This window comes from Argiope bruennichi, chromosome 4 (genome assembly GCF_947563725.1).
Source record: "Argiope bruennichi chromosome 4, qqArgBrue1.1, whole genome shotgun sequence".
Lineage (NCBI taxonomy): Eukaryota > Metazoa > Arthropoda > Arachnida > Araneae > Araneidae > Argiope > Argiope bruennichi.
Window position 1 is genome coordinate 101093618 of NC_079154.1, and position 109908 is coordinate 101203525.

General features: G+C 26.3%; 3 protein-coding genes across 7 annotated transcripts; 2 read left to right on the forward strand and 1 right to left on the reverse strand.

Annotated features, from left to right (window-relative positions):
- Positions 1–544: 544 nt before the first annotated feature.
- On the reverse strand, positions 545–16726 carry LOC129965479 (arginine and glutamate-rich protein 1-like). 2 transcript variants are annotated; one of them, XM_056079385.1, is made up of 6 exons: positions 16402–16726; positions 14196–14255; positions 13688–13807; positions 8636–8861; positions 3571–3654; positions 545–1504 (listed from the first exon to the last, which is right to left on the reverse strand). In XM_056079385.1, exons 1-6 carry the CDS (start codon positions 16545–16547, stop codon positions 1340–1342), a joined length of 801 nt encoding a protein of 266 aa, XP_055935360.1. In that variant the 5' UTR covers positions 16548–16726; the 3' UTR covers positions 545–1339. The 2 variants fall into 2 exon arrangements, 1 of the variants encoding a protein (XP_055935360.1); XR_008784218.1 differs by having other exon boundaries at positions 1449–1504; positions 4806–8861.
- A 576-nt stretch (positions 16727–17302) lies between these two features.
- On the forward strand, positions 17303–71746 carry LOC129965603 (sodium leak channel NALCN-like). 2 transcript variants are annotated; one of them, XM_056079642.1, is made up of 41 exons: positions 17303–17551; positions 17652–17758; positions 19427–19612; positions 22784–22867; positions 23058–23197; positions 23436–23564; positions 27486–27631; positions 29032–29174; positions 29280–29384; positions 30984–31205; positions 32372–32539; positions 32645–32704; positions 33107–33238; positions 33954–34091; positions 35520–35594; positions 36186–36317; positions 37262–37455; positions 37777–37884; positions 38722–38883; positions 40740–40919; positions 41421–41541; positions 41749–41880; positions 45873–46040; positions 46807–46911; positions 48548–48651; positions 48752–48872; positions 48967–49065; positions 49410–49610; positions 49697–49771; positions 49973–50092; positions 50828–50896; positions 54235–54383; positions 54975–55068; positions 55737–55866; positions 56768–56883; positions 59918–59971; positions 60052–60161; positions 62063–62213; positions 67268–67459; positions 68854–68950; positions 71490–71746. In XM_056079642.1, exons 2-41 carry the CDS (start codon positions 17657–17659, stop codon positions 71663–71665), a joined length of 5190 nt encoding a protein of 1729 aa, XP_055935617.1. In that variant the 5' UTR covers positions 17303–17551; positions 17652–17656; the 3' UTR covers positions 71666–71746. The 2 variants fall into 2 exon arrangements, with proteins under 2 accessions (XP_055935617.1, XP_055935618.1); XM_056079643.1 differs by having other exon boundaries at positions 59918–59965.
- A 9584-nt stretch (positions 71747–81330) lies between these two features.
- Positions 81331–107429, forward strand: LOC129965814 (run domain Beclin-1-interacting and cysteine-rich domain-containing protein-like). Of its 3 annotated transcripts, none has more exons than XM_056080022.1 (18): positions 81331–81434; positions 84275–85137; positions 88976–89088; positions 89687–89848; positions 92776–92821; positions 92932–92988; positions 93454–93501; positions 94290–94361; positions 95939–95987; positions 96970–97105; positions 98838–98897; positions 99299–99372; positions 99464–99528; positions 101597–101897; positions 102031–102109; positions 102534–102702; positions 102793–102865; positions 104797–107429. In XM_056080022.1, the coding sequence occupies exons 2-18, from the start codon at positions 84333–84335 to the stop codon at positions 104822–104824; spliced, it is 2337 nt and encodes a 778-aa protein (XP_055935997.1). In that variant the 5' UTR covers positions 81331–81434; positions 84275–84332; the 3' UTR covers positions 104825–107429. The 3 variants fall into 3 exon arrangements, with proteins under 3 accessions (XP_055935997.1, XP_055935996.1, XP_055935995.1); XM_056080021.1 differs by lacking the exon at positions 81331–81434 and adding an exon at positions 81435–81559; XM_056080020.1 differs by lacking the exon at positions 81331–81434 and adding an exon at positions 81612–81714.
- The last annotated feature ends 2479 nt before the right edge of the window (positions 107430–109908 follow it).

The following is a 109908-nucleotide window of genomic DNA, read 5'->3' on the forward strand; positions in this document are numbered from 1 at the left end:
ATAATCTGTTTTAACACATGAAGTTATGTATGTGCTAAGTGTTTTAGCTCTAGGTCAATTAATTTGGCTTGTAGAATACTTGTACACATACATTCATTCACCTTTATAATAAATAGAGTTGAGACTTGCTAGTGGAAAATAACAGAACGAGTTAAATAAATAATTAGTATTCACCTATATCATGAATAATTAATCATATTTTAATTCATTATTAACGATACTAATAATTTACAATAAACATATATTGAAGTCATAATATTATGTAATTCATATTATTTAATTAGGTTATACTTTCCCCATATATATATCTTCACTGTGCTACTAATTCTTTTGGATGTAAATGGGATCCCCCCACCCCCTCCAAAAAAGATAAAAAATTAATAAGTTGTGATAATGGGCATGAAACTTCTTTTGCTTTCTCTATTCATGCAACACAAATAGCAACTGATTTTCATAACATGATCACATTCACAAGTGGTCATCATTTTGATACTTGAAGTTTATAAGTGACATTCTTTTCTTTGCTATAAAATGAAATATGAAATACAATGTACATTTTTTTTTATTTCATGTTCAAAAGAAATAAACAATATACATCTCTAATAGCTCATATTGTAATTTGAGCTATTCAATAATCATCCTGCATTTTATAATACTAGTCAAAGAATTCTGAAAGTATGAAATAAAACAATTTTTCTCTTTAAAGTTTTAAAAATTGAGGAAAATAAAGAATTATAATTATTAATATGTCTTAAAGAGTCTGGATCAATATTTTACTTTAGCTATGAAAAATAATTAAAAGAAAAAAAAAGGTAGGGGGGGACAAAAAAACATTACATTTTATATAATATTAATACACAAGTAATTCTTAGGAAAAATTTAATAGTTAAAAACAAATTTAACTCATTTTTAAAATTAAAATTATATAATCTATACATGAGAAATAAAGTCCTTTACAGTTTGAATGTAAAACAATAAAAAGAAAAAAAGAAAATTTTCCTACTTTTATGTTGTCTATTTAAAATTTTAGAATTGAATTACCAATACTGAATATTATATTTTCATTGAAATTCACAATTAAAAGCATCCAGGTCAATCTACCAACATTTCCAAATTTGTTATATTCCTTGTGGTAGTAAATGCTAAATAAGAAAATATCAAATTGTTCCTGCATAATTCAATGTTCTAGTCACAGAACAAGAGATATTTTCATATGACAGTACATCCGAGTTTAGAATGAAGCTTTTAAATAAATACACTTCATCAGATATAAACTTTATAAAGTTCCTTACTCTAAGGAGACTTGCATCAACTTCACCTTAAAAATTCAGCACTTCTACTATCCTACAGGTTTCAAGGAAAATGAAAGTTTGGGCCTAACTTTTCCTTTATTTAGAATAATTTGTTGTTCTTCTTTCATTTTTTTTTCTTTTTCCATCAACAATCGTCTCTTTTCTTCATCAATTTTACGTTGATCTTCAATAATTGCAAGACGCTCTTCAGCCTATGAAAAGTGAACAAAGCTTTAATTGACAGGTACGATTATTACTTCCTTAACTACAAACCTGCATTGAGCATAAATAATAATAATAATAATAAACATATGCACTAAAGACAGCATATTTTTTATTAGAGATTCATTCCTTTACATGCAAAACCATTTTTATAAATTAAGTTTAATCCTGAACTTAAGCCTTATTTTTTATAATACAGATAAATAAATAAATATTTAACAATAAATATTTTTTTACAAAATCATTTTTAAACCAAAATTAATCCATTTAGATTATAAAAATAAGCATGATGTAAGCAAATGGAAACAGAGCTAGGTAACAAAAAACATTTGAACTGATGTTAAAAAATTTTCTAAATCATGCATAACTATGTGTATCACTTAAATAAAAAATTGTATCAGTATAAAATAAATTTTTTTTTCTACTTTCTGTTTACTGCATATGATTAGATAATAAAAGCATAACTTTTCCTCCTTAGTGAAATGCATCAATACAGATAATAGTCCACTGTTATCTGTAACACTGGGCAGCATAAATAATATTCTAGCCCTTTTGATCAGCATCATTGTAGGGTGTGAAATTATAACTTTTGTTTTCTGGTTAGTAAATAAGATAGGTTTTCCTTCTTTTTTTAAATATTTAAATTAACTAATTTAATGTATTCAAATACTGTTAAGTATGAATAAAAATAAATTATGATATTGTAAATTCCATATTTTACTTAAATTCGTTTTTACACTGGATTGTATCACAAATAATGAACTGAAGTTTGTAATTTTTTATTGGAATCATGATATTCTCCTTTCAATCGGAGAATATTACTATTTTCTTTCAGCATCATTTTTACTTTGTATTTGACAATGCATTTTTTTTCTTGTCACTATTTGTTTTAAATCAAATATAGCGATAAATTTTTATTGGTGAATATTTAAGAGGTTTACAGTGAAGATCCCTTAAAAATGAAATAAAACTTTAATTTAGTGACATTTAAAGTATATATAAATAAATTTTTATTTTCAAAATGAATTTTTAAAAACTTTGTAGATATGCATGAAATTTTCTACTACAACTATCACTAGTTAATTTGTGATCACCACATGAGAGATATCTTCAATAGGATAACTGCCTATTAAGATGGAAACATCATGTAGTAGAAGAATTAGAGTGGCCTACAAACCACAACTGTTTGATTCTCTACTTCCAACTTCTATTGGTACAATTTTTGTATGCTGTAGAATACTAAAGATCCAAAAACTGAACAGGCTACTACATTGGTAGCAGACAATTAGTGCAATCAATATGTTCGTTAATATATAGACAACATAATAATGCTGGCCATTAAAAATGGAAATAAAAATATCTCGGTACACCCCAGTGAAACTGACACTGGCTGGGTTGCCCTTTGATAGCCACTGCTTAAATATTTGAGTAATGAAAACACTTTCAATTCAATGCATGATACTTAATTTAGTTTTAAAAGAATCACTTCAATGGGCAAGTTTAAAATTTTATTGTAAAAATTCATATAAAGTTTGTAAGTATATAACTATTTAAATAGTGCAGAAGTTTTATACACTTTAATATTAAATAAAATAAAAATGTATTTATTTGATAAAATTACTGAATATGCAACAAAAAATTATGCATTAGTTGTTAATGTTATATCGGAAAAAGTTTAATGGTAAAATTGATATCATTTTCTGGCATTTTTATCAATATATATATGAATGTATGGATAAAAATTGATATTCTATATCAGAGCTTCTTAAACTAGAGATCCCAACTCCAAATAGAACTACAAGGAAGCATTTTTAGGTCAGATTAAATCAAATGTTTCAATATTAGTTACCAAAAGTAATTTAATAGATAAAGATTTAAAACAATTTCATTAAAATTTATTATCTGAGATTAATTTTTTATCTGTTTTTCTCTGATTCTATAATATTTTACTTTAACTCCTGGATTGGGATTTTTTACATTAATCAAGCATAAAATAAGTTGTGAAAGGGAAAAGTTTAAGAAGCTCCATTCTCAAAAATTTCAAAATAAATCTTACTAGTTTCTTCTGAGCTTCTTCAATTTTTCGTTTATTTTCTTCTAAAATTTTTTCTAGCTGTTCATGTTTCTTTCTTTCTTCTTCCTAAGAGATGAGTAAATAAAATATTACAGAAAAATCTAGTGTTCTAATGAAAATACACAACCAAGAAAACTAAGTTGCTGACTGATAAAAGTGCATAATGTGTTCTATTCAGTAGAAAGAAAAGAATGAGGAAGGATTTTTCATAAATGTAAACATACCACCATCACCCCATTATACAGTTATAAGCTGGTTAGATTACCAGGAAAAAGATATTAAAATATGGAAATCTAAAAATCTTGAATATTATAATATTGTAAATATCTAATAAAAAATTAGACTAGAAAAGCAAATTAAATTAGTTCAGTTCTTTGACAAAAACATCAAATTTATCATTCAAATGAATTTTAAATGGTAAAAAAGTAAATTTCTATGATAATCACATAGAGATAGAAGAAATATGTCCTGTTTATAATACATGTAAGAGTAATTATAAAGTTTAAAAAATTAAATGCAAGTGAAAGCAACACATTCTAAAAGAGATAAAGTTAGAAATACATGATTTTTTTTTATCAGTCAGCATACTAAAAATATCTCATACATTGGAATTATTTAAAGCAATTTATAAAAAAAATATGTACCACCCTGTAAAAGAAGGATGATTTCAAAATATCAAAATTCAGATTTAATTTCTTATTACAGAAAAGAATTTTAAATTAATTTCACTGTACAAAAAAAAAAAAAATGTTAGTTTGTATGCAGTTTTACTATGTAGCTTGAGATGCAATGGCTCCATTTCAGTATCCAGAACCACCAACTGCTGTACCTAAAGGCTCGAAAGAGAATCAAAAGACACAAAAGTTGAAGTAGTCTCTAGAATCTTAAAATACAAATAATGCATAAGGAACAAGAGAAAGAGGGGAGCATGCATTTAGGGGACCCCCTATATATTCATTTTAAAAAAAAACAACTTATGTAAAAGAAGCAGAATTTTCAATATTTCTGCTATCTTCATATATTGTACCTAAATTATTTTTATCCCTGAAAACTTACTGATTTTTCCATGTTTAAGCCTGTAATCAGAATTTCTAATTAATTTTTTTTACCTTCCACACAATAAACATTACACTACGTGAAAAAAAAAAAAAAAATTACATTTTAACACCACAAAAGAATGAGATCAGAAAAGTGGGCTAAAAAATGCTGCAACTTACCCAATAATAGCACCAAGTTTCCATTTCTTTTAAAAATCCTGACACTTCCAAGTGAATAACGCAAAGTCTTGCTATCTTGGACCTTGCACTATTCATTAATTCTGTTTGTTTTTAGCTCAGTTTATTGAATAATGAGTAAAAGTTTTATAACAAGAAAACATTTTGAAGCAAGAGTCAAATATAAAAGGAGTAGCTTCAACACAGGAAATTTCATATCCTGACTTGCTATGTGATCAGTGCAGATGTATCAGCAGGTAAGGCACAAAATGTTCAAACACAGTTTGAAAATTCTTTGCAGTAATATTACAAATGTTCAGCTGGAACAAGATAGTTTATATAACGATTCCCAATCAGGATAATGAAATGAAGATTAATTACTGCACAAGAAGCAAGATAACTGGCAAACAGCTTTCTTTTCAAAATGAAGTAGGGAAAAAAAATTTTTTTTTTCTGTAATGTAATTAATTAGTCTACTGATATCAGATATACTACTCTATTATTTAAAGTATTTTCTTATTTTTATTTTATGTATTGTATTAGTATAAAAATAATCACGTTGAAATGAAATAAAAAGAATAATGGAAGAAGTTTAAAACTTTACTATTATTTCAAAGAAAATCTGTATTTTCTTTCAAACAGTTTCTACAATGGGTACTTTCAGTCTTCACATTGTTCATAGCTATTTAATTAAATAATTAATATGATAATGTTTAAATGTATTTAAATGTTAATAAACAAATGACAAAAGTAAATAATTTTGTTATGAAAGTTTTCAAAAATTTAGCAATTTAAACCACTTTTAGATTTGGTCATGTGTTGCATGTTGTTAAACTAAAAACTAAAGTCATTTTTAGATGTTGCATTTCAATAATAATAATAAAAAAAAAACATTAAATTGAATCCATAAATATCTCAAATACTCTATGGATTTTAAATTGAATCAATAAGTCAAGAAACAATCTAAAGGATTCATTAATCTATAGCTGCATTTTAAAAAAATCAAATAAAAGCTATTTGGTCTAGCTAAATAATAATTAATTTATAAGCCAAAGAAAAATTTGAATTATTTTACTTAAAATTTTTATTACATTCTGGCTTTCAATTTTCCCCTCTGTAATGTTGATTTCTTTTCTAGAAAGACTTACAAGAAAAAGGCACAATGGGAAGGTGAAAAGAGTAATAATATATAATGCTTAGTTTGGATTATTCTATATTTTTAAAATTTTGTAGTAAATAGAATAATTACAATTTTTTGAGTATTTTAAATTAAAAACCAACCATATCAAAGATTACAAATTTTAATTTAGTCCTCCTTTTTTTATGATAAGTATCAGAAATAAATAACCAATGTAGAATTATTAATGATTTGTAATTATAATATTAAAGACAGAAAATGAACCATTCTTTTAAAAATATATATTTAATATATATTAATCAATTTATTGTAAATCTTATAAAAAGAATATTTATTGATAGGTTTCCATAACAGCCTATTCCATAATAGTATAATTTAAATTTCAAATTGTATATTTTTTCCTTTTATTTTTTTAATTAAATTTCAAGATGATTCCCAACTAACTGAATAGAATTATCAACCCCACAAACAATCATGTCTTAAAAATACAACTGACCTTTGCACAGATTATTATGTAAAAAAAAAGAAAAGAAAAAAGAAAGAAAGAAAGGGGAAAAAATGATTTTAAAATTTTATAATATATCTAAAAACTGTAATTTCCTACCAGTAATTTGCAAGAATTTTGTTAAAAATATAATTTAGAATTTAATAACCCTCTCTTCTTACATGACATATATTTTCAACATTTAGCATGCATTTAGTAAATATATTCCATTTTTGTTAACTCATTTTCATTATTAGTTAAAGCTCAAAACAAGGTTGATAAAAATAGAATTCTTTTCTGTTAGAGAGAATATAAATGAACTAAAGTCATTGGAATTTAATTTTTTGACAGAATATATTGACATTTGTTGCAAATAAATTGGAAGTAGTTGGGCACAATATATTTGCATCAATATTAATGGGGGGAAAAAAAAAAGGTTTACAATAGCAAAATACATAATTAATGGTTTTTATGTATGGATACAACAGAATCCAACTAAAGGAAAAACTCAGAATTATTATTATTTTGTATCATCAAAGATTAGAACACCATTTATTAATCCTGGTCATTTGTTTCTTTCAAAAAAATTCCCTCAAAAGTAGGATTAGGTCATATAAAACCCATTTACATAAGATCTTTCATTAAAATAATATATATAATTATTTTAAATCTCAGATTGATATGTACTGTTGACTATATGGTAAGAGCAGAATGAATTTAATGCTTGCATTTCAATTAACTGCCAGGTTTCAGGATATTGCATTTAAAAAAATATTTTCAAGAATTCATATATTATAAAGCTAGTTTCTTTAAAATATTCTTAGTTTTGAATCAGTAGAGAACTTTAAACTTGAGAGAAAGAAGAAAAATAGACCATCAACTTCATTCAAAAGTCTACAAAAAAATAATAATGGAACATATCCACAAAAAGAAATGAACTATGTGTTAATGATTCAAATTGATAATTTTAAACTACACAGACTAATCAAGTGGACATAGAAATAGAAAACTGAATTTGTTATTCAAATGTGGAAATTGAGTATTTAATAATGTAATATCTGTAGTTAGGGATAGATCTAAAGTTGCAGAATATTAATATGGTCTGTATAGTATGATTTTTCAAGATATTATTGAGCAATAAAAAAATAATAATCTGAATCAAATAAATCTGTAAACAACTAAATTTTTCGAAGATATTTATTTTGAAGATTATAAACGCATTTCATGTAAACTTACTTCAAGACATAATTAATAAAGAAAATTTAAAAATTCAATTAAAAAATGGAAGAACTGATGCAATTTTATGAAGAGAGCAACTGCCTTTTCCCACTTGATAACTTTCAATAATTTTTAGAAAATACGTTGAAAAAATGGAATCAAATAAACAATTTAAAAAATAGACTTCCAATGGAAGATAACTTCATAAAAAATTATAAGTTCTCAATACTAGTCTACCAGATTTTTAAAAATTAATTTTTCCCAAAATTTTTTTAATGAGTGTGAACTTTGAGTCTTTGCAATCAATAAAGTTGAAACTATTTATGAAATAATAAACATCTTAGTTGCATAACAAATAATATGCAAGTGCAAACAATCATTTTTTAAATATTGGAGTGCTGATTCAATAAAAAAATGCTGAAAGAGATTCATTTCAAAATAAAATAAATAAAAAGAAACATAAATGATGAAATAAATCAACAGTGTTGAGAAAACACAAAGTTGGTATTAAAAAAAAAAAAAAAGTACAAGTTTCATAATAAAATAAATGGCACATAAATACTCACAAAGAGGTAAAAAGAATGCAAATAAAAAATTCCTGAAGTCTGGCAGAACAAAATAGAAATATGCATTGCATATACTTAAAACATTCTATGTACAAATGACAAATAATTTGAAAGTTCCGACTCCAATCCAAATCTCACGAAACATATAATGCTGTTCAACTATTTTGCAAATAAGCATCATAGTTTACAAATTAAAGGTATACAGCTTCTTTATATTTAATACTAATTTATAAGCATTTTTCATATATAGATTTTTTAATCTAATTTTTTGGTTTATGTTAAAATTTGTATTACATTTTAGAATGCCATAATTTCAAATTGGGCCATATAGTTTTATCTGCAAACTTAAATTATATTGAAGCCTTGCTGCCTGCAAAATAGAGAAAAAATACATTTCAGTACTTTGCAGAATAGTACTCGCTATTACCTCCTTAGCTCTTTGTGCTTCAAGTTCCAGCTTTTGCCTTCGCTCCATTTCTTCCAACAATTGCTTTTCCATGACCTTTTTAGCTTCTTCTACTCTCCGCAGAACTTCTTTCTCAATGTCATCCTTTCTTTTCTCCAATTCTTCTTCAACTCGCTTTGCCACAATTTCTTCTATACGTTTAGAAGTTTCTTCTTCCACTAATCTAGATTCCATTTCCTTTTGCCTCCTACACACAAAAAAATACATAAATAAATAATGAGATAATGATGAATAAATGCAGAATAATGACCAATTTACCAAAAAATAAAACATTATCTTTTCACAAAAAAAAAAAAAAGTTTTATAAAAATAAGCTGTCATAACAGTATCTTCACAAACAGAAGATTTTCAAATATATATCCTACTTACAATACAAATCTTTGTTTTTGCAAATCAGATCTTTTAACTTTAAAAGGCTGTGAATAAAGGTAAAATGGTAAACATTAAAAATCACCAAAACAGAAATCTGGAAAAAAGATAAGATAATCACAAAAACACAATTTATAAATACATATACATATTAAAATGCAATGTTACCATAAAAGGTACAATATTTTAATTTAAATATTTTAAAATATGATATAATACTAATAAAAGCATTAGATTTTATATTAGTATGAGAATAAATTATGAATTTCTACATTAACAGGAAAGTTACAAAATTTATCACAATGTCAATTTAAATAATTTTAATAGATTAAAAATCACATTAAATTAAAATATGATGTCTAAAAAAACTTGGTTTTAAAGATATAATTTTTTGATGTATTAAAAGAGAATAAAAAGAGCATCAAACCATAGTAAATTTCATTGTTTATTTCACTTCGGACGAATGACTAAAATAGAAAATTTCACATCAGGAACATTTATAAAATCTTTCCATTTTATTAAATGTGATATGAAGAAATTCAACTCAAATGAAAAAAATTGTAGCTAAAGTTTACTTGCCATTTTTCAGAATACTTCTAAATTCTAATTTTCTGGGAATAGTATAAAACGCGATAGAGGTTAGTAAATATGAACAATACATTCAGAGTTAGTTATCATTGAACAGTTTTGATAAAAATCATTCTGAATTATAGAAATCTTCTTTATTAATGAGTGGTAACTTTTTATCAACAACAAACCAGTCTCCCTAAAATTTTCTTCTATACTTCCTAATAAAGGTGTTATCCTAGAAAACATCTTGTATGGCATTGGTGTACAATAGTTATGAAAGATTACCCTGTGGCATAAAATTAGCATCTTTACTGAATCTATCGTGTGATCCTAGTTGAGTTTTTTGGTGTTTAATCCCTGTCATAATAGGATCTGCAAATTGAATTTGTGTTTTAAATGCATTTTCTTCAACTGAAACAAAAATTTGACACAAAACTACACTTGTAGTCAAGAAATCACATACAAAATTTGATATATTTAAATTGTTGCATTTTTTGAGCTCTTGCATTTCCATGTTTCTTAGAGTATAGATAGTCTTCCCCTAGTTGGATTTGGCTCAAAATTTAATAGATATTTATTTCTTAGATTTTAAATCTGTGTGCTAAATTTTATCGATCTAACTCTCTTTGTTTTGTAATTATCTTGTTGACTTATATTTTAACAGGCACGCAGACAAGACTCTCTGTATGGATTTTCCTCAAAATTTGATAGAAACCTACAAATTTGGAGTAAAGACTGCATGCCAAATTTCATCTATTTTTGAGTTAGCTTCAATATAGACAGGTAAATATTTTTTTTTAATGTTTTTTGAACCAAGGGAGGCCTAAAACAGGAAAATTCATCAAAATCTCAAGTTCGAATTTTTTGTTGACAACAATACTTTCTCTATACTTGGTATACAAGAAAGCGAAAATGAAAATTGATATATTGTTAAAAATTGTAATGTTCATATAATAAAGATAATTATTTAAAAAAAACACACACCACACTTTCAATACAACCATAATGGTCTTATTCATCACCTTCTTTTCCTATTAGAGGTTCTTTTTTTTTTTTACCTCAACAATTTACTTATAGGGCAAATAAAAAATTAATTATATCACATATAATTACTCATAAATTCATATTAAATATTTTTCATTAAAAAAAGATTATGATACATAATATTCTTGATTGCTTGTTGATAGTTTGAATATTAAGCCAATTCTTTGCATTTAATTTAATTAAATTCTGATGGCAGTTTTACAATTTATAAACAATCAGAGAGATAACATGAATAATAAATTTTTTGGAAAATGTATTATTTATGTAACATACTTAATTTCACACTTTAAAGTTTGCATATATGTTATTGCATTGATGCATAAAGTATTTTTTAAAGTGAATTTTTTCCTGAAAGGTATTTTATTTCAATTAAATCAATGAGAAAATAATACCAAAAATTACTTATTGCATTTTAACAACAATGATTTTAGATGACATTTAATGTTAATTTTAAAAATTTAAGTAAAGAAAAATAATTGTTTCTATTTATTCAAAAATTAAATGATATTTAATTATAATTATCTGACAAATATTTTATATAAGTTTTTCATTTATGTCACTTTATAAAATTTTAAAATCAACATGTCCTCATGAAAATTTGATTTTTAATGAGACTACAATTGACATGGATATTTATATGGTTATTTATTTTTGTTTTCAAATAAAATGTTAGAAAATTATGACATGAATCATTTAACACATTCTGCTTTTGAAAAAGACAATTCTATTTAAGATCAATCACCAACCAAAGGAAGTCTTTTTTAAAAATATATATAGTATTTTAAATTTGAATAAGTTAATTATTAATCTTTCAAATAATAACAAAAGAAAGGGCAATAAGAGAAATAACTCATTAATGGAAGAACACTAAAAAGGATAAAAATACACATCAAATTCTCCAGTACTGGCCAATATGTTGTTTTTTGGTAATAAGTGTTATGTATCTGGCAACAGCCAGATTAGAGAAAGGAACTGTTATGTATCTGGCAACGACCAGATTAGAGAACCTTCCAGGCTGTGTGACGTGCGCGTGCTTATTTACCTTTTTGGGTTCCGTAGTTCTTCGTATTGTACATGTTCGGTGTAGTTATTGTTATGCTCGTTCGTGCCTGTGTATCTTAATGCTAATAAATATTCTTTGCTTGTATGTAAAACGAATCGTATCGTCTCTCCGTCTACCTGGCATACATGGCAAAAGAGTTGGCGACGAGGATGGGATCTTCGAACATTAGTTTTGAATCTTATGCACTTTTCTCCAAGCATTCAGTTATACAATCAAGTATCGAAACACAAAGAATCATGGCAATGCCGATGCACTTTCACGGTTACCACTAGCAGTTGACAAGGACTGTGAGTACTTAACTGAGGCAGACATGACAAATATTTCGCAAGTTGAATTAATGCCTGTTACAGCAACTGACATAGCTAGAGCTACTAAAACTGATAGGAAATTGTTCGAACTGTATGAAAGTTTAAAATCTGCAACTGAATTATCTGTGCCTTGGAAAGGTAGAGAATCTGAATTTTCATTGCAAAATGGTTGCATAATGTATGGTCATAGAGTATGCATTCCTGAAAAGTACCAGAATCAAGTTTTGGAAGAACTTCATGTTGGACATCCTGGAATTGTTAAAATGAAGGCCATAGCTAGAAGCTACTGCTATTGGCAAGGTATTGATGCCAGTATAGCCAATTTTGTTCAGAACTGTTCAGCTTGTATCGCAACGAGGAACGAACTAGCAAGGATAAATTGACATCCGTGGGAATGGCCAAATGGACCTTGGCAAAGGATACACGTTGACTACGCTGGTCCTTTTATGGGGAAAATGTTTTTTGTAGTCTCTGATGCATTTACCTGTCTATATTGAAGCTAACTCAAAAATAGATGAAATTTGGCATGCAGTCTTTACTCCAAATTTGTAGGTTTCTATCAAATTTTGAGGAAAATCCATACAGAGAAAGTCTTGTCTGCGTGCCTGTTAAAATATAAGTTATCCCATCTTCGTCGCCAACTCTTTTGTCATGTATGCCAGGTAGACCGAGAGACGATACGATTCGTTTTACATACACGCAAAGAACATTTATTAGCATTAAGATATACAGGCACGAACGAACATAACAACAACTACACCGAACATGTACAATACGAAGAACTACGGAACCCAAAAAGGTAAATAAGCACGCGCACGTCACACAGCCTGGAAGGTTCTCTAATCTGGCTGTTGCCAGATACATAACAGTTCCTATCTCTAACTGGCCGTTGCCAGATACATAACAGTTCCTTTCTCTAATCTGGCTGTTGCCAGATACATGACACTTATTACCAAAAAACAACATATTGGCCAGTACTGGAGAATTTGATGTGTATTTTTATTCTTTTTAGAGTTCTTCCATTAATGAGTTATTTATCTTATTGCCCTTTCTCTAATATGGCTGTTGCCAGATACATAACAATAAGAATACTCTTGCATAAAAAAATGTTCCTCACACTTAACTGGGAAACAGGCTCTCACCTCAAGCCCTAACAAAATCGTAATATCTTCAAAATTTTTTAGCTAATTGTGCTTTTATAAAAAAAAATTTTTTGTGAGAAATTTCCAATTCTTTTAATTGATGACATTAACTCTCTTGCTGCATAATTCTTTTATCAAAATAAGTTCAAAAATTGTGAAATATTTCCTGCCAGACATCTTTGAGCTTTGAAAAGAGCCTGCAAAATATACTTGTATAGTTTGCAGAATCATGGGCATTAAGGCTCTCTGTTAACCCAGATCTGAATGAAATCAGAAAAGCCGAAATGAAACCATGAATAGGAAAAGAATGGGTTGCATAGTTAAATAGACAGAAAAATGCATCCCCACAGAAATCGTGGGTTGAGCAAATTTTGCTACTTTTACATTGCCTAAGGAAATCGTAGGATACACAGCAAGAGAATTAATATTTAAAAAAAATGGTTAGTTAAAAACTATTTAGGGGTGAAAAAAAATTTTTGAACTACAAAACACAATAGCTGATATGGTGTAACTTTACCTTAATCTTTCCATTTCAGCAAGCCTTTCAACTTCACTCATCTTTTTCAGTCTCCTCCGATGTGAGCTGTAGCCATCCAGATCATCACTGCTGCTACTTGATGATGAAGATGAACGTTTTCTGTTTTCGATATAATAATACAGTATTTTCCATTAGATAAAAATGTGAAGTTTCCAAAATATAAATAGACATTATAGAAATATTAATAACATTTTATCCACAAATATAATATCAAAAGTAGCTTTAATTTCAAATACCTAGCTCAGAATGGAGTCATAGAGAAACAGAAAATCTAAGTTAAAAAATAAACAACAAATATCTATAAAAGGGATGCAAACTTAAACCTTCTGGTCACTTTAAAATCTAAGTTAATAAAGCAATAAAAACCTTGGTCTTCTTAAAATCTAATTTTATAAAGCACAACTGTATTTTTTAAAAATAAGTAACACATATTTTAAAATTTAAGAATTGTTTTAAATATATTAATAGTTTTGAATGAGATTATTACCTTTTCTTACTGGAATCTTGTAAATGTCTGTCTAGTTTATTTAATTCCAACTTTGTTAATCTGCAAGAGAAAAATTTAACTGTTAAAATTACATGTTTAAGGGTTTTAACAAAGTAAATGAACAATAACAATAATTATAAAGATTCTCCAAAAATGCTCCATTTATTATTTAAATAGAAATATTGCATTCTTATATCAAATAGTACAAAATAAAGTATAATGATATGATAATTAAATGATTTTTCAAAAGGAAGTATTTATTTAGTTAAAAAATTAAACACAAATTTACAATTAATATCTCTTATTTATTCAATGAAAACATTTCTACGATTTTTCTTTGAGATTTTTACTTAATATATATTTCTAAAATGGTGTTACAGCAATTCATTCATGACACATAGACTAGAAAGCACATAAAGGTTTTATCCTAACAATATTAAGTCAGTCAGTAAAATTCAATTCTTCAGAAACATTTTAAATTTGTATGGTAAAAGAAATATGGTTAGAAAAACCATAACCTTATTTTCAATATTTGGGAAGAGTAAAATTAGCCTCTAAAATTAAAGAATGATATTATTTGACACAGCATCAAGTTTAATTAACAAAATAAGGCCATCAACTACAATTTTTATAAAATCCCATAAAATGGTCTCCCTTAGACTTTTTCATATGTTCCATAATAAAGGTATCATCACAATTAATTTTTTTTTAAAAATTCAGAACTGCCTTTTGCTTTTTTAGTTAATTAAATAAATAATAGTTAAGACCAAATGCTTTTTGATATTAGGACCTGGTCTTGTTTTTACAACTGACTACCAAAGACATCACAATAAAGAAATATTTGTCCATTAGTTAAAACATATAAAAAAATTGAAATTGATTAAAGTAATAATTAAGAAGAATGATGACTGATCTGGTAACAATATCATTTGATAGAGTAAATAATCTTGAATTTGCATAATTGCAAGAGCAAAGATAAAATGATAATAATTTATCCTAATAAATATTATAAGTATTTACCTTTAATTCTAAATTAAAACCAACTCTTAAAACACAAGTTAAAACATCATAATTTTTTTAAATATTAAGTTTGCGTACATTTGTAAACGTTATATTTAGCTATGCATGTGAATTTATATTAATAAAAGGCATATTAAATTTTTTATCCTTAGAGGTGCCCAGTATCCTTGCTCATGCCTTGATGATGTCAGAATTTTGAAAGGTTCAAAGACATATGAAGAGTTAAATGAAACAAACAATTCATTAAATGGAACAAACACAGTCACTAGAAACAGCCTTTATAATATTGAACTATGCACAAGTAATATCAGTATAACCTCTAATTCTATAATGGAGCGGTATCAGGTTCTTCATTTTTTTTTTTTTTTTTTTTTCCCAATAAGAGGGCATCCATTATAGAAGCAGCACAACCATCAACTATCTAACATACATATTAGAACAGATTTAAGTCTACAATCAACACTACTTCTGTCATCTTTTGAGCACGCATAAAAGAATAAGTTCAAATTAATAGACACCAGATATGAAGTTTCTACAAATTAATTTCTAGATAGATTTTAAAAGGTGATTGCTATTGAAGATTATATTTTAATTTATATGAAATGTAATTTTATAGTATCCACCATTTCTTTTATGTAACAACCTCATTAATTTCTCTACAATTTTAAATTTTCAAAGAAAGGATGTATATGCTTTTCTTCTCCTATATTATTCAAATCTAAGTACAATTTTTAATTGATAAAATTCTTAATCGATGCTCATGATTTGCTGAAATATTTACTGACATTTATTATACTTATGATACAAACTTTTCGCCACTCAAAAATTTGATATGGTGGCATATGCAAGAGAACAAAAAAGCTAATTTACACTAAGTATATAATGCTCTTATCATGATATGCAATTAAATAACAAAGCAGATTACCTTCGCTAAAATCAAATATTATAAATTTATAGTAGTTAAGGCAACCACCTTAAAATTCAGTAAGAAATAAAGCATTAAATAATAATAAGCATAAGTTTATAAGCATTCCGAAACTGCATTTTTAAACGATTTTTAAGTCAGATTCTTCCAAAAATATAGGCTGTTTACAGCTAACAATAAAAATTAAATACACATATTCACTAGAACAATAAGAAAAAAAAGTCATAGAACAATTTTCAGAAGCAGTAAAAGTTAAAATACCTAGATCTGGATCTTTCACGAGAACGTGACTTTTTCGATTTGTTACTTCTCTCTCTTTTATCTTTAGAATGTGATCGTTTATGAGAATGTTTACTTTTATGCTTATGACGAGATGGCGATCTACTACCACTTCTAGATCTTCCCATTTTTTTTTACAAAAGTTTATTAAATTTCAAAGCAAAATTGCAATGAAAGTGACGTCAAAGTGATTCGTAAAGAGTTTATCATTCAAATGGTTGTATAATGTTACAATATTCTAGAAAAAAAATGCCAGAAAAATGAACAAAATCTTGACTGCTTATATAAAAAAAGCAACTCGAGCTGAAAATTGGTCTATGAAAATTAAACGATATACGATGAAGAAATTTATCGAAATTTTTCTATCAGTTTTGCTTTTAATCGATTTATTTACAACAATATTGAAACAAAATTTCGATAAATTTCGAAATCCGATAGAAAAAATTTAAAAATCCATCCTTTTTTTTTTCCCCTGAAAATATATATACAAAAATTCAATGTTTTTAATTCAAAAGTGATGGAGTATTTCTTAATTTTTTACGTCATAGCATTTTTCGAAATTCATGAGGAAATAAGTCTTGTCTATTATTATACTTATAATCATTTTTAAGGAACTTATCAACAAAAGAAATTGTAGAATTTTCATTGTTTCTAAAAAATTGACTGAAGACAGTTATTTTTACATTCCCTTTGCATTGACGGAGATAAAAAGGAGAGACATTTCAGGCTCATTTAATAAAATAATCATTATTTCTTTGATGTATAAATATGTCGAAGAGTTATTGTTATCACAGTTTGATAAATAAAAATAATAAATAAAAAAATAAAAAAAAAGGCATTTAGTTTCTGCTTATAGTACAACCCAGGCTCAGGAGTACAACTTTTCAACACAGCTTTTATTTTTAGTTTTGCTTTCAGTTTTCTCTCTGCAAAATGTTTATATTTCAAGTACATTAAGATGTAACTGAATTTACTTTAACTGAATCTCAAAATAACTTTATGGGGTGATTTGCACGTTTAAAAACAAAACGTTTTATTCGTTTTTATATTTCTTTTCGTCCTTCTTTCTTTTGGTTTTTCCCCCCCCTATAATATTCATTTAAAGGATATATATTCTTATACTTAAAAAACGGTAATATTTTTTTTGTTATGACAATTACATAAAATTGATGATATTAATAGTTTGTGTACACTGTATAAAATTCGATATTTTCTATTTTTGCTGTTTGAAGGCACAATGCTTGGCCGTAAGCAAAGTATGAAAGGAGATGAAGTTCTTGCAGACTATGGAGCAGGCGAAACCTTAACTCAGCTTGGTATATCAGGAGATGTGGAATGGGTGAGAACATTTTTATTATTTATTTTCTGTTGATAATTAGCTTCTTTTAATACAATTTCTTTTATTTTTATTAATTACTTAATATTGCAAGTTTTCTTACTCATATTCTGTACTGATTTGTATTATTTAGTTTCATATTTTATCTAATGCTACTTAATCATGAATATATAAAATTGCATATGATCTTGCAAATCCAAATGGGTAAAATATGCCATTTTAAGGTTAAATCAACTGATTAGCCAGTCTGGAATTTTGTAATAAAGCAATTGGAGCATAATTCACAGTCCTGTTTTAAATTTTAATCATGCCATACTATAAAAAAAATCCTTACCAACCCTACTGTTAAAAAGCATTATTATATTGCTTTCATAAATGAGCTTTACAGATAGAACAAATTACAGACAGAATTTGTGGGCATATTTTTTTTTCTTTTTCTTTTTTCTTTTCATTTTCTTACACATTTGTTGTTTTCTTTCTGTCATTGAATCTGCAGCAAAAATAGCTATAGATAATAAACTATTCTAAATTTTTTTCTATTATTTATATTTAATGTTTTGTAAGTAAAGAGATTAATTTATTATTTAAAGAATACTTTAATTATTTAATGTTTAGAATAGATTTTTAGTTGATAAATAATTAAAATATTAATGCAATACATATCATATATTTATATTTAGTAAATAAATAAAAATATTTCTATAGCAGATAGAAAAATGACTATGAAGATTAACTTTTTGGTACATTTCTATTCATGGAGACTCAAAACTACCAAATTTTAGAAATAACTTGCCTACATGACTATTAGTGATAAAAGCAACCCTATCGACAGAAAAATGATAAATTTTTAGGAATGTGGTGACATTTTTTTCTACTGTGGGAGATTTTAAACATTTATTTCATCAATGCTTAGAATTAATGTAATTAAGCATAAATTAGCCATTGTTTGTCATTTAAAATTTGTTGTTAAAACATAGCTATAATACACATAGTTAACTAGCACTTTTATGTCAGTCATTGCAAATAAAGTTCATGTATTATAATATTATTTTCATATTATCATGTTACATTTTGGAACCACTTTTTAAAATTTACTTTTGTATATTATCTAAAAAATTTCAAATTTTTATGTCATTGTTAAAGTTTAATATATTTACATTCTAAAATAACACATAAAATAAATTTAATTGTAAAGAAACAAAATTTGGTTTCCTTCAATAAGAATTAGTTTGAAAAATATACTAAAATGCTATGTAAATAACATTTAAATTACTTTTTTTAATATCGACTATTTCATGTTAACATTATGAATTTTTCTTATTTTTGCCTAAAAGCATATGCTGTTGTTTTGTCAGGATTTTCCAGTGAAAAGGATTTTTATTTATATAATAAATGATATTCAGGCAATATACTGCTGTATTTATTTTTTGTTAATTATTATGGAATGTTAAATGAAATTAATTATTTTTGTATTAACTTTTATTTTAACACAATCACTGTTTTTGATTTTTTTTTATGACTAAGATTTTTCTTTTATGTAATATTTTGCTTTTTAAAAATTTATTTCATTTTATGATGAATTATGAGATTTAAGAATATTTTTCATCATGAAACCAGCATTTTATTATTGATATATGTATACATATATTTATTAATTTTTTTAAAAAATAGCTGTGGGTAAGGAGACTGTTACGTCTGTGTGCATTACTGAGTCTGGTGTCGGTGAGCTTGAATACTACTCGTACTTTTGAGCGTTATGAATACTTATTTTATGCTACTTTTGTATGTGATATCATTGTCACCATTCTGTTTACAATTGAGATGATTGTGAAGATGTATATTCGAGGTTTTCTTATGGTAAGTTTTATTTTATTAATCAATGTTTTATCTTTGAAATAATCCTATCAAATTTTCAACTTTGGAAAAATTGCACAAAATTTGTATTATAACCCTATATGCTATTATTAGCAGTTATACTGTAATTCATTTGATCTAATGAAATTGTTTATTTCAGAATATAATAATATCTAGTATTTTGATATTGAAGTAATATGAATTTCATACATTTATCATAGAATACATTTTTTTAAATGCTCATTATGAATAGAATTTTATAGCATGGGATGAAAAAATCTGTTTAAAAAATGAGAACTTTCAACTTTTCTCAATATTAATACAGATAAATGCCTGTTTGTTTATTGGTGGTCTATAGAAGATTCTACTAAAGCTACCTAATTTGTCGTAGATATATTTTGATGAAGGGAATGTGCTCCTTAGAGCTCTCTTTTTGAAATTTTGATAACATTGAAGTCTTATGTGCATTACAGAAAAATCATCATTTATAATATCTCAAAGAATCATTCAACAAGAATTTTACAGATTCAATAAAAAATTTAGTTTTTAGTTTTGTTTTTAAAAAGATATAAACAATATCAATAATATATACATTTTTTGGTTTATAAATATATTTCAAAAAATTATAAAGTTTAAATTTTAAATAATCTTTGGTCTTAAGGAATCATATTCTGCAAAATATTCTTGACTCTTCAACTTTTAAATAAATAAATAAATGTTTCTATTTTCTATGTTCAAATCTGACCGATTTATAAAGTTTTGAATATTATAATATTAGAACAATCAACATTTTCATAATCTAGGCTAATCACTCTTGAGAAACTGATGGGTGATGATTGTCTTCTTTGAGATGATTGATGAAGTGATCTGTAATCGCCCATTTCTATAAAATAGTGATGTTGAAATTTTCATAAGTCGATCAGCTTTAGTGATCGATTTAGTTGATTGGTGTGCAATTCTTTTTATTTAAAATATTAGTGTCTTAAGAATATTTTGTTAAATATAACTCACAAGGCACAGGATATATGTAAAAATTTAAAATTCAGAATTCATCAGCATTTATTGACTCAAATTTTATAAAATATAATTATTTATTTCATTTAAATCATTTATTAGCAAATGTATGTCAGTTACTAAAGGCTTGCAAATTAGCTGTTAGGTTCCAATTAGAGTAGATATCTTGTACATATTAAATCATATTTGCCTTTAAATCATTTAATTCAATAAAAAAAACTGTTGAATTGGTAATATTGGTATTGAAGATCATAGAAAACATTTACTTTAAAAAAATATTATTTTTCAAATTTATTTAATTTCATACAGACAAGTTCTGAAAATTACATTTTTATATATTTAATTTGGAATGACAGTTAACTTATTTTTTAATTTGAACTTTTGTCAATATGAGGGCAACGTGTTGATAAAAGTTAATTTTCCCCCATTAACCTGCAACATGCTCTAGCAGCTTAAATTTTCTTTTTATTTTATGTGAAATAAATTGTTGAAAAATAAAATAAAATTATTTTTTAAAAATTCATTAAAAATAGAAAATTAATTTGTTTGTTAAAACATTAGTATCATTGAAAAGATTATTTTTTAAACATCAATATGATGCCAAAATCAATTTTTGTGCTGTAATATTTTTGGAAATTATGGCTGAAAACCCCCAAAATTTCACTTACTTTTCAATTAATTAAAATTCTAATTAAAAATTTTTAAAAATAGCTTTGGTGTACATATTTTTGGCCCCCAAGGTATACATGTGCCAAATTTGATATCCATTGGTAGAACGGTCTGACCTGTAGATTGTCAACACACACGCACATTGAGATTTGTTATAAGTATAGATTATACTACTTTTTTTATTCCTTCTTTACTTGAAATCAAACAGCATTTGATTTTTTCTTCATTATATAACAAGAAATTAAATCAATATTTGAGAAAGGATAGTGGATAATTTCATTCATTTTGAATTCTGCCTTTAAAGGGTTTATTTCTCTCCAACACTAAAGTGTGAATTGATGTATTCTGTAAATGAATCGTTTTTAATTTTTAATGCTCAAAAATTATATTTGAATTTGGAATTATTTAATCTAAAAAATCATCTTAAAAGTTCATATTTTTAAAAATATATAGTACTTGATTCATTGTCGTTATTTATCTAAATTTTCAGTTTTATGCTTTGTCTGATTCAAAAAGTAACAGTTCATTATGATTAGAAATTTCATTTGAAAATAACTTTGTGAGATAATTTTAATTTGAAATTATTATTATAAATTGCAACACTAATGACTATTGTAAACAACTTAAAATTTTTTTTAATTAATTAGATAGATAAACTTGCTGTTCACCAAAAGTGGCTAGTAAAGAATAACATAATTGCTCCATTCTTTTGGAAACAGTATTTTATGAAAAAGTCTCTTTAAAGATCAAAGTTATTACTTGTAAAACATGTGATGGTGCATTCTTAATAAAAATAATTTATCGAATCGGCATGTTTTATTCATGATTATTAGCCAAAAATATGCATCACCCTTGTTCAAACTTGAATGAAAAATTAAAGAAAATAAAGCATTACAATAATAAAGGAGAACATGTGGTTATTTGTTGATGCTGTATTATGCAGAACATTTGACCTAAAGTTATCAAAACTGGTATATATATGCTTTGATGAGTAGGAATATACATCTCAGATTTTGTTTTGAAATTTTAATTAAATATTAAAGAAAATTTTGGCATTTCCTGTGATAATTTCTGAAAATATCATTACAAAAATGATTTTTGTCATTTTCAAGTTAAAAAAAGAATTGTCTTTTTAACAGTTTTAATTTAGTTATCATGCAGTTTTTTTCCTTAAATTTTAACATTTAGTAAAAAAAAAAAAAAAAAAAAATTATAATTTTAAGCAATCTTTTTCATTTTTGCAATAAAATTAAATCATTTTCAGTTTTTGTCAATACTTTATTCTGTCATTTTTCTTCCATTGTTGAATACTAAGGAAGAAAAATTCTGTTTATTAATAGTGTAGTGAGTTCATTTAATTTTATAAAGATGTATTAGTAGGCAATAAATAAACTTGTTTGCAATTTCAGTATTAGTCTTGAAATATTTTTATATCTGATTTTTTTTTCTGTAGTAAAATAGAGAATATTGCATTATTTGATTAAATTTCAGGGTGATTTTTCATATTTAAAAGATCGTTGGTGTCAGTTTGATGCTACCATGGTTTTTTTCCTTTGGATATCAGTTATTTTACAGGTACTTGATTTAAACTTTTATTAAATAATAAATGACTTTGTTTTGTTAATGTAAAATTATTTACATATTAAACATAGGAACTTAATCGCAAAATTTACAATTTTTAAAAAATATATTTGAAATTTTGAATATTTATAGCTAAATATTTATATGTAGTTATAATTGTTTTTTCCTTCTTTTTAACTAAAAGGTTTTTGAAATGGTTCAAGTTGTGCCAAAATTTTCATACCTTTCAATACTCAGAGCACCTCGCCCTCTGATCATGATTCGTTTCATTAGAGTATTTTTGAAATTCTCCATGCCAAAATCAAGAATAAATCAAATCTTCAAGTAAGTGCTTTTTAAAATAATGTAATTGCAATGTTGCCTGCATCCAAACATTTAATGCATTTAAATGAGTTGATTTTTAGTGTACATATTTTTTATGTACTGAAATGAACTCCTTAAAATATAACATATGAAATAAATTGAAAAAAAGTGACTTCGTTTTGATTACTAAGTAATACAATAAATTATTTAAGTTATTTTGAATCTCTCTTCATAATTCAATTTTCTCTTTATTGAATAGGCGTTCAAGCCAACAAATATACAATGTTACATTATTTTTCTTATTCTTCATGTCATTGTATGGCCTTTTGGGAGTCCAGTTTTTTGGTGAAATGTCAAATCATTGTGTTGTAAATGGTACTGATCCAAAGTAAGTTCTTCTCATTTGTATTATAAAGTTAGTGTAAAATAATTAGGGTTTCTAATTTCTGAATACAGAGTGCCAAGTTATTGCTAATTCTTAAAAATAGATATATTGATGAAAATAATAAAAAAAATTATGCTGTTAAATTGTTTGCTTGATATTTTTAAAGGTACATTCTTCTACATGCATAAAATGTTCACATATTTTTACTAGCAATATATATTTTTATTATATTATTACAAAATGTTGTAATAGCATGATAAGTTTGAGCAGATTAATGCCTCTCTAGCATAAAATATAACAATCAAATTGGGGGAAAAAAGAATTAATCTTATGAATTTTTTCCCCCTGGAAATGATATTGCTTGGACAAAACATTGCTAAAGGCAATAAACATCAAAATAAGTAACTGAAAATAAATACGCTTAAGAGAAAGAAAGAGGCATAGTGAGATTTGAAAGTTTCCTACAAATTCTCTTCCTCTTTGAATTTAAATTTTACAAAATCCTCATTAACGCAAAAAAATTATCATGGTTTATGATTTCGTAGTTTAAAAATCAACAAACAAGTGTCTTGAAAAATCAGCAAACAAGTAAAGCTTTGTAACTAATCTGTGCTTTGTACTATGGATTAACAAAATGTATAATCTCATCTAAAAACAATTAATTAAAGATCATTGTTTAAAGATATTTGGATGATTTTTTTCTTTTAAATAGAAATAATGACCTATAAAAATTAGAAGAAAAAAATGGTACTAGAATGTCAGATGCAGAAATTTTAATTTTAATTCAAAAATTTTTTTTACAAAAAAATGATTATTTTTTTAAAAACAGTTTTTTAAAATTTGATAAATTATATTAGAAATACAAAATATATTTCTTTAGTATGACTTATTATTATTATTATTTTGATATTATAATAATTATTATTATTATTATTTTGATAGTGCATTTTTTCTTTTCTGTTGACAATCGTTAGGAATTACTCAATTCAAGTAATGCAAAAAATAATTTAAAATCACATAAAACATTGAATCAAAAAATTTGAGCCTTAAATTTTAAAATTCAAGGTGCAGTGAGGCAACTTGTATGCCAAATTTTATGGCAGTAAGTGGAGAAAATTTTTCTGTACTTACATACATACATATATACACGCATACATACACATACACACTGAAACAGATAGGCACATTTTTGTATATATAGGTAAATGTTTTCAATCCTCAAGTTTTGAAAATTATATCTATAAAATGAAGTTATCACTTCTCTTGTAAATTTGATATTCTCTAAATATTGAACTTAATGGACAGTTTCATTTAATTTTGAATGTAATCAAAATTAATAATTTACTTAAACTAGTTTTGAATGCAATGAATTTAGTCAATATGGGCTGAAAAATGTTATGCTAATGTTATAATGATTTTCATGCACTATGCTTTAACTTGCATTATACTTTATTATTTCTAAAGTTTATTTATAATGGGTTTGGTCATTGTTTTATGGTGTACATCATTTTGTGTTTTCATACTTAAAATAAATTTGTCCAAGATATCGTGAAAAAGTATGTAGAAACCTCCCAATCTTCAGTAAGTTCCTCAATTTCCTCCTTTCTCTATCTTTGAGGAAAGATGAATGATCTGATTTAGTATATTTGAGTGGCCACAAATTAACTTCATTTATTTAAAATAATGTAGACTTGAAAGAAAAATAAAGTTTTATATAGTCATTCACATATTATATAGCTCAATATGGTTTCCTGTATATCATTTTAATTATGAAAGTTCTGGCATTGATGGTTTGCTATTTGTAAATACAAATAATTTTTATATGCTTATTGTCTAATTTTTCAATCTTAATTACTTTAATAAATTAGGGGATGAAGTTGGTTTGGTGTTCTTTGAATTTGTAAAACTATGTATTTGAGATTATGGTATAGGAAGATTTAATCCATAGTAGAGTTTGTTATACATGTGGAAATAAATTTCATCTGAAATTCAATATCATAATGTCAGATGTCCTTGCTTAAAAGTATGTTGCTTTTGCACCTTGTTGTAGAAGCTTTGAGAATAATGTGCTGACTGAAATGTTTCTTTAACTATCTGACCATGGTTCGAAATTTACGCTGTGATTTAATATGAAGAGAGTGTTTGCTTTTAATTAATTGTCTCTAGAATTATTAGTCATAATTTAATGAATTAAAAATATATATTGATTAATATTGTTTAAAGAAAAACAATGCCATATTTCTTGTGGACAAAAGTTATGGTACATAAATATGATTGCATATCAAACTAGCTGGCTGGAGTGATAATGAGACACATTAGCACAATAAAACACCCACAGAAGAGATGAGACTCATCAGCACATTAAAACAACAATGCAATATTGGACAAAAAATTTGTTAACATGGCTCCTCCTTAAAATTTTTCAATTCTTATAACTCATCAGCACATTAAAACAACAATACAATATTGGACAAAAAATTTGTTAACATGGCTCCTCCTTAAAATTTTTCAATTCTTGTAACTCATCAGCACATTAAAACAACAATGCAATATTGGACAAAAAATTTGTGAACATGGCTCCTCCTTAAAATTATTCAATTCTTATAACATAAATTTATACTAGAAATAAAGCAGTTTATAAACTTCTGCGCCATTTGGTTCCATTTGTCATGGTTTCAGCAATATTGTTTTAGATGATTCTGAAATAGAAGATGAGTCATAGTTTTTTTTTTCTCAAGAGTATTGCTGCATATTTTGTATAAATTTGGTCTGAAGATGTTTACTTATTCATCTGGCAATCATCTTCAATTTACAGTTTTTCATGAATTAAATTACATTTGTGTAATAAGTATTTACTCATGAAAGTGAAATTAAGCCTCCACAGTTTCATCTTTATATGCATCACAGCAGTCACATAGCCTCTGACAAAAAATGGATATTTGCACATTTATATAGCATGCATACCCATTCTGTTAATTCTCTACTGCTTTTCTTAGATGCTGGAAGATATGTAATCAATACCTGGTTGCCTACTTATGAACGTATACGATAAATCAGTTGTTTGCCTGGACCAGTATAAGGAATAGATTCTTTTCCTTATTTATCCATGGTCCAAAGTCTACATTCTTTGCACCATTTTAAAAAGTTATATATGGAAGTACTAATGAAAGACAATTCACCAGCTGCAACCACAAACACCATAACTTCTAAAGAGACCTCTTATGTTGCCTAAAAACCTTTAAACATCTTCTCATGGCCAAATAAAAGTTATGAAAGACTTGAATATTGAACTCCTTTTTTATTTCCAGTTATCAGTCTTCATTCATCTTCTGGCTGTTGGATAACTTTGTCCAGGCTATTTCTTATTAAATCCTTGCCTGTTTCTGTAATTTGATTACATTGCTGAGTATTTCATTCAACTCTTTAATTACCTACACTTAAGATTTTCCATTTTTTTTAGCTTTTAAATTTCGTTAAATGTTGCAAAAAGAAAAATTATCATGGAATTCATCCATATGTGTGAGTAATATAGTGAATTTATCTCTCGTATGGTTATAAAATTTGTTCTTTAAATGCATTGCCCATGTAGTGTATACACATTATTGGATACAGAAAATATGCATCATTTTTTGGCTGTGCTTTACCTGCTGCTCAGTTTTTTTTAACTCAACAAAATAATAAGAAGTTAAGTAATAATAATAAATCCTTTAATTTTGAGCAGCTTTATATAATGCCTATCCCCTATATTCTTCTAATAGTAAGTTTGGGTAATTCTTGTAATAGTAAATAAACCAGACTATCTTAATCATTTTAAGCGTGTTGTGGATTTATAATTTATTTATTGACTTGCAACACTTATTTAAAATTGTTATATTCAAAACAGATTTTTCAGTTTTCTTTTAATTGTTTGATCTTTTCTTTCAGTAATGTGACTCTAGATGATCTTGCAATTCCCGACACTTATTGCTCTAATATTCCCGATGCTGGTTATCATTGTCCTGAAGGAATGGTGTGCCTGGAACTTGAATTGCCAAAAAGTATATCTGGATTTAATGGTTTTGATGATTTTGGTGAGTGCAATTCTATTTCTAAATTTCTGATAAATTTTCTTAAATGTACTTTTTTAAAGCATGAAAATATTATAACATGATCTATTTTCTCTTTCCCGATTATTTAATTGTAGTTTGTAGTTCAGTTGCATTGTACTTAAAAGTTTCAAAATGTAAAAAAATGTTTTACACCATTTTTGTTGTTTTAAATTAATTATTTGATCATACAAAACAAGTAGACTATATAAGAGAATGAAACTGAAACATCAAATTTTCATGTGTAAATAAATCTGAGAAAAAAAGATGACATTAGAAAGTTATAGGTTTAAAAAAAACATATTAAATCAGCAATTAATTATTAAGATAACTTATGTAGATAGGTAATTTTTTTTTGAAAATGTAAATTTTGATGTATATTTAAAATTTTTAAAAATGTTGAGCTAATTTTTATTTTTAAAAAATGTTGAGCTAATTTTTTTGTGCAATTTTACTTAAGTTATAATTTTACAGAATAAAATATCTGGTGAATTTTTTTTTTAAATCATTGTCTCTCAGTTGTCTTGTGGAGAATTGGAAAAACACATAGAATTTAAAAATCATATATAAAACAGTTGAATTGCAGGGAATTTTGAAATATTCCTTAAAATCCAGGGAAGTACAAATAATTAAAAAAATTTTCCCCTCTTATCTAAAAAATCCCAATTTCTTTAAATATCTCAAGAATAAAATATATTTGGCAGAATTCTAATACTAGACAGCAGTATTTGTAACTGTTAAACCAATTCCCAAGATTGAAAAAAAAAATATTGATACTGGAATAGTGACAACTGTTACTTGATTACTAGTGTAGCTACTGAAACTGAAAAAAGATATTTTTAGCAAAATTTTTTATATTAGTGAAGAATCTACAAAAAATATTAAAATGTACAAAAATTAGAATGCATATCTAAAAATTTTGCTCTTTTAAAACTTGATCTTGTTTAAATCTATGTTTAAAAAAGGTATTATGTTACATTTCAATGGAATTTTAAATTGAGGGTTTGAATAAATCAGTTGTTCTAATTTGTATAATTCTTTTGTAACTTATCTCTAGTAATGCATTATATTTTTAAAACTATTGTATAGAATTTTTCAATGTGCTTTCCAGATTTTAATTCTCACTTTGCATTTCATATACTTGCATCTTTTTTAGTTTCATTTTTAGTTATATTTAGAAATAATTCATCCTCAATAGTTTTTAGATTAGTTGTATATTTTTTAATTATGACATTTTATATGCATGTTTTCATAAGATTTTTTGCACTCTCTTGCATTTTTTGCTCAAATTTTAATTATGTATCTATGCTGTTTTGGGCTTAATCTAACTATTATTTTGTTTGAAATAGCATTTCTCTACATATATTTAATATATATCTTTACAGCCCATAGTTTTTTTACTGTATATCAAGCTGCTTCACAAGAAGGATGGGCTCTTCTTATGTATAAAGCAATGGATAGCTTACCAGCATGGAGAGCTATATGTTATTTTACTACTATGATTTTTTTCTTGGCTTGGTTAGTAAAGGTAAGGGCATTTTAAAGTTATTTAATTAAATTATAAAATGTAATAATTAGTTTTAGCCACAACTATATGAATATAATTGGTTTTTATTTATTTTCATTCCATCAGAATGTTTTCATTGCTGTGATCACTGAAACATTTAATGAAATTCGAGTTCAGTTTCAACAGATGTGGGGAGAACGTGGTACCATACAGACTCAATCCACAGCACAGGTACAAAACAAACAATGAAGTTATTTTTATCATTGTGGAATTGTAATAAATATTTAAAAGTTGAAATCTGTTATCAAAAATTACATTTTTATCATGTTCAAATGCTGAATTCTTGATTATTAAAGCAGCTAAATGTATTGCAGTTTTGCTGACTTTATAGTGGTAATTTTATTAACTTATGTGGTAGATTATATATTAGATCAAGAATTCTCAAGATGTTAAAATTTTGTACTTCATAAATAAGTATAAAAAATAACATAAAAACATTTTCTTTGAGCACTTTTTGTTTCATAATACCATAAAAGCATTTTCTAATTAAACTTCTTAAATGGTGTGTTTATAGTCAAAGAATAAAAACATTTTACGATTATATTATCCATTTGTAACACAATGCCATAATAATCCATAATAAAATATCATATTTGGTATCATAATGATATCTATATATATAATTAGATATCATCATGATACCATATATGATTAGATATATATCATGAAGTCTAGAGTAAAGAATCTGGTTCCTCTAGGCAAAGAAAAATTTCTATTTCTTATATTCTTATCGTCTAGAAATCCCTCCAAAATTTTCATTAATTGAAAGGGTGTTTTTTTAAGGGGGTATTTATTTACACCATGCAATCAATATTGGAAGTATACTCTAAAATAATTAAAAAATATGTATATAATGATAAAAATAAGATATATATATTTGCTTTTTTCTTTTTTTAAAGATATAACACATATATCGCATCTTTTATTTTTTTCAGATTTTCATTTATAATTGAATTAAGTTTATCAAGAGCCCTATAAATTTTTGAAATTATAGGGCTTTAATTAATTTTGATTAATTAAATTTTGACAAATTAATAATTAATATTTAATTTATTACTGAAAAGATAAATTTTTTCCAGACTTTTAGACTAGAATAAGCAACACCAGTAATCAATAATATTTCTGGTAATCAAATGATACACATAAAAACAAAATGTAATCTGTGTATTTTTGCTTTATTAACCTTAAATTCTATACTTTCTCATGTCCAATATGCTTGGGTCAAGATTGACATTATCTTTTAAAAAATTGATATTATAATTTTTTTTAATACAAAAATGTTTGTTTAAAAGTATATATAAAATATTTTTGGACAAATTTTTTTGACAATGCCCAAACACTTTCGCTGTTGTATTTTAAATGAACTTTTTATGATATAATTAAGATTACAAAAAGTTAACGTAATCATAAGAACTGGTACAATTGAAATTTTTTCTTTCACTTAAGTAGTTTCACGCATAAAACATATTTTGTGAAATATTAAATTCTTTTAACAAAAAATAAATAAAGTAATCAACATTTATCCAAAATTTTGAAAAAAATTATTTTGGATATGTAGTGTAGGTCTTCATGTAAAATTTGGTATTTTAATGGGTATTTCTGTAATTCACCAAGAGATGAAAACTTATAGCTATCTTTTGTTTGAGGTATAATGTATGGGTCAAATACTGACTAAAACTGTTATGGTTTCATTTTTTACTGTTTGTGTGCATAAATATTGTATTTTTTAAATGTTTTTTTTAAATTTAAAACAAAAGTTTTTTTTTTTAGGTATTAAAAGGTGATGATTCTGGCTGGAAACTTATTACTGTGGATGAAAACAAAGGTAGAGGTAAAGCTCCTCACTGTCTACAAGTTTTTCTTCAATCTGCTGTCTTCCAAGTAATTGTTATGATGGTGAATGTGGCAAATGCCATTGTAGCAGCTAGTATAAAATTTGAGCATGATGGAAGACCTCGGGAAGAATTTTATAAACATTACTATTTAGCTGAAGTGAGTTTTGTATTTTTATAGATTATTCTAATCTTTCAAGCATCAATAGTTTTATTTCTAGAGACATACATTATGATAAAGAAATCATAATTACATATCTTGTCTTTAAAAAATTATTATTTAGACATCATAATGATTGCAGCAATTTTGTCCCCAAGGAAAGTGCATCTAATTGTAGATCGATGAGAGTTTGCAATAAAAGTTCCTGTGATGATAAGTGAATGAAAAATTTATCAGTTTCTGAAATAAGGAGAAATTATTTTGTAACTCCAATTCTGAATATTGGAAGAATTCATTTTTGATTAAATAGATTAAAAATAGTGATTTATAAATAGATCAATAATAAAAATTTTCTTTTGAAATAATTTATACTATAAAAGTCTATCCATTTTTATTATTAGTTACCCTTTTTATCTACCCTTCTCTTAGAAAAAGAAAAGAAACAGGAAATTTTTGGATATTTTAGAAATTTTTTCAGTGCTCTATGGTGAACCATATAACAATCAGTCATGACCAATTTGTAACATTGCAGTTTTAGTATAGTAATTTAAAAAATAAAATATTTATATAAATATGTCATACAATTTAACAAATAAAAATCTAATTTTCTTTAAAGTGCTAGATACTTAATGAACACCATGTTCTAATTATTACTGGCTTCAAGAAAAGTCAGTTAATCTGTGTTTCTTAAAACGTAATTATTTCTATGAAAGAATCTCCTTTTGAGCAAATTTGAAATTTATTAAATGTTTTTATGTCTCTAATAGTTTTATTTAGGAATGCAACATATAAATCAGTGAATTTTTTTTAAATTTTCAATATTTATTATAATTTGATAATCTTCGATCATTAATAAATATGTATGCAAGACCATATATATATATATATATATATGTCTTACATTTTTGTGTTTTTTCCCTTATTGGCTAAATCCAAAAGATAATTTAATTTTTGGCAAACTTGTTTTAATTCTTGTTCATCTTAAAATGTAAGCTTTGATAATACAATATTCATCATTATTTCTATAAAAAGGATCATTACTATAGTGATATCTTCATTGTTTGCTATTTATTTATTATGAAAATATCTTTTTTGTCATGAAAAATTTGTTCTGTTATTATAAATTTTTTTTATATATTTGTTTCATTAATGCTTTTTATATACAGGTTGGTTTTACCATATTTTTTGATCTTGAAGTATTGTTCAAGATATGGTGTCTTGGATTTCATGGTTATTATAGAAGATCGCTTCATAAGTTCGAATTACTGTTAGCTATAGGAACTACTTTACACATCATTCCTGATCTATATATGCGTGAATTGTCTTCCTTTCAAGTAAAACATATATTTAACATATTATTTAAATTTTACTGTATTTTAAACCTTGAAATTCATATAATTTTCATTTTGTTTCTTATTGATTCTCTTTTTTCATTCTAGGTTTTAAGAATAGTTAGGTTAATAAAAGCATCTCCTGTACTAGAAGATTTTGTTTATAAAGTAAGCAGCTCTTTTTAGAATTTTAATGTACAAGCCTGGTATTAGTTTTAAATTTAAATTACCTTCACATAAAATAGTTCACAATTATCTTTCATAAATATTAATTTATTTTTAATGTGTTTTAATTTATTGTAACTTATAGATAAATAATTTGTTTAAATTTGACGATTTTCTGAATTTTTATGACACTTATCTCAAATAATGAAGATATTTTATTAAATAATATTAAAGCAATGAATAAAAGCATTCAGAACGTAATTTACCAAAATTTTCCATTTCTTGATGTTACATGCAGAAAAGTTAAAATATCAATTTAAAATGCTTTTAAGTGATTATGATCTAATATATTTGATGTTAATTTTATTTATTAATATCTAATGCATATTTTCATTTAATTTGTAGATATTTGGCCCCGGAAAAAAATTGGGTAGTCTTATAATATTCACCATGTGTTTACTTGTAATTACTTCCAGTATCAGTATGCAGCTATTTTGCTCTCTTGGTGATTTTAATAAATTTGAAGCTTTTCCTGAAGTAAGCAAAGAATCTATGCCTAATAATTCTATTGGTATTTGTTTAAAAACATTATTTTGAAAATTTTTATTTTATTCTTTTATTTAATTTACTTGAATTCATTATTCAACTAATCTTGTTAAATTTAAATTCATGATTATGTCTGTGCATTTTATTGCATGCAGTTTTGTTAATACAGAACTATAAAGGATAGAAATAAAAGATTAGATTAAAAAAATAATAAGCTTTATAAATAATAAGACTTAAAAATTTCTGTATTGGAAATTTTTTAAATGGAATTTTGGCATATTAATATTAAATATTAGTATTAGTTGATTTTAGTATTTTGATAAATATATGTACATTTTCATTATTTTGATTTATTTAATCCATTAAATAGAAACTATAAATTTATAATTATTATTTAAAAATTAATTTTATGAATTTGAAATTTAAATAACTTTAGAGAAAAGGAGTGTTGATATTTTATAATTTCTACTAAAAGTTCCGAAATTTCAAATTCCTTATATGGGTATATATGAATTATTTATTATACCTGATTTTGCATTAAGCCCCTATTAACACTTAATGGTCGTAAGTCACCTCTCACATAATAATTTATGTTCTGTATAAAAAAAAATCTTTCATCTGATAAGGGTTAAAAAAACCTTTTGATTTATACTGTTATGTTAAGGAACTAAATGTTTTGATTTTAATATCAAGAAATGTTTTTTAGGCATTTATGTCAATGTTTCAAATTCTTACTCAAGAAGGTTGGGGAGAAGTAATGAATGAAACAATGCTGAGAACGAGTAGAACAATTGGACCTCTTGTTGCCATATATTTTATATTGTATCATTTGTTTGTGACTCTGGTATGTGTATTTATATCTTTACAGATAACTTACTTTATTGTTTCAATCAACTTCATTTGTCCAAGAATATATTTGTAATAATTATTTCCCTTCAAGAAAACTGCATTTAATTAAAATTTTATCTATCTTTTTTTACTATAAGATAATGGTTTTTAAATTATCTGTGTACTCTAGAAAGATTTGGCTTTCACAGAGGAACTATAAGATACTATATAAGAATTTAAAGTTTAGATGTTTATAATTTCATTTGCTACTTCTTATTTAATCAACACTTTTTAGGGGAGGCATTTGCTGTAAAAAAAATATTTCCTAATTATTAATGTAGGAAAAAAATGTTTTACTTATTTCTGTGATTTAAGAAAATATATAGAATTATTCATATCACTAATTATTATTTGTATTGGAATTTGTTCAATAAATTTTTATATCATTGAGATTTTTATTTACCTTTTACAAAAATTGACTACTTTGCACAATTTGCTTGCTGAGTTTTACATAGGTTTTTTTTAATAATCAAAAAATTTGAGAACCACTCCTGAAATGTAGCATATTCTATACATATTAATTTTTTGTACCTTATTCAGTCTTTTTAATTAATCTTTTATAAGGCCTTAATCTGTAAAAAATGTTTCACATTTTCCTGAGAAATTATCAATTTGTTTATTCAAAAATGCTTTTTGTGTCTCATATGTAAATCTCCATTTTAAAATAACATGTCAAAAAATTTATCAATTTCATATATAAAATTATTTAGAATAAGTGAATCCATAAATTTCATTTATTCTAATTAAAAATCAAACCTTTCCAAAACAATATTTTTCCCTCAATATTTATTTATACAATGAGATTTAAATATGAAGGAAATTTATGGCATTTTAATATTAAATTATGCAAAAGTTTAAATAGATTTTTTTAACTTGCCATTTTTGTAATTATATAATATACTGTTAAAATTTTTGGAACAGTATGAAGTTAGAAATCATTGATCATTTTTAAGAATACATCAGCATTTAAAAGAGCCTGAAATGTATTTAATTTTTTTGAAGAATTTAACTATATATCTATTTAGTAATTTTGTAATTGAGTTAGGTAATGTTAAAAATAACTCTGCAAAAAGGAAAAGAAAAAAAAAAACAATCTTAGATTGATATGAAGGTAAATATCATAAACAATGAATAGGGTTTCAGATTAATAAGTATTATTATTCATTACTGGGAATATATTTCTGATTTATTGATTCTTATTCTCCATTTTTCTTTTGGTGTGCTTATTTCTATTTATGTGTTGAACTGTTCAAAAAAAATATTTTTTTTTTCAAAAAATTACAGTTTGTTTTTTAAAGTTTCCTTAATTAATGAAATATTCAAATTCAAATTTCTTGTTTCATGTTATCATTTTTTGCATTGATATTCTTGTTTTTCAATATAGATTGTGCTGAGTTTGTTTGTAGCTGTAATCCTTGATAATTTAGAGTTGGATGAAGATATTAAAAAAGTGAAGCAGGTAAAGTTGTTACTTCATGTTATGTCAGTTATATAAATGTTTAAGTAGATTTATAATCTTATATTCTAATATTTATGTGAAACTTCTTTTAATGCATTAAAAAGAAAATTATTTTTGCTGATTCATTTAAATTTATTAACTTGTCTTATAAGCATTAGAATATATTTTTATATTTCTAAATCACATGTATGGATGGTTAGTAATTTCTTTTTTGTCTAAATTTTTTAAAAATTAATGCATCTTTGAAACATTTTTTTAAATAAAAGCAATTTTCCTTATTTTATTAGCAGTTATTGGTTTCATTTAAAATATTTACATATAAGGTTATTAAAATTACAAAATTTTTCTATTAAAATTCATGTTTCTATGCAAGATTAAATGCATTTAGAAATTAAATATAATAGATGTGTTATAAGGAGAGAAAAAGAAATTCAAAGATGTGTTGTAGATCTTTTTCTTATAAAATTCAAAATTAGACAGAAACTATAGAAAATACTCTGTCCAGTTTAAATTTTGTTTGGAATATTCTTTTCTAAATGAATTTTTCATTAAATAACTATTCAAAATCATGCAATTTTTTTTTCATTTTAGTTGAAAGCCAGAGAACAAAGTGCAGGAATCAAAGAAGGATTACCTCTTAGATTGTTATTATTTGAACGTTTTCCCGACAGTCCCCAAATGAGTCGATTGAATAAAGTTCCTTCAGAATTTATTGTGCCAAAAGTAAGTTTCATATGACTGTATAAATGATGTATATTGAAACTTATACTAAGACTATAAATAACTTAAATATTTTGTGCTGTTAAACAGAATTTAAAACTTGAAAAGGATGAAAAAGATTCTTTTTTTAAACCAGACTTTTTCAACTAATCTGGTTGGGAAATTGTTTTCACTTATTTGATTATTCTTTATTGCATAGACATAACTCATTATGCATTTATTTTTATTGCAAATTAAATGTTTAAATATGATGTTTTAATAAAAAAAATTGGAAATTTAATTTAATTTTTTTTAATACATTTTCCTGAAAATAAAGTAAGCAATAGTTGAATGTTGTCTAATTTCTTTTCAGCATCCTCAAAATTTTGAAAATTGATGCTATTTATTTCAATAGACTTACTTCTTCATTTAAACGTCATTTTTTAAGTTAGAAAAAAAAGTTTAATATATTTTTAATGATTTTTAACTTTTTATGTAAAATAGTATTCATTTATATTATATATTAGTATCAATATGATATCTTGTAATTTATTAATTCTAACAATATTTTGATTCCTCATTATGAAATTCTCTTTAATATTAAATAATAATCTATACTATTGCCATTTTTTATTTTAATTGATCATCAGAATAGGTATAATATTATTTAGTTTTTTTTAAAGCTAAAAGACTTATATGCTACATTTTATTTTTAAATTTATTTAATCTTAATGTCATGTTTTAGGTATATATTTAAGCTAAAAATTGTATATATATAAACATATATTTACAGTAAAATATATATTTAAACTAAATATATATTTAAATTAAAGATTTTTTTGAAGTCTGCTGACTTTGTCTCTACTTATCTTTTCTTTCAATCTGACTTTGTCTAGATTGTTTTTTTTTAAATAATTGCTTTTTATATTCAAACTCTTTTGGCATTGTCTTTCCTTAACTTATTATAGGTGAGGGAAAGTTTCATGCGTCAGTTTGTAGAAGATCAAGCTGAAGAATCGCCTACTATGAAGAAATTAAGTGAAAATGAAGATAACTTGGTAACTTTTCGAAAAACTAGACCATTGAAATTAATGGCATCTCCATGTAAAGTTAGGAACACTACTAACATATTAAGAAAAGCCAGTGTTACTAATATAGTCATGTAAGTTTATTACATTTATCAAATTACTTTCTATTGTGCTTATAAATATTTTATTATGTCTCAAAATCATTAAAAGTTGATAATCTTTTTATTATTTTTTTTTTTCTGTTTTATGAGCATGGAATTTTTATTTTAAAGAAAGGCATTTAAGCTTTCGATTTGCAGTCATAAATTAAATGTTTGAATAAATCAGCTTTACAATATTTTTAAATTTGACTCTGATTCTTTCATGGGAGGCTTTTCTGTTGTGTATCTATTTTCTGTTTTTTTTTTTTTTTTAAGTATTTTTATTTCTATATATTATAATTTTTTCCAATATAGTGACTCTAATAACCAACGATTGCTTGTTGGAGATTCTGGTCAAATTCCAGTTCTTGGCAAAGGCCCAAAACAAACACAAAGTCAGAAAACAATTCGCTTGGATCGAAGGTAAGACTATATCTGGAGAATATCGAGCTTTTTGAATTAATAATTCATTTATATATGCATAAAATTATCCCCTGACAAATTAATTACACATTAATTAGAAAGTAATTAATAAATATTTAGTTCAGAATTTCTTTGCCATGGTAGATGATTGAATTAATACCAATCTAAAAAGTCAAATAGTTTTAATTGCTTTGAATAAATACAGTTATGAAATTTTTCTGAATCTAAACATAACCTGATCTTAGAATAAAAATTTGATGGTTTAAAAATCTCCGATTTCTGGTATGAAGGAAGACAGTAATAAAATGCAATGAACAATACAGAATGAAACTATAGTTGGGTGAGAAGATAAAATGTACTGAATTTCATAGAATAATTAAGATGATGACTTCTATAAGACGAATTTAATTATTTTGTGAATTAATAGTAGTTAATTGTTCTTTCCATTCTCTATTTTTTTTGTACTCTTTTCTTGATCAAAATGCATTGGAGCAGTAAATGCATTTTTTTTTTCCATTATTATGCTTAAATTTTGAATTTCTTGATAATTCAAAACAAACAACTAACAGTTTTAACAAATTGAATAAATTTGTTAAAACTCAAAATATTTGAAAATATCTTTATTAAATTCTTTCTTAAATAAGACTATTCTAATAAGTCTAGCATTTCTTCATAAATGTCGTTAGTATTGGATTTTTTTATTATTATAAAGAATATTATATTTTATACATAATAATTGTATTTTATTCACTTGTATCACATGTATACATTTGTTATGTTGCTATGTCTGTATAAATTATTGCATACATGTTTAAACATATTTTATGAATGTTATAGGAGTATGAGACGATCTATGCGAGGCTCAATAAAAATCAAGCAAACATATGATCATTTGCGAGAAAATGGTGAGGGAACTCTGAATCCCACTGCTTCTCGAAGTCCGCATGATTTTGATATCAAGTTATTACAACAAAAGAGACAACAAGCAGAGATGAAGAGGTTATTTATTTTTCATTTGAATATTAATTTGTAGTAGCTTGTATATGTGATACTTTATTTAAAATTTATGCTCATTAATTTGCTTATTTGAATCTTTTTGAAAAATAATATACTTAATTAATTTTTTATAAATTTAAACATTTATTGAAGATGTTTAGTTGAAATAAAATAATTTCAAACATTCTTCCTTTTAGATTAAAATTTAAATGTATATTAATTTAAATTTGTAATAGTTAAGAAATGTTAGTCAGATACCTATGTATGAAAGAAAGGGATTTTTATTCATTCTGGGTTGGGTCAATTTTAGATGGAAGCTTTAATGATTTCAGCCATTCTATCACCTATAATGTTGAAGTTCTCAGACTTTTAAAATTTTGTATAGCTTAAACAAAAATCAGAAGTCCTAAAGGCATTTTTAAATAATATATGTATATATATATTACTCCTGAATGAAGAATTTATAATCTAAGAACAAAACATTTTAAATTTATTTAATTATGTTCAGAAATCAAATGTTACATTACAATAAGATTTAAATATGCTACTTATTGCTATAAATAATGGGCAATAAAACATCAGAGCAAATGTTGAGATTTATTATTGACAAGGATTGATATAACCAATAATTCTATTTCCTTATTATCAATTTTAATATGACAAGCTTTATCATCATTTGTTCCAAGCATAGACTAGATTCTAATTGCTGCAATATCCTACATTATTTTTAATTAGTATCCAAGGCTGAAAATTCAGTTCTGCGAAGATTTAACTTGTTGAGAGGTATTAAAAATGTAATAACTTTCTCCGAATTATGCTTGACTGCTTTTGTGCATTTTGTACATACAAATAAACTGGTCCTGATTCTATATATTTTTATTGAAAAGAAAAAATTGCCTGAAAGGAATTTGATTCTTCAGGCCTGAATAAAGCATCTCATTCTCTCCTTTTCCCCATAGCTTCAGAAGATGCTATCTTCAACTTAAATGCCTACAACTATGACATTTAAATATTTAGGACAATATTTATTAAGCAATATTAAAACACATTTTCACTGAAAAGTTTTATTGCTGTAATATATTTGCTGTATAAGATATTAAACTTTAACAGTGATTGATAAAAAAAAAACTCCATTTTAAAAGTTCAAGCATTTATGTGAAATTTTAAATCTACAATCATTTTCTTGTTCATTAGAAGTTTGATTTTGTATAGTAAAATTTGGAAAACTTTGAGGATATTTTGACAAAGTCATAACAAAGAACATTCTCCCTCAGTGAAGTCTCTTTGTTTGCATTCCTTAATGCAATAAATTCAAAGGAATGGATTCTAAGAAATGTTATTTCCTCCTTATAAGTTGCTGTAGGATCTCTTATCTATAACGGGGGGAATAAGGAAAGCTCACAAATGTAATAGAATTAAACAATATGAATAAAAAAAGACAACATGCCCATATAACCTACAGGCAAAAAGTTCAGTAGTTAATTTAATAATGTGTTAGTTTCTTATTGTATAAAAATATTAACTTTTGAAGTAATAACAAAGAGTTGGAATTTTAATATATATTTAAATGGGAAAATTGTTATATCTCAATTTCATTTCAAATTTTTCCAAATTTTTAAGTAAAATTATGAGATTTTTTTTGTGATGATTAAAACTGAAATAATTATGTAATACTTTACTGTGGTTGAAATTTCCCGTTGAACTTATATAATCTTATACAAAATGCATTATACGATCTTATAAGTTGTGTTCTAATGTTATTTAAAATAATTTAATGATTAATTTCATTAATACGAAAGTTTTTGTATGTATATCTTCTGAAATTATAGAAATGTTTATTTGCTTAATTATTTATGCAGAAACCAAAGAGAAGAAGATCTGAGAGAGAATCATCCATATTTTGATACTCCTCTGTTCATGGTGGCAAGAGAAAGTCGCTTTCGAAAATTTTGCCAAACTATTGTATGGGCTCGTTATGATCCTCATATTAGAGATCCAGTGACAGGGAAAGAACGAAAAATCAAATATAAAACATTTCAGTAAGTATTTATTTGTAGTTTTCACATTTTTGACTTCTATGTATTTTATGTTTGTAAAAGATGCCATTGGAATTAGTAAGTTTAAATAGAAATTTGTTTGAAAAGCTGTATTTCTTTAAAGTCATTATTGCGAATGTTTTTAATCTTATACCAAATATGTAGAAACTATATTTTAAATTATCTAAAGCTTCAAGAAATGATTATTTCAAAAAAAAAATCTAACTAAAATTTTCTGTTCAGTATATTTTATTCACCATTACTGTTTCAGTTTTATGCACTTAAAAATTCTCAATACATTCTATTAAACCTATTTGAATGAAATATAATTTCACAGTAAAAGTTCTTTAATTTTATATCAATTGTAGATTTTATATTTTTGAAATCTTTATAAATATTTTTCCTTTGCTGCTCATTGGTTTAGTGAAACTTCAAGTGATGCAGAAGTATTTATGTATTTTGCTGAAGTTGCTATTAATATTAAAATGTATTATTTTCTTTTAGTAATTTGCTAGGTCTTGTGACTTATTTGGACTGGTTTATGATTTGGATTACAACGCTGTGTTGCATTTCGATGATGTTCGAGACGCCTCAAAAAAGAGTTATGAATACGGCTTTGTTGCAGGTAAATTTACTATTTTCCACAAAATAATAATGCTATGTAATTATATTCTAAGTTCTTCTACATCAACCCTTTATTTACATGCTTTCTTATTCATGCATTAGCTTTTATTATTCTAAATTATTTACTCAATTTCTCTACTAAAGTGAATATTATGAATTTTGTAAATAGATCATGGATTTTGTCAACTTATTGTTTGTTTTATATTAGGTTGCTGAATATATATTTGTGACTGCTATGAGCCTTGAAATTATTCTCAAAACTCTAGCCGATGGTTTGTTTTTTACTCCAAAGGCATTAATCAAAGATGCTGCTGGTGTTATGGATTTTTTTATTTTTGCTGTAAGATAGTTTTATTGTATGTTTTCTTTATCATGTTCCATACTATTCTGTTGAAAGTATTTTAAAAAAAACGTTTCACCTACTATTATTAGAAATACCTCATTTTATATGTCTAGTATTAATGTTTTACTTATGCAGTATTATTTAAAGAAATTTAATACTTGAATCAAAGTATTTGCTTTAAAAAATTAAAATTTTATGAATTTAATGTTATGATAAACCATAAATTTTTAATCTTTTGTAATCAAAAATTATGGTTTTGAATTTTTAGTTATTTTTTATTTCTCATTCTTATTTGAAAACATTTCAAAATTGCATCAACACCATTTAATTTTTTTTGTTTTTGTTAAATTTGACATTTTATTCACAATAGTAAATCTTAATTTTTAAAAAGTTTGTTTGGGAAGGGGAAACTTAATTATTATCATCCTTTGTAGCGAAAAAAAAAAAAAATGTTAAATTGCATAATTTGTTATAAGTTTGTTCATGTTATGCTTTATCTTTTTAAATACTTTAGGCTTTTTTTCTCTGGGTCCTTTAATGAGAATTTGGTGTGTAAAGGTATAATGTAATTAAGATTAGCAGAAATATATTGTATACACTCAAGAAAATTTATGAAATTTTCAAAAGCTTTTAGAACAAGATTAGTTTTTGTTTATTAGAATTTTAACTATGATTTTGCAAAAAACAGTGGCTATGTGATTTCCCCCCTTAGAAATCTTAATTATTTTTTCATAATAGAGAACTAATAGTGTTTTAATTATCAGAATAACCTATTGAAATTAGGGTTTTAATCATTCAGGTTTTAACAGTTGCATACCTGTATGCTATAAATAATGTTGTGAGTAATACTATTAAATCTTTTTTTAATTGGTCATGGAATTTTTTTAGATAGTAGTATTTTACATTAATTATTTTTTAAAGATTAATACAAAAGTTATTTCAAACAGTATTATAAGTAATTATTTTAATTAAAAGCAGATAATAGAATACTGCATCATACATTTTGCCTTGTAATTCATTCATGAATACTTATATCTAGAAAAATTTGTCTTTTTACTGCTTTTTAATTTTATTGATGTTTTCATGGCAAAATTATTAATATTTATTTATTATTTCATATGTAATTTGTAGAGAAAGCTATCCTGCATGAGTATTGCCTTGAAGTGCTGCTTCTGAGAATGTTTGCTTTTTCATGGTAATGTGTGTACATTTTTTATTATTTGCTGCTGCTTTTTGTGTATTTATTTTGCTCATTTGCTATTTAGCATCGAAAATCAGTGATCCTTTTTCTCATGTGAGTATGACCTGTAATACAAAATTGGTGAATCTTTCTTTAATTTTTGAAGTTTAATTTCTTATATAATGTTAAAATTGCTTTTCTGTCAAGTTTGATATAATTTCTTAAAAGTTTTTATTCCCATTTTAGGAGTTTTATTTTGTTATATTTTGTTGCATTATTTTATTTTGTTGCATTCCCACTGATAGAAATTAGTTAGGCTATTTTATCATTGTGTCATTGTTTTGTTAATGGATAAATTTATGCTTAAGAAATTTCATGTTTTCATAAGGGTTTTTTTTTGAGGGATGTTTGTTTTGTGAATAAAATTCAAATAGATTTTTTTGAATGCTTTCAATAATAGCGTATATTGAAGAAAATTGAACGTATTTGAAAATATGTATACGACAGAATTTAAAAGTTTAAAGACTACATTTCCCTATGGCAGTAAAAGTATATAATTATTAATAAAAATAAAGCCTTTAATAATATTCTAGCAAGTAGAAAATACTTTTTTTAATCAAAATTGTATATCAGCCATCTATATTCATTCAACCATTGCTGAAATCTCCCTCTAGCATGTTGCCTCCCTGCTTTTCCAGAAAAACAATGAATGGTGGCTTTTATAAAGCAAATTAATTGGCAAAAGTTACAAAGATCCATTTTTTTAAAAATTGTTTTTATTATTTATTTTTAAGATCGTCTCCATTGAATTTTGGTATTTGCTTTTTAATATTTAGTCACAATATCCTTTTTTTTTTTTTTTTTTTTTTTTAATATGCTGTAAAATTTTGTGTCAGAGCAGGATCCGATTCCATCAAAATATAAGCAAAGTAAAATTAATGTAATTTTTAGTTTGCTCGGAATTAATATTTAAAAGCAAAATAATGAGAATTTTAAAGACATTTTTTAATAGAATATGTAGACATCATTTTTTAAAAGCTCCATTTGACATCAGCAATCTAAAATGTTTTGACGTGGTCAGCAGTAACTAAGTTGTGGCAGTTTATTCTCACATCAAACTTGTCCTACGTATCTATTTTTTTTTTTTTTTACTGTATGTATACTAAAGTGATAATGCTTTGAAATCCTGTTTGATTGTGTCTTATGATGTAAATGTGAATAAAACATAAATCTGCTAGGCGAGCAATTCTATGTGCATTTGTATTTTTGCAGTTATATTGTATGTGTTGTTATTAGATCAAGTTTTAAGAAATTGCATTTTCAAAATCAAATTAATTATATACTAGATAAAATTAATAAATTGATATTGCATCCACTCATTCAAGAGCATATTTACAGATGAGAGTAGAAGAATAATTGCTATTTTTAATTATTATTCATGACTGACTGACGGACTGGAAACAATCAGTATTGTATTCAGTTGCTTTGTGCTATTAATTTTTTTCTTTAAATTCTTTTCATCTAAAATGATTTGAAAAAAAACTTCCTGTTTTTCAGTATTAATTCTGCTCAGTGGCTGTTTTTATCTTCTCTGCTCTTTAATTCAACAGAACTGTTATTAACAATTATCTTATAAGAACTTATCATTTTTAAGACAGAAATTTAATTTAACTTCTTACTTCTTTTTGCTTCTTACTTCTATGTGATAAATATAGAATGGTTGAAACACTACAAGCTCCTGGAGTCCATAATTACATTATTTACCTTGGATCTGGATGACTGTTTTGTAGATATTCTTTAAATGTACTAATTATTTTTTTTTCTATTATTCAACAAATTTGCCTAGAAGTTTATCTTATGGTGGTAGCATATACCTCCTTGAACTATTTCTGATAAAGAGAAACTGTATAGAAATATCAACATATTGTTTTAGAAAAATTCATTTATCCATAAAAAAAATTACTAAAATAGCCTTATTCAATCTGATTTATGTCAAAGTCACCTGAAAGATTTTGGATTAATTAACTTAAGTTTCTTTGAGGAACATTTGTGAAAGATATCATTGGTATATTTGAAGACACTGTTTACCTTGTAATATAAATTGAATCATTAATATTTTTTAAGTTTCTGAATATGCTGCCTAAGTTTCAACTGCTTTTCAAAGACTCCATCTAGCCTGACTAAGTCTCAATGCATCTTTTTTAGTTCATTTGTTATGTTCTGTTTGTTTAAAGGTAGATATTACCAGGATGCTTATTTAAAATGCTGTTAATTCTGTGTAAATAAGAACATCAGAAGTCCCTAAATTTAAAAAATATTGTTTCTTTTATGTTGCAGTTTCTATCCTGTAATATATCAAGGAAAAAAAAAAAACTAAGAGAAACACTGAAAGGTTGTCCAGAAATTTACCTTTAAAGTTAACATTTAGAGTCTCAATTCTTAGTTTAAATTAATTTCTACTATATTTTGAAACAAGAATTTGACCATATCCATTTGTTTTCTTTAATTTTTATTTCGTAATTTGCTGATATATGTTTAAAGCTGGATTACTGATAGCACAAAACTTGATTTAGAACATAATTTTTTAAAGTTATTTTTTTAAAAGGATTTTTTTAGATTTAAAAATTTTTAGTTAGAAAAATTATTTTTTAAAGGATTTTTTTAGTTGAATGAAACTTTGAACTACTTTTATGAAACTTTGTATTTCAGGAATATGTATATGATTTGTAATTAAATTGCATATAATTGAAATTATTGACATTCATTTTACTTTTTCTATGCTTTCTTAATAACTGTTCCTTTTATTTAGGTAAGTTTAGTATTTTTATGTTGGATGCCACAGAAGGTTCCACCTCAGTCTGGAGCCCAAGTTCTAATGATTTTGAGATGTGTACGACCTCTACGTATCTTCAGTCTTGTACCTCATATGCGCAAAGTAGTTTATGAACTTTGTCGTGGATTTAAAGAAATTCTTTTGGTATACAAATTTGCTTTGCTTTTCCCATAATGTATAATAATTTCCATTGTTTTCTTTTTTTTGTTAATCTATTTTTTATTAATGCATTACTTATGTTTAATAAATTGTACTTACATAAATAATAAATTCTATGGTAATAATTCTGTAGAATTTTTCAGAAAATATAATAAAATTAATTTGATTGACATTAAGTTTTTGAATAAATTTTCTATAGATAATTTATTACTTTAGTAATGTTTTGGTTTTTTTCCCCCACTCAGAAAAATTCGACATTGCAAGGATTGTGATAGCTATTATGATAATGATCAGTATTTTCTAATGGAAATACTTGTGCAAGTGAATTAATATTCTACATTACACATTTTAAAATATCCTTACTAAATTACTCACTCTGCTAAACTACTATGATTCAATTTTCTTAAATCAGACAAATAAAAGTCAGAAAAATTATTTATACAATTATGTAATTAGTATCAATTGTATAAAAACAAATATATGTACTTGAAATTCTGTTTGTAATAAACCAATGTTGCATTACTTTTGAGATTCACATTTTGATCATTAAGTTTTCTGAAATCTTTTAGTTACTCTAATTTATTAGATTTTATTTTTAAAATTTTCTTTATGCATTTTTGCTCAATAGGGCTTTTTGTATTTCAGCAGAACCAAAATAAATTTCTTGTAACCTCCTTTTAATGCCTTGATTAAAAATATATTGTTAAGAAATGTAAAAATCATAATTTTAAAAGGCCTGTATTTATTTTAGGTCTCTGTGCTGCTTATTGTTCTAATGTTTGTATTTGCTTGCTATGGAGTTCATATGTTTGGAGGTCGGCTAGCTAGGTGTAATGATCCAGACATAAAATTGAGAGTAAGTATACTTGCTTAATTCTAAATTTAGACATTAGCCCTTGCCTTATTATAATGGTCTAACCTGCTATGATAGGGCATTTCAGTTGGACTGGATAGCACAATCACTTCCTGAACAAAGAGAAAAAAAATCTATGTTATGAGATGTAAAAAATAATAACTTCAGTTCATTCATAGATGTATCTGAAACAAACATTTAGGGTTTAAAATTGAAATGCATCGTTGAATCAACTAACAAATAATTATATCAGGTGAAAAAATTAATGATAATTATAATAAGGTTATCAGTTAATGAACCATAAAATAAAAGAATATTAGGAAGAAAGAAGGAATTTTTGTTCTAAAATACTCAAAATTGGGTAACATTCTACCTTTCATGCATAAGAAATGCAAATCTTTTTTATAATTTGAAAATTTTAATTTCTTACAGATAAGAGCTATTAGAATTATAGTTAAATACACTCATCTTCTGTTGCATAACATTCAAGTCACTAGGTTTTCTCTGGGCCTTATCTTTTATCTTATGTTACTTTTTAGTTTCTTGCTGTCTTTGATAACCTTCTCTTTCAATGCTTGCCTCAAATTTGCATTCTTTGATTTTTCTTCCCTTCTTTTTTGAATGTTTTAATTGTGATCTTTAGCAAGTGAAGATTTATCAGTGAAGAAGCATTTTCCCCTATTAGTGCAAGTTCATAATGAGATAGTAGATGATCAGTAACACAGTAGCAGAAGCTTGATTGGTCTAATTAAGAGAATTATCGTGAAATTTTTTAGCTTAGAAGTAATAAAGCCAAAAAGTATTTTAAATTAATTCAACAAATAATAAATGAGTACACAAATGTATGATAATCATTATAAAAATGAAATTTTGTCTCACTAAACATGAATAGTAATGGAGAATAAAATTACTCAAATGTTTGCAGAAGAAAATCGCTTTGTCAAACTTGCCATTAAAAAATTATAAAGGTTATATTGCATCTTCAAATTATACTTATTATTAGAAAGGGGATTTCCTGGACTTAAAGGATATAATAATTATAATTCTCGGATGAGAATGTAGGCGAAAAATTCTCTGGTAATATGCAAATATACTTGAATTAATCATTTGTTATTTAAAAAATAAACATATTTCAGTTTTAAAATACTTTTTATAGCGTTAACTCATAATTTAATATTAATTACTTAATATTAAAATTGAGCAATCTATTGAAAAAAAAATGCAACAAAAGATTAAGATATAGAAAATTTTGAATTAATAGTTTTAAATTAATTTTTTAATTATAATGTTATTGAAGGTTTTGAATGATTACTCTTATGTAATAAACTGCTGCATAGATATTTATTATGCAAATGTTAATTCATTATGTCTGTTAATAATTTACTTAATTTTAACAAGAATATATGCTATTTGAAATAAGCTTTTGTTGTTATAATTCAGAAATTTTATTTAATATTTCGATTATTGATATCTTTTGAATAAAATCGCATTCCATTCCATTAAATTAGTATAACTATAGAATAATCACTATTGTTAGTATTATATGCATTTTCTCTCCATTATAATATAATTGTTTTTGAATTTTTTTGAAATTGATGGGAAAATTAGCTGGTCAAATAATAAATAAGAATTTCTGTAGGAAGAATGTGTTGGAGTTTTTTGGAGAAAGATATTCATCACCAAAATGAAACTACAGCCTGGTGAAAATGAATCATACCCTGCTATGCTTGTGCCAAGAGTTTGGTAAGATTTCACTTTAATTTTTTTTTTATTCCTATAGTCAAAATTCTTTTCCTTATTATGAATTGAAGTTAATAATATAATTTTAATTTTTAAATATCAGGGCTAACCCTCGACGATTCAACTTTGATAACATAGGCAATGCTATGCTGGCATTGTTTGAGGTTCTTTCATTTAAAGGTTGGCTAGACATCCGTGATGTATTATTACAACGACTTGGAACAGTCAGTGAAGTTTTATTATCAAACATATTTTTCTAAACATAAATATACTTTTTGTATTTATTTATCCCACCCCTCGTTTTTACATTTCTTTTAGGCTCATGCTATATACATCCATATCTTTGTCTTTATGGGATGCATGATTGGCCTCACATTATTTGTTGGTGTAGTTATTGCAAACTATAGTGAAAACAAGGTGAGGCATTCATTGATTTTTCCACTTTCTAATTTTCAAATTTTGAATAATTTTATTTTTGTGTAATATTCTATAAGAAACTCTTTTAGAGAAAAATTATAACTATGTTTTTTATAGCATTATTTAGTAAAGTTCATTGTTTGCATTTATTTTCCTTAATGCTCTTTTTCTCAATTTATTTTAAATATTCTAATTTTCATGATTATAAGCTGTTTATTGTTGAAAAAAATTTTAATATGGCCTATGAAAAAGAAGCATTTTTCATAGTTCATATTAAAAGCTCTGTATGAAAAACACCTAATGCATTTTTTTCAGTGATGATAACATTTACTTTAATATTACAGGGCACAGCATTACTTACTGTTGACCAAAGAAGATGGTGCGATTTGAAGAAACGACTGAAAATCGCCCAACCATTACATTTGCCACCTCGTCCGGATAGCCACAAATTCAGAGCTTTTATATATGATATTACTCAAAATATTTATTTCAAGCGTTTTATTGCTGTTCTTGTTTTAGCAAATAGCAGCTTGCTGTGTGTTAGTGTAAGTATTTGGAGAAGTATTAATTTTTTTTAATGAAATTAATATTTTCCATTCCTTAATTATTACATTTCACTTTTTATTTTTAGTGGAAATCAGATGAACATCATACGATACCACTGGCTACATGTTCTGCAGCATTTACTCTACTTTTCACTATTGAGGTATAGTTACTATAGTTTGATTTCTTTTGTTTTATTTGTTTATAAATTTTGCAAATTAAATGTAAAATTGTAATCTTGATTTTTATGTTATAATGAAATGATATTTATATAATTTCCTCTAAATTGAAAACTTTTATTTCATTTCCTAACAGAGATTCTCAATGTATAATAATTAATTTTATGTGTCTATTTGACTTGTAGGTCATAATGAAAGCAATAGCATTTACGCCGAGGGGCTACTGGCAGAGCAGGAGAAATAGATATGACCTTCTTGTGACAGTAGTTGGCGTGATTTGGGTTGCCACTCATTTCATGCTAATGGTATGATTATTCTTATAAAATTCAATACATATCTTCTGATTGGTAAATTCAAAATTACAAAATCTGTTATTTTTTCCTTTTTTATTCCTTTGTTTATTATGTGTTACAATGGAATTGGATCCATTAATATATGCATGAATAGTTTTTCTTTTTTACTTAAAATTTCTTATTAGCATAACATTAAAATATTATCAATAATTTCAATTAATTTTAATGCACTAAAAGTCAAAGCTATTGCTTGAATTATAACTTCTAAAAGATTACAATGTAGTTAGAAATTAGACTGTTTACTCATTTTATTTCAAAACAATGGGAAAGGAAGTAAATTTAAAACAAAAATTAAATTTAATCTTGTTTAAAGAAGGAATTCATTATTTCAAATATCTATTGCTCTTATTGATAAGAACAAATTGTATTCATGTGTCTGAACATGTATTTAAAATAAATACCTGATTTTTTTATTTGCTTTTTTCTAGAAATTAAGCTGCTAAAAATTTATGAAAAGAATTAATTTTGGAACATTTTGCTTTTTTTAAAATTAAAATTTAATTATTTTGCAATAAAAAGCTGGATAGTTTTCAAATATTCTATTATTTATAAAATCAAAAAAAAAAAATGTTTTTACTTTTTGTTTTTAATGTGACAGATCAACTTTTAATATAAAGCTATATCATATTTGTTGTGTAGAAATGCAAAAGAAAATGAATGTGTAAAGTTTTATACATATTTTTTCAGAACAACACGAGTAATTCAATTGGTTATACAGTTGTTATCCTGCGTTTTTTTACAATTACTGGAAAGCATGTAAGTAAAATTAAAACACTATACAAAATTTCAGTGGTTTTTAAACTCTATTATATATTACATAAAACTATTTACATTAACTGTCTTATATATTAGATGTATATGATTTTAAATTTGTTCAAGTAAAGATTAATGCCATCAAAAACATAACTTGTAATAAAAACCAAGTCTCGCAACTCAGTTCTTCTATCGTAAAAAGTTGTGAGATCCATGTAATACCAAGTCGGTCCATTTATTCAATCCCTACTTAAGTGTCCTTCTGTCTTAAGTTATTACGTAATTAGCTAACCTAACAACATCTTATAGGGACCATATCAATATTAAAAATCTTTTATGGTTTCAATAAATAGATTAACTTGACCATCGCATGGAAACACAATGTATCTTTACATTAAATTAGATTACATTAACATATTAAATTAAATTAGATTGTTTATTTCGATTGCCAAATCAATCTATTTATTTAAACCATAAAAGATTTTTAATATTGATATGGTCCCTATAAGATGTTGTTAGGTTAGCTAATTACGTAATAACTTAAGACAGAAGGACCCTTAAGTAGGAACTGAATAAATGGACCGACTTGGTATTACATGGATCTCACAGCTTTTTACGATAGAAGAACTGAGTTGCGAGACTTGGTTTTTTTATAAGTTATGTTTTTGATGGCATCTCATTTCTTTTTGTAGATAGTCCTTTTCTTATTTTTGTATGTAGTCTTCCTCTTTTTCTTTTCTGGTACTACTTCTTGAGATTCAGCTACAGTTTTTTTCAAAGCCCAGTCCCTGTCTCTATGGGCTTTTCTCGTAAGCTTTGATGTTACAATTTTTGACAAGTCTGGATGGTAAATGCTTCTTAGTCTGTTGTATTCACAAATTGAGGATTCCTGCAATTTATTACTTCCAAAGTCGACATTTATTAGTAGATTAGATAGATTAAATTCCACGTAAGCTTGACCGGATGTGAATGCTGCAGAACTGATATCCATCAGTGTATTATTTAGACTTAGGCCCTGACTTTTGTGTATAGTTATAGCATAGGCTATACATATGGGAAACTGTTCGCGATGAACATAAGCTCTATTAATAATTTCAAATTTAGTTTTGACCTGACTAAGCTCGTAAATATGTTCTTTATTAAATGCAATGTATATTTTCTTAATTATTTTTTGTATTTTCCTGATCAACCTTTACTCTTTGCACTATACCGGTAGAACCATTAACTAAACCAAGACTCATGTCAATATTTCGCCTTAACATGACTTTTGCTCCTATTTTTATAATTATGTTCTCTTCCAGGCCTGCAGTCATTGAATCATCGTCTTCATATTTTTTATGCATTCATGAGCTCTTTTTGTTAGGTATCTGAGGAAATTTATGCTATCTACAGCTGTAAGTTTTATTTTGGGATGTGGAAGAGATTTAAGCATTGCAGTATTTAATTGTTGACTCATGTTATTGTAGATAATAAGCAAACGGTATCATCAGGAAGTTTCAAGAGGTGTTCAATTATTTCAATTAATCTGTTTTCATTTGAATTTGATTTGAGAGTTATTAATCTAGTCGAGAGTAGGTCACGGTCTTTTTGTGTATTCACACCTAATCTTATTCTATTTAGCATTTCAACAAAGTCAGAATCATTGAGCTGTCGCATGTTAATTGTAAGTTCATCGTATATGAACAGTTCAGTCGACAGATTCGGTACACTGAGGGAACCTAACAACTTGTTAGTTTCAGCAGTTGATAGTTTTTCAAAAGGTGACTTTTCTCTTACCGGCGGAAGCTGTAAGAGATCTCCGAAAACTACAAGATGTTTTTTTTCGAAACCACCCATTCTGATCGTCTCTTGTGTCGAATATTTCAGATAAGCGTAAATGAATGTATGATATATGTTAAAGTAACATTGGATATCATCGACACTTCGTCTATGATAAACAACACTACTACTTTCAAATCTGATCTCAGAACTTGGAGCACTTCATCAGAAAGTGGTTTGTACTTCGGTGTTGCTTGTGTTCTACAGGCAGCTGCAATAGTCTATGTATAGTCAATCTATTCTATGTATAGTCAGCTATTCCTGTTGGAGCACTAACTGCCACTTTTTTATTTGTTTAAATACGTCTTAACCCACATTTTCAGAGTTTTTATTAAAAAGCTCTTTTCAGTGCCACCAGTTCCACTCACAAAATAGTGTAAAACGTCAGTGTTATTATCAGTTGTGTCCATTTTATTTGTGATCATATCGAAGACTCTTTTTTGATCGACATTAATTTTTGCGATCATACTTTGAAAATCAGTTTGCTCTTCTTCTACCAGATTGATTCTCTGAAAGTCATCCATTGCGTTTGCAGCTTCCACAGCTTCAAATTGACTTATTTCAAATTAGATATTCTTACAAACCTGTAATTTTGAGATTTAATTAATTTTTCCCAGCGAGAATAGTGTCATCATACGAAAGACCGTTTTATAGTAATCTGTATTGGATGCTGCCGGATGCCGATCCAGTGATGCCAGAACTTGGCGACCATTTGGCGACTTGACGACGAATTTGCCGACAAAATGGATAATGCTCGAAACTTCGAGAAATTTATTGATCCGTCCATTATTACACGAATATTTTAGTTTTTCCTTGATTTATACACTAAACTCTAATTGTATTCTAAATTTGAAGCTTCTATGTATGCTAGAAGTGCCTTAGAGTTTTGATGATCGGTCAGTCAGTCAGTCAATCAATCAGTCAGTCAGTCAGTGACAAAATTCACAAACTTTCACTAGTTATAATTCTTAAACTACTGGTTCAAATTTAATGAAATTTGAAATATACCATATTTATATTATTATACTGAAAATTCAGGCTTCTAGTTTTATCCACAACGAAGTTATAGAGGTCAAAAATGGCCTGAACTGCTTCGAGAAAAGGATAGTACGGCCGTGCCGCTTGTTTTTGCTCGACTTGGGGGGGGGGGCACAATCGAGCAAAATATGCCCCCAGATATCTTTATACTGAATAACAGAAGGTACAACCTTCTCTTTACTTTTCAAAATTTCAACAATATTTTGTGGGTTTTTTATTGATTAATTTTTTTTTTTAAAGCTTTTAATTTTTAAGTTTCTTTTTGCTTAAAAATTTTTTGGATTTTTTTTTTATGTTTATGAATCTAATAATCTATGTCTAGTTTGAAATATTAGAATTTTTATTTCCTAACTATTTGTATTTTTATTTAAACATGAAAATTTCTTTTCCCTTTTGTCTCTAAATGTTCTTGCCATAATTTACATGAACATATTTTTGCTAATTTAAAACAAACTTTTAAAATTAATGTATTTAAAAAATTTTAGGCCACTCTGAAGATGCTAATGCTCACTGTTGTGGTATCTGTGTATAAAAGCTTTTTTATCATCATGGGAATGTTTTTACTGATTTTATTTTACGCACTTACTGGAGTTTTGCTGTTCGGAACTGTAAAGTTTGGAGAAAACATTGGAAGGTATGAAATGTATTTTTGTTTAATCAATACACAGTTTTTAACTCTACACATCATTTATTACTTTAATATTTATATAACAACTTTTTTAACTATACATTGCCACATTTCCAGCATCCCACTTTTTATATTTAAAGATTAAAAATTTTAATGGGTCCTTTTATTTAAAAAAAATATCTGAAATGTAAAATATATAAATAAAGACCTCAATTTTCAAAATAGGGATTTAATTTTTCATGTATCATTTTAAATCTGTTTCACTCATGGGATTTATTTTATACACCAAATCATTTCCTCATTGCTATTTTATTTAATATATTCTAAAATTTACATCAGATTTTTAATGAATGCCAGATCAATTACTCCAGATTTTAGTGACAGACTTGACTGAAATTTAAGCTTTGAATAAATTTGAGCATTGATAGATTAATACAGCTACTGCATAAATAATTATTTGTAGTATCTTTAATAAATTGTTCTTAATAGCTTTGAATACTTATCCTTTGGCTAGTTAATGAACTTCTTTAATGAATGAATAAATATGTCATGGATTAATTAATATATTAAAGCTGTTGTATGTTACTTTTATTCCAGGCAAGCTAATTTTCAAACAGCTCCTAGTGGAATAGCTATGTTGTTTCGTATTGTTACAGGAGAAGATTGGAATAAAATTATGCATGACTGCATGGTAAAAAAAGAATCTTCTGTTATTATTATTTCATAGAAATTTTGAAATTAATGCAATTTTTTTGAGATGCGAAGATGCTTATAATTATTGTGTCAGTAATATTTATTTTTTATTGAATAATCTTTATTGGCTTGAATTTTTTACATACTGTTTTAAAACAGAATTGCAAACATTGTTATATAATTGCTTAGTAAGATCATATATTTTAATCATAATGTGATTTTTCAATTGTGTATTTTTGTGAATTAATTTTTTACTTGATATAATTGATCTCATATCATTTTGATGAGAAACATGAGTCAGTTTGTAATTTTCTTTAATATCCTAAAGTATGATAATAGTATTTCCTGTTTTTCATACTATTTTTAAACTTTATCAATAAAAAATTGAGAAATATTTTTAGGACCTTCTTAGTTATTTTCTATATTTACATAGTTATTATTGAATTAATTGAAGGCTTGGTTTTTCTCAAAGCCTAGGCAAATAATTTGAATCATTAAAATATTTATTTATTTAATAAAATAAGTTTGTTATATTATACTGTGTTATACTTCAAGTATTAATTTAGACATTGATTGTTAATGTTCTTTTCTTCTCTTAAATTGGACAGTATTTTATGCCAATCAATTTTATATTATACTATACAAATTATAATTTTTTTGTTTTAGTTAAGTCCTCCATATTGTACTCCTGGTGAAAACTATTGGGAAACTGACTGTGGAAATTTTACGGGAAGTCTGATTTATTTTTGCTCATTCTATGTGATAATTACATACATTGTTCTAAATCTTTTGGTAGGTAAGTAATTTTTTGAAAATGGTAAAAAAATTAAATAATAAATTTGCAATTTCAATTATTGTTTGATCAGTGTTTTCCAGTTTTTGTTTTAAAATTAAAATTCATTAAAAATCAAAAATTCTTTTGATTGATGTGTTAATTTAATCTAATGCTTGTGGATCTGAAATATTACAGTTCCTTCTTTTACATTATAAGAAGGGTTTTTCCCCCCATTTATGAGAACAATGACAGTTATTTATTGAAACAACTAAGTAATGAATATAATATAAATTTTTAAAAACCAGAAATTTTATATTTTTTTTAATTTAAGAGTTTGGTTTATTTTTTATTAAATGCAACAAGACGTGTTTAATTTTTTTCCAAAAAATATTTTTTGAACCAATTATTGGGCCAGTCTGTATCAAGGTATTTGTCAATTTTCATAGTGAGGTATTATTAAATATCGTATATTTGTATATTTAGATTTTTAATTGATTTTTTTTATATTCTTTCATCATTTTTAGCTTTATATTATAAATGATATTCAGCAGTTTTAAATGAGACTTATTTCACAACTTGGAAACTATATTAAATTTGTCTTAATCTATCACATCTTTTATTGATTTTGTTAAGGTGGATTATTTATTGATTCTGTGGCTGAATATTTATGCAATTAATATACAAACTTACAAAACTGTTTAAATTTTACAGATATTGATTTGCATGGAATTTTTCATTTGCAGTAATTGTATTATTAATTAAAATCTTGGAATTTTTCTTTTGAAAGATTCTGATGTCAGAAATCATGGATATTGAAATAAAAATTAATATATAAATCAGATGAGTCAAACTAAATGAACTGTTATTCATATTTTTTAAAATATTATCCTTCACTAATCTGAGCTTTTTTTTTCTCTCGTAGCTATCATTATGGAGAATTTCTCCTTATTTTATTCAAATGAAGAGGATGCTCTTCTCAGCTATGCTGATATTCGAAACTTTCAAAATACTTGGAACATTGTGGATATTCAACAAAGGGTAAATGAAATTATTTCGTGCTTGATGTCTTAATTTATCTTTTCAGATATGATGAAAAATTCATCATAGCTAGAATTTTGAAGCAGAAAAAAAAATCACCATACTCAAGGGATACATCCTCAGAAAATTAAAATACATATATATATAAAATAGGATTCTATTAAAATTGGAGAGCAGTTTTCACCAATTTCAATAGAAAGTTAAATAAAGAATTTTCATTACAATTATTTAAGCTAGAACATTTAAAATACATTTATTGCAAATCAATTGTTAAAAAGTTTTACATTATTATTTTGGTAATTTTAATTGTTAATTTCTGATATATTATTTATAGTTGAAATGTTTCCTAATATTGCATTTTTCTATTCAAATTGCTAAATGTTTTCTTTAAACAATATTTTAACTTTATTATGATACTAAAAAATTAAAAATAATTACAATCATTTTGAGATGAAATAAGGCTGATAAATTTATTATTTTAATATTTTATTTTTTATAAGCATTCTGGAACATTTAGATTTAAAATTTTTGCATTGTTTATGATTAGTGCTATTTTGACTTTACCTCCTTTTTTTTTTTTTTTTAAAGATGAAATGTATATTAACAATTTTGTGCATCAACTGGTGATTTTGTTCAGGTGCATCTGATATTTCTTTTACATTACATATTGAAAATCAGATATTTCACTTTTAAATATATCTGTGCACATTTTATTATATTTGTTACTTAATGTTCGAGTTTTAATGTTCGAATAAGTTTAAGTTTCCCTTTTCACCTTGTAACTGTGCAACTGACATATAATTAAAACAAATGATAAAAGGCATGAATAGCAAATTCCGTTCAAGGCATAATGATTGAAAATTGTATACTGTTAAACAAATACTTGCATATTACAGTTTTTCTTCCTTGAATAGATTTGTTGATTCTGAATTAATTTTTCCATCGAAATTTGTGATAAGCCCCTCTAAATATAGACAAAAACATATATCTGCAAGTTTTGTAGATAGAAACAACTTAGTATGTGCATAAATGAATGTAGAATAAACATTTTACTGCTTGACACTTTTGCACTATTAGAGCCATGTAATTTTTAAGTTTTACTATACACTTCCACAGGAACTAAAATGTCCATATACAATTGTCCATTTTATTTATTGAGACTGAATTTGAATGAATTGCTATTTAATTAAAAATATATTGGTGCTCATTTGCACCACAGTTATTTATTCATTTGAAATTCTAAATAATTAAAAAAATAAACAAAATGTTGGCATTTTCCATTGATAATTTCCATAATTATTATAGCATAAAATTGATTCTTATACCATCTGAAAATTCTAAAAGTTATCATTGGTTTGCTATCGATTTAATTGTTATATAGTTTCTTATTTAATTTTAATGCATTTGTAAAAATATTTTTAGAATAAATAATAATAATACTTTTCATTGTTATAATGAAAGTCAAATCATTGTTTTCATTATAAAAAATATTTTATTCTTTTTTTTTTATTGATAGCCAAGGTATTAAGATTAAAACTTCCTGCTGAGTAAAATTTTTTATAGAGCATAGTTTCCGTTGATTTTATGGATAAAGTTTAAAAAGCAATGCTGAGAATTTTTCATAATTTGTATACTTCTGAATATTATTGCTCTTTTCCAAGATATAACTGAATGCATAAAAATATATTATCCCTCTTAGAGCCTGAAGGTGTTTTTTTTTCTGCAGTGCACTTAACAAGCACATAACAATAAATAGAACAGGTGTGAGGCATCTAAAATATTATATTTTAATATTATGTTAAGTATTAAAGTTTGAAATTTGAATATACTTTGTCCAAATTGTTCCTTATTAGTTATATCATTAAATCCAAATCATGTATAAAAGATTTCATTGAAATTTTTCACATGCAGTAATTTTAATAAATAAGCTAGACTCCAAAAGTAGATATATTCATGAAGGTAACCTCTTTGTAAAGCATTAAAAAGTATATTTTTACTTTTTAAAAATTTAAAATTAATATGCTATTTTTCAAAGCAAAGTTTTCTAGTATTATGGCAGTATATAAGTTTTCTTTTGATTTTTTTTTTTTTTTTTTTAAAAGCACGAGCTTTTTGGAATAATTTTGTACATGTTGTAACTTTAGATATTAGAAGGAATTCAATTTTTCTAAATTGCACTTCGTTTTATTTGAAAAAATAACACTACAAATGCTTTTTTTATATTTGTTTCTAAATCTTCTTGGTCATATTATGTTATTTGATTATTTAAATATGAAAGGCTCATAGGTATTTATAATAATTGTCAAAACCAAAGAATCAGTCCCCAAATCCAAGTTACTGTACCTATTTCACTACTTTTTATTTCATTTGAAAGTTCGTTGATTTTGATTAGAATTTTTTCATTCTATTGAAAGTTTTATCTATCTACCTCTTTTTCCAATTTTTGAGAGAAGTCACAAAATGAAAATCTGACACAGTTCCCATCCTCAACAACTTGACTAATTTCGCCAAATTTATTTTGTTATTTCGCGAGTGTAGCTAACCAATCAGAACCATGTTTATCACACAAATAAAGTTTAAAATTGTACTTTCATTTTATATGATGCATTTCAAAATTCGGGAGTCTGTCTAAATTTGTTATTAATACAACAATATAACAAATGTATAATTTGTTATTAATATATTTACAATTTGTTATAATGCATCATTATAACAACTGTATTAATTTGTTTATAAGAGGCTGAAGACATCCAGTCTCTTATTAAACTAAAAGCGAAACTTAGCCTATATTTAAATGTTTTGTTTCTCCAACTTGAAATAAGTGATTTCATTTGAAATCATTGTTTAAATTTCTTCTTATTTTCTAAAACAAACTTTCAATAATTTATTAGTCACTTCATTGTGAGATATTTATAGCAGATTCAGATATTTATAGCATTATTAATACCAAAATTTTAACTTAAGAAAAATAACTTTTTATCTTGTTTTTTTATTATTTATTTATTAACATTTTTTTTGTTTTTTGTTTGTTCAGGGTTTGATTCCCGTTGGAAGAGTGAAATTCTTACTTCGATTGCTCAAGGTAAAGGTAAATGATGGTACTGGGTATTTTAGATGTTTTAAAAATACTTCAAACCTTATCATATATGTTTTTTCTCTATTTTCCAGGGAAGACTCGAAGTTGATCCTGATAGAGATCGTCTGTTATTCAAACATATGTGTTATGAAATGGAAAGAATTCATAATGGAGATGATGTCACTTTTCATGATGTTTTGAAGTAATTACAAATAAATAATTAAGAATTTAGTTTTAGTGCTTTGAGCTAAGTTTGTTTGATAAAAACATGGATGCTTTTTTTATTACATATTTCAGTAGTCAAGAAATTTAATCGTACTACAGTTTATTTTTTCTTTACTGAATTTTTAACAGATGCTATATAATTCAGTAATAATATATTTAATAACAATATATTTAATCTTTTGTCTTCAAAAGTATACCTTTAAACTTCCTTTCAATTTAATTTTAAAAACATTGTATAAAAACAACTAATATTCATAAAATGTTTTTCTAGGTTTTAATTATGTTCTTAAAGTGAATAAAAGGTTTAGGCTATTCTTGTCTAAAGATGAAATTTTATGCTGTTGGAAGAATTCTAATTTTTAATCCAATATGAAGATATTAATTTAGCAATTATTTTCACGTTTTTTTAAATTTGCAATTTAAAATATTATTTTAGCAAAATAATAAAAGAAAATGAATAAAATTGATAGTATAGCTATTTTGAATGGAATTATTATGTCGTTTTATTGTAATGTGACCTCATATAATAATTATCATTACACTATGTGCAAAATATTAATTTGAAGATGTTGCACATTGCTTGGAAAATGGATAAAATCATATCTTATTATTGTCAAAATGCATTAGACATTATTTCCAAGTACAAGGAAGTTTTAAAACTGAATATGTTTTTAAAATTGAAATATTCAACATCAGTATATAACGCTTGTTGTTTTATTTATGATTATTCCTGAAAACCAAGGATTAACATTTTGTTATTTAGCAGTGTTAGGAGACTAATTTTTTATAGAATTTATATGCATTATTTCATCTTATATTTCTATTATATATATGTTATTAAAAGGCAGGAGAATCATTATTTAAAATACACTTAAAAAGTTTTTTTTTCATAATCATGAGAAGTTTTCGATTTATTAGATGATTTAAAAGTTCTTTATTTCTCATATCCAATACAGTGCATGTTCAATGTACTGTTATCAAATGCGGAAGAGAGGTTTGTGTGTAATTTTTTATGTGTTCAAAGCAGGAGTTTTCTGTAAAAACTTCACCTGGCATTTCTTTGAAATTTGTGATTTTCACATGATACAACATATTATTTTTAGACAATTAAAGTTGCATTAATTAGACCTTGACAGAAATAAGTAAATTCAAAATCCCACTCAACTCAGAAATACAACTTCTATTTTGTTTGAATTTAAATATTTAGAAAAAGATTGGATATTAAAAAAGTATATACACTTTTAAAATTTGTAACATTCGTTTGATTTCATTCCAATGGCATAATTTATGCAGATAAAAAGCTGTAAGAGATAGGTCAGTCTACATCTTGATACAAGAGCAGAAAATTTTTCCCTTCTTTGGTTTTACTATGAGATTTTAATAGGGATTTCTTTGACACATGTAGTCTTAGGAAAGGGAAATTTAGGTATCTAGAAGAATGTTACAAGCATTAGAGATTTTTATCCCTTTACTCGGAGCATGAGAAAATGCTGAAGTAAACAGTTTTATAGAGTGCATGTGTAATTAATGAAGAAAAAAAAAAGTGGGAATTGGATCAGGAAATAAGAGAATATTTTAGAATGATGTTATAGTCTGTGTATTTACTATAAGCGGTTCAAGGTCACATTTTCTTCCTCGTTATTGGTTGTCTGGTGCCAGTAACGCTGTAGAAAATGTGACCTTGAACCGCCTATAGAAAATACAGACTATAATATGGGTTAAATTAAGATAAAAATTAGGAAATTAATTAGAATTTAAATTAGATTTTAAAATATAATTATTTATATATTGCAGTTTCTAAAGATTTGTTTTTATTTATTTATTTTGGTAATATGAGAACGTTTTCTTTTCCATTTATAATATGTTGTTTATTTTTAGTATGCTGTCGTATCGATCCGTAGACATAAGAAAGGCTCTGCAGCTTGAAGAACTCTTAGCAAGGGAAGAACTTGAATACCTTATTGAGGAAGAAGTCGCTAAGCAAACAATACGCCAGTGGCTGGATAAATGTCTCCGACGAATCAAGGCAGTAATTAAATATTTTAAAACTGATAAATGATATATTTCTGAAATACCGTATATTTCCGAATAGAAACGAAAGTGCGATTTTTTTCTTCCAAAATTATTTTATAAAATAAATTAATTAAAAAAATCTATTGTTTTCAATGAGGGTGAAAATATTGCTATATAGGTAAAACTGGTGGAATATTTTGCAATCAAGTTGCTGTAAGTAAAACACCTGACGGCAACGAGGATAGTTTTTAATTCTGCGACTCTGTCTGAAGCGAGCACTTATTTTTCTCTTTCGTTTCCTGTCTTGTATACAGTCTATTATGTCTGTACTAATCTTATTTGCTTTTCTATTATATCTGAACTAATCTTATTATCGAATTAGCTGAAAGTTCTAAAACCTTGCTCGACATTTCTCCGTAAATCGTCAGCCCTATGCAGACAAACCAGTAATATTACACAATTTCGAAAGTAAAGCAACTCATTTTCATAAAAGGAATAACTTATTTCATTAATTTTTTTTAGACTGAAGAAATATAAACATTAAAAACAATAAATGTTATATTTAGCGATATTTTCCGGTTTATTGCTTGTCGCCGGCCAAAGAAAATGTACCTAGCTCTTTTTGCATGATTAGCAGATCCCTATATAAGCCGATAAAGTTTTTAAACTTGCACGGAAATATACTGTAATGGAATGTATCATTGATGAATATGTAGCTCTATTTCATTCCTATATATATATATATATATATTATCGAATCTCTATTCAATGAAGTTTCACCATTTCCGTATAAAAATTTCAGTATAAAGTGAAATAGAAAGTTGTAAATTCAGTTATAAAAGCGGGAAAAAAAATGAAATTTAACTGTCCTAAACTTAACTCTTTGAATTATGCCATATTATATGTTACAATCAGAATAGCTGTCAGCACAGAGAGCATTAGATAAACTTTTATCTTTTTCAACAGCTTATTTCACGTTTCCATTCTCATGACAGCCGATTTAGTTGATTTTGTTCAATTAATAAAGCGTCGCAAAACTTAAAAAAAAAGAAAAAAAATTAAGAAAATAAGAAGATTTAGTCAGTCAAATCTTGTTTTCGGTCAGAAAAAAAAAATATATTATATGATACTTGTCTTTCGTAATATACCGAATAATTGCGGTGGCTGTTCATCAGTTTAAAAATTAAGAATGTGCTACTCCTATGCCAGGACGCCTGCTATAACTTGCCTATATATAACCATATACTTACCTTCGCTTCACCGCTGTTGTTGCAGTAAGCAATATATACAGGATCGGTCATCTGGGGGTGCGACGGATGCTATGCACCGGGGGCCCCAGAATGATCAAGAAGTAAAATGATATTCAGAACAATGAACATTTCATCTGAAAAATTCGAAAAATAGAACTGTGCATCATTTAGCACATAAATCACAAGAACAAATTATCCTTGCTTTAGAAAATGATGTACTTAACAAAATTAAAGATGATATAAAAACCGCCACGTACGCGTAATATCAGGAGTACAATCCAAATGGATTGTACTCCTGATATTTCCCATAAGGAACAAACTTCAGCCCTTATTAGATATGTAAATTTTGAAGAGAAGAAATTAACTATAAATGACTTCTTTATAGGGTCTATTGAAGTAACTGATGTGACTGGAGAAAAACTAGCAAAAGCTCTATTGGAAATTTCAAATTAATTATTGATGTAAAAACTTAAAAAAAAAAAAAAAAAAAAAAACATGAATAAGAAAAATGCTGCAAAAATATTGTAAAATTTTATATAAAAAAAAGTAGAAGAAAACCCAATCCAGGAAATTGGTTTGCTACAGGATTTGATTTTGAATTAAAGAGATGGAAATAATGCACAAGATATATTGCAGTTCATTCTAAATTGTAATGCTTTATTTCTAAATGTGTTAGCTGAGTTAAAACTTTTATTTACATTGTCATTTACCACAGCTAATGCTGAGTGCTCTTTCAGCAAATTAAAATAAATAAAGGGTTCTCTTTGATCAAGCATGTGTGCAGAACGTTTAAATGCACTTGCTATAACTAAGCATCGAAAAAGAAGCTACAAAGAATTGCAATTTTTCTGAAGTAATTAATAGCAAAACAAAATTACGCATTAAATAAACATGCAATAATATTATATGTTCATGTTAATTTTCTTATTGTACAAAAAAAAAAAAAATGTTAGGGCCCCAAATGGTTTCTTGCACCCGGGGCCTTTTATAGAGAAGGCCGGCGGCTCTGAATATATAATATAAATGCCTTGTAGTTTTGCCAGTAGAAAATGTGAATGATATGGTGGTAATTCAATGGCTAAGAGTATTACAAACTTCCTCAACATGCACATCTTCTCCTTGTCAGTTTGATATTTTTCATCCAACAATGAATGTTTTTATGAATTTGTAATATTGCTTTCATGCGCAGTAAGTCTCCTGGCAAGGAAGATAGTTTTGCTGATATAGTAGTAATGTTGGGTCAATGATTCCTGACTGTGCGAACAAAGGCGTTATAGGTCTCTTCCATGTGCCGTCTAAGACTCTAATGTGGATCGGCCCGGGAAGTGTCAATACTTTATTTGTGGGAAAAAAGGATCAAGAATATTCCAGAAATTTGATGATAGTTATAGGGCTAGCCATTAGGACTTGATTTCCGGCATTTATTCTTGAAACCGAGAAGCCTTGGGATTCTTTGTCCTGTCATGGGAATTATAAAAGAACCGAATGATTGAGCTTTCTTGAATGCTTTGAGCTATTGCCATTGCTTATAATCAATTTGTTATTTGTGTGCTGCTCTTGTGTGTGTTTTGTTACTGTATATTCATGCAGAATAAGGCGTTTATATCATTTATTGATCCTATTGGACTTTTCTACTATCCAATTAATCTCGGCAGATTACTCAAAGGACTGTAACAACACCAAATAAGATGCACAACAGATGATCTGCAACGCATTTTTATATGTAATAATTAATGAGAATTCATCTTTAAAAAAAAATTACATCTGAATAAAATTTTAGAAAATTATGTATTTTATTTTTCAAAGAGTAATCTTTTGAATAAAATCATAAATATTCAGTAAAGTAAATGTATTTCAAGACAACAAAAATCGAAATTCTTGAATAGACAATGAGAGAAATGGGGAAAGAAAAAAATAATAATAAAGAGCAAACAAAGAAGGAATAGGATAAAAGAAGGGGGGGGGTGCAGTTCTCCAAACCAAGTCTGCTCTGATTACATCTCCAGGGCATATAAGTTCAAAGGAAGGAAAAGAATGGGCCTTTCTGCAAATCAATTATTCAATTACATACGCTGTGGGTTTTCAGGAGCTGTGTGATGAGTCATCCCGATTTCTAGTTTCTCTAGTTATTGCTTCATTTTCTGTCTTATTTTTATGTTTTATTGCTCCCCCCCCCCTTCATTTTGATTGATCATCGAATTCTCAGAGTGACAAAACAAGCAAAGAGCATTATAATTTCAAAATGGGAAAAGTACGGGAATTTGACAAAATAATAAGTAAGTTCAAAATGTGCTACAGCTTTAATGGACATGCCACTGCTGTGTAAATAACATATAAATGGTATTCAAACCCAAAATTATACAGATAATTTTGTTGAATGGAGATTCTACTGTATCTAGTTGACTTTTTTTTAAATGGTTTTGTTAGAAAAATTATTTAAAAATTGTTTTTTAAAATAATTTTTATTTTTAGAAATTTGATTTTTAAATCAAATATTGAAAAAAAGATTAAGGTAGATTGAATTAATAAATAATATTTTCTGATAAAAAGAACAGAATAACCTATGCAAAGATTTTGGAATACAAATTAATTTTTTTAAAAAATATTCAAATTAATTATAAGAAAATTATGCACTATTTTCAAATAAATTTTATTTTCGTTTAATAAAATTCTCTGCATATAAAAAAAAAGCTTTTAGCTGTTATCTTATAAAATGAAATGCTTTTATATTCGATTGTCTTTTGAAATTATGTAATTTATCAAAATGAGAATATTTAATATTAATATAATTTATATACAGTCCATCAAAAAAAATATTCGAATACTTCTTATTGCTCATTATCTGTAAAAGTTAAAATTTTTTAAAAAAATTGTCATTTGATTTAAAACTGTGGCTTTATTTAAAAAAAAAAAAAAAAAAAAAATGCTTTCAAATAAATAATTATTGATATCGGAAACGGAGTAGAATTTACTAAATGTCAACTCTTTTCTTTCATTTATTTAAAAATGAAATAAAATAACTTAATCTAAAGTAATTTTGAAAACCGTGTTTAGTTTTCCATTTTATTTTAAGAATGTTTTATTACTTATAGATTTTCTTTTGTAAAGTTGAGATGGAACGCATACTATTCTGAAATTTTTTTGTTATTGTTACATGTTTTTAAAACTATTTGACGACAGCTAATAAAATTTGAAACTGTAGTGTTTTTTTATTCTTCTTTTTTCTTTAATTTGTTTTAAAATTTTTATTTTCACTCCAAAAACTATTAACTTATAAATTTAAAAATTAGTAAAAAGTATAAAATGTATCTTCATATTTTTAATACTTAATTTTTGTCTTGTTTTTTAAACATTTTATTGTAAATTAAGAGTGTCAAAGCTTCATTATATCTAAAAATATATTGGGGAAAAAAAAACGTGAACATTATTTAACATTAGGATTTTAAAATTTGAATTAATTAGAATTCATCAATCGTTTTATCCAGTATTACAAAGTGTTATAAGTATTGAAGCTATTTTAATCTGGAGAAACTTTGTGTTGTAATTGAGTTTTTCAAATCTATTCATGTAGATCCCTTATTTGGAAAAAAAATAACAAAAAAAAAAAATCACATATTTATCGAGACCATATTTTTACTGCAACAAGGATTTACATTTTAGTTTTATTTTGCAATAATTAGTTTCGGAATAGTGAGAAATGTATGGATGCTTTTTTTGATGGACTGTACCGGAAAGAAGTGTTGGCTTTGCAAATCTAAAATGTCTTACTTTTCTTTCAACATTTGATTTCTTCAATCTGGTTTTGTTTTCTTCCTTTCAGAAGCAACAAAATAGTTTGATTAACAGTTTGCGAGCTACAACTGAAGCATTGCTTGCGGGCTCTGACATTCTTCCAAATAAGCCTGTTGCCTCTGAGACCAAAGAGGAAGGTAAAGAAGAGGCCGCTTCTGCCTCTGTCAGGCATCGTAAAAAGGGCCAGCTGCCCGGAAGGTCGGACAGCATTTCCTCCCAAGTGAGTAACCTCAGCATTGATGAATTATGTTTTATACAGATTGTATGTGTGAAATAGTCTGATTGTATTACAGTGTGTGTGTGTGTGTGTGTGTGTGTGTGTGTGTGTGTGTGTGTGTGTGTGTGTGTGTGTGTGTGTATGTGTGTGTGTGTGTGTGTGTGTGTGTGTGTGTGTGTGTGTGTGTGTGTGAGTAAAATAGTCTATATTTGCAAATCTTTTTATTTAGATTCTTAAATGCGATGATTTGATTACAAAAATTAGGTACTTTTCCATTATACCGGCTCAGGCGATAAAGTCGCCAATAATGATGCAACCAATGCCAAACGGAATATCGCCCCTAGTAACCGTAACAAGTAACTGCCACAACCCCCGATAGACATCGGGGTTGACATGTCTATCGGGGGTTGTGTAACTACTTGGTGTGATTTGTTCCTGCGACTGTGTGCTGTCGCCAAAATGATTCTGCTGTTGACCAACATAATTTAAAGCATAGAATCAAATAAAAATCTTTTAAATTATATTAAAAATCGCAAGTTGATAATAATTAAAAATTAAATTCCAATTAAAAATATTAATGGAAAAAATCATTAAAATATTTTTTAAACTTGTTTTCATATTATATTTGAATTCCTTCCAGTCCCTTGAAGGGCCGCGGTGGCCTAGTGATAAGGTCGCGGCTTCGGTGCAGGGGAGCTGCAGATTCGAGACCCGATTCCACCGAAGAACCTTCATGCAAGCGGGTCTGCTGCTCGTTAAATCCGTTGAGGCCAAACGTCCTCCCGCTAATGTGGTGTGGAATTTTGGAGAAATGGGTGCCAGCTCAGGTCTCTTCCTCGTTATCTGACCGTGGTTCAAAATTACAAGGTCCGTCCCAAAATAACCCTTGTGTTACGTTAAAATGGGACGCTAATATAACTAAACTCCATTCCCTTGAAAATAAAGTAAGGAAAAATGTCGAAATAACACTTTGATTTCAAACTTTTAGTGATGAGTAGATGGTCAGTTCAAAATGGATTAGGAATTCGAAAGTACGTATTAACTTCTTAAATAAAGGGCAAAAGAAACGATTGATTGTATTCAGCTGAGACACGGAAATAAAATGTTACTCTCCTATAAATTAAACATTGGGCATTAACGGATTTAAAAGTTTATATCAAGTATACACATTAAACAAAATAAAGAGTTAGAATAAGGAACTTAATTTTTTATTGAATTGAATTATTTATCTGATTTTATTTGAATTTAGTTTTATTTATCTGAAAGTTTTTCTGAATTATAAATATACACAATATTAATTTTTTTTATGAAAATGTTATTGAATTATAGCCAGACCAATTATAAATCCTCTCTTTGCTGATTTATATACTAAACATTTGCATGCTTTGATTTTACAGGCAGGGAGAAAATTTTTGGCCCCTTCCCTTTCTGATGGAGCTGCAAGAGCTGAAAAAGACCGATTTCCAACGAAAAAATGGAATGCTAGACAATCAGGTACTTTTTTGCTTTGTTAAGATATCCTTTAATTTAGAATAGGAGTTTTCCACAATTTTCTTTTTAATGCAGTATATTTAAATATTTAAAATTTATATTCGCCATTTATTTATTTGTGTATATTATATGTTTTCCTGTAAATCTGTTTATTAATAAAATTATGAAGGATTTCAAAAATAATAAAACTTTATAGATGTGTGATGGTTCCGTCATGAAGATTTTTAATCAATACTGTAAAATAGCTTCTTTAAGAAAGAGAGCCCTTCGTTAATATATATTGGGCTGGTGCAGGCGTTAATTACCAGGCGTTTCTTTAACGTGCTATATTTTAATAAAAATTTATAATATTTTATAAATCTACGAATAAAAATATTCTGCTACTTTTAGGTTATAAAAATACGTGTCGATAATTATATTCATATTCGTCATATTATGCTTCACCACTTTGAAAAAAGATGGAAAGCAGCCCAGTCATTTCGCGATCTCAGCGACCTTTTCAGTGAGGGCACAATTTGCGAAAGTCGATGCAGGGAATGATTTGCCCGTTTCAAATCCGCTACGCTAGCTTGGAAGATAAGCCAGGAAGAGGTCAATTATCGGCACTTTATGGCAACCAGAGAAGGGGACGAAAGCTTGCTAACTCGATTGTTGGGCTACAACTTCAATGTGAACCATTCAACCATCGTTCGTTGCCTCAAAAAGCTTGGAAAGGTATGGAAATTGTCTTGATGGGTCCTCCACGAATTCAGCGACAACAATAAAGTTGAATGTGTTCGAATTTTCACCGAATTGCTTCAACGAAACGAGAGAGGTCCGCTTCTGAAGGATCTCCAAGAACCATGAATTCTTTGCCCGTGGAATCGTCATCCAAACAAATGGGAAATAGTTATTGAAGTAGATGGTGACTACCTTCCGGATTAATCATTTAAAACTGTCAATGTTGTATTTTTATACTTCCTTTTTCCTAATAAATAGTGTTCAAGAACTCCTGGTAATATCTTTAAAGATGCCTCATAATTATGCACCAGCCCAATATACAGGATGGTTATAATTCAACTTCCGCTATAAACAGCACCATACAACGCAAATGGGTGAACGGATTGCAACGGAATTTGGTATATAGATTGTAAACGAGATGCGCTCACGGAATTTCGGGGGAAAAAAAATAGTTCCAAAATTTCTACCAGAGGGCGCCTTTTCCGGAAAAACACTAAATTTAACACAGTAAACGACAAAAACGGAATACAGAAACAATATTAACATTTATCTACTAATTTCTGATCACCTTGTTATCGAACTACAGTAAGTAAAGGCAAGGAAAAAATAACAGCAGGCTGTTTAATTTTTTTAAAAAAAGCAGTTCAGTTTGCAGAAACAAGAACAAATTGGAGCGAAATTGCACAAGCGGAGCAGTTAATCGTGCCCAGGACGATGAAGGGGAAGATGCTCTGTGTGACCACCCTCATTCACCTGAAAAATTTCAACTTCTGTGGACGATGTGTCCAACAGTAGATCGTAACATGACACCGACTGCATAATACATGACATCGACTGCAAACGTTTCTTACCCTAACCTGTTTTGCATAAAGCTTCCTCTTCTTCGTAAGCATACAAATCTCGAAATTTTTTTCTAGAACTGACAGCTTTTCCCGGTTTTACATTTTATTACTCACAATTCTTGTTCTGGATTCTTAATATTGTTTCTGTATTCCGTTTTGACCGTTTATTGTGTTAAAATTAATGTTTGTCTGAAAAAGCCGCCCTCTGGTGGACATTTTGGAACTAAAAATTTTGCTCATGCAAAATTTAAAAAATTTGCATTTGCAAATTTGCGTTGTATGATGGTGTTTATAGGGTAAGTTTAATTATAACCTCTCTGTATGTATGTATGTATATATAATATAATATGCAAAAATCGAAATGAAATAGGTAGGATCTCATTTATAAATTAATTATATCATGCTATTTGCTAAAATGCGAGGCATAAATTTTTGGCAGCCACGTCAAATTAATATTTTTAATCTTTGCTGAACAAGTCCCGTCTTAGAGACGAAGCTGCTATCATTCCATTCAATTATTTCATTTCCCCTTTTATAATATAGAGGTTCTCAAACATTTTAAATTTTGAGCCAAATAAATTGGAATCAAAAACATCATCAAAATCAAATCATTATATTTGTATTCTAAAAAGATTTTCTGATGAAAAAATTTTTACGAGCATGAAATATGTCAAAATTATTAAAATTGTGTTAAAATGAAGGAAGTTGTTTGTAATAAATTAAATTTTTCAAAAATAAAACAAAATTATACTCGAAGACCTGATTATGTAATAAATAAAAAAGCATTTTAAACTTTTATGTATCCTTTCTTTTTTTCTTTTCCTCTTAATTGAAATTTTTGTTGATTGGAAATTAAGTCTGTTTGATTTCATTTCCTTCAATTTTAGTTTTAAAAGTTTTAACACTGAAATAACTCAATTGCAAATAGGATTTTAACTCTCAAAATCTTATTATTCACATTTATTTTACAATATGTATAGGTTCCAAAGGCCTGCCTGACTTAAGTGAGAGCAGTGAACTATCATCTCCTACTCCTGAAGAAGAAGAAGGAGCTTTTCAACCACCTTCACAAAAAATGGGTACTGTTGTTGTGGAGGTTCAAAACTGGTGGAATACTGAACTTGGGTATAACAGTGGTTCAGACGCTGAAGACTGATGAAATGATAGATGTGTGTTTAGATAAATGTTACTCTTTATGAAAATTTTAGCTGTAATAAAAATGTCTATGTTGTGTGTATCTTTTGCAGCCTGTTATTCAAACCTTTTAACAATTCTTTATAGTAACAGAATATAAATTTCTGTTTATTACGAAATTCAATAGAAATGTACTGCAATATACAATATTTCTGGCTCGGATTACAAGGAAGGCAAAAAAAATAGATACTTACTTTACTTGATAATACAAATGACATCATGTTTTATCAAATACAGTGTGATGGCTAGGAACTCCTTTGTATAAATAATCGTTACTATTAATTAGAATATTGAAAATTTCATGCTTCGTGCTTGTAATTTTTAGCATAATTGGTAAGTTTACTGTCAAGAAGTATGTTTTTGGTGCAAACATATTAAAAAAGTCTCTAAATTATTTATTGGTTGATATTCATAATCTTTTCCTTCTGCAGTTTTGTTTCTTCCTCATCAAAGCTAGTTTTGCTGATTTTGGTGATGCTTGATTTTTTTCCCCTTAAAATTAAATTAGGGCAGGTGCATACTAAACTCCTATGTCTCACATTCCAGAACTTAAGGATTACGGCTATTACAAAACATTGTCTTGTTGTAGAAAGATGGTTATGCATTTTATGAGACAGTTTTATTGTTACCTAGTAGGATAATTCAAAATTCGCAATTTTATCTCGAAAATGATACTAAAACGGAGAGGAGGTTCGATTCAGAAGTGCAAAACATCTGTGTTAGTGTTAATATAGTTAGAAAGGGTGCACAAATAAGGGTGAAGAATAGAGCACTTAAACCACTCATTTTTATCACGATTTTCAAAACTGTGGCATCGTGAAAAGTGAAAGAAGGGAGGACTTACCTACCATTAGGCTTATTTATAGCTCTTGTCATATCATAGTCTTAGAAGGATTGCACTGTACTTTCCAGTACATAATATGCCAGGTATGTGGCGGGGCAAACTTTAGAAATATGTCTCCAAAGGCCGTGAGACATTGCAGAAAAGATTTTCCAACAGCTTGCAATGGATGTTTTACTTTTTTCATGTTATTTCGTGAAAAGCGTGCTTCTTATATCCTATCATATCTAAAGTGGAGCCACGCTTAATGGGCATAATTTGTTCTTGAATCTCACTCATTAAGCAAAAGAATTTTCCCTTAGGAACTTATGTAAAATAGAAAAATGCGTTCCATTTTGAAAAAGTATACGCAAATAAATTTATAAACAACATGTAATTTATGATTTACAATGCAGACTTCTCTTTTTTACAAAAAAGTTTTCTACAAACATTTGTTTTTTCTACAAAAATTTTTAAAAAAACTTTTATTTAGTGAAAATTTACAAGCCCAAGAAGTAACTGTTTGCCAAATTTCATAGTCCTGGCAACTACAATGGTTTGCCCTGCAGTGTGTTTTCAGCAATTTTAACATCGTCTAAGTCATACCATACATGCCACAATTTACAGAAAGAAGGAAAAAATATATATATATCATTTTAAAAATTTAGTGAAAGATGGAATAATAATAGATTACAGTTACCTATATTGAAAATAACTGCTACGTTAATAAGACAAACTAAGTTAACCGAATTAGAAAAATTTTGCAAACAATTCCGATCCCATTGTCATATAGCTTTTCGAAGTTTAAAATATTATTATTAATAATAAAATAAGTTCCTGACAACACGGAAGGATAAAGTAAATTCCGTTTTCCCAGGATAAAAGGAAAGAATCGCTTTCTCCGTCATTTCCTTCTCCAATTTTATGATAGTTGGAATGATGAAACAAGGTAGGAAAAAATACAACTAATTAAAGCTTTCCGATAATTTTGCACCTGCATAGATTTAAAAAATATAAAAGAGATTTGAACATCTAGTTTCATATATGACATGATAAGCTTTCATCTATCTTTATATCATTTTTTATAGAAACGATAGCATTTATAATAAACAATAAACTTTATATTGTTGCAATACACCGATGTATAAACGTAATAAATAAAACAGTAAAAACTATTATTGTAGAATACATATAAAATAGTTTTAATGTCTTAACATTTTTAAACCAGAGGAAATGTTCCCCCTAAAACTTTCTCGCATACTCTTTAATAAACTTGACATGCCAGAGAAAGCAATGCATGACATTGGCATACAATAATAACGAAATATTAGCATTTGGCGTGAATTTGATATTTTTACTGAATCTGTCGATCATCATTGGCGAGTTTCTTGACGATTAATCCTTGACATGCCGTAAATAGTATCCAAAAATCGAATTTGTGCTTTAGACACGTTTTTCTCAAATTGAAATTAGCAGGACCAAATCAACCGAAACGAGGTTAGATATATTTAAGTCTAATTTAAGTTAAGTTATCTTAATATTAGATATATTATTAAGTTATTTTATAAAATATATTTAGATACATTTTTGAATTACCGCGTTTACATGTTTCTGAAAGAATAGATCGACAGACAATCAACCCAATGTTGGATTTGGCTAAAATTTTGACGTCTACTCTATAGATGTTAAATCCATGTACCGAATCTCATTTATCTAGCTCTCTTCATTTTCTAGTTAACGCGTTCACTTCTATTCAAACGGACGAACTTCCTCAGAAAAGATTTTACTCAAAATTTGATAGAAATCTGTTAATTTGGTGTAAAGGCTGTGTACTAAATTTCATTTGTCTAGCTCAAAGCGTTTTTTAATTTTCTTTGCCAACAACAGACAGATGGAAATTTTGCAAAAATGTATTTTTCGAACTCAGGGACGTCTAAAAAGTAAAATTCGTTAAAATCTCGAATTCGATTTTTTTTAAAATTATTATTTTGTTCATTTATTTATTTACGATTACTATACTTTTTCTATATGTATACGAGGATATAAAAAATGAACGAAAATAAAATTAATATCACAGAAAAGCTAAACTTTTGGATTTTAAAGTGACATAAAAAGACCTTATAAGTAATAATATTACATTTAAAAGTAAAAAAACCTCGTCACTTATTTCCTTTCCGTGCTTTTGAAATTGAGAAATAAAATGTTCAGAGATTGAAGTTTCTTGCTCATTTATTTCATTAATTTTCTTTGAACTGTTAAAGACAATGCGATATTGAGTAAAATTATTCTTTTTAAAAAGTTCCAAATCTTCTGAGTGACATAAAAATTTCAACTCGTGCTTACGTACATTTGAATGCAGTTTATTATGATCTTTATTTTAGAAATTAGAATATGAGAATTTTTGTTTTATTTTTATATTTTGAGTTAAACCAAAATGGGTTTCGGTTGGTAGAGAAAGCTATGCAATATTCAAATCAATCCTGAAACTGGAATTATGAAGAAATAGTAGAATGCAAGGTTAGAAGCCAAATTTCTCAAGACGTTTATAATGATTGTAATGATGAAATAAGATCTGGGAATGACTCGCCATCGGTGTGTTATAACCTTCCCCCATTATCTACAACTAGATATTCTTCCAATTTTACGGGAGATACAAATCAAATGTCCAAAAAACTGGATAAAGGAATTGATGGAGTTGCAAAGTACAATCGCCGGAAGGAAATAAGTGTTTATAATACCTTATAAGTGTTTATATCTTCTTAATGGTCAAAGAAAGGCAATGGTATGAAAACATTGGAAGCGTGTTCATGACATACGGAGTTTTCAAAACTCAAAACATCTTTCTCCAATAGATATTAATAGCGTCTCAATCGCAGTATTTATAGGATGGGTGAATCCAAACCTTACTTTTCACAAGTAGGAGCGTTTGAGCGATACCAAAATGCAGCTTCATAAAAAGAAAGTTTTTCGTGGGAAAAAAGGATATTTCACTTCTTTCTCTTCGCTGGGGACTTCGAGTATCAGTAAAAATCCAAGATCTCATTGTGGCACAGAAAATATTGCGTTTCTAGTTATATTTTGGTAGAGGGAGCATAATATCATGTATGAGGGATCACACTTGATACCGGTCAATCTGGTGAGTCTGCGCAACAACTGCCATAATCCTTATTCCATTACATCTTTCTTATGTGCATAATAAACTGTGCCAAGCTCATTCTTAAAATTTGTTTTTTTTTATATCCATTCTGAATCTTTTCATTATATTTGAGTCAGTAGCACGGTCCAATCTCGTAACAACCTTGAATCGACCCTGAAAACGAGCAGAGCTCAGATACTATTTTGACAGACTCTACCAAGGTATTAATGCTTAACACAGTTTAGGACACAGTTGTTGGTGTGTTCACAGCCTCAGAAGCACCACTATATTGCACAATATTTGGGAAATACTGAATAGTATTCTGAATTCCAAAGAATAGCGAATACCTCATAAGCAATATTGTAAAGTATGTGATTGCATATTCAAAAGGCAATGAAATTTTTAAAATAATTGTTACACTAATATTGTGACATAAAAATATTAGTCCTAGTGTTATAATGCCTTTATTTGAAATTTTATTCCATGAATTTAACAGGAATAATTCTTCATTAAAAGATGAATATTGCACAATAGTGTTAAATTAATATTGAGCATTCAATGTTGAATTAGAATGTGAAACTCACATTTATCAATGTTGATCTACTTTCCGATAATAATACTATAATTTACGTATTTAAAATGTCAATACATAACATTGTTTGCTAAATACATAACATTGTTTATGATGAATTTAAGTGTTTTATTTAATCCGAAATGATAAAACAACCTAGATATATTTTTTGGTATCTTGATTTTGATTGTTTGTTCTGATTTTAAAAAATTGAAATAAAATCTCCTGATCATTTATTTATTCAAAATAAAATAAATGCCATCAAAAACATAACTTGTAAAAAAACCAAGTCTCGCAACTCAGCTCTTCTATCGTAAAAAGTTGTGAGATCCATGTAATACCAAGTCGGTCTATTTATTCAGTCCCTACTTAAGTGTCCTTCTGTCTTAAGTTATTACGTAATTAGCTAACCTAACAACATCTTATGGCGACCATATCAATATTAAAAATCTTTTATGGTTTAAATAAATAGATTGACTTGGCCATCGCATGAAAACACAATGTATCTTTACATTAAATTAGATTACATTAACATATTATATTAAATTAGATTGTTTAGTGCGATTGCCAAGTCAATCTATTTATTTAAGCCATAAAAGATTTTTAATATTGATATGGTCGCCATAAGATGTTGTTAGGTTAGCTAATTACGTAATAACTTAAGACAGAAGGACCCTTAAGTAGGGACTGAATAAATAGACCGACTTGGTATTACATGGATCTCACAACTTTTTACGATAGAAGAGCTGAGTTGCGAGACTTGGTTTTTTTACAAGTTATGTTTTTGATGGCATCTCATTTCTTTTTGCAGATAGTCCTTTTCTTATTTTTGTATGTAGTCTTCCCCTTTTTCTTTTCCGGTACTACTTCTTGAGATTCAGCCACAGTTTTTCTCAAAGCCCAGTCTCTGTCTCTATGGGTTTTTCTCGTAAGTTTTGATGTTACAATTTTTGACAAGTCTGGACGGTAAATGCTTCTTAGTCTGTTGTATTCACAAATTGAGGATTCTTGCGCTTTAATACTTGCAAAGTCGACATTTATTAGATGTAAGCCGTCCAGACTTGTAACTCTCGGAAGTGCCACGTAAGCTTGACCGGATGTGAACGCTGCAGAACCAATATCCATCAGTGCATTATTTAGACTCAGACCGTGACTTTTGTGTATAGTTATAGCATAGGCTATACATATGGGAAACGGTTCACGATGAACATAAGGTCTATTAATAATTTCAAATTTAGTTTTGACCGGACTAAGCTCGTAAACATGTTCTTTATTAAATGCAATGTATATTTTCTTAATTATTTTTTGTATTTTCCTGATCAACCTTTACTCTTTGCACTATACCGATAGAATCATTAACTAAACCAAGACTCACGTCAATATTTCGCCTTAACATGACTTTTGCTCCTATTTTTATAATTATTTTCTCTTCCAGGCCTGCAGTCATAGAAGCATTGTCTTCATATTTTTTTATGCATTCACGAGCTCTTTTTGTTAGGTATCTAGGGAAATTTATGCTATCTACAGCTGTAAGTTTTATTTTGGGATGTAGAAGAGATTTAAGCATTGCAGTATTTAATTGTTGACACATGTTTTTTGTAGATAATAAGCAAACGATATCATCAGGAAGTTTCGAGAGGGGTTCAATTATTTCAATTAATCTGTTTTCATTTGAATTGGATTTGAGAGTTATTAATCTAGTCGAGAGTAAGTCGCGGTCTTTTTGTGTAGTCACACCTAATCTTATTCTATTTAGCATTTCAACAAAGTCAAAATCATTGAGCTGTCGCATGTTAATTGTAAGTTCATCGTATATGAACAGTTCAGTCCGCAGATTCGGTACACTGAGGGAACCTAATAACTTGTTAGTTTCAGCAGTTGAGAGTTTTTCAAAATGTGACTTTTCTCTTACCGGCGGACGCTGTAAGAGATCTCCGAAAACTACAAGATGTTTTTTTCCAAACTACCCATTCTGATCGTCTCTTGTGTCGAATATTTCAGATAAGCGTAAGTAAATATATGTTAAACATTGGATATCATCGACACTTCGTCTATTATAAACAACACTACTTCTTTCAAATCTGATCTCAGAAGGAGCACTTCATCAGAAAGTTGTTTGTACTTCGGTATTTGCTTGTGTTTTACAGGCAGTTGCAATAGTCTATGTATAGTCAATCTATTCTATGTATAGTCAGCTATTCCTGTTGGAGTACTAACTGCCACTTTTTTTGTTTAAATAAGTCTTAACCCAAATTTTCAGAGTTTTTATTAAAAAGCTCTTTCCAGTGCCACCAGTTCCACTCACAAAACAGCGTAAAACGTCAGCGTTATTATCGGTTGTGCCCATTTTATTTGTGATCATATCGAAGACTCTTTTTTGATTTTCTGAAAGTCACCAATTGCGTTTGCAGCTTCCACAGCTTCAAATTGAATTATTTCAAATTAGATATTGTTAGAAACCTGTAATTCTGAGATTTAATTAATTTTTCCCAGCGAGAATAGTGTCATCATATGAAAGACCGTTTTATAGTAATCTGTATTGGATGCTGCCGGATGCCGAGCCAGTGATACGAGAGCTTGGTGACAAACTTGGCGACCATTTGGCGACTTGGCGACGAATTTGCCGACAAAATGGATAATGCTCGAAACTTCGAAAAATTTATCGATCCGTCCATTATTACATGGATATTTTAGTTTTTCCTTGATTTATACACTAAACACTAATTGTATTCTAAATTTGAAGCTTCTATGTCTGCTAGAAGTGCCTTAGAGTTTTGATGATCTGTCAGTCAGTCAGTCAGTGACAAAATTCACAAACTTTGACTAGTTATAATTCTTAAACTACTGGTTCAAATTTAATGAAATTTGAAATATACCGTGTTTATATAATGCCTGCTTGGTTACTGAAAATTCAGGCTTCTAGTTTTATCCACAACGAAGTTATAAGGGGTTGAAAATGGCCTGAACTTCTTCGAGAAAAGGATAGTACGGAAGTGCCGCTTGTTTTTGCCGTGCCCCCAGATTAATGTTATAAAATGAAAGAAAAAGGGAGTAAGGGGGAAAAATATAAATAATTATGTTATAGATATTAAAGAATTTGCTTTTGAAAAATTCTTCATTCAAATTTCACTACAAATAAAATGCGCCAAAATTACCATGTTTAAGCAAATTGTCATGTACTTTGATAAGCAACCTTTCTTTTACAGAACATCTTATTATATTTTTTCTTAATGTTATAATTTTAGTTTTCATAAACTAAAAAAACAAACCATAAATAATTTCGAAAAAAAAAAAAAAAGAAAAGAAAAAAAAAACGCTTTAATGTTCTATATTTTTAAAATTTTTTTACTTTTAAGCCTAACCTTCCATAATTTATTCTCATGGCAAATCTTAATTACGAGGAAAATGTTTTATCTTTGACCTCAAATTCCTTTACCATAATTGAAGGTGGTCTTTCAAGATTTCGCTGAATCACTAAGATCACACGTGTCGTCTATAAGATCACGGGTTCGAATTGTAAGGCAATGGAAAAACAGAAATGTGCATTTGTAAGATAATTAAATGAGGAGTTCTAGAGTTAAGTATCATTTCACATTCGAATAAGTAGTTAGAATGAATTTTAAGAACATTTTCAGCATTAGAAACTACTTTTGTTAATTTAGAGAAGAATATTTAAAAATTTCCGTCCCCAAATCCTTAAGAATATTTATAAAAATTTCCGTCATTTCCGTACATTAATGTTGATGCTAGAGATGCATAATCAACGATTTTTTGAATCACAAATAATTTTGCTATTGTTATTTTTAAATATTTGTCCCAAATATCTGTTATTTCAATCATACTGTTAATTAAAAATTATTAATTAGTATTAAATATAAAATTTATTAATTGTAATTAATATTTAATTTGCTAATTTAAGTAAGGCGTGATTGACTTAGTTTATCTGTTTCAGCTTACTTTTTAATTATGATTTTTTTCAAATCTATTTATTTAATTTATTTATTGGAGGAAAGCATTTTCTAAAAGAAAGATGAATTAAAAAAAATATCATTTCTTAAAAATTTTCACTTTAGTTCTGTATTCTGCCAATAGATGGCGCTTACAGAATGAACAGAATGAATATCATTAGGTCATGCCACAGGCAAGTAGAAATAATCTTTATGGGATACAGTATTCAAGTCACTGCTCCATTAAGCCGAGTGATGACTTCACACTTACGGGCACTTTCTTGTGAATACTTCAATTTCTGTAATATGCGATTCAATGATACGGTAATTCGAAGAATAACCGTTCGAAGAAGGTCCGTTCACTTTTCAACCCATTCACAGATTTCTGCTTTCCTCTTTATGATTTCAGTTAAGGGGATTTGGCATTCTCTGAGGACACAAGAGAAGAATGTTTTGTGTTTCTGTTTTATGTTCTGTCTTAAGGGACTTTCCCTATGCATGATTGAACTCTTGTTCGAGAGCTTCCATTCGACAGATCGTATCGATTGTTACTTTCTATCGTGATCCAAGACCTGTAATCGAAATATCAACCAGTAAGATCATATCTAGGATTTGAATCCCTCTATGAAAAGATCACTAGTATTTGTGACTTTTTGATATTGGTTACGTAATAACCACTCGTAAAATATTCGCCATCCCTAGTTGATGCGGTTTTCAGTATTCACAATATTGTTCGTTAATATTCACAATATGAATCATGATTTCTAAAATATTTTACAATATTATGGTGCTACTAGGGATGCATATACACAGGCACTCATACTCTCTATTTTTAATAGATTCATTTGAGAAATAATTAGAAAACATAAACAAGACTGGACACTCCTACAATAACGAAAAAAATTCTCTACTTCTATGCATTCCTATTGTTTTCAATTTTTTCATATATCAAACACCTTTAAATTTATTTATCATAACTATAATTATTCAAAATATCATATAACATTTCCATGATATTCTGAACAACGGCCAAAATCAGGAAGATATCGCAACAATATTGTTGGGAATTTTGTGCTAATAAGGGTAAAAAAAAAAAATCACTATTTCAAGTACTTCGTAAAAATTATTAGTTGTTAACAAATAACAATAATCAAGTATGTTGAATCCGGATCCGACTTGTCAGATTTTGAAGTTGTCGTTCACTTTTAGGAATTAGATCTTCATTTTCGTTCTGCATGCATCCAATGGAAATGAAAGGTAGGCGAGTGTGTCATGAGAATCATGTTTTCTTTCGTAGGTGCTGTATTTCCTTTTCAACTGACAACACGATGATTGAGTCATGGTTTCGTAATTGTAACAATTTTATTCAATATCTTGTTCAGGTCAGAATGTCTTTATTTGTTTCTCTTTGAACTTTGTCACATATTTACACATAAAATGGAAATAAGATTTTTTAAAAACCTTAACGTGTGTTGATTGATTATAGTTTTAGCTTTAGTTTTCAATACGTCTCTCGAGTATACTCTGGTTGTTGAATGTAATGTATTATCAATATTTTTAATATTTTCTTCCTCATTGCATGTTGTTTCAGCGAGATTTTTTTATGCTCCCCCCCCCTCCAAAAAAAAATTAGTAGGAAGAAAAGAAATTCTTATAAATTCTTTAACTGCATAAATATTTTCAGTATGATTGAAAATACTTGTTGTCTTTGATTTTTAATTCGATTTTTCCTGAGGTATTTTATGTTATTGTTTGTGAAAGGGAAAGTATAACTAAAAATTACTACTCTTGCGTACATAATCTACTTTAAACAACGATTACTTAGTCGTTGCGAATTTGTTAAATGGGAGTAGAAATAAAGATAATTGATTTTTTAATATCTATTTTTATTAATATATTATTGTATGACAAGAATTTATATAATTAAAATATATTAAAAATTTTCAGATATTTTATTATTATTGGTTTGGGTTTTGTTGCTAATTTGATATAATGAGTATTGTTTAAAAAAATACTTTTCTCAAATTGAAATTGATTTATATTAATATTTTACCATTATATTTATTTATATGTGTAATTGTTTGAAAAGGCATTTGAAAGAATTAAATGAAAGGTTTTAATTATCTTTTAAATATAAAATTCTATATATAATGATGGCATTTTTATTGAGATGGTCAGTTATATTTGTGATTGACATTTAAATGAAATTAGATTTATATAATTTTCTTAACTTAATTTTTTTTGCTTAAAAACATGTAAAATTATTTTATTAATATGAAAGTAAGGATATTCCTATTATATATCGATTGAAAGACAAATTCATATTTAATTTTCTATTAATCCCAGTTTAATGTCCATACCAGATTAACTTGATTCATTTTCTATTTTACTTTTAATGCATTATGATTTGAATACTTCCTACAGAATAGGCAAATTGACTCTCTCTCTAGCATCAAGCATAGTTATTTAAGGAAAATTGTCAAAAGTGGATGGTTATATAAAATAAATTTTGTGTAAAATATGCTGTAATTACTTAAGATGTAAATAATTAAGATTAACAGATTATTAACTGAGTAGAATATTTAAATATTCGATTTATTTCCAGAATAGTACTGATAAAAAAGAACATATATTATTAAAGCATTAATTCAAGCTAACTTTTAATATGTGTAATATAGTTGTATAATATGTGTTTAATACTTTTGTAATCAGAATGTAATATTTTTATTAAATTCCTTTCTTCTCTATATAAATCTTATATAAACTTTAAAAAATTCTTTTGTTGAAATTATTAATGAATTGATCTTGATTGAAACAAGTGAGAATTTCTATACATTTGAGATAGAATAGGTAAAATAAATTTGTTTTGATCATGATGATCAATTAGATTACCTTTGGCTTTTATTGTTTATGTACTAATGTAGTTACTGTCAATTTTTTTTTTTTTGAAATTTTATTTCAAAACTTTTTGCTTCTGGATCTCTGTTATTGTGGTTAAACTAGATATAGTAAAATTTAATGGTGGTTAAACTGGCATATAGTAAAAATGAATGAATTTTGTTAAAGTAAGAACATTTCATCATCTTTCTTATAACTATGTAGTCCAAAAACAAACAAACAAAAAAAAAACCCTATTGAGTGGGTGATAGAAGTCAAATACCTAGGTCTCATTCTTGAAAGTAAACTATGTTCAGTCGTCATATGCAATATATCAAAGAAAAATTCTAGGATAAAATTAATGCTGCTAAAATTATGCTACTTCCTATAATGATTGGTTAGTCAGACCATTCTATCTAACAAAATAGTTGATTTCAAACAAATTCTCAGACCCAAGCCTAAATTATGCATCCTAAATCTTGAGATTTGCAGTTTCAAGAAGCCAGAATAAATAAATGTAAATTATCCAAAAATATTAAGAATAATAGCTAACCCTACTTAATTTGCTAGAAATTCTGACCATCTACTTAGATCTTAGAACTGAATAATTTGAAAACTGTATCAAGAATTTGTCTAGAAATAATTTGATTAGCATCATGAACCATGTTGATAATCTAATAGTTAAAAAGGGTTTCAATATGGAAAACATAGGTATTCATATTCTTTGACAAAGTGGCATCTCCTTCTTAAATTATTCTAAGTCATCAGATAAAAAAAAAATCAATGAATATTGTCATTTAATTTTTTGGTGAGATATTTAACCTCAATTTAATATAAATATTCAAGTTGAGTAATTTAATTTCAGCCAGGATCAAACAAGATTTTTAAGAATTTATACTTTAATTTTGATGTAGTTTTATTCTTAAAATTGTTGTTTCTTTTCTTAAGATAATCTATAACTAAAATTTCTCTTCGTTACTTGTTCATATATAGAGTAGAAGTATGCAGTTCTGATTCTGTATCTGTTTATATGATATTAGTAATATGACTTGGAACTTGATGAAGGATAAAAATTTTAAAATAGTGTAGAAAATAGGATTGGATTCTTAGAAAGAACAACATATTTCTTTCTTTTTTAAATTTATAAATATTTAGAAGTATAAATTTTTGGAATTTAAATTATAAAATTCTAAATATTAAAATTGTAAAATTTTTTCCAGGTGGAAATAAAATGCTGAGAAATGGATTTCTTCTCTGTATCATAATTCTTTTACTAGCATGCCCTTAAATAGCTCTGAAGGGAGCACCTCTGTGAAGTGTGATACACATCCTTCAAAATCACCACACTATTCTAGAAAGAAGCGCCTTAGTAGTCAAAAACGTTCCAATGCTCTAAAAGACAAACTAAATTTGAAGCAAGAATGTGTATCAAGTCGAAACAATGATGTGTCATTTAAATCTAGTTTGTATGACCATTTTGTGGAATTTTTGCCTTCTGTAACTGTGGAAAAGTTCAGCCAGTCATCTGGACAAGCTGATTATTCTTCAAATAGTCAAAATCTGAAACGTAGCTTAAGTTTTCCAATGGTTTATTCTAAGTCTCACAATAAACATATTCTTTCTAAAAGTTTTAGTTTACTTGATAGTAATACTAAAACTTCTGCTGTTCCATTTTCAAATGTTCATAGCCAACCAGAATTTTCAGACAATTCTGTTGAGTTTTCTAATGTGAAAAATGACAATATATCAACAAATTTATTTAGCAGTAATTCTACAACAAATGTTGCTAGTGGATATTCTGTTTCTCGAAGAAGTAGTACTTCTACAATATGCGAGAGACACGAAAGTATTGGTTCCGAGTTTAGTCAGATATCTATTATAGATATGAAGGAAATAGAATCTCTTGATGTACTCTATGGACATTCAAATTCCAGCTACAAAAGAAAAGTGCACCATTCAAGATCTAAATCTGATGTTTCTATATCATCTGTTTATCTAGAAGATGCAGGGCATCCTGATGTGTTTTCTCTACCCAATTCATTTTCTGAGCTGACTGTGCCTCCAAAGAAAAGTATTTTCGAAGGTATAAATTTATGTATTTTAAAATTATATATGTTATTTATATATTACATGAAATTGTGCCTTTACTTTTTGATTGAGTATTTGCAGAGTGAAACTTTTTAAAAGATGATATATAATATATTATTTCCTCTTGTCCTATTCTCACTAGAAACTTATAGTAAATATTTGACATAAGTGCCTCTGAGTAAAATGTGAAAAGTTACCTTTCACCGAATTCTGGGTAATTGTGGGTGTCTGTGGTTTCTTTTATTAAAATATGGGATATTGCAATTTGTGAAACTATCTCTTGGAAAATCTGCCTTGTGCTTAACTGATGTCTTCATCTCATCACAATAAATGCTAATGAGTTACAGAGGAAAACACACAGCCAAATTAAACGAGATTCAAATCTTTAATATAAACATTGTAGCATGATAATATTTTTGGCTTGATTTGTCTATCCTTATTTCTTTTTTAAATGTTATCCTTAATTATGTAGTATCAAGAATGTGCATGCAAATAATAATAATAATATTGTTTTGATTTGAATGAAAAGAAATACAATGTTTTTTTTTTTTAATCTTTACTTGAATACTGTGTCTTATCATTCCTTTTGTTAAAAAAACAATTTTCAAAACTTTCTTTGTTCTTTTGTAAAGGATGTTTCCTGAAAATATTTCCTACCTAAACTATATATATATATATATATTTAATGTGTGGAAATAGCTCATTGTAATTTTAAAAAGTTAATTGTGTTACACAAGATTTTAGGCATAAAATGATCGCTCTCTTTATATTTTCTTTCTTATTGATAGGAACTTTCTTGATAGACATTAATAAATTTTAACAATTACATTTTCTTGTACTCAGTGAAGTAAACTAATACTGGAATTGCATAGACTGAAAGTAATATTAAATATAGTAGCTTTATTTTGTTTTCAAAATTAGTAAATGAGAAGTAGAATATTTTAGGATAATTATATTTTTCTTAACAAGTACTCTTTTTTTAATAAAATATTCATAATTTGTATCCTATCATATACTACAAGTAATTTTATTTGCCACCTTGAATAATTTAATGAGGTTCAATTGAATCTGAAGAGGAAGGGAGGAAAATTTGAAATAATTATTGAATAGAATATCTGTATTATTGTTAGTCCTAAGTAGTGTTATGTCCTGTATTTATTTATAATAAATGGAATTCACCATATTATCATCATTAAAATTTTAATTAATCCTTTTTAAATAGTTTTATAATCTACGTGAGATAATTTTTTAAAAAAAAATTCTGCTTTAAGCAAGAGTTTCATACACATATTTTTATTTATATTCTTTTTAAATCTGGTGGCAATGTTTCATTCTTGAAACTAGAGAGCTTTAAGACCTAATTTAATTTAAATCCATTATATGCTTGGATTGCTTCTGATTAAATTCATTACTTTGGTATTTATGGTATTAAACTTTTCATTGATATGACATAAAACTTTGAAGAAGAGATAGCATTGAAAGTATCATTCTTTTCATCTGATCACAGATTGTGATCTTGCCCTTTGATATACTGATATTGTTTGGAAATAGGATGTTATTTAATCAGTTAATCAATCCATTTAATTTTGTTGCTTTCTTTTCATATTTCTCTCTCTCTCTCTCTTACAGTTTTTGTAGTTCAAATAATTGTTAAAAAAATTTATCATATTATAATGTTAGTTAATATTCTGCCTTGTTGATTGAAAAATCAAATTTAATCCTAATGTGTGCTTCTCATTTTTATAAAGAGACAGCATATATGCTTCCATTTAACCAAATTTAAATTTTCTACCATCTGGCCCCCAATATCATAGCTATTTCTTATGGTTTTAACTTGATTACTACCATGACTTATGCCTGTGATTCAGATCATCTAATCTATTTAGATTACCCCTTTTTTGCTATATCTTATCTGTAGAAGAAAAGAGGTCATCTAATTAGAAAGTAGGTATGAATGCAGGACTGCCACAAGATTAGGAGAACCGGGAAAATATAGGGAATTTAAAAATCATCTAAAAAATAGGGAAAATGCTGGGAAATTTGAAGATTTCCATAATTTTAAGTTTTTTAGTTTCTTTTTTATTCTTAGTACTGGAATAAGGCCTACAAGTTATTGATTACTAGATTGCTGAAACTAAAAAGAAGAAAAAAAAAAGTTTGTTAGCTGAGATGTATTATGAAGAATGTTATAAAAAATATATGAATGCATGACTAAAAATTTTACTGTTTTAAAAACTGCATCTTGTTTAAATCCACGTTTATTGAAGAACCTTGCTTTTTCCCCTCATTAAAATTATTGAGCATTGTTATTCCTTTATAACTAATTTTTGAGTGCTGTTCACATACTTCCTCTTATTTTGCATATATGTGTTGAGAAAACACAGGGAATTTCTTTTCCAGATTTGAGTGAATTTCATGGGATTCATGGGGCAACTAGTGTATTGATTGTAAACAGTGTATTATAAATTAGATTCTAGAATTCAATATTCTAAATGATGTCCAAGTGATGAGTATTCACCTGAATGTTCAAAAGAGTAAATTTACTCAAAAAAGTAAAATTAACAATTAAGTTTTGTTTTATAAACCAAACTTATTCTGTGGTTATCTTATTTGGAGGTCACTATTATCACAAAACTAAATAAATAGTATCTTAAATTCATTAAATGATGTACATAATAAATGTTCCATTATGGGTACACATAAGATATTGCATAAAAAAAATTGAAAATTAGATCAATTTTGAATCATATTATAGTTGTGTATTTTCTGTAGGCGGTTCAAGGTTACATTTTCTACCTTGTAACCAGTTGTCTGCCTCACGCTGAGGCAGATAACAGTGTCACTCTTTTTTTTTTTACACAGCTGTTAAGGTATTCCAAAGTTAAAGTATTCCTGAAATGTACTGGTGTAGAAAAAAAAAACAAAAACAAAAAAAACAATGTCAAAACCATGGCAACCGAGAAGGAGAAAGAGTGAAGAGTAGAGAAAATGAGTGTCCTTGAAACGCCTACAGAAATTACACAAAGTATAAAGATATTTAGATTAATCTCCCCCCTTCAAATAACTGTTATTTATAGCATTCTCTCTCAGAATATTCCTGCTTATTCTGAGATATATAATTTAAAAAGCTTTGTGTCATCTTGAATCAATTATTTGATTTTTCTTCTATTTAAAAGATGGCATGTCAATATTATAGCCAAAGTATTTTACGCAAGATTTTTGAATTCTTAAAACGAAAGCCATTCATTTAACTTTTTATTTTTCCTTAAGAACTTTTTTTGTGGTATTATTGTTGGACCTTTCATTATTCTAATTAATTCTCTCTTTTATTTCATTAATTTTATCCTTTCAAATCAATAAATTATAAGGGGTTAAATAATATAAAGGGAGAACTAAGTTCAGTGAATCTTTTTTATTTTACCAAGAAGTCTTACTAGTTAGACTATCCTATATCCATAACTAAATTCCTTTGTTTTTCTTAAGTCTTTCAAATTATTAGATAAATTAATTAACAAATTCAGTTATGAAATGAGGCTCTTCTGAAATCAATTTAATTCCATAATTCAATTTCAATTCTATTGAATATATATATATATATTCAGTAGTAGTTAGTGATTTTAAACAACAGTTAATTGCAGAACCATTTTCCAGATTCTTGAAAGATTCAGATTTTTACTGTTTTTACTTTGTTTTAAAATCTTGTTATGAATTTATATTTATTGTTAAGTTAAAATATTAGAAAAAATAATCATTTCTTACACATGCAGAATGTCTTAAGTTTAAATTTATTGTTTCAGAAGAGAGGATCTGTACATTTGTATGTTTTCTTTTAGGAAAACAAGTAGTTGTTCCTACTGAATGCTTTTTTCCACGTCCTCGACAGGGACAAAGCTTGACAAGTTTCTTATCTTCAAATGACTTTAATATTTCTGCAGAACTAGACAGAGTATGTGTTTTATATTTATACATAATCTTAAATTTGAAATTTAAAAAAATAATTCCAAAAGTTGTAAAGTTGTAGACTGCAAGTTAGTTTTTTATTGTTTGATTTAAGTTCAAGTTTTGAATTCTTTGACATTCATTTGGTTAATATTTATTGTCTTTTAGTTTTTATGCTGGATAAAACTCAAGAAGATATTCTTTTTGTGTTTTAAAAAAGTATCAAGTAAATTTTCACTGAAAATTAGTATAATTTAAAGTTATTTAAGATCTAACACTTTTTTTTTTTACTAAATACTGATTGTATTTTAATATTACTGCCTTATTTGTACAATTTTTTATTTGTCAAAATTATATAAATACTATTTTTAATATTGAGGATTTAATTAGCATTTTTAGCACAATTATTTTTACAGAAAAACATAAAAAAAATCCATTCATTAAATTTTTTTTTTAAATCTATGCATGACTAATGAATTATGGAATGGATTTTAAACTCACTATTGAGTATTTTCTTTTTATTTTTGATGCAAAATAATGCCAATTTATATTCTGATAATTTATTAAAGATACGAAATCTATATAACTTACATTTGATTTTATAGGAGAATGCTCATTTTTGTATATCTGAAGCCTTAATTGCAGCTATTGAACATATGAAATTCTCTCGTATGCTGAAAATTGTAGAAGATGAAAATGACAGTGATGAAGAAATCAGGAAATTGAAACAGAGAATTAGAATTCGTAAAAGAGAGCGTCAAAGAGAAGTAAAGTCATCTTAATTTTTTTATTTATTTCTAAGATGGCTTATTTTGAGATGTTTTTTTTTATTCTTTAGTTTCTGCATTTGAAGATTTCATTTTAATTCAGTTATTGGTACTTTTCAGTTAGCAAGGTACCAAAGAAAAGCCTGCAAATAATTTAGACCTATGCCAAAAAAAATGTCCCCAAGATTTGCATCAACAAGTGTACAAATCTAAAACTATGTCTTTTTTTTTTTTTTGCAACATTTTTTTACTGCAGGTTTAAATTATTTGGCGATTTTTCTCTTCTGCCTGGCTATACAAAAAGTACCCAGTTGCTCATGTTGTACTAGTTATCTTTTGTCGCCAATTGGTATAACTTGGTAGCTGTTTTATCTTAGTATAGACCTAGAATGATTTTGCATTTGTAACTTATTGCTAACTTCATATTTTGAATTCCATTTTAATTTGATTATTTTACTATTATGCCATAGAGTATTTCAAGATATTATTCAGGTTTTCTTATTATGCTGTTACACTTTTGAAACTTATGTGAAGAAAATGAATATAAAGCAAATCTAGAAAATGCATATTCTGGTTTGGATCAATGAAGATTAATTAGTCCAGAACAATTAAAGTTATTAATATGGAATATGATGAGTGGAATGCAAGCTACTGAGAAGTGAAATTATAGAAGTTGTTTTGATGCACATGTACACATCATGCAATTTTTTCTTTTTTCTCTCTCGTATGTCATAAAAAAAGTTAAAAAAATAGCAAGCTGCAATAATGAAATATAATTTTTATTATTCAGGATTGTTATTCTGAATTGATTATTGATGTTAGTAGATTTTAAAAATAGGCAAAGACAAAAAATGTACGCATTAAATTCAAAGATTATTTCTATTATGGAAACACATTGCAGAATATCAGTTCGATGCAGCATGTACTATATGAATTTTGGAAAAATATGTATGTTCGTTGATTTAATAATGATCATTTCATTATGATAAACAAAATGCTAAAAAGAGAAAATGCCAAGCAAATTTCTAATTCAGGAAGAGAGAATAAAGGTTAGAGCTTTGAATTATCAGTCAAAAGTTTTTTCAAGAAGTAGCATTTTACTAGCATCCATGATATCCATCTTAAAATTAAAAAATACGGACCAAATTATGTTTTACATATTAAAAGATTGCAAATATGGCATAGGTAAAGTTATGGTTATAAAAAAGATAAAAAAAATGTATATTGGCAAAATATATATTAGCTGTGAAATGAACTCTTAATTTACCTCTTGAAGCTTCTTTTTAGGGAAACTATGACTTGAAATTCATTATTATATGAAAATAGTATATTATATATCATCTTTTAAAAAGTTTCACTCTGCAAATACTCAATCAAAAAGTAAAGGCACAATTTCATGTAATATATAAATAACATATATAATTTTAAAATACATAAATTTATACCTTCGAAAATACTTTTCTTTGGAGGCACAATAAGCTCAGAAAATGAATTGGGTAGAGAAAATACATCAGGATGCCCTGCATCTTCTAGATAAACAGATGATAAAATTGCAATAAAATTATACTTATGTGCAAATTTAGTTGCAATAGAATTATATCATTCTCTTTGGGGAAAAAAAAAAAAACGAACATTAGCTTTCTTATTGAAACACCAAATATTACATCTTCATTCTCTTTCCTTATTTTAGAAATGGAATTCTTTAAAGATTGGATATTTCCAGTTTGGTCCTTAAATTATATTTTCTAAAAGCATTTTGTAATGCTTATAACAATATATTATACTTTATTAATTATCTAAACTGTTCAACTTTTTGGATAGGATTCTGAGATTTCAGATAATCTTCTCCACATCTTAGAAAGCAGGGGTAAATTATGAATAATATATGCTTAAACACCTTCCTGGGATATCTGATAACTTGTACCTGAAGAAATAGGAGTAAATCTTTAAAAATTGCTAACTCTCCACCTAATTTTCAAATTGATGTGAATGCAAGAAGGAAATTTCTGTCAATAGTATAAAATATTTAGCGTTGAACTCTGAAAAATACATTATTAAACATGTAGTTTTATACATAATTGTAATTTTAGAAGTTGAGTAGAATTATTTTTTTTAAGCTTGATCATTTTATATCCCTGTCACTTTCTGCTTATTAATATGTTATTGAATTCTAAATGTTTCTTCATGACAGTGAAAACATTTTGACTAATTGCTATATGATCTTAAGATTAATGTTTTTAAGATTCTCAAATGTGACAAAATTATTTTTAATAAACATATAATGATTAAATTATGTACAAATGCTTATATGGGGCAGAAAATCTTTGTATATATACTTGAAATTTAGAAATATGTTTCCAGAAATATAACATTTATAACAGAAATATTTTGGAAAAAAAGAAATTTTTAAATATAAAAGTTTTTTAAAAAAAATTTACATTTATTAAACATAAATAAAATAATGCTAAAACTTAATGTATTAGTTTTACTTATTAACAAGCCATATGTCTACAGTTTCTATGAAATTAAATTATTAAAATAAGTTCTAGATAATTAAACTTACAATTAGTAAACCGGTGGCTTAAAAAAACTTTTAAAAATTTTAATATGTGATTTGTTATGGATTTGATTTATATATTCCTCATTTTTATTTATAAACTGTTTCCCAATTTGCATATTTATATCCACATAAATACATTATGTCTAAGTTAATTTTATTATTGTAATTTTCTTGAAATCTTTGTAAATTTGTCTTATTACTATATCGATCAATTGATAATGACTTTCTGTGTTTTGATTGATATTTAATCTGAAATATTTATAATCATAAATGGGAATCACGATATAAAATTAAAAATCAATTGTATTTTATGTGACATATGAATACACCATTGCTGGCATACAATTTTATTTATTTTTTATTTCAGGAACAATTGAAAACCTTTTTTTTATTAAGTGATGGGAGAACTGATAGTATGTATTAAATTACGAAACTATATTTCTTTTATAAATAAAACAATTTATGGCAGTGGTAAAATATTATATGAAACATACTTATTAAAGTGTTGTTATCACTTTTTCAGCAACAACTAGTCAAAGTGCCTCACCCCCTGCATCGTCTCATTCATCTGATTTTGAGGGTATAAAAATAATCTTTATTAAATTGATGACGCATTTTAATTTTTTAACTTTGATTTAAATAAAACTATAAATTTTATTTAAAATGAAAATGAATATTAAAGATTTTTTAGTAAGAAGTAAATAAAGTTTTAATAAACATTCATTATTTGTAAATTATTCATAGTACTATCTTGTGACCAGGTTTTCATTTTTTTGCGAATCTATTAATATTGCTATTTTTCTTTATAACTGTTTTATTCATTTTGATTTTTGTTATATATAATTTTGAATAGTTTTATCTGACCGTTTTTTCCAAATATTTGCTGAAGATTTATTTTTATAAATATTTGTACTCTATTATTTTATTAATCCTGATTGCATAATGCAGAGCTGTTTAAATCCTTAATTTAAGAATAATGAGAATATAAAAAAGTTTATATCTGAAATTGATTTTATGCATTTTTTTTCCCTTCTTACTATTGCAGTTGAAAGCATTGGTAGTGAAGATGAAGTAGAAGATTTGGAACTTTCTGGTATGTTTTTTGAATTAAGTAGATAAAAAATTATTTTGTATATCAGCAAAATATTCTCTTTTATCTATATTTTATGCTCTTCTGGTTTTTATTTTTATAGTTTTATAAGTAAAAATTTGTTGTTTTGGAAAATTTTATTAAAAACTTTGAAGTCTCCTTTCCCTTCTTTCTTGAAATCCATGTTAAGTATACTTTAATTGTATTTTTTGTTGCTTCACATGTCAAAATTTAATTAGTCATTATTTAAAAATGTTTTAAAAGAATATTTGAGATAAAATTCACCTTCTCTTTTGTCAAAAGTAATATATGATCCAGTATTGTTACTAATAACTCAAATGGTGAAAGAAACTGTATTTTATATTACCATTGCTACTCATGTATATTAAATAAGTTTTGTTTCAGTTGGTTGTGATTTCTGTAATTATATTAAATATTTTTTCTATCAAATAATTTTTTGATTGTTCTTTCTTAACTAAACGTTTTTCTAATTTTAAATGTCAAACTAAAGTGGGTTTTGTTTTTGTTTTTGCGATTAGTAAAAACTGAAAAGTAGCTGACTTTATAAACTTGTAATTTCATTATTATTTGAAAAGCAGATATGGTATTCACATTATCTGGCCGAGCTATTTACAGTTATTATCCTTTCTAAGTATGTTCATGTCTGTTGTTGAATTGTATATAAAGTTTTATCTGTGAATGAAATTAGACAAATGTATTGTATATTTCAATGAGCACTATTAGTTTGTTTTCTGCTTGAAATTTTAATATGTCATCATTTCCAACTATAGCCAAAACTGATTCCAATTTATCCTCCATGAAAGAAAATGGCCTATCATTATCAATGGCATCACTTTATTCAGGTATTTTTTTGTTACATTTGGCTTTAACTATTTTATTATGTATTTCCAAAATTGTTTTCCACATTATAATTTCGAAAATTTAAAAGCATTAAAAAAAAACAAGCAGCAGGAATTTAATAATTATTTTTTGTCTTTTGTTTTTATTTCTTTATAAGCAAAATCATTTAACTTTTTTTAGTGATTTTTTTTAAAAAAAATATGTGAAAGTCAGAATGATGAATAATATGTATTAGTGTTATATTTTAATCTTGGTATAAGATAGTACCTATAAAGTCCATAATATTTTAGTTTAAAATTCTTGTATAGATTTGTATTTGAGTGGAGAAGATTCTACAAATATATAGAATGTGCAAGAATTATTATATTGATTTTATGTGACATTTATATTAATGATAATTTACAGATAGAGAAACTTTCATTTAATATTCTTAATAATTATGAATTTTCTAGGTAGAAGAATGAAAACAAAACTGTTTAGTTAATGATTTAAAGAAAAATTAAATTTAAATGTATTTTAGGAAATATCAAGTGAATATCAGTAGTCCAAACTCCAGAATACGATGATCTTCTTTTAAATTTTCATATAATTTCTTATAAAAAAATGAAAAGAAAATATTATCAGAAACAGTTACATATCAGAATTGCATATCAGGAATTACATATAAGAAATAAAACTAATGTTTATTTCTTGTTTAAACGATACATTTGAATTGGTAATTAAGGATGAATAAAACGCTAATTAGTAGAGGCAAAATCAGTTTTCTTTGGTGTAAGGAATTAAGCCTACTTTATGATGTGACATTATGCCTTACTGTATCAACATTATGTCAGTCATGTTAGGGCATCAGGCTGTTCCATGTAGTATACTGCCAATTCATTTGTACTAGCAGTATCTGGGTATAATACAAAATCTGTTTAGACATCTTTTTCTTCATTATTTTCAATATTATCTTGCTTTTTGATCATGGAAAAATATCATGTGGAAGTAGTGATAATAGTGAAGTCTGAATTAATTCATTCATAGATACACACTTCAGTATAACAATAATAGCTTGATAAGGCAATGCATATAAGATAGGTAAAGTAAATACAGACTCTACTGAGGTGAACTAGACAAAAAGGAAAACCTATCATTTTTCATTTTTAATAGCTTATTTTTTGTAAGTATTGTCGTAGTAATCATGATCTGTAGTATACCATCTCAGGTACACTATGTTCAATTTATTTGCCTATGTCTGTACCATACAAACTGTTGCTGGTACTTTATGTATCTTTCACAGAGCACTCTAAATCATCGGCTGCATTTGTAATATTAAGAGTGTGAAGAATTCATTTTATTTTTGCATTTGTTATATTAAGAGTGTCAGTGAATTTTCTAGGTAATCCAAATTTTCCCATCATCTGAATGATCAGTCTAAATTAGTTCAGATTTTTGAAGATGCAATATATAATATTTTTCTTTTCCTACTGCAAATATTACTTATTATTGATATTGTATACAACTATTCTACATTTCATTAAAGCAAGTAAATTTGATTAACTACTTTACATTGATTTATGGCTATTTCTTATTGCAGATGCTGATCTTGCAAAAGGGGCATTATCTTTTGAAGATTCTGAAAAAAAGTATGTTGATGAAAATATGTGCCTTTTTCTTTCTTACAAAGAAAATGTTTTTCTTAAATATGCAGTATACTCACTATTTTCTATTTTGTTTAAAAAAATTATTCTGCGTGAGAAAATAAGTAGAACATGTAGGCTACTGTATGTACTGTTCAATTATCATAGCATTTAAGCATTTATTGATTTAGCAAAATGCAGTGAGATTGCAAAATTACTGTGTAATTCATGGATGTTGAGTTTAAAATGTTATTTCGCTACATCTATTTTCTACAAATTTTTCATCTATATTTTTTACTCAGTGTGAAATTATTTTATTTGTCATATTGAAATTTTAATTTTAATAATGTAAATTATAAATATTTAAAGCAATTTCTTTGGTAGGATATTAGTTTCTATATTATGTACATTGAATAGTAATACTATGAAATATTTGTGATTTATATCATTATGAAATTTGAAAGTTTTTGTCTGTGGTAATCTTATCTTATCTGTCTTATGTAATGTAAATATTGAATTAAATTGCTTAAGAAAATGTAAACAATTTAGTACTTTTTTTTTTTAAAATTTCATTAATATTGAATTTTATTCTATAATTCTGCATTTATGCTTTAATGCAAAAGAAAAATTTCTTTGTTATATATTTTCTAAAGAGATAAGATAACATTTTGTAAATGCAATGACTAAGTGAATGAAATTTGAAATAATAAAGTGCAATGTATGCATCTTGATATTTTTATTGTGGATGTGAAAATATCTTAACAATTTTGGCGTGAAGAAACAAATTAGAAATAAAACAAAACTATGCAGTACTCTTCAAGTTCTGCGAAGGAAAAATACCTTTAGAATATTTAGAATTTATTTGCATTGATTTAATATTTTTTTATATATTGATATAAAGCATTTGAAAATAAGTTTGAATATTGTATTTATTGGAATTGTAAAAATTGTGTTTTTATGTATATAAAAAGTTTGCTTTCTTTATTAGATTTCAAGATTCTGATACTAATAACTTATCAGCAGAATCTGTGGCATTATCTCTTTTGAGAAAATTTTCTGAGAAACATTTACTTAAAGCTTCAGAATTAAAATGGCTTGTTTCTGAACAGGAAGCACCTCAAAGAGTATTTATCCTTTCCTTTTTTATAAAATCTGCTTTAAAATTATTTGCTTCTTTAAACTAGCTTCATTAATAGTATATTCCAATCCTAAAAATCATTTAAAAAATTACTAATTTTTAAAAGTTTAAAATTTATTTTGTTGCTGCAATATTTAAATTTCTGTAAAAATATAATATAGTTGATTAACCATTTGACTGTTTTTTTATTATCTAATAAGATTCTATTATTATCATCTAATAATATTCATTCTATTTTAGGAATGTATTGTTATTTAGATTCAACTTAGAATTTAGATTAATTGTTATATGCATGCTTTCCAAATAATTTAAATATTGTATTAAAACATTGATAAGTAAAGGACTTCTAATTTGTAAGTTTAAAAACATGATAAATTGATGCATTTGTGAGCCAGGAACATTTAATCAAATTAGGTGTTTAATTTAATTAAATGCTTCCTATCGCATGTATAATTTTTTTTTTTTTAACGGTACAAAGAATTGCATTTTTTAATACTTTTAAAATGTAAGTTTTCAATAGTTATGCATTAAAAGTTATTAAAAAATACTTTCTAATGTGAATTTTGCAATATTTTGTTATCTTGAATGTAAGGATGACCTTTAGCCAATTGCATTGATTTCTCCCAGTTAGATACCAATCTTGAGAGATCCTACACTAGGAAAGCTACATTTTTTTATATATATTAAAATTATTAAAATTTCAAAAAAAAAAAAGAAAAGAAAAGAAATTGTTTTAATTAAATTTGAGAAAAATTAATGAACACTTTTATTTTTTATTACAGCTTGGTATTTAGATCTGATTAGATTCAGCCCTCACTTATACATATGATTTACTCTTTTAATTGGTTGGGTGAATACTTCTCTATTGTCACGCAAGTATAGTAGAGAAGGAGTCATTCAACAAAATGATATAAATCATAGGCATGAGTCAAATGGCGTCAGTAGCAGCCAAGCCTTCTATGCTTTTTTTTTTAAAACTTTTTTTTCAAATAAGATTTATCTTTTCACTGTCAATAGAAAAATATCAAAATCCCTGCAAATATATTCTAAAAATTAAACAATGGAAAAGTCATGGGTGATTTTTAAAAATTATAAAAATAAATATTCTAAAAAGATAACACCAATTATATTTTTTAGGTTGATTAAATTTTATTTTCAGTTGGTCCCTTCACCTCCTCCTTGACTTTGCTTGAATAATTAACTGATAGTCTCAGACATTGATAGATTAATTTTCTTGTTAAATTTAATTGGTTTTCTTAAATTGTCACTAATGTGGGATTTAAAAGATGTATTGTCAAATTTTACTTTCCATTAGTGTAAATTTTGTGCTTGATGCAGTATTAGTAATTCTTTCCATATGTTAACTTGGTTGATTCAACTATAGGTATTCTGTTGATTTAGTTCTTATATATCATGAAGTAATTTGATAATTTTTATCATATGCATGTATGTTTTGTGTTAATTAGATTGTTTTTACTTCAAAGGTTTTATGAGCTTCAGCTATTTTATTATTATTATTATTGTAGTAATTGATAGATATAAATTTTGACTAATTTTATTTAGAATTAGGGATAGTTACTTTTGAATTTTTATATAGAATTTGGAATTCATTTAAAAATAATCCTATGTAGAACTGGTAAATAATCTTAATATATTATTTTTTATAAAATTTTTTTTACTGACAAATATCAGTATAAATATTATTATTTTTTTTGCAGCTTTTACCACTTCCAAATTCATGGCCAATTTCTCCTGATGCTATAGAAGAGGAATATAAGGTGATTTTTTTTTACATATTTTTTATGCTTCTAATTCCCACCTACTTATTTATAATTAACTGAATATCTTTAAATATTTATATGAGAGAAAGTTTCTATTTAATAACATTTTATTTTAAGCATTAGAATAGTAAAAGAATGATATCCCATTGGGAGATGCATCTGGGTGATATTAAATTAGCAATCCATACCTTCATTGATATATATACTTTTTTCCTAACTTATCCATTTGTATATTTTATTATTTGACTGGTGGATATTTAGCAGATGACTTTTTCTATACATATAGAATATTCAAAAATTTGTATTCGATATAAAGCATTTGTAGTATTCTACTTTTTGTTAAACTAATAAAGGTTTGATTTTAATAGCTATTTTTCTGAAATTTATTATAATTTCAGTTGCGGTTAAGAGGAAATTTTGAATGGGCTCCTCCAAGACCACAAATTATATTCAGCATTCTGCCAAGTTTGAAGTAATATTTCTTGCCTCGAATCATTTATTAAGTACTTTCCTAGATAATAATGTTATTCAAATCTAAATGTCTTACCTGTATATTTATATAGGAGGAAAGAGATATTAGAAAGGCAAAAGTATAGATGTGCTGGATGTGGCATGAAAATTGAAAAAAGTAAATACTTTTTATTGTTAAAAATTTACTAATTTTCAGAACAGAAAATTATGTAACATCATTGCTCCTATAATATGCAACACTATTTTGTCATTTTTCTATAAAATGTCAACATATAGACACACATAAAAACTAAATAAACTTAGACAATATCCTGTTTTAAATATTTTTTTTTCTTAAAAATACTTTGATGCATCACTATAGGAGATCTCTAATAAAATACTCCCCAAATAATCAAAAATGCATTTTTTCCTTTGAAAATGCTGCTTATCTACGAATTAAAACAACAACAACTTTTTTTTAGTAGTAAGTATATATTTTTGAGTTCAATAAAAAAACAGGCTTTTCTTTTATAAACTAAAAGCATTCTTGTACTGTTGAAAATTTGTATTTAATATGAAATTTGTATTGATGTTTAGTTACCAAAAAATAATAAGGTTAAATTACCCACATTCATGGAGTATGCAAGCTATTTTAAATAATTTTAAAATCGAAAGAATTAAAATATGGTGAACACAAATTCATTTAGTTCACAATAACATAACTGATGTTGTAAAAAATACATTGTAAATTAAAAAAAAAAAAAGTCGGGTTAAAGAATACCTTTGTGTTTAAATGTCTGTTAATTCATAGTCATTCATGTAAAATGTTCTTTTTTAATTTTTATACATTTTAATACCGCAATTAAATCTGCAACTCCATACTGGTGGCAGAAATTTGAATTTTTCTTTTTAAATTGATACCCCATGGTCTTAATGAATTTGTGTTGCATTTGACCTAGTATTTTCTTTTTAATTGTACACTAAACAGGTTTACACTAATCATGATCACTTTGTATTAATCTCATTATTCATTTCAATTAAATGCATTTTTTTTTGTTATGTATTGAGTTGCTTTCGGATTAGTTTTAATGATATGGGTTCATATTTCTGCTTTTATTATTCTAAATACTTTATCTATTTTTTTGGGGCAGTGTTTTTAGAAATATGCATTTTTGCTAATAAAATGTCTGTTACCAGTATTGAATAATCGTTTTTAAAAAAATCTATTTATGATTGATACAAATTGAATATTACATTATATTTACTTCCGATTGTTTAAGGATTCAAATAATTAACAGTGTAATTAACAATCATAAATTACACACAGGATTTAATTGTGAAGCTGTTGAATAGTGTCATACCAATATACTATGACTATTAAAAAATTACAAGAAATTTTTGTATCTTACTTGTGCATTATATCTATATTAGACCATGAAATTGACAGCATTTTTGTTCATCAATATTACGAGCAGCATTAGGCAGAACTTAATACTATAAAAATGCTGTATCTAATTATTTTTAATTTTACCAATTTTTATTTAACTGTCATATCATTAAAATTGAGATTTTTGCCTTTTGATATATATTAGGACATACTCTTTTTTATTTAAAATCCTTGGGCAATAGTTTCAAATAAAAACAAAACAAAACAGATATTCATTGATAATAATTTTATTTATTTACAATTGTTCTCTTATTTTAATATATTTTTAAAGGTATTTTTATATGCATTTTGTAACATTTCTGTTAATATGAAAATGAAATAATTTGGGGTATTTGCATGTTGAAACTCATGACTCCCCCCAGTTTGATGAAAAACGTTATGGTGCTAAACAATCTTAGTTTTGCAAGAGTGCAGAAAATAAATTCTAGATAAAAAAAAAGTTTACTGCAGAATTAAAGTTAACTGTTAAAAGCAGATTGCTTTTCATTAATTTTGGTTACAGAATTTATATCCTGTATATCATTCGGGTTTTTTTTTGTATGTATGCTATTGCTGCTTTAATTAAGTACAAATTTTAAAAATAAAATTATGATTTATAAATAAAATAAAATATTATTTTTTTATGATGCTTTAGACTAGAGGTTTGAATCTCTAAAATTTGTTTTAGCTATCAAATTTTGCATTCATAAGTTTTTTTTATAACTTATTTGTGTATAGTTTAATCACTTAAAATTCATTCATTATATATTTATACTTAATATGTGTTGATGTTGAAGTTTTTTTGTATATTTCATTTTAGATTATGTCAATAGATTTCGATACTGCAATTATTTTGGAAAATACTTTTGCCAATGTTGTCATAGTAATGGAACAGCCTACATTCCTGGTCGTATACTATGGAAGTGGGATTTTACCAAACAGTATGTTTCAAAATTTGCATGGGGCCTTCTAGACCAGATGTATTCTGATCCACTTTTTAATGTTGAAGATATTAACTGCAATTTATACCAAAAAGTTAGGCAACTAGACAATTGTCGAATACTCAGGACACAGTTATTTTATTTAAGAAACTTTATGAATACATGTAGAAAAGCTGAAAAGTGAGTTTTTAAATTTTTTTTTCCTTGGTTATAAATTTTATAAAAATATACAAATTCATTATGATTTTCAATGTATTATTTCATTACGTTGTTAGTTGATATGACTTAAAATTTTTTTTTTTTCTTCATGTAGTATTCGAGACTTTTTGAAAAAGGAAAATCAACATCTTATGCAAGACCCTCATATGTATTCCCTGAGTGATTTTGTACAGGTAATATATTATTTCAGTTATATATAATGTAACTATCATTGCAATATAAATATTTACATTAAAATCTCTTAAATATTCTTCAAAAATTGAAAGATCATTTTAGTAAAGTGTAAAGCTGTGCAAATTAATGCTGTGCAGTTATTCTGGAAAAGGTTATATAATATTTATATAACTTGACATTTAATTGTTGGAATAATTATTGATAAGTCCAGACCCCATTTGAATGTTTTCTAACATAATTTCTTTTCAGCTTTACATCATTTTAAGAAAAATATTCACGAAAATCTTTGTTGCTTAAGAATTAGAAATCTTAAAATCTCATTATTAAAATTTTCATGGACTTTTTTTGTAATAGATTTTATAGAAAGAATATAATTTGATGCCTTAAATATATGATAGTAAGTTTAATTCAACTTTCTTGTAGGTAAAGAATGGGGAGTTAGTCAGACATCTTCGTCATCTAGTGAATCCTTGTTTAGAACATGTAAAACAATGCATCCTTTGTCAGGCAAAAGGTTTTATCTGTGAAATCTGCAATAAAGATAAGGACATAATATTTCCTTTTCAATTAGACAAAGTTGTTTTATGCCAAGGTAAGATTTATTTTGAATATTTTTTTAATATAATTATAATCTATGAATCTAATCTTTTTTATCTAAAACATTTTTTTAATTGTTATACAGTATGTGGATCTTGCTTCCATAAAAGATGCTTTAAAAATGTTAAATGTCCTCGATGTGAAAGAATTGCAAAAAGGTAATGCAGTTTTACCATTTATCTTTGTTGTTGTTTAATTTTATAGATTGATTTGTAGCTATGTGTATAGTATATTTCCATTAACTAATCAGTTAATTTATTCTGATTCATATTTTGAAAAGTATAATGTGCGTAATGTAGAAAGTTAGTTTTGATTTAAGACATTTTATTTCTAGTTACTACCATTGATATTATAGCATCTGTAGAATTTTATTTTCAAAAATTCTCAGATAATGCTTCATTATACTATTTTATATCTTTTATATTTTATTCTCGAAGTATAGAAGCTAACTAATCTGTTTTGAATATTTTCTGATTACTTTGTATATGTAAATCGGTACATGATATTATGTTAAGCATATAGTCTATAAAATGAATCATGTGATAATTGTGATTAAAAATAATGGAAAGCTTTCTTTTGTGCAGAATGTTGAAGTTACAGTTAGAAAATTTGGCACTTATTAGTTATTTCCAGAGCAGTAGGTACTTACCAAGAGAGATTTTTAAAATTTTAATTAAATTTTTAATGAAAATTTCATAAAATATAATGTTTTTTCTAATTAACTATGGAATATATTATTGCACATAAACCATTTAGATATTACTTTAAAAAATTCAGTGATACCATTTTTATTTTCAGAAAAAGTTTTCCTTAATTTTTATGAATTAAAAAAAATTCAAATAAATTTCACAGAGATACTTTTTATTGTTATAGTAACTGTAAATATGCATATTCATTATAACTATTTTAAATTATACAATCGAACTAGTTCAGACTTGAGAGTGTCAGAGAAATATAAAAAAATATGTTTAGATAGCTTTCAATATTGAAACATTTTATGATGTGCTGAACTATGGCTGGGCACTGATTCAACTTGATCATCGCTATATATCGTCCAACACATATCGATATTTTTCGATATATCATGATATCATTATTTATTTATAGCTATTATAAGTTATAAATAGCATCTCTTAACAGATTAATTGATCAGAATGACTTCAAAGAAGAGGAAGTTTCAATTTATATAATAAAAATATTCTTTTTCTTTTGAATAAAAATAGTTAGAAAATAATTATGTTAAAACTCCCTTAATAAAGTGCATCAGTGCCAAAGCAATGTCTGAATATTACAATTTATATTATTGCATTTTTTCAATGTAATAATTTTTTAAGTTATAAATATTTTAAAACTTTGTTTATCTTTTTTATTAGCCCAGCATTTGGGCAATTATATATTCTAATTGCTGAATCATATTCACAAAAATCTTGTAATTGAAAATCTAAGATATTTTTTAAAGGTTATATTAAGGTAATTAGTAATAATTATTTAGCAGTTAGTGCTATTTTTATATTTCTTTGTTGCTTTAAAAAAAATAAATCTTTAGAAAAATAAAGAGATTTAATACTTTTCAAGTTTGGTAAGCCATAGATTATTGTATTGAACTGGAACATAACGTTTTGATTAGTGGCTAACTTGTAACAGAGAGCAATTTTCTAAAGCTTGAACTTGCCTGCCTTCTGAAAGCTTGAATTATACTGCTCCTGATCTGACTCTAAATTGCAATCTTTATGAAAAAAACTGAATTTTTAAAAAATTTTTATTAAGAATCCTTATGCATTTCTTTTAGTTAAGATTTAAAAATTTCTACCCTCTAATCTTGGAAGATAAAGAATTTTTATTATTTTTTATTTGGAAATATTCTGGCCTTTTTGAATTAGATTGGATTAAATATTTCTCAATGAAATATTTTCGAGAGTGAATATCTATTTAAATTGCTTTATAACTCCTAATTTCCCAACCTTGAATTTGATCATCTTCATCGTGACAAAAAAAAATCATAAATTTCTTTTGGCCTTTTCTTTCAGAATAAACACTAATACTATAAAGTTTATCATATATATGTTGTTTAAGTATAATTATTTTTCAGAAAAAGTCTTCTCAAGCAAGAAAAATAAGAAAAAAGTATAGAATAGAACCTTACAGTCAAAAGAAGTGATATGTGGTGATATTTTATGTATGAATAGCAGAGTTTCCAAAAATATCATTGGCAGTCCTCAATTCCATGTCTACTTTTCTTCAAATCAGCCATGACAGAAGATGCCTGTCTTTCCTTATTCTACTGCACAGTGTCTCTTTTTTGGCTTTTATTGCATAAATATGGATAGAATGTGAAGACATGTTTGTTAGTGAGCAAGAGGAACTGTTTAATTTGCATAATGTAAATTTACCATTCAAAAACACTTTTAAGAATTCTATTTATTACCATTGGAGCAACTATGTAAATAATTAATTAATTAAAAAATTGTACAAAACCAATTTATTTTTGATTCAAAGAATATCCAAAATGAATGCATGAATTGCTATAATTGTATAGTTGTTATATCTACTACAAGCTATCTAGTATTCTCAGTATAAACTAATTACTTTTATATACAACAAAAATTAATTTAAACTTTTGAACATATATAATTTTTACAGATTAATATTTAATTTGGTATTATATATTTTTCTTTCATTTTGTGTCCTAGATTTGATTACATATGGTGAGTTGCACGATGGTAAATTCAATTACTCTCATTAAAATATTATAATCCTTTTTTTAAAAATTTATACTTAAATACGTACTGAAGTAGATATTGATTTGATATAGAGTAATCAGAGTTTATGAGAAAAACTTTTTATTTAATATTAATATGCCTAAAGTTTACCATGAAAAAAACTAAGTAATATCTTTAGTAAGAATGCTTATGTAGGTATGCAATTGCTGTAACTAACTTGATATAGATAGCTATGAAAAATTGTCTGCATTCACAAGGTTATTTTAATCATATTTATTGGTATTGTTATTTAATAATTCTTGGTAGTTTAGTAAAGAGCTTTTAAGTGGATATTTTTTTTTCCTTGTTGCATAGAAAATTTAAGTTACTTTGAGTGGAACATGTGTGAAACTTATATTATTTACTTAATGATAACTGTCATTTAATTTTAGAAATTATAAATTTTATTGGCAAGTCTATTTTTGAAAAAAATATGTTTCATAATTGAAATGATTAATGTTTTTATAACCACTGCATTGAAGAATGAAATCTTATATGAAATTTCAAAATTATATACAGCTATATACATTCTTAATAGTCTTTTAAAAATACCTTCCAATTCTTAAATGCTATTATTTTAATGCAGTGCATTTTGCTGGCTAAAATTTTTCAGATAAAATTAAATTTTTTTATTAATGGTTTTAGATAAATATAAAACCCTACATTGCATTTAGTTTACATTAGATAAAAAAATTAATTGCAGTAAATTTAAAACATTCCTGTTAATCTTTTTTATTGTAATTCTGAGCATTCTTATGGGGATTGCTAGGCACATGCTGCCAATGTTTACAGTTTGAAAGTATTATTATAATTGTTAGATTAATCAATATAGTATTGATATTTTTATGTTATTCATTAATAATAATTCAGGAATTATAATTATGTTATTCAGGAATTATAATTTCATTTAAGTTTAGTGCTCATTTAACCATGGTTTCATTGTAGAGGATGTATTCAGATTTGAATAAATTTATGCTATTTCTAAAATGAATGAGTAAGGGCAAAATTATAATATGATAATTATAATTATAATTACAGATATTTTTGTCAAGTGATATAATATTCAACCATACATGGGAGCTTTGCTGAGTTACTGTTTTTGAGCAAATTTTTTAAATTAACGAACCATTGGAATGAAAATGAGAGTTCCTATGCTATAATGATCATTATGTTAGTTATGCTTTACAAATGTCATTTATGTTTCTAGTTGAGTGTATAATTGCTATGCATATGAGAAATGCATAGATTGTTATGCTCTAGATTATAATCTGGATATTTTTTGTTTTGAGTATATTTATTTTTCTAATATATTTAATTTTGACTTAGTGGCATAGTAACAGAGACAGACATGTAAAAACACGGTATTAGTGTTTTTATTTCATATTTTAAAACTAAATATAATGAAAGAGATGACAAAAATTATCCTGGGTGCCATTGAACCATGGTATGCCATTAATGACCAAGCAAAGTCCTGATTTGTTATGTAAGTTTATGTATAAGAGTTGTTAGTATTGACTTAGATCTTGCTGAATTATGGCATATAATACAAATTTACTGCAAAAACTAAGGCTAGATTTTAGTATTGAAGATCTTGCTTATTTGAAAAAGAGAACAAGATAAAAAGGCATAGGAATGAGTTATTTACTACGATATTTTGAAGCCTTGTAAGAGTAATTTGTTAATTGCTATATTCTTGGATTGCAATCATCTTATTAATAATGTAACATTATTATGAAAAAATATAGAAGTCTTGTTAATTTTTGTCTAATATGAAAGTATTTATGGCATTATGAAAGTTAATGGTCATTTTACAACAGTCTGTTTGGTCATAATAAATAGAAAATTTTATATTTGGTATATGGTTGTTTGACCAAGAAATTAATGCCATGTTAATCGAGCTTACAGAAAGTGTGATTATTTTATAAATAAACCTATTTGTATTTAAAAAAATAAAGTATTTTATACCTACTGTGTTTTGTTAAAAATAAAATGAAAAAAAGAATGACTTGTGTGAGATTTTTTTTTTTTTGTACTTTATGACATTTTTATTTTTTTTCTAAGATGGAATGATATTTCATTTGAATAATAATGAAATATCATTCTATCTTATATATGTTTAAAAAAATTATTTCCCCCAAAATTTGATTATAAAATTATTGTTTCTACATCAGGCATTTTGAATAAGTTATATATTTTAGAATTTGAAGTTTGTATGATTCATCATTTGAGACCTTTTATGATTCATCATTTTAGATTAAACTGGGATTTTCAGGGTGGTGATGGAATGACCGCTGAAATAAATTATAAGGAAGTTTCATTTAAATTATTTTTATCCATTTATTATAACTTTTGTGTATTGTTTGGCTTTCTGAGCATGAACTTCACAACACATACAAAAATCAACTTAGAAAATAGGTGTTTATAAATTAGCACTTATTATCTACTAAAAAACCATGAAATGGGATATGATAATTTAAAAATTTCTATGATTCATTGTAAAGTTAGAAATCTTAATGAAGTAAAATACTATAATGAATTTAAAAAAAAAAAAAAAACTCTTTTCAAGTGGTTGTTGATTTTTTTAATGTAAAATATGCTTCTAAAGAACAACTTTTACTGTTTCTATATCGTATATCTTGAACTTTTCGTAATTGAGCAACATAGTGGAATAAGATAGAAAGTTGTTCTTGTAAAATATCAGGGGGATCCACATTTTTTTTTTTTGGTGGTGATGATGGTGGTCTGAAGTGTCACAGTTATATAGGTTACTGCTCTAGAGTACTGAAAAAAATTAATAATTTATTAATTAAATTAGTGTTGTTGATTAGTGTATAGAAATTGGGATGGTTATTACCTTGCCCTCAAGTTCTAAGATTTTAAAATCAACTAAACAGCATTAAAAAAAATCGATTAAAAACCTTGAAAATTGGAGTACTTTTATTATGAGTGATTGTGGTGAGTAATTTTCTTAGAACCCTCACCTTTAGCATTTTTCAGAGTTATGTCCCTAAAGAAATTGCTGAATTATGATTCTCAAATCTAGAATTAGCATGTCTATATGTGATTGAAAAGAGTGCAGAAAAGATCAAAATCATCAGCTTCTTATCAACAGATCTTATTTGGTACCTTGTAAATGATTTGCTATTTTGGCATATTTTCTAATTTGCTCAGATACTTTAAAGTTCCATATCTTTTATATGTTAATTATAATAATCATATTTTTTCTGTAGATAGAGAATGGTCGGTTGTCTTTTAATTGAAAAAAATAAAAAATAAAATCTGAACATTACTGCTATATAAAAATCTTTTTTGTGTTTAAGTAATTTTAAACATTTGTCAAATCTGACTATTTTATAAAAAATAAATAAAATATAAACCAAAAATTCTACGAAAATAAATGGCTGTAAATTACAAATTCACTCATGAAGCTTGGAGTCAGGGAAATCTCCCGTTTTGCAATTTTTGTTGTATATACAATCAACAAATTTGGATCTTTCATTAATTTCAATTAAAGTGATGTGGTTTGATTCCATTCATTAACTCGTACGTAAAAATGACGAAGAATAAAAACATGATTCCTTTTCGAAATGAAATTAGAAATGTCGTCTAATATTTAAAAAAAGGAGAATAATTGAAGTAAACGTTTGAACTCCCACCTATATTAAGTATTTAATTGAGAGGAGAATAATGAAATACATTCGTAGCATTAAAAAAGTGCTTTAACTAAAATTGTGTTATTTTCTCGTATGCAGAGAGAAATTATTGCAATCGCCAGAAAATTTGAATCTCGGATTTTGTTGGATCTGCTCATTTCAGATCCTGAGACCAAAAAGCAAATTTTCTCATTTATATCTGTGTCTGTAAAGACGTTTACACAAAAACGCTTTGAGCTAGACGGATGAAATTTGGTATGAGGACTTTACAACATATTTATCATTTCTAACTTGTTTTGAAACAAATTCATTCAGAGAAAGTATGTTTGTTTGAGTATAAATGAACAAATTACAAAATAAAAGGACCTAGATATATCAAATTTAATAAACAATTTACGAATTTAATTAAGAATTTTAGTTAATAATTGAGTTAAGATTTTTAACATATAATGTGTAGATACTTATAAAAATTTAAACCATATCTGTTAAGGGATTAATTGTCTGTTGGTTTGTAATTTCGCTTGCATATAAACGCAATAATTTAAAAAAAAAACGCATTGATTTAAATAAATGAAAACTAGTATGTGATTTTCTTTTCACTACAATTGTAGTTCTATGTCAAATTTTGCTTTCAATAGGTCAGAAAAGTTTTTCCTAAATACGATTCAGTTTTCTGGTGCCAATCATATGATAACGGTTAATCACGAAATAAATGTCCTAAGATCATGCGCAAAGTTCACTCCAAAAATTTATATTTCATAACTTGTGCGCCAATGCTATGCAATTAAT

Bases quoted from the DNA above. Each gene is read 5' to 3' on its own strand.
- LOC129965814 (XM_056080022.1), top strand. From the start codon at position 84,333: ATGCCCTTAAATAGCTCTGAAGGGAGCACCTCTGTGAAGTGTGATACA. The intron at 93,502-94,289 runs GTATGTTTTTTG...TTCCAACTATAG, and splicing joins AGAAGATTTGGAACTTTCTG to CCAAAACTGATTCCAATTTA. The intron at 99,529-101,596 runs GTAAATACTTTT...ATTTCATTTTAG, and splicing joins TGGCATGAAAATTGAAAAAA to ATTATGTCAATAGATTTCGA.
- LOC129965603 (XM_056079642.1), top strand. From the start codon at position 17,657: ATGCTTGGCCGTAAGCAAAGTATGAAAGGAGATGAAGTTCTTGCAGAC. The intron at 33,239-33,953 runs GTAAGCAAAGAA...AATGTTTTTTAG, and splicing joins AATTTGAAGCTTTTCCTGAA to GCATTTATGTCAATGTTTCA. The intron at 55,069-55,736 runs GTAAAAAAAGAA...TTTTTGTTTTAG, and splicing joins AAATTATGCATGACTGCATG to TTAAGTCCTCCATATTGTAC.
- LOC129965479 (XM_056079385.1), bottom strand. From the start codon at position 16,547: ATGGGAAGATCTAGAAGTGGTAGTAGATCGCCATCTCGTCATAAGCAT. The intron at 13,808-14,195 runs GTAATAATCTCA...TATCGAAAACAG, and splicing joins CAAGATTCCAGTAAGAAAAG to AAAACGTTCATCTTCATCAT. The intron at 1,505-3,570 runs GTAAGATTTATT...CACTTTTCATAG, and splicing joins AAGAAGCTCAGAAGAAACTA to GCTGAAGAGCGTCTTGCAAT.